The sequence below is a fragment of the Protomyctophum bolini genome (genome assembly GCF_963924005.1).
Source record: "Protomyctophum bolini genome assembly, chromosome: 1".
NCBI lineage: Eukaryota > Metazoa > Chordata > Actinopteri > Myctophiformes > Myctophidae > Protomyctophum > Protomyctophum bolini.
Window position 1 is genome coordinate 31,352,492 of NC_137862.1, and position 144,179 is coordinate 31,496,670.

Below are 144,179 nucleotides of genomic sequence, written 5' to 3' on the forward strand. Positions count from 1 at the left end.
GAAATGTATGCTTTTTTGCCTTGCATGAAGTTTACATTCGCACAGGAGAAAATTAAAGCTGTGTAAATACATGCACGTGGCACATTGCTGTTGACATTCTGCATAATGAGTAGAGTACTTTTGCTTTTAGTATACTTACATTTTGATGCCAATAGGCTATACTTTTGTAGCTAATTTTACTCAAGCACATATTGAATTCTGGACTTTTACTGGCATATCTATATTGCAGCATTGATAATTGTGATTTTTACGAGATATTGTAATCTAGCGGTATTTCTGTTTTGTGGCTGTATTAAGATATGTGGGGGTGATATCCATGTACACATGTATGCATCAACTTGGTTATGGGGCCAACCGTACGCATGCACACTTCACAACTAGAAATAATTATCAAAATATCAGAAATGGGGTTATAGGGCCAACACTACCAGAAATAATGATCTGAATATCATATTGATGTTCTAATCTAAGTAACTGGGTTATAGTGCCAACCCTATCTATGCATGCATGCTTTACAACTAGACATAATATTCTAAATATCACATTGATGTTATAAGCCACATGCGTCTTTCAGTAAATAAAAAAATCATACCGGTCTGAAGTGAGTGGTGCTGTGCTGTACTTGTGCTGTATACTGTACAAACTCTCCTCCCTGGTGTGTGTGTGTGTGTGTGTGTGTGTGTGTGTGTGTGTGTGTGTGTGTCAGGCTGCACAACCGTGACACTTGGTAGTGAAAATATGATATTTCCAAGCTCAGACCAAGGGACACAGCCAGGGACACACATAGCTGGGCAATGGAGTGGTTGCACCACTCAAAAAAAGGTAAAACACATTATGCAGTAAAATATTCAGTTAGACTGTCAAGGTGAAAAATGTAACGCAGATTAGTAAAATAAAATATAAGTAGGCCAATTCACAGAAACTGAAATTCACCGAAAGTGTACTTGGGAGTTCAATGCGTTCTCAATGTATACATGCAACATGACAGACCGTATAAAGGCCAGCATCTGTATGGCCTGCAATTGTTCAAACAATAATAAATAATTCATCCACCAATAATGTTCTGCAGATTACTGGGAGATCCAAGTTGAAGGAGCAATAAAAACTGCATTATTATGACAAGTTTGTGACTTAATACATGATAAAATCATGATTAACAAATATGATAAAAGTGGATGGAGCGTTGCAATGAAATGGCAAAATAAATGTACACACACACACAATCATTCCCAGGGAGCTGAAAAGATTTAACATGGATATTGCAGGGCGGAGCTGTCCGATCTCTAGCTTATATTGTAACTCTATGACTAGAACCACTTTTATTCTACTTCCTATCTATTATTACAATTGTGAAGTTGGTAGCCAATGAAAAGCGCCAAAAGATGTGAACATGTAGCCAATGAAAAGCGTCAAAAGATGTGAACATGTCCGCCACTAGCCAATGAAAAGCGCCAAAAGATGTGAACATGTCGTCAGAGCTCTCAGCCCCTCCCCTTGCGAGCCTGCAATTTCATCCCTCTCTCTCCGAGACCCGCAGGAGAACACAAACAAGGAAGGGCAGGAATTCGATTTTGCTTATTCCTTCTAAATCTCTGTATATAAACTATATCTCTCTCAGCGATCGTGTTACTTACATCAACATTGTTGTTTGTCAATAGTTGTTTTTTGCCGAAGTGAAACAATTACACTGTTCGCTACTTGACACATTGCATGCACACACACACACACACACACACGCACACGCACGCCTGTAACTCCACTACGGCTGTTCGCATTGCATGCACACGCACACACACACACACACACACACAGTCCCGGCTCCCGAAGAAGCACCACACACGATTAGAACTTATAGATGCGCGATTACATACAGTTTCATTCATGCAAACACGGCACTTCTGCCGCGGAGTGCGTGGCGAAGTAACTCTGGGATTAGAGTTCCCGCGAAGCGGGCGCAAATTCTAGTCACAAACAAGGCTGTTTGTTTACATTATGGTTTACATTCACCAATGGAGCGGCTCGCTAGTTGCTACATTTTATTCGTTGCTTAGGCAGAGTTTTCAATTTGTTGCGTTTTCAACCTCTGAAAACTCTGTTGTCGTCTAAACGGACCCATGCAAACGATACTTTATTTTGCCGATTTCTATGGAAACCGTTCTTGTGTAAAAGGGGCCTGAGTGGCAAAATATTGAGCAGCATGGAGCATTGGAGTTTGGAAGCGCTCGTTGGAAATCACTAAACGGTCCCACACCTAAATTTGCGCATAATGCAGGGGGCAGCATTATGGAAAACGAGCGATTCCAAACTCACTCTGGCATTGACACTCTGACACACGAAATAAATCACCTACACGGAATTTGCAGATAGAAAGAAGATAATTCAGGTTTTCTGTACACCTGCAATGTTGGTGAGTTTTTTTATCAAAGTTTTTTTATTAATTTTTCACACATGAAAATATTATACAACATTTTTCGAACTTTTTTTCCCCCCTTTTTTCCCCCCTTTTTTCCCCCCCTCCCCTCCCCCCAGAGTTCACGCTCTGAAAGAGCCCCAACCCCGGTATCTTACACCATATGAAATAAAAGGCACATACAAATATACATAGACATAATAGAAGTATGCAAACAAATAATAATAATAATAATAAAAAAATAAAAAAACAATTACAGTAGGGTCAGTGTAACAAGTTAAGGATTGTTGATGTCAGCCGCGTTCATCCTCTCAATGCGTGTCAAAAAAGGTTGCCAAATGGTGTAAAAATTTAAAGCACCGGCGTACCCTCTTGTGGAGTAATGTTGGTGAGTTTAACATTTAATACAATCAGATTTTGTTTGCATGGACTGTCAAGGACAGAACGTTCTTTTTTTTTTACTCACTATAGGCGTTCCCACGTAACTTCCGGCTACGATAATGTCACGCGCACATAGCTTCTATTTTTACTAGATGAGGTGAAAGAAGAGTACTTCCACTGAGGACACAGAGCCATGACCCATATGGTTCATTACTCACACACCATAAAGTAGGCTCTAGTCTCGGCGGTGCTGCGCCACTTCAAATGACCTTGTCTTGTCTCTCTTACCTCTAAAGGGCAGTAAAAGTATGAATACTGCAATATAAAAATACTTTGTGACAAGTAAAAGTCAGGAATTCCAATGTGCTTGAGTAAAAGTGCAAAGGTATTGGCAATTTGGCATCAAAATGTACTCAAAGTACCAAAAGTAAAAGTACTACTACTCATTGTGCAGAATGTCCCATTTGAAGTTTTCAAATGCATAACAATCTATTTTCAAATGGCCGAAATGCATGCATGCCTGCGCACGCACGCGAACAAATCCTCCTTGGTGGCTTCTAGCTACCCTCCGGCTAAGAAGACTTGATCCTCTGCTATGGATTCTATTTTTGGAAGAGGGCCAACAAGGCCCAGAAAAAATAAAAATAAAAAAATAAAGATGAAAGGGCTTTTGAAGTAAGGAAGGAAAACGAACACAGCGAGACATATACTCCATTCGAGCAAAACGATAGCCAGATCCATCCATTTTATAAGGAGAACAAAAAAGCACAACGCAAAAGACAGAACAAAAGGCGTTTCGGACTGACCTCATGCTTCCTCCTATGCATGAGGAGTCCAAGCAGCTTCTTTTCACCTGACAAGGGAGAGTTTCCCCGGCCGGACGTAGCGTGTGGAAGGAACACGTTATTCCAACCAGTTCCTTTTTCTCTCCATCACGCGCCCCGGCTGGCCAGGGAGAGGTAGTTTAGAGACCAGTATTGAATTATTATTAATGAATAACTTTTGATAGTGCTGGACACAGCACCTTTAGAAAGCAAAGCGATTAAGTGAGTAATTGGCTCTCATCAAGAGTCTCAGAGTGGGTGTCAGAGGCTGAGCTCTTTAGGGAAGGAACGGCCAATGAATAAATGAGTTGAACCATATTCAAATGCCAAGCACACAGGGAGGATTGCTCCAAAAGGAAAGGTAACTCTGGGGTCATCAGCTGTCTCTGTCCGTGAGAAGTAAATGTAGGGTAAGAGATTTTCTTTGGTAAAAAAATAAGTAAATTTTTCTCTATACAATTGCGTTAGAGTGTTTGTTCTGTAACAAACATGTCTCTCTAGGTCTTTATTAAACAGGGATAAGTTGGAATAAGTCTGATTATTTTCCGGTGGGGGTTGGCCTCCGTCAGGGTGGGACCTGGTCACCTATCCCGTTTGTGATATTCTTGGACAAGATCTAGAGGCGAAGTCACTGGATCGGTTTGCAGTCGAGTGTGTGGTGGCTGGGATGAGGATCAGCATCTCCAAATATGAGGCCATGGTTCAGCAGGAAACCAATGGAGTGTGCTGTCCAAATAGGGAATGGGACTTTGCCCCAGGTGAAGAAGATTATAACTCAGAGTCTTGTTCACGAGTGAGGGGAGTGGACGGAGCAGGAGATCAGCCGGAGAATCTAAGCAGCAGAAGCGGTATTGCACTCGCTGTACCACACAAAAAGAGAGCTGAGCCAGAACGCAAAGCTCTTGGTCTACCAAGCTAGGAGGAGACTGACATCAGCCGACATCAGCTGCTGATGAATGGATGCTCTCTCCTCATTAGCTGACATTTTGTTAATTTCTGTTAAGAAGCCTATAAAAGCCAAATAGAAATGTATTTTGTATTTATAATGTTTCAACTACAGAAACGCGATTAATAATAATAATAATAATAAAAATAATATATAAGACTTATATAGCGCTTTTCTGGGTACCCAAAGTCGCTTTACAGAAAGAAGTACAGACATATTTATTAGAAAACTATTTAAAAGGTTTAAAAGGTTAAAAACTAGAAATCAAAAGAGGGACAAACAAGAAGGGTGTGTGTGTGTGTGTGGGGGGGGGGGGGGGGGGTTATGTAGGTAAAGCCAGTTTGAAAAGGTGGGTTTTGAGTGTGCTTTTGAACATTTCGAAGGTGGGGGCAGCTCTGATGTGAGTTGGGAGTGAGTTCCAAAGAGAAGGGGCAGCCACTGCGAAGGCCCCGTCTCCCCATGTCCGTTTGTTGGATTTGTGGGGTAACCTCACAGTTAAGTTGTTAATTATTTGAGCGACAATTAATCGTCAAGTAAAAAGTCATAATCTTGACAGCACTATACCCTAAAACAACCACCATGTTATGATAAATTAATGCAAAGGACGTTCAAAGCTTCCGAGCCACGGAACGGATCCGAATCCACAGTACCTTTTGTTTGCACAGCACACAAAACCACATTCACCTGACTTGGATTTCCTTCCCCTATTCACAGTGCTTGGCTAGAAGAAGAATGGCATGCCCAACATCGAGAAGCCAGGTTGAGTGTGGTTCGGGTATATTAAGTATTAAGTATAGCTTTTACGTGATTAAAAGGGAGAAAATCCATTAACATAGGCATATTTCTGCTGGAGAAATCACATGATCATATAACTTGAATTGTTTTTATGAATGCATGGTTTTTGTGTTTGTAAGAAAACATTGCAGATAAAGACAAGAATAACCTTATCAGAACAACTTTCTCCCACTACATTTTTCTTTACACATTTCACAGGTAATGCAGAACGAGGCAGAAATACAGATGAGTCTGTCCTCATATAGGATCAGGTTGAATTAACTCAATAAAGCATCTCTTATTGGCAAGAATCACCGTAACTGCATTTCTCCTGTTGAAACACGTTATGCTGAAATAAAGGTTTATCTAGATAGGCAGCACTCACACTAGAAGAGAAATGTCGGACCAGCTGCAGCTGCTTCTAAAATGCCAGCAGGCAGATAGCTCATTAATGGATTCAAGCACACATAGGAGCTCTCACACAAAATGAGGAATTCCTACCAAAAAATACCAAAAACACAGACTTTCGGTTCGTTAGGTTACAAGCTAAACTGTGACTAATCTGTGATTACCACGCTACATTTAATTTTAATTGCTGATGTTTATCAAAGTGTATTATAGAAATAATATTTACAACGCAATCCATACTGACAGAGAAAGTTCCCCCATCTCTGTGTTGTGGCCTTTCAACTGTAGTAAGGTACCTGGGGATTATTATTGACTCTGAACTGAATTTCAATGCGCATATTAATCAGGTTACCATGCAAGACCACGTTATTTCATTTTAGAAACATTGCACGCATTAGAGCATATCTATCCTTGCAAAAACATTGGTTCACGCTTTTGTTTTCTCTCGTATCGATTATTGCAATGCACTAATTGGCTTGCCAAAGAAAACAACTGACAAGCTTCAATTTATTCAGAATACAGCAGCTAGAATTTTAACTAGAACTAAGATCTGCCCTCTGCCAGCCGCCCCCCCATCCCAGAGCCTCCTCTAGTATTAATAAAAGGGTACTGAAAATGGACTTGGTCTTTGCATTGAACTTTTGACTATGCATTGCTGAACTATTATGGCTTTGCACCATTACATCGATTATTTTGGACGCAAGAGTAGGCTACACAAGTGAGAACGGTCTTGTGAAATGATTGTGCGCGTGCTTGTTTGTGCACGTGCCCGCGGGCGACGACACCTGATTTGAGCCTTTCTTTTGTTCACGCTACACGTCCTGTGCCCCTCGAAAACGCCTATTTCACTCCCTCTCCCTCCCCCTGAAACACAGTAGGCCTACTATATAGTACGGGTGCACCATAATACTTTGTGACCATTGCATAGGACTAGGTTTGAAGGTCACGTACTGACAATAATTGTCCGGAACCAAAAATCAAGATCTCTGTGCTTGTGTACCTTATATGCATGCCCATATATGGAGATCCCTGAAACATCATATCATCATATAGCCCAGGGGTTCTCAATGTTTTTGGCTGGGGACCCCCGGAAATGCTTTGGCCATGTCTCCCTGCCCCGCCCCGCAGGGCAGGGAGATTATGCATGCACTATGTGTACTATGTAAACTCTTAAATTCCATTTCCAGCCACTCAGTTGCAAAAAAATAAAATAATAATAATAATAATTTTGGGACTCCCCGAGGGGTCGCGACCCACGGGTTGAGAACCCCTGGTATAGCCTACTATACGAGTAGGCCTACTATACTAAGGGAATATAGCGCATACAAACTGTGCTCCCGATGTGCATATCCGAACGCACCCAAGAATACTCCGACAACAGGTACAAAGGCAACAGGTTTGCATAACCGGAGGAGGATGAATTCTCAACATGGATCGCCCTAGTATAATCAAACTTTAATTATTATAATAATGAACAAGCAAACAAGTAAATACGAAATGCATGTAAAGAGAACTTTAATTTATTTAACCTCTTAAGTGGAAAGTGCATCGAGCAGAACCTGAATTATCTTTATTTTCAGATGCAGAATGCTTGCACATACTATACAAGGAATTTGTCTCAGTAAGGTTGAAGCATATTACACCGCAGCAAAGCGTCATTAAAATGATTTACAACCATGCTCAAAATACAAACATAAGCAACACAAAGCTACAATCTATTGTATGTGTGATTTGCAATATAAAATGCACACTGTAGAGGCTGGTAAAGCTAACCGGGGCAGATAAATCAATGAATATGAATTATTGCACAAACTATACAAACTATACACAGAGGGTAGGTGGCATAATATTGTTATGTACACAAGCGCACACACACAAATACAAGCAACTACATTACTGCATTGTGTCTTTATTATGCCTCCACCAAGCAGTTGCCGATTACATCCGTGTCTGTCTGTCAGGCACGGACACGGACGTGACACAAAGTGACATGCTGTGAGCTTATATCTGTGCTATATGTTTGAGAACCTGATTGTTATCTACCTGCTCTTCTATTGAGACATTTAGATTGTGAAAGGTTATGTCTCACCTAGACGCAGGATCTAACGCAAATTTTGATCTGTCCGCCAGTAAAGGCATTCACTTAAAATGTTTAAAGGACATCGATTTCACAAGTGGCCGTGCCACAGTTCCATCTTTTGGATGTGTCTGAAGATGTTTAGTTTGTAATGAGGATGGCAGTGCTCCATCGATCAGTTCGAGTAATTGCCTCTCATCAATAGGTCCAGGAGGGAGGTGACAGAGGGTCAGATGTTTAAGGCAGAACTACCGTACTCAATAAATAAACAAGTTAAGCAGACCTCGGCTGGCCTCTGTCTCCTCAGGAAGGAGAATCCAATCTGCTGTTGATTAAAGCGAGCGTGCGTTGCACGTTTATACACCTGCTGGAATTCTCATATGTAGCACTGTGGTGTTTAGATCTGCAACTATCGAATAATAATGGGTTGCGTGAGTGGTTAATCAAAGCACTTTCATACATTGGGAGGAGAAGCGATGAACAGTCAACACCAGCATGATCCTCACTTCCCACATTCCAACAACAATGGTGACAAGCAAGCACCGACCGACTCATTGGAGGCAATGTTGGGTTCAGAGTCTTGCCCAAGGATACTTAGACAGGAGGAGATGGGATTCGAACCGCCGACCCATGGATCATTGGTTCACCTGCTCTACCACTCTCTATCACGATTACCTCCTTTATTAGTGTGATTAAACTAAATGGAAACTAATTTGGAAACTAAATGGAAACTAATTTGGAAACTAAATGGAAACTAAATGGAAACTAATTTGGAAACTAAATGGAAACTAAATGGAAACTAATTTGGAAAATAAATGGAAACTAATTTGGAAACTAAATGGAAACTAAATGTTAACTAAATGGAAACTAATTTGGAAACTAAATGGAAACTAATTTGGAAACTAAATGGAAACTAATTTGGAAACTAAATGGAAACTAAATGGAAACTAAATGGAAACTAATTTGGAAACTAAATGGAAACTAATTTGGAAACTAAATGGAAACTAATTTGGAAACTAAATGGAAACTAAATGGAAACTAAATGGAAACTAAATGGAAACTAAATGGAAACTAATTTGGAAACTAAATGGAAACTAATTTGGAAACTAAATGGAAACTAAATGGAAACTAATTTGGAAACTAAATGGAAACTAATTTGGAAACTAAATGGAAACTAATTTGGAAACTAAATGGAAACTAAATGAAAGCCATATGTCAAAACGACGGGCTACATCTGGAATCGTGTGCTCGTATTTTGCTAAGACATTTGTTGGATAGTTTAATTGATATGAATTAATTAGTGCATTAAATTTCCCCATAGACATGAATGGCAAAATGCAAAAACTCACTTTCAAGTATTTTTCCCTCTGAGACCGTAAGGGCTATACTTACAAGACTTGGAGAGATTCATCATAATTACTAAAATGAATTACCTTAGAAGTATACCGGTCGGCCTCATGGTGGCGCTATAACAGCCCACTTTACCTTTTGGCTTATAACTCTTGAACCGTAGGTCGTAAAATCTAAATATTTTTTCTCTGGATTCCTTGGGTCATGACGCATCTCCCCATATAGGCCACGCCCATTTGCGTCATGATAGATTTTCCGCCATTTAGAATTTTGTTCAAAACACACTTTTTGATCCTCCTACAGATTTTGTCTAAATCTCACAAAAATCGGTACACATTAGATCTTCTGTATCGTTCGGCCGTAATCGTCTTCCGAAGTTAGTGGGAGGGGCCTATTTTACAAAAAATGCCACAATTCACGCACGGAATGTCCGATCCATCCAAAATCTGAATCGCGTGTCGAGGGTGGCTTAATCAACGCGGAGCCAAAAGCGATTCCATTTTCGACGGCTGCGATGTAGGCAATCACACTTTGCAATTTCCCAGAATTGCCTCTTTCTAGTTAATATTATTCTAATGGATTAAAGAAAATTTTAATCTCATCTGAAACATTGTGTCCTAATATGCATATTTGTGAAATATGTGAAAGGAGCCACTCTACTGGCACTCGCACCTACTCACACTCACTCGCACCTACTCGCACTCACTCGCACTCTACTCTCACTCTACTCGCACCTACTCTCACTCTACTCGCACCTACTCTCACTCTACTCGCACCTACTCTCACTCTACTCGCACCTACTCTCACTCTACTCGCACCTACTCGCACTCTACTCGCACCTACTCTCACTCTACTCGCACCTACTCGCACTCTACTCGCTGATTATATGGGCTATTTCCGGGAGGGGTAAATGGAACGTTTCCACACGGCAAACAGTTTGCTAATTGAAATAAAACGTTTTCCAAGTCTCCTGTGACAATTATGTCCAGTGATTCCAAATAATTCCCCAGCCAAACGTTTTTTGTTTTTGTTTTTTTCATTGGCCGGGGGAACAGTGACAACTAAGCCATCTGGGCATGCAATATTATAATGAGGAGCGCAACTGCCAACAATCCCTGTGTTGTTGGCTCGGAAACACACAGATGTTAAGGTTGGAGTGGATATGAAAGTGAAGTCAGCACCAAAACCAAAGCTAGCACAGGAGAGGGGGAGGGAGAGAGGGGGGTGACATCACAGAAGTCCAAGAGAGATACTTTAATGGTGCAAGCCACAAACGGAACGAAAAAGAAGAGGAGAGAGAGAGAGAGAGAGAGAGAGAGAGAGAGATGAGTGACATATGAGACGAAGAATTAATAAACATTGCTGTCGGCCGGATACGTCTTATCTCGATATTTTAACATTTTGTGTTTCTGTTTTTATTTTTTCGTTAACGCAGTGCAAACAGACATGCTTTGAGCTTGTCGATCTGGTACTTTGAATCCTGAAAGTAACAGTATTGGAGATATGAGGTTTCCAGCCGACAGAGGCAATAACCAACGACAGGTGTGTTGCAGCGGGTGAATCACCATCCATTTGTAAACGGCGCAGCAACGCTTTTGAGATGAAAATGAACGTTAAAACGGCTGGATAGGTTTGACATCTCAGTGTGCTCCCAAAGATGAATATCAGCGCAGTTTGCCATGTCTGACTGAACAGAGGATAATTGTTATTGGCAGCATGAATAAAAGGCACACGACAAAAACCCTGGCCTTAGCTTAGGCTGCCTCGAAAGAACTGAAGCGTGGTTGAAGTGTGGCTGAATGTGTACTGGCGTGTGTGATATGAAACATAGAAAACAACATTCATAATTGACTAAATATATTACGGTAGTCTGACTATAACACTTAACCCATGGCCCCGCAATCTGAACATGTTTTGTGCCAGATAAGATGTGTTAAAAATGCTAAAAGATTCAACATTTTTCACATAAAAAAGAAAAGAAAACGAACATAAATAGCTTGTATACTTATTGCGACCAAAGGTCGCATTTACCATGAAATCCTGCGTCTCGGGTCCATCACACCACCAATGTTTGCCAATCCATCATGCCTTGTGACATCAAGTGACATATATGGATCTGACCTTGTGACATCATTAAGACCTTTAACGCCTCTATATATGGTCACGCCTCATGACATCACGCCTTGTGACACGTCACGCCACCATATATGGCCATCTCCATATATGAAGATCACAACACTGACCACATCTAACCCTGGATATGTGGATAACCATACATGGAGAAGACTGGATCACCACCTAGATCTGCAGAATATGGCCAGTACAGAATTGATCTGACCCCCCATGCCAAAGCGCCAGCGCTCGCCCAGCAGTCTGCTGTCAGCCAGGCGTATGCGTGCACGCAACCTCGCCCTTAGGGCGTCTTACTGGTACAGTATAGGCCTATATGCTTTTTTTTGAGAATCACTGTTCTGTTTTTGTCTCCCTACTCTACTTCTATTGAGACGTTTAGATCGTGTAAAAGGTCATGTCTCACCTAGACACAGGATCGGACACACATTTTTACCTGATGGTCAAGATGAAATGTATCCCCTGAATAAGCAGGTCAGGCTATATTAGCTCATTGGTAAAACTTGTGCAGGAAACCTGGTTCAAATGAAGAGGAAAGTTACATATAGTGCTGCTTTAACCAAATAGATAAAGTTTTAAGGCTATGCTACAATTGTTTTAATTAATTTATTCAAATATAAAAAGCGTGAAAAGAAGTGAAGCGAGCCATGCGGCTGAATTTTGCACTCTGTATCTGAATGTGTGAAGGCAGTCGACCTGCTGCCTTTTGGAACTGGATCAAGTCGACTCTCTGGAGCGTTGCTGAAACACACAATGCGGCAGCGCCTCATGTCTGCCTCACGGACATAAATCAATAATCAATAAAAGAGTGCTGAATAATACATGCCTCATGCCTCACATCATGTAGATATGATACAACCTCTGACAGAAAAGTTAAGCAGAAGTGACAGGGAGCATGTAGCTGTCTGACCCGTGACTCCACAAAACTGACACTCGTACAACTAATCAACACTATTCTACGATGACTGAAGAAAGAAAGGTCTGGAGTGCTCGGAAGTCGAAAAACATGTGTAATGAAGGTGCTCTTTGGTTTGGGAATCAAATCTTCTGGTGAAAAGGTTAACATGGCTATTCAGATGTCTATTTCATCATTAACAACTGTGATGAGGAACCGCAACACACATGTAGTGGCCCACCACAGCCTTCCTCACGCCATACATTCAATTAGAAACATGATAAGTTAAATCTTGTTTGTAAAATTACCAAACCTGCCAATCAACGATGTAACTGGGGAGGTTTCTGAGCTTATCCACAGCACTTCTCCGACACAGTGAGTAGACATCTTATAACGAGCATTAATGAGAAGTGGCCAGTTATATGAAGAGAAAGATGAATAAAATGGGCGAAGAGCTGCCATAATGAAGCCGAGTTTGAAATAAAAGCAGAAGAGATGACAAAGCAGTTTAAAGTAAACAGGTTTCCCAAACAATACAGATGAAAAAAAAAATAGCAATTGACCTTATGCACACCGCTATACCATCTTGCCATGCAGCAAGGTGGTAACTACATAGGTGCAATTTGCCATTGACATCCCATTGATCCAAACAGAAAAACCCTATCTGATTGTATTAAACAATGTCAAACTCACAAACATTGCAGTTGTATGAAAAGCTTGAATTATCCTATAATTTTTATCCCAAGATTTTGCAACAAATTTTTTTCACCCAGTGTTTCACCCTTTGTCAAGTTTGTGCCCCTCTTTGCACCCATTGGTTGCCGTTTCGTGGTTGGACAAAAATCCTTTCTCTCCGTCCACTACCATTGAAATATTGGGTTTTTCAGTTGCTATATTGATATTCTGTGCATTCAATTCTTATTTTAAACTTGGTGTCAGTAAAAAGGAACATCAGATGCAGCATGTTGACTGGGCAAGTGGGCATATCATGTTTGTTTTAATTGTTTTCCCAATAAATATGTTTTAGCAAATTCAAGTTGCCCCGGCCGGACGTAGTGCGTGGAAGGAACCAGTTATTCCGACCAGTTCATTTACAGGGCCAGGGGGAGGTAGTTTAGAAACCAGGATTACTGCATATCTTTTGTGAGGGTACCTACCCTATAACCTGACGCTGCCAGATCCAAAAAGCTTGCTACACAAATTTGTTTAACAGCTTATTGGGATCTGGGATCGCGGAAGCAAATTCGATGACGGGGCTGTTCCTTTTTTTCAAGATACATGGTAGATGATTGGATGGGAGCGTCTGTCTATCACCGTGTGGGCGTGCAAACACAACCAATCATATTGACGTGTCTATATAGCTTCACATCCGGTTTCGCACATATCCCGCCCTTAGCTCACGCTGATTGGTTCGGTACGGGTCGGATCTGTGTTAGCTCAACCCCCTCAGAGATCCCAGATCCAAATAAGCTGTGAAACTAATTTGTGTAGCAAGCTTTTTGGATCTGGCAGCGTCAGGTTACCTACCCTAGGGGACACGGGGAGAACATGCAAACTCCACACAGAAAGGCCCTTTCGCTACGGGCATGGGCTGATGACGCGGAGGAGTTAACACGCCCCCAGGCCAGCGCCCATAGCATCCCCAGCGGGAATCGAACCCAGGACCTTCTAGCTGTGAGGCGAATTATCCTCTTTCAATCTGCAAAGTGTTTAACATTCACGTTATGAGCAACTTCCTGTCAAGATGTGTCAGTTTGGAAGCGCTCCTTATCAGTAAAGCAACCTCTTGCTGCCTCCTGCATTATGTGCAAATTCAAAACAGGTGGTACACATGGGCCGTTGAGTGATCAACAAGCACTAAGGCCCAGGCTATACGACTACGTACATGGATCTTTTGCAAAACAGATATTTTCGTCCTCCGTTTTAGAAAGAATCCCTGCCCATACGACAGAGATATCTATGTCCACACACAAACGCAGAAACGTATTGAACACAGGATAAAATCACTGCAGTAGCAGGTTTCAATTTTAGGCTATATTATATTTGATTTTATATTTACACTTATGAGGTGCCAATCATATTTTTTAATAAAGGAATAAGTACCGCATTTTAAAAGCCAACTAAATTGTGAGTGGAAGTATATGTTTCTTTCATTGTCTGTCAGCATGTCACACTATGTGCGTAAATCTCCAGATCCCGACTCCATATAATTAAAAAATGATAGACACTTTACCATTTCTCTGGCGACTTTGCACAGAAATTAATAGCAGAGTCAGACCTATAGAAGTGTCCACAACCAGTAGCTTGTAGAGTGGCTATATTTTCGAGCTGTATAATAAATGTCACGTTATAATGTAGGCTAATACAAGTTCACGCGCGCACATTGTCAGCATGTAGGCACAGTGACATGCAGTCAATGGGCTGCATGGCTAATTACCATCTCTCTATATCATTTGATAAAGGCATATTAAAAACATGACTTGTACACCCAATGAAAATATAAACTTCACAGAATATATACCACTTCGAATTATAACAATAATAAAGATTATCTGAATATCGCATAAGTAAAATATCAACTTCTTTGCGCAACGGGCCATTGCGCTGAGGACTGGCAGTGTTTTACCTATACTTGTGAGGACCTCTGCTTGGATTCATGGTGAGTGGGGCACCGACGATCTGCAAGCTCACAACACGCTGCATGTGGACGCAACACTTGGAGCTTGTAGATACACGGAATGACGATACACATTTCACAGAATATATATACCACTTTGAATTAAAACAATCGATTGTGCTTTGCAATCGGCACCAATACAAATTAAATCACCAGTCCGCACTGGACTAGTAGGCTGATATATTATTGGATGCAGCAGAGCAGAGCCTTTGCTCGCTGCAGTTGATGCAACATGATAAGTTTTAAAGTTGTTAACAGTGATATATAAACATGAACAATGATGGATAGATATCTGTGTAGTTTCCATGCAGGCACAAGCTGCATTTCTCACCTAATTATAGTAAAAATTATATGCGCTAATAAGCAGTGACATCAACGTTTCTCAAAAGCTCCGTTTCGCATGACTACAAAGCTCCACTGAAATGGATATATTTATCCGTTTCAAAAACGTTGAGTGGCGTTTGAGTGGCCGAAAACGCCGTTTGCGTGTGGTTGAAAGGCCCAAACGCACAAAGAAATGTGCGTTTTTCAAAAGATCCAGAGACATGTAGCCTATAGGCCTTAAACTCCAACATAAAAAAAATCACATGCAAGGAATTTCTTGACAGGAAGTAGCTCATAACATGTCTACACTTTACACATAGAAAGAGGAAAATTCAAGCTTTTTGTACAGCTGCAACGTTGGTGAGTTTGACCTTGTTTAATACAATCAGATCTGACAGCCTAATATAACCACCGATCTAATGACAAAATTACGATGATATTAAAACACTGGGATATTTTACAGGCAGAACCTAACTGTAAAATAAAAGAACACTTGCACACCCCCTGCCCATGCATTTTCCCGTTTCTCAAAAGCCTGTACCAGAGACACCGTGAAGGCTTGATTTATTCTCAAAAAAAGCCTGATCTAAAAGCTTCTAGCTTCTAGCTATTTTCAGTGTGCAACATACTGTGCAACCAAGTACAAATCAGGCCAGACAACTACTTGGCAATCTGTCACCAGCTGTGGTGTCTGTGTTGTTTACGCCTGTTATGTAACACTGCAAACATGAATCATTCACACATCCCAGAATTCCTAACGGGCAGTATATAATCACTGTAAATCCTCCCACATGGTCTATATGCTAACCTTCTTCCCGTGTGGGATGCATTATATAGGCTAGATGCAGGCTGAATGATACTGATAGCTATAGCTATTTAGAACAGGCTATTACAATAGAGTAATTGCATTACACAGAGGTAATAATATTTATATTAGGCAAAGACTGAATCAAAGAGAAATGCACTGGATTCAAGTAGTAAATACAATAATACCAAGGTCTTAATTGTGACTTCATTTTTGAGGGGCGATTGCCCCTCCTATGTCCAGCTTTTTGTGTATGTGCACAAACTTTGTCCTACTACAAACATTAAATGTTGATATCATCCCTCCCGTTACAGCAGGCTGTGCTCAATGGCCAGTGCCAGTAGAATGCACGGAAATGCAGAAGAAGAGAGAGCTGTGAACCCGTTGTTTTAACCCGGAAGTAGTATTCCTCCATTTCAAAAGTTTAAAGTTCTATTAAGCTTCTAATATCGTCCCGCGATCTGAGCCCTAAAACAGCAAAAGATTGCGTGTGTGTATGTGCACAGCGTTTTTTGATGACGTCACACCACTCAGAGGCTAGCGACAGATGCTAAAAACAGCTAATGCACGGTAAATAAAATACCATCAATTCTGGATTAATACTAGACATCAAAGAAACCCGAGATTTCCCGGGTTTGGCACACGAGGGTGCAAGCAATAGACCTGGGAACTCCTGGATTTGGCATACATTGTGTTAAAATGGTTTGGTAATGTCACCAAAGTTTTGTTTGTATTGTACAATCACTCCTCGATTGTTATTTACTCTCCATGTAATTAACAAAATTAGTATGGGTACTTAGTTGTAGCCTAATGAACTGATTTTGCTTTCAGTGTGCACACTAATGACTCTTATTTATTTTACTAGGTAGGTTAGGTATATGGCATGCTGCAAACAAGCAGCACACAATGAACGTGTTGCGGCAGATGCCTTCGTCAGCGTTGTATACTGCAAACAACAACTGGTGTCACATATATATTATAGTGTCCGTGGTTGTAACACCATCCCCTGTCCGTGTCGAAACAACATCCAACCAAAGTACCACAAGTGCAGTCGCAGAACATTTACATCAACCATAATCATATAAAGCTTATGATTTTGAGTCAATAAGGCACAACATGCCTGATGCCAGTCACATATTTACCCATATAACAATTACATCACATATAAACAGTAATAAATAAATAATAGTGTTAATAGGGCACCATTGGCTGAGTCCATAAAAAGAAGGTTGGTAGAGGGTCAATACTCAGAAGACCTATATACAGTAGCTCATTGAATTCAATCAGGCATGTTGTGCCTTATTGACTCAAAATCATGTATAAGCTTTATATAATTATGGTTGATGTAAATGTTCTGCGACTGCACTTGTGGTACTTGGTTGGATGTTGTTTCGACACGGACAGGGGATGGTGTAACAACCACGGACACTATAAATGTGACACCAGTTGTTGTTTGCAGTATACAACGCTGACGAAGGCATCTGCCGCAACGCGTTCGTTGTGTGCTGCGTTTTCAGCATGCCATACCTAACCTACCTAGTAAAATAAATAAGTGCCTTAAAAGATATTGCCGTGAGTGCTGGTTTTCTTCTCTGTTTAAAATTACTTTTCTGACCGTGCACCTGGTAAAATGATTAAAGTGAGTGAGACAAGATGGAGTTGTGCATGCTGCCTTCTATTAGAAACACACTAATGACTGCCCTATTCTGGTTCGGAATGCACGGCGGGTCAAAGAGGGCCGGTTCTGGAGAACTGCTCATCTGATCTGACTTCACACTGGACTCTGAAATATACCTTGGGTTGAGGTATAGAGGTTTCTGGAATTTATAGAAAAATGCAGCATGTCTGTACCTTCGTAAGAGAAAATAAATCTATAATAATGTGAAAACATGAAGGAATAACTGTACTCCTCACAATAAAGGTGTTGAACAGCACCACCCTGCAGTGGGCAGGGTTTGTCAATGTTCACAACATTGACATTAAAGGGGACGTTCATTTTCCACGTGACATAATGAGTGCATGCCATGAAATAAGTGCATATGTGAAGTGTTTCTCCCTCTCCTCTCCGTCACAAGGGCACAGAAAATTCATGCTTTGACCCAGATACGTATTGGGCACAGAACTCCCTACCAGAAGCAAGCAACCGGCACAATTACAGGAAATGTCTGTCATCTTATCGAATGCCAGAAGTGACTGTTAGTGTCTGCACAGTGCACCTGATGTGTCATGAAATTGGTAGAAGATTTCCAACTGTACAAGCAATTAACATTGCGCAATTAAAAACAATGTTTATAGATGCTTATTCAAACATTGCTTTATTGGCTCTGCAAAAACATGCGAGCACATGCATATGTGTGAAACCACGGGAGCGCAGCGTGACATCAGACGCCTATATCCCTGTGATAAAAAAATAGATTTTGGCCTAAATGGACATGCACCCATATTTTATTTCCAAGTGACAATGACAAGCAGCTTGCCTATTTGCAATGGCATAGGTGTTAGGGGCTTAATTATTCACTAATTGAAATAAGTGCTTGCCTTTAACAGTCATTGAGATAAATTGCAGATCTGATCTGGATCAGATAGGCTGAGCGCTTATGCAATATAATTTTCGGGAGTCGGTATTGCAGCGGGCACCGCTGTTTCAATCTTTTCATGGACATGCATCCCACCCAGCATACTCCAGTTTATGCATTCATACATCAATCACTCACTCACTCCATAAACGTTGATTATGACTGCCTTGCCAGGCTATCGCTCTTTAACGTGTCATCACTCACTCACAGCAGTCTCACAGGGATCGCCTACATTAGTTATTTAACGTGCACTGCGCACAAATGGGTAAAATAAATATATTATACCGTAGTCTATACCCAAGGTACTGTATATGGTACTGTATATGCAGGAAATATTAGTGAAAAAAAACGTAGCAGAAAGCCAGAAAATAGTATGAGGGCTGCCGACTACTTGACAAAGTTGACAAAGGTTGTAGCCTCACAGAATAATCCTACTGGCGTTTCTTTCCAGTATGGCAAAATGCACACTTGCATATCGTTGCTTTCTGCCCGACAGCAACGATATATTTAGGAAATTGTGTTTGAACAGCTACGGTCTGCCCCGCCTATAACATTTACCATAATCAATGCTTTAACATCAGCATTAACTTGCTGCTGCTTGACCACTTGGCAAACACATCAATACACATTCACTATTCACTATTTTAACAGTAGAAAGGCTCCCAGAGAATAGCAATTTTAGACGTATTTTTTTCAATCTTCAGCCCAAGATCGCCTTATCAGAGAAGAGAGATAAAGGCAAGGATGGACCCCCAGTTCATATAGACAAATTCACAGAGGCTTGCCTGGGTGCTGCCATTACTGAGGTGTACCATTAAGCGCAGCAGCACCGATTAGCTACACCTGGCCTACGGAGCACCTGCTGCATGGATTACACCTCAGTAATGGCCGCACCCAGGGCACCCCTCTGTGAATTCGTCTATAGAGGGTATGCGTGTGACATTATCATAACCGGAAGTTATGTGGGAAGTGAACGCCTACTGGGTGGCAAAAAAGGCTTTCTGGCCTTGACAGCTAGACCATACATCCAAACAGAAAATTGATCCGATTGCATTAAACAATTTATATTGTTGTGTACATTATACTGTAGCATGTCATATCTGATATTGTCCATATAATCTGTTGCTCATTTTTGTATTATATACACATTTCCAAATGCTCCTATGTTACTGTTCCTACAAAAATCAAAATTATTGGCTGAAATTGCGAGTGACCGGGCCTTTTGCTCGCCCGCCTCAGGTCTTGGGTGGAAGTGTGTTCTTTACCTTGACCAGCGGGGAGAGTCTCCCGGTCTGATGGCCACAAACACCACTCCATTGTCCAACTAGAGACACTCTACAATGGACGTCTGTCAGAGGAGGGGGAGAAGTGAGAGAGAGAGAGAGAGAATTTTTTATCTGAGGCTAGTTTTTAAATTGTTTTTGAGGAAAATGCTGCTACAGTAATTGTCCCAAATGTTACAACAAAAGATTGCTGCTAATTGTCTCCAAAAAGCATTACCCTGCATACATAACATGTACAGTGGTTGAGTGGTATAATAGGTGGTATAATGATACGAGGTTTCCTCTGGACAGTGATCATGCTTGTGGAGTTCAGTTCAGCCTCGCCTGCCTGTTTGTGTGTGTTGACTGACATCTCATCATTTAGTCCTAAAGCATTCCACTCCATCTAATGTCTCCTTGCGTCCTCCGCGCTTCTTCTGCGGGTGCCGTTTACAAGTTCTCACCTCTTTCATTACACATTGATTTAGAAGCAGTGCGATAAGAATACAATGTCTGGAACGGAGTCCGTGTTGAAAGCAGACAGTGCCTGGCAGGTGGCTGCTTAATGACTTATTGAGGCGTTAGCAGAGAGTCCCATGCTACTACTGAATGACTGTGGGGCTGGTATTTATCAGGCTGTGTAGGAGTGCTGCTGCAAACACATTCATCACAAAACACGTTTTCAGAATTCGATCTGTTCGTCAGGGAGGTGGTGCACTCCTGACAGGGCTGGTGAAATAGAAGATTTTCACCCAGTATTTCATCCAGCATCAGTAAAACCGATATTGCTGAAATGTTACTTTGGTCTGCAAGGGCTAGGCAGTGTATTGATATGTATTGTTTTATCGTCTCATCATAGTAGGCTACTCTAATCGCAGGATCGTTGCATAACGTAATGATGCTTTTATTTTATGTTCATAGCTCATAACTGCACCCAACTCTGAAACTCAGGTGACAGTTTGGTCCAAATAGAATCCATAATGTTCTAGGGAGAAATACCTCTGTAATGTGACCCAATTCAAGCACGTCTGTAACTTTAATGTTGTTTATGATTATGAATAGTGTTTCCACGCACACAGCCTGGATGAAAGAAACAGCCCCGGATCAACCAGGGGACCTCAGCTGCACAACCAGGGGACCTCTTCAACCAGGGGACCTCCTAAACCAGGGGACCTCCTCAACCAAGGGACCTCCTAAACCAGGGGACCTCCTCAACCAAGGGACCTCCTAAACCAGGGGACCTCCTCAACCAAGGGACGTCAGTGCAGCACAGCCCAATGGGCAACCAGGCGCAGGCGGTCCGTGTTAAACATATACAAAAGAGCGTCATTTGCAATGAATGTCTAACAGCAGGCACGTGCAGAGGGGGGGGGGGGGGGGGGGGGGATTGTGTGGGGTGGGAATAAGAGCGTATGTGGGGGCCAATAAGGGCTTGTGTGGGGGGCCAATAAGGGCTTGTGTGTGTGTGTGTGTGTGTGTGTGTGTGGGGGGAAAATAAGGGCTTGTGTGTGGGAGCAAATAAGGGCTTATGTGGGGGGCCATAATAGCCTGTGTGGGGGGGCTAATAAGGTATTATGTGGGGGCCAATAAGGGCTTGTGTGGGGGGCCATAAGGGCTTATGTGGGGGGGGGGGGGGGCTAATAAGGGCTTATGTGGGGGCCAATAAGGGCTTGTGTGGGGGCCAATAAGGGCTTATCTGGGGGCCATAAGGGCTTGTGTGGGGGGGCCATAAGGGCTTGTGTGGGGGGGCTAATAAGGGCTTGTGTGGGGGAGAAATAAGGGCTTGTGTGGGGGAGCAATAAGGGCTTATGTGGGGGGCCAATAAGGGCTTATGTGGGGGCCAATAAGGGCTTGTGTGGGGGGGCCAATAAGTGCCATTGGCCCTTCAAGACGAACATTTGACAAGTAATGATAAATTCCACTGTCATAATGAATTATCTTTTAATCTGCCATCAGTCAGTTTTAGTTTCAGACTAATGAGAACATATTGCTTATTTTACTGTCCAATGACATGAAATGGTACAAGGGAAGGACTCCACAAAAAGACCACCCCCAAAAATTGGCACGCGCTATGCCCTTATTTCCCCCCCACACACACAAGCCCTTCTTTCCCCCCCCCCAAACAAGCCCTTATTGGCCCCCCACACAAGCCCTTATTGGCCCCCCACACAAGCCCTTATTGGCCCCCCACACAAGCCATTTTTGGCCCCCACATAAGCCCTTATTGTCCCCCCACACAAGCCCTTATTTGCCCCCCACAAGCCCTTATGTGCCCCTCAAATAAGCCCTTGTTCCCCCCCCCCCCCCCCCCCCCCCCCACAAGCCCTTATTGGCCACCACATAAGCTCGTATTGGCCCCCCAACACCACATCGCCCCCCCCCCACCCACTTGTCCTTATGTGGCAAAAAAGGTCACTTTCTGCAGAGGCTCAAGCCCCCCTAGCGCCGCCCCCCCCCCCCCCCCCCCCCCCCCCCCCCCCCCCTTATCAGAGAAGAGAGATAAAGGCAAGGATGGACCCCCAGTTCATATAGACAAATTCACAGAGGCTTGCCTGGGTGCTGCCATTACTGAGGTGTACCATTCCCCTGTCAGGAATGCACCACCTCCCTGACGAACAGATCGAACTCTGAAAACATGTTTTGTGATGAATGCGTTTGCAGCAGCACTCCACACGTGCCCTTTTCTGGAGTTTGAGCCCCTGCCCCCACAGTGCTCTCTGCACGGCCCTGCTAACAGCATGCATTTCTCCCAGTGTTGATTTAATCGACTAAAACTACGACGAAGAATGTTTGTCGACTACCCTTTTTCCACAGACAAAAACTGACTCACAATTAGCCTGTCGCTAAGTCCCACCCAAGCCCGTTGTTGGCCAATACCACATTAGCAACGGTTACTATAGGTTAGGAAACTCGGTCAAGCTTTCAATGCTGGTCAAAATGGTTAAGCAGTGTCAATATTTGCTGTAGGCTACAGCATGTGTGGGTTTGTTTTCTTACCTTATGAGCAAATTAGTCCATTCCATGAATTATTTCGCTCCGTTGTGCAGTTTAATAGTATCTATAAAAATAGGCTCTCATTGACTTCCATTGTAACGGGGAAACCGCTCTCAAAATCAGTCAGTTAGCACATAAGCGAACACAACAAAAGCTGATTCTGACAGTTTATGACATCAGGAAAACTCATGCCATCTTATTTTCGTCTTTTGATAGATTTATAAAGTAACTATATTGGTTGGAGATATACAGTGAAGCGGTTCTGGTGTTCCTCGTTTGTAAACAAGTCGCTTTTGTTTACAAATGTGTTTACATCCAACGTTCTGGATGGTAAGTCTGGGACCGAGGCTACTTCAGACCAATCAGATCGTTTTGTAGGCAAACAGGAACTTCTTTCCACACAAATTTGACAGGGTTGCCAAGTCTGCTTATTTCTCGCTACTTTTGGCTTAAGGCTAATAATTAGTACTGTAATACATTACCAAAACATTAATTATCATAGATATAGGCCTACATAGTATTTATAATGATAAACGCATACAATATTTTTATTAGGATTATATATGGTCATATTATTGTGTTTGTTTTGGCTTGTTTTTCCTTATTTGGCTTTAAGAGTTGGCTTGTTTTTGGAGGTGGGTTGGCTTATATCTCTCACACAATGTGGCAACACCGAAGTCAAAACAAAAACATTAACGTTGATATTTTTTATTAAAAATAAAACGGTCATAATGAGCTTAGTGTTCTAAAAGAGTGAGTTTGAGAGTTGTTTCCCTGTTACTATGGAAGTCAATGAGAGCCTATTTTTATTTCTAATATGTAGGCTACTATTAAACTGCACAACGGAGCGAAATAATTCATGGAATGGACTAGTTTGCTCATAAGGTAAGAAAACAAACCCACACATGCTGTACGTCAAATATATTTATTGACACTGCTTAACCATTTTGACCAGCATTGCAAGCTTGACCGAGTTTCCTAACCTAGTAACCGTTGCTAATGTGGTATTGGCCAACAACGGGCTTGGGTGGGACTTAGCGACAGGCTAATTCACACAGCTGACTGAGTAGAAATCAGGCATTTCAACACCATCAAGGCCTTCCCAAATACATTTTAGTCGACTAAATCAACTGTAGACTTAGTAGACTAAAATCGTATGGCATTTAGTCGACTAAAACATTTCAGATTACAAACATTTGACTAAAATTAAATTTAATTATATTCAAAAGACTAAAACTAAATCCAAGTTTGCTGTCAAACACTGGTCTCACCTGGAGAAACAGTGCCACCTGCTGCTCATCTAATGAACCATTTCCTAATATTCACATTTTCTTTTGCTGGTTTCATGACATTATTTGTGAATACATTGTGATGGAAATATTGACTAATGATAAGACAATATCAATACACTGCCCATCCCTGAGAAACATAACATTCATAGCTGTTCTACACCCATATGGAAGAGGTGAGAACTTGTAAAGAGCCTATAGTGGGAACAACATACATACATTTAGTACACAATATAAATATAAACAAAATAAATAATTGTAACAAATTGTTTGATTGTATACCTTGAAATGTCCATGTGTGCTCACACATTCCCTCCTGCCACATGGAAGAGGTCATCACAGCTAGCCAGCTAGGGCACATGAATTATCAACCTGAATGATGACAGATATGTTTAGATTCATAATGAATTTACATAGACCTGAATGGTAACAGCTACATTTAGATACATAATGAAACATGATTATTACAGTCTTGAGACATGTTACTCACCCTGGCACTAGTATAAATAAAAACCCAGCAGCAGACCCAGGTCTCGAGAGCGTTCTCGGCAGCGTTCACCAAACAGATGGCAGGGCCTTTAAATAGTTAGGCTGCTGAATGAACAACCTGCCAACCTGCCCCCCCATCCCTGAGCCCCCTCTATAGGATTAAAAGGGTACTGAAAATTGACTTGGTCTCGCACTGAACTTTGGACTTTGCACATTGCACCAGTACTACTGCACTTTGGGTTATTGTACACAGTATGGTTATTTATTTGTATGCCAGTGGTGAAGCTCTAAACTGAATTCTGTTGTTTCATGCAAGCAATGACAATATCTATCTATCTAAAATATCCAGACGGTGTACTAATTTTAAACTATAGTGCCAGTACATTCCATTGTTAATCCGGGCCTTATTCACACCATGCTGTGAGTTTGCAGAGTGCTTAATTTCTCGCATAAAACATGAACACATAATATGTGTTCATATATTTCATTTATTTGTGCTCTCAAATATTATTTGAGAGCACAAATAAATGAAATATGGAGATAAAAGGTTTCTGCCTCAAGCCACAGAATAGGAGAGCAGGTGAACAACATTGTTGATTTTGACATTTAGTTTTAGTCATAGTCATATTTTAGTCATCTGAAATGTTTTAGTTTGAATGTAGTTTTAGACGACTAAATACCATAACATTTTAGTCGAGTTTTATTTGGTCGACTAATGTATTGTGCACTCAAAGTTTAAACAGTTTGAGAACCTGCATTAAATAAACTCAAGTAACTCAGCCAGCGTGTGAAGTAAACTTCTTAAATCACCCAAAGGGATTAAGTGCTCCAGTTTACCGTCTTCCTGGAGCTGCTTCCAGGACCATGGAGCATTAAAAGTGTCAAACAATATTAACCACTGTAAACCTGGTGTGTGTGTGTGTGTGTGTGTGTGCACGCTCCTATTTTGGGCATTCTGTCCATATAACTACTGTAGTCGGAAATCTTCAGAAGAAAAAGGGAACATACTGTGTAGCCTATCAAGCTCACACGAATGCCAGGGTGTTCCACAGGTGCCAGCTGCCAGCCCGTATAGTCGTACATTAAAACATAACTTTTAATAGCCTACTTTACAAGATGCTTGTCATTTTTCTTTTTTGCTTTTTAACCCTTTTTTCTCTGCAATTTAGTTGCCACACCAAGATGTGCATAGATGTGCCACGCAATGGTAGGCCTCAGGTCTACCATTCTGAAATTTAATTTCATAATATTCGGACTGCTGGACAGCTGACAGTAGGCTCTCTTTACACTAAAATATTTTTAGAGTAAAGAAAAACAATTTTTTTAGAGTAAAGAGAGCCTACTGTCAGCTGTCCAGCAGTCCAAATATTATTAAATTAAATTTCAGAATGGTAGACCTGAGGCTGAGGCCTACCATACCAGGCCTCAGGGTTCCACCTTCTCTCTCTCTCTATGTCGCCCTCAGACGAGCCCTCCATCGACGTCACCAGTCATCTCGGTTCTCCATACATCTGGCCATCTCATTTGTGCTTTCTGCACCAGCAGCTTTCTTTAGTATGTCCACATAGGTAGGTGTGGGATGTCCTCTCGTCGATGACCGTGTCGGTTCCCACAGTACAAGCTTTTTGGCCGGAGGTTCTTGGTGTCGGTGGCAGTGAGTGGCCAGCTACATCCTCCTTACTGCTATCTTCTCTGTTACACTTGGTAATGAATGCCCCATACAGACGCTTGTTGGTGATGTGCTCGTCCCTGTTGATGGTAAGTACCACACGTAACATTATGGTGTAGCACCCGTCCAGGGATTTCTGTAGGGCTTGTGTTAGTGTCCAGCATTCACAGCCATAGAGGACGACGGACTCCACGGTAGCAGAGAAGAAACTGATCTTGATGTGTCGGGGGAGGTTGGATTTCCAACTTTAGCGCACTCCAACTCCACTCCTGCCTGACGTACGATAGCAGGCAGATGTCATCAGCGTAGTCCAGGTCTGTGAGAGTTTCCGCAGGGTGTCTCGTAGACCTTCTGGGTACGATAGTGAAGCCGAGCTCCGGCTCCCATCCTTTAATAGCTTGTCTCAGAGCATAGTCCAATTAACCTTCATAACACCATATTGGCAGATTTGGCACAAGCTCCCTCACACTTCATTAATTAATGTAAGTGTCTTATCTGCTGAGCACTGGCTCATAATACCTGCCTGGGTAAACTGTGAGCTTGACCGTAGTGCATAGAGTTTGGAGACAGTACAGAAAAAACACAACAAGCAGAACATTTTGCTGCCATTCACATTAAACAGTTTGGGAACATTTCCAGATGCTTTAGTGAAGTGTGTTGTCTTGCCTGGGCTTTAGAAGAAGGCAGAAATCAGCCGTTAAGATATTTGCTTCTTCTTGCTTTTTCTTTTACTGTTAGAGAAATCCGTTTTGTAGCGAGTAACAATGGTTTAGCAAAAGAAAATAGCCCAGTGATAATTAAAGCCGTTTGCTGCTGCTAATTAACTTGTTCTGAGTCATCAGCACATTTCTAAAATCCTCCACAGTTGAAGACACTGTACTGTAGAATGTAGATAGTACTGAAAATGAAGGAATTGACAGACACAGACAAATTTACTTGATTAATTTGGCAGAAGGCTGTTCATGATGAACAAACATGCAACAGTTTAATTGAACTAATTGACTTAATCCATTATTAAAAACAAAAAACTATTATTTGATTAAAATTATAGATTTTCAGCCAATCAACAAGCTCGCAACGTGTTGAGAGCTTGTTGAGTATAGCCCTACAGACAAGACAATGTGACATGCACCAATAATGTGCTGAATAGAGTTGTTCCAATGTTACTAGATCAGTGGTTGTTAAACTTTTACATTTCAAGGACCCCCATAAATCTGAGTGTACAAATGTACGTTTGTTTTGTGCTAGATTTTTTATTACACGTGCTGTTATCGGATCGGTACTGTCACCTGTATTGACCGATATATACACAAGTTATGGGTTATGGGAATATGTATCGGGAAGGAAAAATCTCTGAGTGTACAATCAGGCACAAACAAAAGTGAAGCACGGTGGGGCACGGTGGCAGTCGGTAGTGTAGTCGCCTCACAGCTAGAAGGTCCTGAGTTCGATTCCCGCTGGGTGCGCTGTGGGCGTGTTCCCTCCTCTGTGTCATCAGTGCCCATACCCGAGGCGGGCTTGGCGAAAGGGCTTTTCTGTGTGGAGTTTGCACCCTCATCACTCATCACTGACAAGCTTGATGTAGCCAACCACTTGAACATCTTCTTTACAAACATTTCAACAATGCTGGTTAACAAACTGCCCTCCCACTCTGGGCGTTTTGGTGTAGAGCACATCAAAGCCTTCTACAAAAACCTAGGTGTTTGTAAAGATGATTTTAAAATGGCAATGGTAACAACTGAGGAGGTACTTAAAAAACGGAGTGCCCTCCAACCCCACAAGGCCACTGGCCATGACAATATTCCCTCCAAATTTCTCAGAGACTCAGCCATTTCCATAGCTCCAGTCATCACCCACATAGTAAACCTCTCCATCAAACAGGGACAGGTCCCCCAAGATTTAAAACTGGCCAAAGTAACCCCCCTGTACAAAAAAGGGAGTAAATTAGAACCTGGCAACTACCGCCCTATTTCTATTCTAAGCTCCATCTCGAAAGTGATGGAAAAAATAGTATGAACAGGTTGAAAAGTATCTTGCCACTAATACATTGCTGTACGAGTTCCAATCTGGTTTCAGAACATCCCACTCCACTGACACATGCCTCCTCTATTTGAGTGACACATCAAACACGAGGTGGATGCTGGAAAATACTGCGGCATGGTCATGCTGGACCTCCAAAAGGCTTTTGAACCACTCCATACTGGTTAACAAGCTTAAAGCTATTGGTTTTGATAGCACATCAGTGAGCTGGATGCAATCCTACCTGGAGGGGAGAGAACAGATGGTGGAAGTGAACGGAACACTGCCCCCCCCCCCCCCCCCCCTCCCAGTGAGCTGTGGCGTCCCACAAGGAAGCATACTAGGGACTTTACTGTTCCTAATATATGTTAACGACATGACATCAGCTTGTGACTGCAACTTGTTCCTGTTCGCAGACGACTCAGCACTGCTAGTCTCGGACAGGAACAAACTGCAGGTCTGAACTCGGTAGAATCTGCACCTGGCTCGCTGATAACAAACTATCCTTACACCTGGGAAAAACGGAATCCATTCTCTTCGAATCAAATAGTAATCTCAGCAAGGCAGATGGCTTCTTGGTTAGAGTGGGCGACAACATTATCACACGAAAAGATGAAATTACCTACCTAGGTTCCATCCTGGAGGCCAATCTTTCCGGTGATAAAATGGCCACCAACGTAATCAAAAAAGTAAATCAAAGAACAAGATTCCTTTACAGGATCTCCTCACTGGTCAACAAAAACACCTTGAAGACCTTAACAGGAGCCCTCGTACAAGGTTTCTTTGACTATGCATCCACCTCTTGGTACCACAGCACCTCAAAGGCCCTTAAAACAAGGCTACAGACCTCCCAAAACAAACTGGTCAGGCTCCTACTTGGCCTCACCCCCCGAACCCACCTCACCCCTGCCCACTTTGACAGGCTGGGATGGCTTAGGGTCGACGACAGAGTACAGCATCTTGCAATGGGTCTGGTCCACAAGATTCGATACACCACTAAGATACCCATGTACCTGTCTAAATACTTCCTTAATGTAAATGAAGTCCACACCCACAACACCAGAGGGAGTGCAACAAACCATGTACAACCCAGATTCGGCACAAACAAGGGACTAAATTCTTTTCGCTCCTATGCCACCAAAATGTGGAACGCCCTACCAACAGTCATTAAGACATGTGAATCCCTTGACTCCTTCAAAACCGCTCTCAAAGGGCACCTACGGACGGCTGCAATTCGAAACTGGCCGCTGTAAAATCTGAATCTGCCAATACAAAAATAAGTTTTACTCTTATGTACCTGTACACAAGATGTAACAATAAAGTACAACCTTGAAGCAGTTAATGCAACAGTACTGTCCTGAGTTTAAATTTCTGACTCATATGAATTGCATTTAATTGCATTCATCTGCCATCCTCACCTCAGAAGGAGAGGAACATATCGTTGTATCACCATATTTGAACCTTTTGTGCTTTTTCATAAATTAATACTGTATGGTCCATGATAATATGGCTGCCTATACAACACACATGTCAGATTCTTCAGTGAGAAATACCCATCTCCCTACTGTATGTTCCACATTACATTAAAAAAAGAAAAAAATCAACCAGGCTGCAGTGCTTTTCAATGAAGAGTAAACACAACAGAGACAACAAAAGGCTAAGTCATATCTAATATGTAAAGTGCTATTGTGTCACGGAGACAGACAACAAAAAGCTAACGTGTTGAAAAGCGCTGTTGTATGATAAACTCACCATGATAGTAGGTGGTGCAATGGCAAAGTATGTCTCCATTGTGGTTTGTGATGGATTCCCGTCCAATGATTATAGCACCCCAAAATGGCTCTGGCACTGAAAGACATGGACCATCATTCACCCTCCAAACACAATTTCACACGCTGACAATCTGTTATAATTCTTCTCAAGTGAACACTTTGGTGAGTATAAAGAGACAGCGCTGTTTATCAAAGTCCAACCAAAAGGTACAGTAACTATACAAATTAAATGTAAAATAACACTATAATCTATTGAATAAACAACAATTAGAAAAGTTATTGATAGCTTTATTAAAATTATTTCCTCAAGATGGCAACAGCTCATCTGAAGAAGCAGAAGAAAATGTGTTCTCCTCCACAGTATTGCACACAATTACGCCTCGCACAAGGCTAATGGTACTGCAGTGCTATTTTTAATCTCTTCAAAAAATAGAAGCCAGTATAGAAAATATGACATCTTAACATCTTTCAGTAGTTCTTTTTTTATAAATAGATTCAGATCATGTTGTCCTCGGATCACACGTATATACAGAGCATTAGGACAAATCAAATGTACCTACACAGCCTACACAGTATAGACAGTTCTCCACAAACCTTGGATTGATGAGCAAACCAAAACCAACCATTGTGACACATTCATTCCAACCTCGACACGACAAAAACAAATGTAGTGTGACTCTATATGTGACTAAAATAAATCAACTCAAATCACTGACCCTAACATAGGGACATTCCCAGCTCAGTCTCCCTACGTAAATACATTTGACTATAAAATAATGGAAAATAATAAATCAATATTACAGCACCTTAAAGCAGCACTACTGTATGTAACCGTTTTTAACAACTATATAACATTATGTCCCACAAATGATAGTTGCATGTTTAAGCAATAACAATCATCCGTCCATAAATGTATAGACTCAGGGGGGGTCCCTGCTAAGGGCTTACTTTACGACCACTGTATGTATAGGGGAGACAGAGTTTCATCCCAGCATTTGCAAAGGCACCAAGGCAGAGCTGCCAGTCAGAGCGAAGACTGGCCAATCACAGCGCTTCCTCGCCAGACATGCTTGCAGAGACTGTTGGGTAATGAAGTCAAAGATGTTCTCTGCCGGCCTGGGACGTGACTCAGCGCTCCAGGCACCTTGGCTGGTAATCCAGTCTGGCAGTGTGCTGCGGGTTCGATTCCCGACGGCCTTTACTGCATGTCACTCCTACCCATCTCTCTCCCCATTTCCTGTCTGCCTACTGTCTATCCCTCCATAAAAAATATAAAATAAAGGCGAAAGCCACACAAAAAAACTGGTTATGTGTGTCCAAAGTGGTCCACTGATACCCCAGACTACGTAGTGCCGCTTTAAGAAATTTTACTTTTACCATCAATGCTATATGTATTTACCCTGTCTCTGATCAACCATAACTATGGGATTCTACACAATCAAATTAAAATGTACAGCAACTGACCATCAGAGCAAGAGGGGATAATTAGAATAAATGCATAAATAAAGACATTATGTCCTGTGCAGTCTTTTTTCAGTGGTGTCATTGAAGTACATGTAGTATTTAATGCAGTGGTTCTCAACCTTTTCAGGTCCGTCTGTCTCCGTCCCCGTCCCGTCCCCCTTAGTGTGGAGCCCCAAAAACTAACCATGTTTGAACTGGGGACCCCCCAGCCTGATAAGTAAGGATCTTTAGGAGTTACATTACATTTAGTTTGAGTCGGTTCCACAGATACCAATAAAAATGTTTGCCCTTTTCATATATTATTTGATAATTTGGCCAATGTTTGACCAGATGGTATAGTACAGTTTGTTGATTAGTTTTGATGCAGTCTTTTTTTTTTCCTCTAGGTCTTAAAAGTCCTTAAATATTCACTTCACTGTGATCTGGGGTAACCTGACTTACTCCACCAGATGGTGGCAGTATTGAGTCGTCGTCGTCCCCCCCCCCCCTCCCCCCCAGGTTGAGAACCACTGTGTTTAAGGTGAATGACAACACTTCAGGCTAAATTATACTCAGTCAACAGATATAATATTGGCCGACAGAAAAGGCAGATTCAAATCTAGTGTACCATTACCATTTGAACCCTAGCACGTTCTTATTCTGGGCCTGTCATAATAGAACATTCAGCAAAAACAGGCAAACATCTGGTGAAAATAGGCCTTTTGTTCTGCTATTTTCGCTTAACAGATTTGGTACAGAGGGAGAAAACAAGGGGAGGGCCCCCGAGAACAGACACCTAGGGGTCCCTGATCGACAAAGTATAGGGTTTGGGTGTTACGCGTAGTGCATAGAAATGATATGAGATGAATATTACATACAGTGCTTCAGTGCATACAGTAGATTCAACTCAGCATCGAGATTTTGAAGTATGGAACCGAGGAAAGAAGTTCCGACATCGTCATGAAATGAAAGAGCTTGTCCTTTACGAAGACCGGAAGTTCTGTTGGGCCAAAGCAATGACTCGCCAGTGATGAAATGACCACAGCACCTCATCAACGGAACGGAAAGCTCTCTAAACGTTAAGGCTTCATTTAGCAAGGTTTTACAAACTAAACAGGACATTTAAAGTTGACATCAAACTAGTTTTGCGTCGTCAAGAGATTTCTGGGGATCACCACCTATCGGGCAGGTCCAAAGTGGGGTCCAGGGACCCTCGGTTCCTCTAGGGGGATCTGCAACTCTACCTGGGTACAAATGGAACCAAATAGACCCCTTATGGGGTACATTTGGTTCCATTTGTACAGTCTCAGAGCTATGGGGTCCTTTGACTCTCAAGGAAATCAGGTGATAGCAAAAAATCAGACACCAGTCACTTGTCGTATCTCCATTTTTGGCCAGAATGCTATTTTCAACGGACCCCAAGTAGGGAATGGATGGTCGCGCTGATTAATTTTCTTCCGCGGAAGCACAGAGGAAACCTCCTGTGTTTATGATCGGGGGATCGTTAGATCTGCCGTTTAGTGTGTAGATCTTTGAATGTATATATATTTGTATAGGCCTATATAACTAAAAACTTTGCTTCTGGGGGTCCCTGGGACAAAATATTTTGAAATGGGGGTCCGCGGATGACAAATGCATATATTATTTTGGGCGTACTTTACATGAAAGAGTTTGAGCAACAAATATCCTGATAGCTGGCTGTAATCAGAAGCTTTTCTACGTCTTTCACCCAAAACAACATCTGAGAATTTAAGACATTTGGTCAACATGACTGGTGTCAGCCAGCCAGCAAAGTTTTCACCTTCACTTTTTGAAGTTGACGCCACAAAGCGCTGTGAAATGGTTTGGCCTGGCTAGAGGGCGCCACTGAGGCACATGAGCACCAACACGTGTAGCGTGAGCAGGTAGGCCAGGAAGAAGTAGCGGGAGCGCGCACGAGTGGTCAGCTGCTTGGAGCAATACAAGCTCCTCCCCCGTACCCAACGGCGACAAGCCAGAAGGCCGCCTTTCACCTGGGAGGAAACACACACACACACACACAATAAAGGGGGTGCAATAAAGCACTTTATCATTGGAGCGCTTCTATCAACAATGTAATCATGAACAACATTCAGTATAACCCGAGGTGCGATGGTTCCCTCTCCATAAGTCTACATGTTTAGGTGTGACAGTACAGTATGGTGTAGCAGCAAACCTTGCGTGTGATCAGGGGCTGGTTGGGGTTGAGGATGAGAGCCTCCCACTCATCCTCTGTTTCCATCTGGATGCTGTAGTCCTGTTGACTGCCCCTGGAGGGACTGGAACCAGCACTGTAACACACACCGGACAGGTGAGAGTAGGAGCAAAGATTGCTCGGTAGACAGAGAGCTTTGCCTTGCGTTTTGGACATCGAACATTGGAACATCAATGCCTCTTAGGCTGTGTAATATATTTAGCCATTTTTGAAGAAGACTACAACTGACAATATTTTCTCCATGATTTCAGTTTGTTTTAGTGTGATTTGTAAATTCACAATACAGTTTGTTTTGGTTTTGTTAACACTAGGAAGTCTGAAAAAATTTCACTCCTACTCAGTCTGGCTATTTCGGCCAAATCGACCGATCTCCCCCACTGGGGGAATCTCCCCCACTGTCTAAAGATCTTCACAGTTCACACCTCCCTCTCCAGCTGGAGACGACATTGTTGTCTGCACGCACGCACGCACGCACGCACGCACGCACTTTTCTTTTTTTCTTCCATTAGAGTTATATATAGTCATTTTTATATAGAGGGGGAAACATTATAGTGCCAAAGAATCGTGTGCCAAAGAATCGCATCGGGTCAAACAGACCATGCAAACGAAAAAGCATGTTGTTTTCGATTGGTCCTAGAATGTCTTTGTCCTCAGGTTTCACGCTCTGATCACCGCCCATTAGCGTGCTTGTGTGTTTGTAAACACAGAATTATTCTACATGGCTATAGTATGGAGGAGCATTTGGGTTATACTTTAGTTAGCTAGCTGTCTGTGTGTTGTGTGTTCTTTTTTTCCCCTCCACCCCTTTTCTTTAAATCATAACTCGCTAAATTTTTGCTCATTTAAAAAAAATCAAAATACCATGTAAACTATGAAATTTGGGCTTTCATTTGGTATATAGATTGGTTGTGTAGGCCCTCTCTACGAAACGGTATCAAGCGAAAAGGAAATGTCGGGAAATCGGTTTATTAGTATAAAATATTAGATATCAAATACGGCCGTTAGCACTGTTAATTCAACATCCGGTGAGGGGAGGATACGGATCGTGTATGTATTGTGTATGGAAATCAGTGCATACAGTGGGTGGGCTTTAGACCGGATGTAAGCCTTGCACACTAAATAGAAAAATATAGGCTACAGTCTGCAGCCTGGTGATAGAAAAAATAAACTCCACACGTGAAATGCCACTGTTGAGGAGAAACCCCAGCTCAGCTGCCGTTTATAACATCGCGCAGTTATTGAATTCATGAACATTTACATGCCTCCCTGAGAGGGAGAGAGAGAGAAAAAGGAAAGTTCCACGGGTCTGGTCGCTTGCAGAAAGGTTTACAGATAAAGAAGGACGGACAGGCTGAACTCTTTTGACTGACAAAGAGCTGGCGATATTTAGCCTATACCAGAATAGGCTGTGGGACAAATTAATCCACAGCAGCAGGCCTACATACGGGCCGTTATTTGCAAACTTAATCAGCCTCAGCCCTCATTTATATTATTATATGCATGTTCACCGTGTTGAGTTTGCAGATCTCCGCACACCTCACAACAGCAGCAGCAGTTGAGAGAGGGAGAGAGAGGAGAAAAAAGAAATAGCCTTGCGTGCAGGCAGACTTGCAGATCAGTTCCACGTCGCTTGCAGAAAGAACTGTTCTTTTGACTGACAAAACATTTAGAGGTTCGGGAGGTCTATCTGGTTGGAATGATTTCAAACACTTTTTATTTTGTATCGCGCATCGGCAAGCATTCTCGCTTCATGGAAAGTAAATCGGTAAGTCGGTCGAGTCTAACCGAGCATTCAATAACATCCCACCCTCATCATGGATAATAATCATTGTATTCATATTCCTATTATCTTATCAAAATAATAAACAAATTCCAAGTTAATTAACCAGCCAAACTTATATGATTTAATTCGTTGGATATGGAATGCAGGCTTGAACAATGCCGTCTCCAGCTGGCGGAGGTGTGAAGATCATTAGACGAGTGGGGGAGAAGGGGGGACGGCGGTCGATTGGGCCAAAATAGCCAGACTGAGTAGGAGATATATGCCTAAAATCATATTTACAAAACGTTTCAAATGGGAAAAAAACAGAGATGATTTCAATCGAATATTTAGACAAAGTCATGCAAGGGGAACGTTCTCTGGACTCCATGGGCTAAGAAAATAAACGTTTAAATCTCAAATTCGGTCAGAACGGCTGCTCCGACGTCCTAGTGTTAAACAAACAAAAAAACGGTTTAGTTCACTATAGTGGGTGTGTGCGTTAGTCCCCACAGGAAACTGCGGAGAAAAGGTCTTGATTCCACGGAGAACTTTCCTAATTCAGCAGAGAACAATCCTTGATTCTGCGGCTTAGTTAATATTCCACAGACATTACCTAAAATTACCAGTTATCAAGCTATTTTTTTTTATAAGTAAAATCTTTCATGAAATAGATACAATTAATTGTAATTATGGATGAGTCATAATAATCAAATATTCCAATAATATTTTTTGGGGATTGATTATTATTATTCATATTTTAATTATTTGTTTTGGTTGCCAAGGTTGTCATTCAAACTCTGCCCACAGTAACTACAATTTAGACTAGAGGACATGGATTCAGATTCAGTAGGAACCATTTACATAGATTCCATTTCAGAAGGAACAAGTGACCGAGTGACCCGTTGCCTTTACGAGGAAAAACGGGGGCATCCGACTATTCCACGGACATTCTACTATTCCGCGGAGGGTCGAGAATTCCACAGACGGCTTTGAAATCAGCTGTAAATTCTGCGATCGCGGATTCCTGTGGGGACTAGTGTGTGTGTGTGTGTGTCCTCTGACCTGGTAGTGTGGTCCCCCGACAGACCCAGAGCTTCCTCTGCTGCCTCTCTCCTGGACCTCTCCTCTGACAGAGACTGTTCAAGCTCCATCAAGCTGAACACACAATTTACAACATAGGCAGTCACTCTTAATCCTGAGCTACTTAAGTCCCACGCCTACTCCAGTTTTTAGGTGATAACCTACTCATCTTTTAGGTGATGGTGGTTAGTAAAAATCACACCTGTGTGAAGTGAGGGGCGCTAATATATTAAAGTGTTCTCATGTTGATTAGGTGATGTAATGGCGATGTAAAACAAACAGTGCCAACACAAACATTAAATTCTCTTTATTGTTAATGGCATTTAATGTTTGTGTTAGTGACAAGATACATTTTCCCTTCATTGTCAATGGTGTTTTTAAAACAAACATTGAACCAGTGACGTAGACTCCGTGGGGGCGGCGGGGCTCGAGCCCCCATGAAGAATTAGACCTGAATATATCATTACTCTATGGAATATATTCGCCCTCGGTCCGTCCCGTTTGTACCACGCCAGGTTGCGCCGCGACCGTTCGCGCAATTCTCGTCTTTATCTAATCATGGCGCTCTAACCATCCAAGTCTGAATGCACCTTAACACTTATTTTGTCCTGGCCCGGGGGCAGGGGGGTGGTGGGGGGGTCTACCGCGTTGCCTGTCCTATTGTAGGCTACACATGCAGATCAGGCATTCAAATGCTGGTGGCTTGTTTTCACCTGCCAGGTAGGGTATGCATAGTACTCTAGTCTGTACTCTGCAATATGCTACTTGTTCACAACATGACTCAGTGCAATCATGACATTTAAACATGCTCTTCTGTTCATAATCTAAACACTGGCGCGCGCACACACACACACACACACACACACACACACACACACACACACACACACACACACACACACACACACACACACACACACACACACACACACACACACACACACACACACACACACACACACACACACACACACACACACACACACACACACACACACACACACACACACACACACACACACACACACACTCTCCCCCTCTCTCTCACCGGTCTCTAAACTGGGAGGAATCAGTGGTTTCCATGGTGATGGGATGGCTGCTCTTCTCCTGGGGGGCTCCTGGTGCCACCTCAGCACTCACTCCCCCCTGCTGGTGGAACACAACATTGCAACGCACCTCAACACACCATCCATGTTTATTCTATCTGACTGTCTAGCTGAATTCCAATACCCCAAATCTCGGTCACTCCAGCATGGCGGTGTTGCGGTGAAATTGGTGACCTGCTGAAATATGGGTTCAAGTGTGTGTCCGGAGGTATAAATCATTGTGTAGCAGAGTTCAACCTAGTGGAAGTTAGGCCACATATTTAAAGTCCTCCATGTTAGTTATGTGAAGTCCACAAGATAGTCACATATTTCATCATGTTACCAATTTCACCGTAACACCAACATGCTGGAGTGGCCGACTGTGAGTGGGGTATTGGAATCTGTCTGTCTGTCTCTCTTCCTTCCTTGAGTCCAAATGTGTCCCGACCCACTGTTTGGGAAACAGTGTTCCAGTTAGTACCTGTCCTGGCAGCTGGCAGGACAGGTACATAGAGTCAGTACAGTACCTATACATACATATGATATAAGTACTGTGTTCAGTCAGTCAGTATAGTACCTGTCCTGGCAGCTGGCTCTCCAGCCAGTGGCAGCGGGTCTGGGTGTCCCTCAGGGTCTGGGAGACGGCTCTGAGCTGGCCTGCAACGCTGCCTTTCTCCTCCACCGTCTGCTGCATCTGCATGGTGAGCACAATTGAGCACAATTTATAGCATTCAGCAGACACTCAGCAATTTACAGTAAGCAAGAACACCACAAAGTAATACATCAAATATATAAATAGTCATCTAAGATCATAAGTAAACTAAGAAACTAACAGAGTAGAATAAGAGTAGAATATCTGTACAATGAAACCGTGAGTATACACTATAGAATGTTGTGTCTAGATAATATGCTATCTAAAAGTTACAATTCATCTGAATGGTGAGCACACAACAGCAGCAACAAGGACAAGTTAAAATGCAGATGCTCTTAATCGAGAGCGAGTTACAGTAATACATTATTACGAGGTAATACATCAATGGATAGAAATAGTAATCTCTATATCAAGGTCCACCCTGAATTGTAGGTACAAGTACAACGCCGGGACAACGCTCCAGACGTCCCAAACTCTTCTCCCTTCTGGCTCCAAAACTGTGGAATGCACTTCCCATTGCAGTCAGAACTGCAGCATTCACTCCCAATCTTCCGCCGTAGTCTGAAAACCCACCTTTTCAGACTCCATCATGGCCCATAGCACTTACCCTACCCCCTTAGATAGCATTTATGTAGACAGCATTTGATACAGATTTATAGCATGTTATGTAGACAGCACTATACTTGCATTGTACTGTATGTAGCCATAGCACGTCATAGTACATATGTATAGCATAGTATAGTATATATGTATAGTTTAATTATATAGATATTCTACTGTTACTTTCTTAGATTATGCATGTTTCATGAGAAATGCTTTTTATGTGATTTTATGTGATGTATGATGCTTTTTTGTTCTTGCTTAATGTAAGTCGCTCTGGATTAAGACTTAAGAGTGTCTGCTAAATGCCTAAATTGTAAATTGTAGGTATTTAGTTTGGGTCGGTACCTTGGGGGACCCCCCCACCCTGTAGGTACATGGTGTGAACTGGTCGGTACCTTGGGGGACCCCCCCACCCTGTAGGTACATGGTGTGAACTGGTCGGTACCTTGGGGGACCCCCCCACCCTGTAGGTACATGGTGTGAACTGGTCGGTACCTTGGGGGACCCCCCCACCCTGTAGGTACATGGTGTGAACTGGTCGGTACCTTGGGGGACCCCCCCACCCTGTAGGTACATGGTGTGAACTCGTTGGTACCTTGGGGGACCCCCCCACCCTGTAGGTACATGGTGTGAACTGGTCGGTACCTTGGGGGACCCCCCCACCCTGTAGGTACATGGTGTGAACTGGTCGGTACCTTGGGGGACCCCCCCACCCTGTAGGTACATGGTGTGAACTCGTTGGTACCTTGTTGTTGAGCTGTTGGTAGAGCTGGTCTCTCTGTTGGATCTCATAGAGGCAGCGCTGTAGGTCACTGTGCAGTTTGACCCGTTCCGCTTGGAACCGAGCTACCAGCTGTTCCAAACCAGTCTGACCTGACGAAGCCATGGTCTCCTGACACACACACACACACACACACACACACACACACTTAGTCGACTCAATATCAAAATTTTAGTCTTTTTAGTATTAAGCATGCTTAAAGCATGCTTTCTACTAACACATCGAGTAACACACAGGCTGACTGGCAGCCCAGAGGCATGCAGGCAGTGGTGCGCCACGCGTTTATAGGCTACATAAACGCTGCTGCCGCCTATCAAAAGGCTTTGTATTTACACCAAGGTTTTACATTCACCATCGCTGATGAGCAAGGCTTTGAAGGCGAGGACTCGAGGAGGGAGCACTTGCTCATTGTAGGAACTCATATATGGCTCTGCATCAATGTAATAAACATACTGTATGCGTTGTGAGCCATGATGTCATACGTTTTGTAGATTCACCGTTTTGCCTGTTTACATGGAGACGGGAGGAAACAGCGTATTCAAAGATTTCCACTCTGGAAGGTATTTTCACTTTGTTGCATTTTCACCCCCCGAAGATGCTGTTCTCATCTAAAGGGACAGCAGCAAACGATACTTTATTTTGCCATTTTCTATGAGCACCGTCCTCGTGTAAAGGGGGTGTTAGTGTAGTGCTAGTCGACCAAATATCAAAATCTTAGTCTTTTAGTCTTAGTCAACAAAATTAAAACTGACATGCACGCACGCGCATCAATGTGTAATGTGTATCATTTTCATATGGATAAACGCACCTTGACAGGTTGTCCAGTCTTCATCTCTACAGCCTGCCGTTGTAGAGTTTTACATTCACTATGCAGCATGTTTCTGTCAGCCCTGTCAAACACAAGAAGGTGTCACACACTTCAATTGGTGCACAATGAATATGACGACATCATAGGATTCAAAACATCAACAGGATCACATTTGTAGAATCGGCCTCAGGTCTTAAGAGGTTAACCCATTTTGGTCCGGAACCCTTTTTGGTGTTGTAAGCATTATGTTATGCTTTGGCTATTGAAAATTGTAGCTTGTAGATCTGCTATTTTTTTTTAATCGTGAAAATGTGGTGAAAATCTTTGAATATATATTCTTTCAGAGCGAACATTTTAACTCAAATCTTTGCTTCTGGGGGGCGTCCCTGGAACAACATATCTTCCACAGCCAAATACAGATAATTCTGGGGGTCCTTGACATGAAAAAGGTTGAGAACAACTGAGTTCAGCCAGTTCTGCCTGGTACCTAGTGACATCCTTACCTGAGTTCAGCCAGTTCTGCCTGGTACCTAGTGACATCCGTCTCAGTCTGCAGCCTGTGAGCTTCAGCCTCCTGCAAGGCTCTCTGTAGAGCCTCCACCTGATGCTTCATCTTCTGCAAACACATCAAACAACATTAGTTAGCATTTTTTTGTAAAAGTTAAGATTTGTAAAAGTTAAGATTGTTAAGATCGAAGATTACAAATGTGTCAAAATATTTTATAAATAGACAATCTACGTATAAGCTCAGCTGAACTTAAATTATTTAGTTTCAAACACTGTTGATAAGACATCAAACTCCACAGTCCACACGCTTTCAAAATATCTCAAATGAAAGTTTTTCAATGACATCAGCATTCCAACAAAAAGTGCCACGCATGCAGGCCAAAGTAAACACCTTCTGACTAGACCAACATAAAGTGTCACGCATGCAGGCCAAAGCAAAGACGTTCTGACTAGACCATGCTGCCTTCATACCCCTGAAGCGCCTCACACACAAGTCACATGTGGTGACTTACCAGCCCATCTCTGTGTTTCTGGGAGGCATCAGCACTGCTTCTATTAGACTCTTCTGGCCCTGGACCACCTGACCCCTGCCTGGACTCCACCACTCTTTTGTTGGCCGCCAGCTCATCCATCAACCTGTCACGGTCGTTCTGGAGGCTGGCCATGGACCTAGAGAAGGCCGACACCTGCCTGCTGTATGCGTCGTTCTCCAGCACCAACTGTGTCATCTCCTTTTCCTTTTCCGTCACAGTCTTGGCCAGCTCGTCCACCAACTTGGTCAACTCTGACTGGGCGTGTTTGCTCTCGAGGGCTGTCATTTTATGAACAAGGATTTGTCTCTCTTTAGTCGACGCAGCCAGCTCTGAAGTGGCATCGTGGAGGTGGCGCTCAACCTTGGTCATGGCCACCTGAGTCTCTCGCAGTTCCTCGTCGTATCTGTTCCGCAGGATCTTGAAGTCTTCGATGAGCTGGTCGCGGTCATTCTGCAGCGCGGCCATGGCTCTGCCCAGAGACTCGTTTTGGGCCTGCATGTCTTTGCCTCTGCTCGTGGCCTCGGATAAGAGTTGCTCTGCTTGAAGAAGGTCCTTTGCCAATTCTGCCACCCTTTGATCTGCGGTTTCCCGTTGGTTCCTCATTAGGTCTGATGCTCGCTCAAATGCTTCCAACTCAATGTTGCTTTTATCCTCAGCATCTGCCAGCCTTTTGTACGTCTCATTTTCCAGAAGCTGCAGCTTCTCCTTTAGGTCGTCTGAAGACACTTTCTGGGCAAAGAGCTTTTGCTGGAGATCGTTGCATTCGGCAGCTTTGGCCATCACAGCTTCCTGCAAGTCAGCGATCACTTTGCCTTTGTTTGTTTCAGCTCTCTCCGTTTTCAGAGCCAACGTGTCTGCCTCAAGTTTTGAGACCTGAGCTTTGAGCGTATAAGTCTCTGCCTTTAAGGTGTTGCTCGCTTCCTCCTCCTTATGGAGTTGAAAGAGGCACTCTGTGTGCTGCTTCTCAACTGCTGCCTTTTGGTTTTCCAGGGTTTTGATCATGTCCTGCTGCTTCTTAAGTAGCTCCTTCAACTGGTTGTCTTTTAGGGACAGAACTTGATTCAAGTCCTCTCTGTATCGAACGAGCTGTGCCTTGAGCATTGCATTCTCAGAGTTGAGATCATCCATCTGATGTAGAAGTTTCTTTATTTCATATTTAAGGCCTTTGGTTGCATCAAGTTCCCCTGCTGCTGGGTCATTTCTAGAGCTCAACTCTATCTGATTCCTTGCTTCAAGCAGTCTGTATTCAGACATCAACTGCTCCCTTTCTGTCTGCAAAGACACCATAGAATTCCTCAGAGTATCCATTTGAACTGAAATGCGCTCCTTCTCCTGAACAGTTCTGTCTAATTTATTCTGTAGATTTTTTAACTTGGTCTCAAACCCCCGTAACTCTTTGTCAGCCTTTTCTCTTTCATAATATACTGCGGTAAGCCTGACCTCATAGTTTGCTACTTGGGCGTGATGGTTAGCTTGAAGTTGTTCTAGATAGCCTGAAAGCTGCCCATCTCGAGAGGACAGCAAGGAGGAGATCTCAGAATCTTTGTTCTGAAGGAGTGATTTCAAATGCAGACAAATGGCCTGCTGCTTCTCAAAGTCAACTTGAAGTTTGTCATGGTGAGACTGTGAAAGCAGTAGTTGTGCTTCCATGTCTGAGTTAATGTTCTCTAGCTGCTGGAGATTAAACTGCATCTGTGATGCAGCATCCTCGGTATCAGCAAGGTCTCTGCTCAGAGCACTTCTCTCTCGTTCTATACTGTCTACTTGTACTCTCAGCTCTTTAAGCTGTGCATTCATAAGCTCCACAGTTTGAGTCAGTTCGGTATTGCTGGCATTCATCACATATAACTGTCTCTGGTGTGCAGCCGCAGCTACCGAGTATTCATTAAGAGCCCTTTCTAGCCTTCCCTTGATTTCTCGTAGCCCGTCCGTCTCCTTTTCCTTCAACCTCATGTCTCCAAGGAATCTTTTGATGACAAAGCCTTGCTCCAAGAGCTGGTTGTCCTTCTCATGCAAAGCGTTTTGGAACAAGACGTCCCATTGTTGTGACGTATCTGCCCCCTGAGGGGTGGAAGACAGAGCAGATAGCTTCACTGCATTGGTCTCAGCCTGTCTCTTCAGAGTGTTAATCTGCAGATCTTGGGAGTCTATTTTCTGTATCAGTTCAGCGACTGCTTGTCTCTCTTGTTCTTTTAAATACTGAAGCTCATCTATCTGTTGCTGTAGAATCTGATTCTCTATCTGAATGTTTTCCTGCTGCTCATCTACATTCTGAGGCACATTGATTCTCTCAGTAACATCCTCACGTCCAGAAATACTCTTCTGGGATATATCTGAGACCAGTTGGTCTCTTTCAGACTGAATAACCACTATGGTTTCTGTAGCCTCCTTAAGGAGATTCTTCTGCGTACTCAGATCAGCTTCAAGTTGTTTATTTCTTTCTACTAAAGCAGCGATCTTCTCTGAACTTTGTTTTAGTTGTTTTTCCAGCTGTTCACAGGCAGACTGCAAGGTTTTTTCAGACGTCTCCAAATCTAAGATCAATTCTTGGTATTTGATGCAGTCGTGCTGCAGCTGATTTAATTCCATGTGTTTTTCTTTAAGCAGTTCTCGCAGTTCCTTTTTCACGTTTGTGGAGCCCTCGTTCCCAACCTTAACAATTTTTAGTTTTTCCTCAAATTCCTTGACTAATTTCAGCTGAAATTGTTCCTTTTCTTGGCAAACCTGAATTGACCTCGCTTTGCTAGCTACCAGTTTTGAGGAGAGTTGTACATTTTGGGTTTGCAGAAGATTAACCGACTCAGTCAATTCATCAATTCTTTCTGAGTTTTTGAGTGTCACAGTTTCCAAATATTCTTTTTCATTTTTCACTTTGACTGATATTTCTTGTACATTTTCAAGCTCCTCTTGCAAAAGGGACTTGTCATCCTCCAAGATCCTAACCTTTTCATTAAGGCTAATAGTCTCTTGGCTGTGCTTGTTGATGATGTCTTGGAGCTCTTTAATTACATTGATTTTCTCTCCTAATTGCACTTCAAGATCATTCTGTAACTGCTGAAATCTTGCAGACAGATTTTCCTTTTCCTTTTGCAACAAATCAATGATTTCTGGTTGGGCACCAAGTTCTGTTTTCTGGGCCTCAATCTGGGCAGTCAATGAGTTATTCAAATTGAGTGCTTTGTCAAGTTTACGTTGCATATTGTCCTCACAGGATTTTGTTTCAAAATGCAACTCTTCTAATGAACAGGAAGTGTCACTAAGCTTCCCTTTCAGGTATTTATTTTCTGTCTGGATCTCCGTAAGCCTCTCTCGAAGTTCCTCTGATGATTTGTTAAGATTGTGGATCTCAGCTTCCATCTGTTGATTTCTAAATGTCAGCTCATCGACTGTGATGTTCTGCTTTTCATCGAACCCCATTAAGTCTTGTTTCATTTTAAGGTTCTTCAATTCTAGCTCCTCAATCTTCTGCTGCTGTCCTTCAGGAATTGTGTGCAATTTCTCGTTCAGTCGGTCGTTCTCTTCCTCAACCTCTCTGGCATGCTTCTCCAGGCTATCTTGCGCTGCCTCGAGTTTGTGTACTTTGAAGAGTGCGTCCTGCCGTTCTCTTTTGACCGCCTCTAAAAGCTGTCTCATCTTATCCATTTCACTGCTCACATTTTCATATGCTTGTAAAAGGGACTCGTATTCCTGTTTCAACTCGGCATGCTTTGACTTCCACTCAGACAACTCCTCTGTTTCAGAGTCCTTAAGTGACTCAAGCTGGCATGAAAATGCTTGCTTCTGCTGAGTGATATTTTCTATTGTCTGTTTGAGGCTTTCACAGGCTGCAGATAAGTTGTGGTTATCGTTGAATATGCGTTCAACTTCTGTCTCGAGTTTGTCCTTCTCCATGGTTAATGAGGATACAGCACTTACCAGATCTACGTTTTTCCGCTTCAACTCGGACACGGATAGTTCCACATCCAGTGACTCGGCCACCTTTTGTTCAATTTTTGCTGCAAGCGATTCCAATTTCTCTTTGAGTGTAGCGTTTTCCTTCAAGAGGTCTTTCCTAGAAATCAAAGCTGCGTGGAGCTTCTTAGTTAAGAGAGCCAGTTTGCTTTGGTTTTCATGGTCATGCATTTTGGTACCATCCTCCCGAGACTTCTGCTGCAGGTCAGCAACATCCACCCTCATCTTCTCCATGGCCACTTCATGCAGATGAATCTGCCGCTGCAGCTGTTGCTCAAGGGCAGCGATGAGTTCTTCCTTTTCTGAGACTAGAGACTGAGTCCCCAATAAGGCATCGTGTTCCTCCTTCAGATTAATTTCAAGTTCTTTAGAGCACGCAAGGAGCGACTGAGCCTCCTCTTTCCCAATGTCTTCCTGCTGTAAATATCCCTCATGCATTCCAGGAGTAATTTGTTGCATCTGTTGATTTAGTTCTTCAGCCTCCCGTAGTTGAACATTCAATTTGGAAACCTCATCTCTTAGCTGGTCGACAAATCTGAAAGAGTCTTCTTTTTCTTGCTGTAACAATTCGATATGTAACTTGTTACTTTCTTTCTCAGCACAGTGCTGCTCTGCCTTTTCTAGTCCCTTGGCCGAAATATGCCTTTCCTCATCGAGTTGCTTCCGGTTTTCTGCTAGCGTGTTTTGGATGCTTTGTATTTCTGAGGATTTTTGGGAAACAGAAGCCAGTGCTGTGTCAAGCTCTACTTTCATCACATCAATTTGTTCCAAAAGAGACTTATTTTCTTGAATCAAAATCTTAATATTTTGTTCCAACTCGTGATGTTGAGCATCCATATTATTATTTAATTCTTCCATAGCAGTCTGTGAAATTCTTAACTGGCATTGCAAAGCCATGTTGTCATCCATTAGTGTTTGCTTCTCCTGTTGAACTTGCTGAAATCTTTGTGCTAGTTCTTTTGTGTTGCCTTTTAGCTTTCTACAAGCTTCAGCTAAGTCCTCCTCAACAATGTTTAGCTTTGAATTCAATGCCTGTGACATGTGATCCAATGCAACAAGGGCCTCGGAACACATATTCTCTAAATTAGACTTGGCGGTTTCAAGTTCTGTTTGTAGGATCAGGAGAGAGTGGTGCTGATTCTCTTTCTCAGTAAGCTCCGTTTTCAAATTGTGCAGATTTGTATTTGTCTCCTCCACTTGTCGTCTTAAACTATCCATTTCATCGAACTGAGACAAAGAAGCCTTGCGGATGTCCTCCAGTTCCTTGACCTTCTCATCAGACTTCATCTGGACAGCATTTAGCTCATTGGTCTGCTGACAGTGTTGTTCTACAAGGGTCTTGTAGTCATCCTTCAATTTAGACAGCTCTTTGATTAGCTTCTTTTCAGTTTCTTGCGATTTCTTCATCATTTCCTTACGTGCTAGCAAAGCAGCATGCGTCTTTTTCTGCAGCAATGCCTTTTCTTGTTTTATCTGTGACAACTCATTTTCTAAGTCAACTGCAGCAACGGTGATAGCGATGTCGGTCTTTGAAACATCTTGCCCTTTTGTCAACTTGTTTTGCAGCTCTGACAATTTGTGCATCATGTCACGTCTATCATGTTCAAAGGCATCCTCCCTCTCAGAAACAGAGGACCTCAATTGCTCAACGAGTGTGCTCTTTTCATCAAGTATATGAAGTGTTTCTGCCAAGCTCACTTCCCTTTCATTTAATGTGGTTTGCAAAATGTCTTTTTTTTCCTGTAAATGTTCAAGGGTACCATTTAGTACCTCCTTGTCCTGTTGTAGTGCTGCAATAATTAGGCTATTTTCTGAATGCTTGGCAGATGTTTTACTTTGTAATGATTCCCGCTCAACTGTAATTTCTGCAATAGATTGAATCATTTCATTTAGTTCTAGTTTGAGACCTTCTCTCTCCTTCTTTAGTTCATCTTTCTCAGTGATTGTCTTTTCAAGAATAATATTTTTGTCTTGGTAATCTTTTACAGCGGCTCGAGTTTGTGACGTAATTTCTTCCAACTTCTCCTGTAAAACTGACACTGCAGTTACATTATTCACGCCCTCCTCTTTTTGCACTTCCATCTTTTTCAAAAGATCCTTCCTGACAAGGAGAGCAGCTTGAAGCTTCTTTTTCAGTGCTTCTTTTTCCTTAAACAATTTGGCAAAGTCACCTTTCAAATCGCTATTTTCCTCACTCAGCTTGCAATTCTCTACAGTCTTGGTTTCAATTTCACTTTGACAGAGTGAAATACGCTGTTCTAACTGCTGGGAAATATCCTCAAGCCGTATCACTGAGGTTCTGTTTATATTCTCTGTACTTTCAAATTGTGCAATTAGATTATTCTTTTCTTCAGTGAGTTTTGTTCTTTCACTCGAGACAGATTCCATGAGTTGGGCAATGGATGAATCCTTGTCTCTTAACTGCTGGCTGAGTCCAGTGAGTAATTCCTTCTGCTGACTTATTTGAATGCTCATACAACTCATTTGATCATTTTGTGATTGCACTGTGTTATGTAGAGATGATTGTTCAACAGCTGCCTCTTTCAGTTTCTCTGATTCAGTCTGGAGCTGTGCTTGCAAATGATCAACCTGTTCTTGTAAGAGAGTGATCTGCTGACACTTGTCACGATGACTTGTCTGTGCTTCATTAAGGCTGTACTCTGACTCTTGCAACTGCAAACCCCCCTTTAACAATGCATCTCTCAAAGAGTTCAATTCGGCCAGATGCCTTTCCTGTAACTGTTTTACCATGGCCTGTTTTTCTTCATCTACGGCAATTAATTTCTGAGACATGGTTTGTGACATAACCAACAAATCCTCATCAGTGCGCTTTTTGTCTGCATTAAGTCTCTGTAACTCATTTTCCATAGTTTGTAGAGCCTGTCGAAAATTAATGTTCTCGCTATCTTTTTCCTGGACAGAAACCAGTATCTTTTCAAGTTGGACCCTAGATGATGATGCCTCCAACTCTTTTGTCTTAAGCTGACCAGAACCCTGCCTGATTGCTGAGGCTGCCTCTTCTAACTTCTCCTGCAAACTATCCAAGTCTTGTTTCAGTGCACTGACCTTACAATCTTTGGACTTCATTTCATTCTCAACACTTTTCAACCGTTCTGCAAGGAGATTCTTATCTTGTGTTTCTCTATCGAGAACTAAAAGCCACTCTTTCTCAGAGTCCTGTAGAATGTGCTCTATTTTCTGAATGTTTGCTTTCAATCCGGTGATTTCTTCACCTTTGACACTAACCTCAGCTTGAAGTCTCTCCTTCTCGGTCATCATTTTCTCCATGATTTCATTGACGTTGCTGGTCTGCTGCAGCGCCTGAAGCTGCAGACGCTCCTCGGATGTCCGGATGTGATGCTCGTGTCTTCTCCTCTGCTCATCCTTCTCTGCGACAAGCTTTTCCATTTCCTGTTGCAGGTGTGCTTTTTCACTGCCGGCTGTGTGCACGTGCATTTGGTGTTCTTGCTTCAAGAAACTAACCTCCTCATTTAGCCTCTTATTTTGATCCTTCAGTTTCTGCAGTTCTGAAACTAAATTTGCCGTGCTTTTAGCTTGGGCTGTGTACTGGTTGTTAATTGCATGAAGCGCCATCTCTCTCTGCTCGAGGTTTTCTGTCAGTGCGTTCATCTGTGCTGCCACTTGAAGATGTTGTGACTTCAGTCGTTCTATTTCCACGGTCATTGACGACACACTTGTATGATGACTAGCAAAGGCTTCTTCTTTTTGCTTGGAAACACTTGAGTTGAGCGCTTGAGTTTTCTGAAGCTCGTGATTGGTCAACAACAACTCTTTTCTCAGAGTCTCTGTAGCACCCTCTGCTGCATGGAGTACAACACTGTTGTCGTCGAGGGCTTTACGAAGATCGGACACCTCATCAGTCTTCTGTGAAAGCTGTTGCCTAACCTCCTGCAACTCCTCCAAGTGACTTGCATATTTTTCTTTAAGGCTGTCAAAGGCAATTTGCTTCTTTTGAAGGTTGCCCTTTAGCTTTACGAGAGATTCTTGCAACTGAGCCAGCTGCTCTTTCACACTCTCGCACTCTGCTTCTTTGGCTTGCAGCTTCGAATTGAGATGTTCATTGAGCGCAGACGTATTTTGAGATCGAATAATAAGCTGCTCTTTTTCCTTCAGTGTCTCTTTCAACATGTTAGACTCTGATGTCAGACTGTCAACTTGACCTCCAAGTGTTGAGATGGATTTTTCTAGGTCTGAAACTTGAGATCTTAGACTTGCATTATCGTCTGCTTGTTGTCTAAGCTGAACCTCCTGCTCGCTATGCCTACGATTACATTTATTCACTTCACTCTGTAGCCCCATAATTATCTCTGCATTTGAATCAAGCTGTTTTTCAAAATGTTTTTTCTCTGAACTAAAGTTTTCCTGGAGCTCATTCTCAACCTTCTGCAGCTGTGTGATGACCTCAAACTGTTTGCTTGTCTGACCTTCAACTTCAACTGACTTGGTCTGCAACTGCTGAATGAGACTCTCCTGCACTCTCAGGGATGTATCCTTTTCTTGTACTGTCAGGCAAAGACTCTCTTTATCTGAACATGTTGCTTTGAGTTCTTGTACCAAATTAGACACCTGGTTGTTCCTGTCGCAGACTTCTGTCTTGAGAATTGCTATTTCTTCAAGGGCCTTGGATTGTTCCGTCATTGATTTCTTCAGTTCAGATGTTAAGTTGGTAATTTCAATCTCCATCTTTGCAACATTGTTATTCATCACACAAAGTTGATTGCTGAGAGATAACACTGATTCATTTCGTTTAGTCAGCTCGTCATTCTGGCTTTTTAAGTCTTGCGTTTGTTTGCTCAAAGCTTGTTCTTTTTCTGCCATTTGCTGGCTCAGCTGTGAAAACTCTGCCCTGAGTGATTCCTTCTCACCCTGCGTCTTGGACAGAAGGTCTTTCTGTAGCATGACTTCCTTCTGATATAAGCTGCAGTCCTCTGCTTTCTGAAGAAACATTGTGTCTTTCTCCATAAGCCCTGACTTAAGGGCAGACCCCTGTTCCTGAAGAAGAGACACTGTCTCCTGCAGTTCCACCAGTTGTGCCTGCTGGGCTTCCGAACGGGCACCTTGTTCTGACAGAAGCTTCTCTTTCTCAGTCACAGAACTGGTGAGTCTCTTTACTTGTGCTTGCAAACTGTCAAGTTGCTCTTGTAAAACCGCAGCTTGCTCTTCCCTCTCCCTTACTGCTCTAGAGAGATTAATACATTCTGTAGTTTTCTCCATCAACTTCTCAGAGACGGTCTGTTTGCTGGTCTCAAGGACAGTGTTTAATTCCCCTATCACTATGGTAAGCTGTTCTTTGTCTATCAATAGGCCTTCAATTATTTTACGATTTTCCAAGTGTTGCATTTCAAAGCCAGAAACCTTCTCTCGCAATGAATTCCTCTCTGCGGTTATCTCTGAAAGTGAGTCAGCCTTTTGTGCCAATTCCTCCTGTAGTCGCTGCTTATGTTCCGTTAGACTGTTCACCTTCAAGTTCAAACCAGAATTCTGTTCAAGAGCCACTTTGAGCCTCTCAGCAAGGTCAGACGAAAGATGTATTTGCTGAGCAAGCTCCTTTTCTCTGATTTCATAGGCAGCACGAAGTTGGTGGTTTTGCTCGGTGAGTGCCTGGATGTGATTATGTAGGACAGCCGTGTCTGCTTGCTTCTGCTCGAGGTCCTGTCTCATTTTGGTGTTCTCTCTGACACATTCCTCTAATCTTGTATTCATCTCTGCCTTTTCAGACTCAAGCTTTACAGCACTTTCCTCCATGACAGCTCGCTGACCACTAAGCAATATCACTGACTCGTTGAGCTTATTCAGTTCATTCTTGTAGTTTTGACATTCCTGTGTCACACTTTTGAACACTGCTTCTCTCTCTTGAGTTTGGTGATAGAGTTGTGAGCGTTCGTTCTGCAAGGTGCTGTACTCGTCCTCTCTCTGTTTCAGCATTATATCCTTCTCAAGAAGCCCAGATTTTATGGTGCATGCCTGTTCCTGAAGCAGAGACAGTGTTTCCTGAAGTTGCATTTGTTGACTTTGCTTGGACTCCACTTCTGCTCGGAGGTCAGTGACGATGCGCTCCTTTTCTTCCATGCTGTGCTGGAGCTGTTCGACCTGAGAATTCATGTTTTCAGCTTGCTTTTGTAGTCGTGTCACCTTCTCCTCCTCCTCCATGAGCAACTGACTAAGATTACTACATTCATTCGTTTTTTCTAGGAGAGTTTCTGAGATGGATTGTGCACTTTGTTCAAGAGTTCTGTTTAGTTGATTAGTTCTAGTGCACAACTCCTGCTTGTCTTGTTGCAGCCCTGCGATAAGTTTTGTATTTTCTGAATGCTGCATTTCTAAGGCAGATAATTTACTTTGCAACGATTCTCGCTCAATCGTAATTTCTGCAATAGATTCCATCCTTTCCGTTAGGTCCAGTTGAAGTCTCTGATTTTCTTCTGTAATGGAATTTACTTGTGTCTCTAGACTATTGTTTAGTTGGAGAGTAGTTGTCACTTTTTCGTTGAGCTGCTCAACATTCTGCTTTTGCAATTGAATCTCCCCAGTCAATTTCTCGAGGCTTTCTTGTAATTGCTGTTTTTCAGTCTTCATGTTTTTACAGAGGTTCTTGAGTTTTGAGATGTTTTCTGATTTATTTTTTATTTCTTTACCCAGATTAGCATTTTTTTCATCTCTGGCTTTCAATTCCCTGGTAAATTTCAGCCTCTCATCCTCATACTCTTCCTGGTTGGTCTTCAGTTTTTGTTCCAAAGACTCTATGGTTTCTTGCTTTTCTTGCATTGACTTCTTTATAAGTGCTTGGCTCCCTAAGTTTTCCTCCAACAGTTTGGAGAGCTTCTGGACATCCTCTGTATATTTTTCCACCTCTGCAATAAGCCTGTTCTGTTCCTCCTTGAACGACTTAAGTTCTTTCTCATGCGTCTGCTCTTTATCGCAAAGCTGCTCTTGTAGGGTCTTGTTCAATTGTTGCTTGTCCTTCAGCTGCGAGCGCAGTCCTTCTGCTTCCTGTTGTAGCTTCTGGGTGGACAGTGTCAACTGCTCCTTCAGGGAGGAGATCTGTGTTTCACATTCAGAGAGATGATTGCGATGGTTGACGCTCTCTTTCTGGACCTCCTCGCGCAGAGCATGGATGGTTTTCTTATCCTCCTTTGCCCGCTTGGTCAGCTCTGCCAGCACAGCCGCTTTCGAGTCCCGTTCATCTTTGTCCGCGCTCGTTTCGGACTCGGCGTCCTTGAGCTTTTCCACCAACTCTGTTATCTTCTCGTTCAGACCTTCGTGGTCTGAGTCCTGAGACTCCCGCATGACCTTAGCCTCCCTCTCAGCTTTGCTCAAGGCACCTTCGATTCGAATCAGGTCCTCCTCTTTGAGCTTGATGTCCTGTTTCAGAGCCGTGATCTGCTCCATGTACTCCGTCAGGTTAGCGCAGAGCATGATTATCTCCCTCTCCCTCTCGAGCAGGACATCCTTGAGACAGTCAATCTCCCGTTCGCAGCTCTGAAGGTCGTGGATGAGCTGTGCTCGCTCCTCCAGGTGGGTGCTGTTCAGTTTGTCCAGCTCGTCGTTCGTGTGGTCCAACTCCGTTTGGAGGCTTTCTACAGAGACCTCTTGCTTCTGTGTCTACAAAAGTGGAGAAGAAACATAAATGGTCATACATTGTGTGATGAAAAAGTACATACTGTTTAAACATGAGTATTAACCAGGTTAAGACTAACATTCAGCTAAAATAGCTGATCTACAACCTCACAAAGGTTATTGTGCAAGCTTGTAGATTTGTTGTCGATGAACACTTGTGTTGTCAGTCAACAAATATACTTAGTCGGTCAACAAAGTATATAGGGTTTCATTTGTTAAGTGAAAGTACATTATTCTACTCACCATTAATGGAATTATTAGACAATTGAGTCTGAATAGGAACGTACCTTCTCTCTCATCACAACAAGCTTCTGTGTGAGGTCTGCGACGTCTGTCTTCAGTTCAGAACACTGTTTCTCAAAAGCACTGCAATTCTTTGAAACTTCCAAAAGCTAAAAAAAAAAAAAAATACAATCAAAATCAACAATATATTTACTGTATCATTCATTCAAATTATTTAATACTGTAGATAAACTACAAAGGCTCACATTGTGTTCAGTTTGTAACAGCTTGTCCGCCACTTCTTTGTGCAGATTCTCCTTGTACGTAATGGAGTCCCTGAGGCTGTTGATGAGCTCCAGTTTCTCGGACGTCTTGGCTAATGTATTCTCCTTCTCAATGAGAGAGCTCTCCAGGCACTCTTGTGTGTCAGTCAGTCTGGAAATCAAGAGGAACAGCAGGATAGGTTTACAACTTGGCCTTTTTTTGCATTGTGTTTTAGGCCCCGTTTAAACTACGGTATCTAGAGACAAATAAAATGTCAGATGTGACATCCGTGTAGACGACAACAGCATTTCCAGGGGTTGAAAACACAAAAAAGTTAAACCCCGTTACAGAGTGGAGTTTTTTTTAACGCTCCGCCTCATGTCTCCATGTAAACAGGAAATACAGGGGAAACGGCAAAACATGTGACATCATGGTTCTACGCATGCATGGCTGGCTTATCTGGCAGCGGGTCACACCGCCACCTGGCATGCACTACAGCGTTTTCAATCACTGTAGAATAGAAAGTGAGAATGTGACACCACTTTATCATTTTCTGTTCTTACTGTGTAAACGTGGGCTTAGATATCCGTTATTGAAGCTTTTCTTCATCCATCGCTGCCAGATTTTTGGGTCAATAGCCTATGTCCCTCACTTTACAAGTATATTTTTTTAATGACAAACCGATTATTTAGATTATGCAACGACGGCCAAAACTATTTTCACAATGTTTGACTCTTTCCTATTATTATACAATTTGGCCAATGTTTAACCAGTTTTTATAGTATAGTTTGCCGATTACTTTGGATGCAGTATTGTTTCGTTTTTTTGTTTTACAAAAATTATGGAAAAATGATGGTCAAAAGGATGAGAACCATTGCACTAGCTGGTGCTGGTTATTGCCATCCCCTGTGACCCCAAACGACTCCCAGAGAGTTCAGTTTGAAAGATGACCTCACCCTTGGAGCTGTTGGTTCAGACTGGTCACCAGCAGCATGTGCTTCTCTGCATCTCTGCTCTGTTGAGCTCGTACACTGGCCAGCTGGCTCTGCAGCCTCTCTGACTCGCTCTGCAGTCACAGGTGAAGAAAGGATAAATACAGGGAGATAAAACACTGTCAAACTAATGGATAGTCACTCTCACTGCACACAGATAAGAGGTGAATGAGAGCCTAAAAAAAAAAACTGTCCTTTTTTCTCTATAGGCCTAATGAAAAACAAAAATGCTTATTATGCTCAGCTCATAATAAATACACAGTCCAGCTAATGTATTCATTGCACCCAGTGAATGAGTGAGTGACAAAATGCATTCCCCTGCTTACCAAAGGAGTCCTTGTTGGGTCCATGTGTTTATTAACCATATGAACCCTAGCGTCCCTGATCTGGTCATGTCTGGGCATGATCTAGGCATAACATTCCGTGTGTGCAAAAAATAGGCCAACATTCGGCAGAAATAGCACATCTATGAGATCACAACACATCGCAACGTGATGTGTTGTGTGAGCTTGTAGATCGGCTATGTTCTGCAAAGACATTTAGAGTAGAAGGAAACAGAGTATAGTATACCGTACACACCTCAAAGACAGCGGCCAATGAAGTAAATAGGGTTACAGTGATTAAGAGTAAATTAATGTGCACACCAAACCATTAGCATTTAGGACACCGCCAGAGGTGTTCTCTGTAGCGCGCACACACACAAACACACACACACTAACACACCTGAGGGAACCAATATGGCCGCAAATCTTCATCTACATCAAACGTCACCTGTATTAGAAGGGTTCGGTATGAAAGCCTGGTCCTCATGCAAGTCACTGACATGCAGTAACTGTCCAAATGCAAGTTTACTGACATAACTGAGCAAATGCAAAGTCATACAAACACATACGGGACAACTGAAAGGGATGCAAGAGAATGATAGAACACGTAAGATGATTCTGTAAACAAAAAAACAAAAAAGTGCTGCGGGCTGTAATCCAGGGTTTCCAAACACATAGAGCTCAACAGTGACCGCTCACTTTTTAAACGACTCTGGTGCCAGAAGGGAAATTTCCCTTTCAATTGGTCCATAGGGAGGCCCAATTATCGCATAATGATAATCATACAAAATGATTATCATTTGAGATAATCGCAGTTATTTTATCATAATCGGCTGAACGTGAACCTGGAAGTGAGCTTCCATTCCAGTGCAGGGGGTTTGTAACCTGACGCTGCCAGATCCAAAAAGCTTGCTACACAAATTTGTTTAACAGCTTATTGGGATCTGGGATCGCGGAAGCAAATTCAATGACGGGGCTGTTCCTTTTTTTCAAGATACATGGTAGATGATTGGATGGGACTGTCTATCACCGTGTGGGCGTGCAAACACAACCAATCATATTGACGTGTCTATATAGCTTCACATCCGGTTTCGCACATATCCCGCCCTTAGCTCACGCTGATTGGTTCGGTACGGGTCGGATCTGTGTTAGCTCAACCCCCTCAGAGATCCCAGATCCAGATAAGCTGTGAAACAAATTTGTGTAGCAAGCTTTTTGGATCTGGCAGCGTCAGGTTAGGGGGTTTGCCCCTTGGACTGAAATCAGCCGTGGCGACTGAGAACATTTAATCCATGTGAGACCGAGTGAAGACAGTGAGGCGGACAGACAGACAGACAGACAGGCAGATGTTTGTTTACCTGCAGCGTCTCGATGCGGTGCTGCAGCTGCACGCGGTCCTCCAGGTCCTGACAGCGCTCCTCCAGGCTGACGATCTGCTCCTGCAGCTGGTTCCTCTCAAGCTCCAGCTCCTCCACCACCGAGCGCAGGCCGTCTGCCACCGCAGAGAGGAGGGATGAGGAGAGAGGAAGAGGGGGAGGAGGACAGAGGAAGAGGGAGGAAAGCATGAACATCAAGGGATCGGTCATGCAGTGCTATAAACGACGCCACTGTTACAAGTGTAAGGTGAATATTTGGAGGCATTCATTTGAAGGTACAGTCAGATGCATTATAATGCAGTGAGTGGTTCTCAAACCTTTTCAATGACAAGGACCCCCAAATTAATATAATATGGATGTGGCCGTGAACCTCTGTCTGAAAATAGGACACAAGGATAGATTTAATTCTTATTTTTATTATTCTTATTTTTAATAGCACATCTACGTAAGCTCACAACGTATCGTCATGTGACACATTGTGAGCTTGTAGATCTGTTATTGTCAACTAGCCGATGTATATAGGTTATAGGGGATGGGGTAACACAGATTTTGATGCTATATTTAATAACTAACTTAGCTGGGGACCCCCTGGAACCCTCTCAAGGGCCCCTGGGGGTCCCCGCCCCCTGGAACCCCCCGCCCCCTGGAACCCTTTCAAGGGCCCCTGGGGGTCCCCGCCCCCTGGGGGTCCCCGCCCCCTGGAACACCCCGCCCCCTGGAACCCTTTCAAGGGCCCCTGGGGGTCCCCGCCCCCTGGAACCCTTTCAAGGGCCCCTGGGGGTCCCCGCCCCCTGGAACCCTCTCAAGGACCCCTGGGGGTCCCCGCCCCCTGGAACCCTTTCAAGGACCCCTGGGGGTCCCCGCCCGGACCACACTTTGAGAACCACTGCACTAATGAAGCAGAATGAAGCCCCAGTCCAAAGCCACAGGACCACCTGTCACACTGAAAGCATCAGATGCTCGTATCTTCAAAACGCACCCATTGTTTACGTCTATTAGTTAACAGTAAGAACGATCTTTCAATGTTGGGTTCTATTTTGGTACAGACCATCCAAAATGTGTTGGAGCAATGCAGAAAGCCAACATATGTTTGGTTTAAATTAATTAAATAGTCACGGTAAACGGGCGGACTTGTGAGACGCACGACAATGATGCTTTCAATGAGTCAGGGCCAAAAGTCATGAAGAAACGCCCCCAAAACAGAAGAAATGTCATTTACTTTTGTTTTATATACCACAGCCTATGCTTGTCATGGTGGCTAAGTCTTCTAGGCGTGGCAGAATCAGAATTATTAACTTTGCACCTTGCATTATTTATTTTTGAATTTACATTTAACATACAGTATATAATTGCTCCAGCACATGTTACCAGGTTTCACTTTCAAGCTGCAATATGTAACTTATTAATGAATGCAACTTTGTTGTTTTCTCCCAATTGAGTTTTTATGCCTATTCCTGCTTCCCTGTGCATTCTAGTCACAAGTTATGGGACTCTCATGTGTCGAAACCGGGGTTTGAATCCCGAGCAGGGAATAAAAGTGACAGATCGCAGCTTTAGCAAATGAACATACACATTATAATATGTAGCAATAAGCTGATAAAATGACATCTAATGCACAACTAGATCAATGACTATGAGCTCTTCTAGTGGCTAAAGGCGGTGATGATAACCACAGTATGTATTGAGGGTAAAGCAATTCAGACCTGAGGCCAATTCTAATCTACATATTTCTTCTAAATCCAGTTATCTGAAAAAAAAAAACTTTTGTTGGTTCTCAAACTTTTTTCAAGGACCCCCAAAAGTATTTTCCCATGGCACAAAGTGAGATTGTAGATCTGCTATTCCCGGTCCCGAATAGCCAAAGTATAAAAAAATAGTTCAAGTGAACTTTGAGAACCAATGTGCTACACAGTAACTAAGGCAGATAAAAAACACCTTCTACATTTTCAGAAAAAAAACGTAAAATATGGATTAGAAAATTCCAAAAATATTAAAATAATAATAAAAAGATGTTGCTATATACTGTACATAGCAACAACAACCAAATAAATTCCCATCTTGAAAGGTAAAAAACCCAAAACTGATTCCCGTCCTTAAATGGGTTGAATAGCTAAAATCTAAAATGACACAGATGATTTCCCAGTTTTAATGGGGTCAAAATGGTACCAGCGCAACGGCAAGCCCACCTTCACCACCAACCCCCCCCCCCCCACCCCCCCGCAGCATTTTATTTACCACAGCCTACAAACGCAAAGGAAAGATGGAGAAAATGGGAGGAAATAAAAGGAGCAGGGGGCATGCAAACAATGGCAAAAACAAAAACTTACCACACAGATGAGGTAGACCTCTCCACCTACATTTATGTGAGCTAACAAGACTTATTAATGAATTGTCTAGCTGACAGATATAACGGTCAGTTCAACCAGCATGCACGCCATGTGTCCAAACATATAAATAATGCTTCCAATGAAAACCAATAATAATAATATATCGTGTATGACTCGGTCTGAGCACAGATCACCAGATTTGTTCTTCAATCTCTAATATTGTCGCCGCCGGGTGGAAACCATGTATGTACATTTGTTTACCTGGCATCCTATAGTTTGTATAGGTTCAATGTACAACACATTATTATTTTTTGATAGTATATTATAGCTGACGGCTAGGTTCTCTTGGTTTACCTGTGATCCTAGTTTACTGAGGCACCACTGTCTCTCTGCATTCCATGTATGTGTTTAATACTTTTCATTGGTTCAATATTCATAAATCCCACAGATACACTTTATTTTTCAAAAAAAAGCAGATCTACAAGCTCACAATGAGTCACATCGTGGCACGTTGTAAGCTTGTAGATCTGCTACTTGTGTGTGACACTGTAATAGGACAAAGTAGGTCAGTCATTTACACAAAAAAAAAGACATATGGAGATACAAGGTTTCTGCCCGACAGTGACGATACCCAGCATGTGACGTCAAACTGAACCAATACATTTAACGCCCAGTTGGAAACCGAGATATACACGACAGGGTCTTATTTGGACCTTGCCTTTTTCCGGTGGGTTAGATCCAAACCAAAAAACACCAAAACAGCAAAGAAAAACACACTTAAACACAACCAGCGGCGGGGGTGTTACGTTGACAAATTACAAACAAAATGTCCAAACCAATGACAACTGAAGACCCAACATGGTGTGTTAATAATAATAATAATGACAGGGTGGTGCATGCTAGTGTAAACTGTCCAGCGGGTGTCACACCTGTGTTGTCAGGGGTGGTAGAAGAAGTGTACTCGGGCCACCAACCTCCCATGTTCTCCCCCTCCTCCTCCATCGGGGTGGTGCTCTCTGAGCTGCTGCGGGGGTCCTGGAACCCCCCGGGCTGGCTGTCAAACTCAAAGTCCTCCTGCAAAACAAACAAACAGACAGACAGACAGACAGACAGACAGACAGACAGACAGACAGACAGACAGACAGACAGACGCTTGAATATCAGAACGCTCGACCCCGGGGTCAAATCCGGCGACCTGGGAACAGTCGCCACCAGGTATTCCTAAACGTAACCTCAGTAAAATGATGCCTAAACCTAACCTTATTCCTAATTGTAACCTCAGCAAAACGGTGCCAAAACCTACATTTAGTCTAAACTTAAGCTCAAGTAAAACTATACCGAAACCCAACCTTATTCCTAAACGTAACCACAGTAAAACTATGGCCCTGGGGTCAAATCCGGCGACCTGGAAACAGTCGCCACCAGGTATTCATAAACGTAACCTCAGTAAAACTATGCCTAAACCTAACCTTATTCCTAAATGTAACCTCAGTAAAACTATGCCTAAACCTAACCTTATTCCTAAATGTAACCTCAGTAAAACTATGCCTAAACCTAAGCTTATTCCTAAATGTAACCTCAGTAAAACTATGCCTAAACCTAAGCTTATTCCTAAATGTAACCTCAGTAAAACTATACCTATAAACCTAAGCTTATTCCTAAATGTGCCAAAACCTACATTTATTCCTAATCTCAACTTCAGTAAAACTATGACTCTAAACTAATGTCTAACCTTATCCTCAGTATAACAAGCGGGGGGAGGGGGGTCGTGAAAATGAGGGTGAGCATGTCAATCACAAACAGAAAGCGATCATATTTTAACTGGGGACCCCCCCAAAATAATCATAAGTGTGAGTACTTTTTCCACCACACTGTGTCCACCAACCTGCAGGCTGCGTTGGGCTCCAGGAGCCGGGTGTTTCCTGGGCCTCTGTTGGCCTGCCGTCGGCCCCCTGGCCTGGGCCAACTCCTCCTCCAACTCCTGCTGCCGAGTGGCCAGCGCTGGATCGGAGCAGCCAGGAAAGAACCAGTCATCCTCAATCAGTTTTGTGCCACAGGGGAAAGGGAGGGGAGAGGGAGGTCGGTTTTCTCGAGGTGACGGAATGCGTTTTATGGGCCCAAGTGTAGAGTGGGGAGAGGGCCAGACCGGGGGGTTCGGAAAAGGCAGAATAGATAGAATGGGTAAAGCCCTCTAGACTCTACACTCCGTTGCGTGGTGGCGTCGCATGGCGAAAAGACCCGATCTACGAACTAACACCGCACCTGGTAGCTTAGAGAAAGTGGTGGAAACGAACAATAAAGTTATAATACAACGTTATTGATATTCTATCTGAAAAAAAGCACTTCTTCCACCACTGCTTGTAGATTGGGTCTTTTTTTTGGCAGGCGACGCCATCGTGCAACAGTGAACAACTAGAGGAGAGGGGATAGGCGATGAGGGAGATCCACGCTCTCTCCACTCACTACAACAAAGAGACTCTGTTGCACACACAAAGTTCAGTCAGCAGAATGTTTTTTCATCCAAAACCAGAGAGAAGATGGACAGGACCAAGAATCAGGAGGAAGGTAGAGGGAGAGAGAGGCACTCCAGACACTCAAGGTAGGTGTGTGTGTGTGTGTGTGTGTGTGTGTGTGTGTGTGTGTGTGTGTGTGTGTGTGTGTGTGTGTGTGTGTGTGTGTGTGTGTGTGTGTGTGTGTGTGTGTGTGTGTGTGTGTGTGTGTGTGTGTGTGTGTGTGTGTGTGTGTGTGTGTGTGCCACTGTTCCGTTTGAACATGAGGGTTTGTTAAACGCTGTACTGTACATGAAAAATAATTTCCCAAAGCAGCACTGTGGTCAGAGGGAGCCATGCATTTCACATTTCTAAACAGGCTGTGTTCAAACACGTGGGAGAAGAGTGGCTGACAGACAGTCACATCTAAACCAAGCAGCTCCATAGTTTCTTTACATGGGAAATGAAGCGGTTTCACACTTGATTATGTGAGGGGAGTTCCTGGTGTGATTTAAATGTTTGGATATTAATTTAGAAACGTGGGGGGTGCAAACCAGGCAATGCCGACTAATCAAGACAAAAAGGATTTTGCACAAAACACGTTCCCATCCGTTTTGTGATACGATATGGAATGGGGGGGGGGGGTGGTCTTAAAGCAAAGGGTGAGGGAGGGTGAGGAAGGAGGGGCCTCAATGCAGTGGTCAATGTAGTTCAGCTCAAACATGATCAAGTTGTGAAAGAGGTTTTCCATTCATATCACTAAATTTAATTAATTAATTAAAATTTTGGTTATCAATGTTCTTTTAACAATGTGGGTAACATTTAGAGCATGCAAGCAAGCTGAAAACCAGGAGGTACATTTATAGCTATGATTATGGAAGCAGACAACAGCCATATCCTAGAAGTTCTCAAACACCAGTTTAATAACTACATTGACCATGACAATGAGAACAAGCTGTTGTGAGGGAATAAGAATGGAGAGATTTGCATGCATCAGGACACAACAGATTCTCACACCAATCATGTGTGCATCTGGCCAGGCCTGTCTCAATTATTACATAATTGTCTAATCACAATTATTTGAGATAATCACAATGGTTTTGTCATAATCATTTCCTTGTTGAAAAAATGTTCATACATAAAAACTTGAAATAGCTAATATACAAGCTGACAACGCATCACATTGCATTGAAAAAGCTTGTAGATCAGCTATTTCCGCAATTTCTTACCTTTTTAAGTATAAGAATAATGAATATGTCAGTAATTTCTTTGTATATTGCAGGCATTTATCCACAGCAATGTATTCTTTATTCATAATATTCCAATGTGCAATGCCAGAATCACAATTAAATCGTTAATCGCAATTATCTGTATGACAATTAATTAATCGTTAACTGTAATTGTGACAGGCCTCTGGCTGTGAATGCAGCTCATGAAGAGAGAGCAACGCAGGAGAATTGGGGCGACACAAAGTCCTCAAGTACAGAGATGGGGCCATCTGTTCCAACCTTTCATATAATGAGATCAAACCCATATTGGACCAATTTATGTACTCTGTAAGAATTTATTAAATAAAAAAAGGATGGCGTGTTGGCCTTCAGAATTGCAAATAGCATATGTGATTTGAAAATGCATGCATTTGCATAGACAGTATCTGCAATTGTATCAGAGAGACAAAGTAAATAGTTATGAAGCCAGCCAAGCCTATACACATGTGCATGCAGAGTTGTTTCTTGGTATGTATGGCACAGGTTTGGGTTCTGTAGTTATCCTGCCATGATGTAACTCCTCATATTGGCAAGACATCTTCAATATTATATATTAAGTCTGCAAAGGTCAACTACACAACACAAACCTCTATCAAAGTTGAATGTGATTTAACATTGGCATGTTTTGCAGCATGTATCGTGAGGTAGATACTGTCTAGAATTGTTTGAATGAATTCAAAATCAAAATCAGACATGGTTTTTGCGGCAATTTTTTCTCCCAGGGTTAGTAGAAATTGAACAAACCAGCACCGCCACAGAAACATGGCAATGCAACATATTAATACATTCTATTTTGTGTTCCAAAACACAGACCCTAGAGTGGCCTTTACATGATAAAAGAAAGACAAAAATATGATGGAAGGTAGGAAAACAAGAGAAGGAGGTACGGAAAAGAAGAACAGAAAAGGGAAAGGCCAGGAGAGGAACGCAAAGGGACTAACTAACTAACAGCGCAGAATGCCTCTGTACTGCCTGCAGTTCCCTCCAAGCAAAGACCTTTAGGAGGAAACTGCAGACAGTACAGCAAAGCAACCGCTGCACTGGGGGGTTGTGGGAGGTGCCTGCATGCACAAAACTGATGGGAAACCGTTCTAATTGGCTGCCCCCATCCCCGGAGCAGGGGGTGGAGAGGGAGGGGGGACAGGGGTCCAGGAGATGGGAGGCAGCTCGGGGGCCAACCAAACACTCATCATCATAGCCGATGATGCCAGGATATGATGGATGGATGGACACGGTTGGGGCATAAAGAAAATAAAAGAGTTATGCTCTCAGTCAAGACAAAGCATATATAAACTGTTAACTAAATACTCTAAGATTCTCTCCACATGTAAAGACGGGGTGAGGTGGATTTATGAAATAAAATGGATTTGTGAAATGGAACGGAAATTCTGTTTGTGACACGAGGATCCCTCATTGGCACTAGTGATGATTTCTCGCATCTAGACCTGAGGCCGCTTCTAAAAACGGCTGGAGGAAACAAAAAAGGTCCCCCCCCCCCCCCCCCCCAATTTGAAAAATATAAAATAAAAAGAATAATGATATTGCTATATATTGTCTCTGTCAGATGGAAACCATGTCCAATGTCCAAAACTGTTTTCAGGTTTCAATTTTAAAAATAGTAAAAGTTCTCGATCTGCTACTTCTGTGTGACGCAGTAGTATGATCAAGTTGGGCGTTCGTTTATGAAACAACACAAACATTCAGATTCAGAATATGGAGATGAGATATACGTAGCAGCAACTGAAATGACAGAGGCGTTCCAGCTTGGAAGGTATAACAACCTAAAAGGTTTAACAGGTCTAAATGGGTTACCTATCCACAGCATGCTTCAAATATCATACAACAGAAGAACAACAAAGGCGTTGTGTGTGCTGCTCACTGGGTTGACATGGCCTCTCTCTGATAATGCAGTCTACTGGGAGTGCAGGAGATTTGAGAGTTGCGTCAACTGGACTGTGGGACTGCAAACAGTCATATACACTGCATAATAGAACTCCTTTGATTAGACTTTAACCTGGAATGTCCACCTTTCCATGTGACTCTTAATCTTGTGTGTGCACGTGCGTGTGTTTTAACCTCTGAAAAACAATGGCATGATAATAAATTAAGCTGCCGTTATCTTAACACTTAACTTGTTGCTTTGATGTGCAATGTTTTGTCTAAAACCTTCTGAATAGAACGGTTTTATCATGCGTCTGATTCTTTTCATTATTTTGCAGCCAGCTGCCAGTTTCATCTGGCATCATTGCAAATCTTTAATCTGAACTGGCTTTTACACTTTGACCACTAGGGGGTGGTAGAAGCGTGGCTAATAGATCATTTGATCTGCATTAAGGACTCTGCATCCTCCTGTATGAAATGTGTTAAGCCAGTGAAGCCAGAGAGTTCTCTGTCAGGCTGAATAGATGGTACAGTATGGTCAGTTCTACTCCATTGTCTTACCCTCTCTCTCCTCCTCCATGTGGTTGAGTCTCAGAGACATGGCCGCCTTCTCCTCTTGTGCGCGGTCTCGTGCGCTCACCGCCCCAGACACCATCTCTTGCCACTCCAGCACCTGGCTCCGGGTGTCGTCGGCGCTGCCCGACTCGCTGGCCTGATGATGTCAGAGAGGCAGAGATGAGCGTGTGTTCCAACCGTGGCACATCACTCTAGAAATCAAGTCTATGTGATGTTTCGTGCTGCTGACCTGAGAGGCAGCTCTCTTGGTGACCTGCTCCAGCTCAGCCTGCAGCGTCCTCTGTTGCTCCTCATAAACCACCAACTTGGCCTCCAGGAGATCTAGAGAGAAAAATACATCAATATAAAAACAATGTAGACATAAATAGGGATGTCCCGATCACGTTTCTTTTGCTCCCGATCCGATTATTTGATTTTGAGTATCTGCCGATACCGATTTTTCCAGATCCGATATTTATATCACTTATGCCATAATATCACACGATATCCAAAATCACAGACTATTGTTTGTGATTGTCTAATATCAAGTTATGGATATAATGAATTGCATATTTTTTATATATATATATATATATATATAATATTGATAGTACTAGGGATGTCCCGATAACGTTTTTTGCTCCAGATCCGATTCTGATCATTTGAAAATGACGTGATCTGCCACGATTCAACCCTAGACATGAAGCCAGGAGAGCAGTAGGACCTTAACCAGCTCTAACCGAAGGATGTTCATTTTAAGACCCAAGTAAACAATGCTAACACATCAACGCCATCACGTTGCAGCATGGTCTAGTTCTAACAACTAGGGGTGGCCGTGGGCGATATGGTGGGACGCACCAGATTAGACACACCAACGGACCAACAACGGTCGGACATGTGGACGAACATGCACTGCTCCCAGGCCGTGCTTGCGGTTAGGGTTAGGTTAGGGTTTGAGGTAGGTGGTCAGTCTAATGACAGTTGGACAAATTGTACTGTATGTCTAAACTAAAGCCTGTACCCCATAGGGTGATAAATATTGTATTGTGATCAAATGTCTCCACGATATGCCTTTTCAGAGATATTGTATCGTATTCTATGATTTGTTATATACCGTAATTTATACTTTTGTAGAACGACGGTTTCGTTAGCCAAAATGAATACGTATTTAGTTCTAAATGTTCTGTTACTCCTTTTTCTTTTCATTTTTCAGTAACAAACAATAACCTTAAAAACCACATGTTGTGATAATATGCATCGTGATACTGCTTGACGAAATATTGTGGTGATATATTTTTGAGTCTCCAAGGAACAGCAATGTCCGTGTTCACCTATGTGTCCGTTCACCTATGCGTCTGTCCGTTCACCTACAGTATGTGTACGCCTATGTGTTGGTTAATGAGCACCAGTATAATGAGTACCAGTAGGGGCGCTGTTGTGCCAGAAACAGAAAGAGAGAGAGTGCTGCACTGTTGCCTGCTAATGAGAGAGAGAGGGGGGGGGGGGGGGGAGTTGCACCACTTAGTTCACACGGGTGTGATTTCTCCATATCGCCAAACCCTACTAACAACACATACGTAACGTCATCACGTAACACGTTGCATCATGGTACCGTTCTTGGCCTTCATCTCGTCGTACTGCTCCAGTTTCCACATGCTCTCCTCTCTCTCCTCCTCCAGCTCCGTGACTCGGCTCCTCAGGGCGGTCACGTCTGGGGGCGCACCTCCACCCTAAAAGGAGGTTCAGGGTAAACAGCTCATTCAAATGGCTCTCCAGGCAGTCGCTTTACACCCAATTTATAATCCTTAGTGTGGCGCTGTTGCTCGCCAAAAATAACAGATCTACAATGGGATGCATCGTTAGAGCTTGAAGACCTGTTGTCAAGTGACACCCATTATAGTATATATTTATAATTATATACTGTACATTAAAGCAGCTTATATTGTATTAACATACTCTACCATACTGATTGTATAGATATTGTATACATTATATTCTATTAACATAATTTACATTACAGATTGGACAAAACCATTTTTGTATTAATTTAAGCTTCCTACCCGATGAACTGAAAGTTAGATCACAGTTTGTTTTTCCTGAGTGGTCTAAAATACTGCATTCCACATCAGAAGACTTGTTAATAAAGAGTTCAACGTTTGTCATCTAACCTGGCTCTTCCTCAGCTCTTCCTCCAGCTGTCTTATTCGAGTCTTGGACCACGCTTTGGTTTTCAGGAACTTGGCCTCTGACTTGCTGGCCTCGTCAGTTTTTTGTTTCGCTTGGGCTGGAGACAAAAAGGGGAAAGGGGATTTACATGAATATGGACGGATGGGAAAATCGCTTGTATGGAACTGTTGTTAACTTTGTAACGGTGGTAAAAGGAGGACCAATTATATGAAGATACGGTAGAAAACGGGTGAAGCTCTATCCCTTCATTACTAACTGAACCGGTGCTTCTCAAAGTGGTGTTCGGGGACTCCGTGGGGTCCTTGAGAGGGGTTCCTGGGGGTCCCCAGCTAAATTATGTGATAGTTAGGAACCAAATGGGCCCTTTATGGGGCTGTAACACAGAGTGTAACAAATAGAACCAAATGAACGGGTCCATTTGGTTCCATTTGTTACATTCCCATTCGCTACACTCTCAGAGTTATGGCGGTCTGTGGTCTAATGCAGTAACGCGAAGTGACATTTCAGACCCACTGAACTAAACAGCTAGGGGGAACACATGCTTCACGCGTACTCCCGCTTTTACCTTCCAGCTCAGCAAGCCTCTGGGCGGAGGCTGGGTCCGTGGCCATGTCTCCTGCGGCTGGCTGGTGGGTGGTGGTGGGACTGGAGGTGGAGGTCCTCCTCCTCATCTCCTCCAGCTGGCCCAGGAGGTCCTGCTGGGTCTGGTCCATCTGGGCCTGGTGCTGCTCCGCCAGGCGGCTCACCTCCGCCTGCTGCTTTGACATCAGGTCGCGGAGCTGCGCTCGCATCACATGCTTCTCCGCCTCCATCTTGGACTCCAGGCTCTCCCGCTCCACCTGCAGCCGCCGCACACGCTCAGATAGCTCCTGGAAAAAGAAGAGGAGAATGTTCAAATACAGGAGGTAAATATTATATCATGTCACACGCACGGACAGCTCCTGTAAAAGGAGGAGAATGTTCAAATACAGGAGGTAAATATTATATCATGTCACACGCTCGGACAGCTCCTGTAAAAGGAGGAGAATGTTCAAATACAGACGTAAATATTATATCATGTCACACGCACGGACAGCTCCTGTAAAAGGAGGAGAATGTTCAAATACAGAGGTAAATATTATATCATGTCACACGCTCGGACAGCTCCTATAAAAGGAGGAGAATGTTCAAATATAGGAAAATAATGCAAAGGACACAAGCTAACTACTACAGCTCCTGTGAGGGAGAATGCAAAGAGAGAAGAGATCGTTCAAATTAGGCACTGCAATTAGACTGACTGAATTGATTATTTGTGAAAGATAAGTAATACGATAAATTCTAAATCGTGAAAATAGCCTATTTTCAGTATACACTTGTATGACACCAGTGTACAATGGACTATTAAATAGGAATTAGCCAAACCAATTTAGTCGATTAGAAACTTTTCATGTCGGATTTCAAAAGGATTATTGTTTTTTTTTTTTTTCTAAATATATTTTTTATCCCATGATTTTGTAACCCATTTTTCACCCCTGTGTCAATCATCTAATGTGATCCTGGGCTCTACACACCCTCCGCCAACCTGGGGAGAGCAACGGACTTAACTCATGCTTCCTTCATGCTTGAGTGTCCAAGTTGCTCCTTTACACCTGACAGGGGGGAGTTTCCCTGGTTGGACGTAGCGCGTGGAAGGAACACGTTATTCCAACCAGTTCCTTTCCCCTCCATCAGGCGCCCCGGCTGGCCAGGGGGAGGCAGTTTAGAGACCAGGATTACTGCATGTTTTTGTGAGGGTACCTACCCTAGGGGACACGGGGAGAACATGCAAACTCCACACAGAAAGGCCCTTTTGCCAACCCCGCCTTCGGGTATGGGCACTGATGACGCGGAGGAGGAAACACGCCGCCAGCACCCACAGCACCCCGAGCGGGAATCGAACCCAGGACCTTCTAGCTGTGAGGCGACAGCACTACCAACTGCCACCGTGCCCCTATTCTTGATTATTTGATTGATTGATCAAAAACATTATCTATAGAATAATTACTAAGAAGAAGTTGCGGCACTAGTCAAGATAAATGGAAAGAAAATAATATCAATAAGGACAACATAAGGTCTGTGGTGCTAGAAAGAAAATACAATGAGGACATCATGAGGTCTCTTATGGTGAGAAAAGAAGGGCTGCAAAAACCTGTGAATGATGCGACTGTACTGAAGTGGAGTGGAGTCCCAGAATAAAGATAGAATAGCTACTAATGGAAACGACAGGTAGTCAGGTCAGGTGTTTTGTCTAACCTTGATCTGTTGGTCTCTGCCGTCCACCTCGCCCTGCAGAACGTCAACCACCTGGTTTTTACCCTGCAGCACCTCCTCCTTCTCATGGAGCTTCTGCTTCAGAGCCTTCAGCAGCTGTGGAGAGAGAGGGCAACAAAGTGCATACAAGTACGTTAATTGTTAACACATTCCCTGCAGTTGAGAAGAGATCTCAGTCAAGTCTAATCCAACGCTTTAAGTCAAGTGGCCCTCTCAGTGGCTTATGATAGGTCGCACCACGGACAAAACAGGAAATGGTCCGAAATTTTCCCGTCCGAAATTTTTGCCTGCCATTCACCTCCACGGAAAAAATGCATTAATCTCTGATTATTCTCTCATTGCATTTTTGGTCAAAACTAGATTTATTCAATAGCCCAGAACAAAAATCGCATTTACAAAATGTATTTTCTGGGTGAAAGAAAAGACGATTGTCCATCACAACACATCAAGTTCATGTCTCGTGTCCCTGTGGGCCTTCAAAATAATAGTTACACTGAAAAGCAGTGGCTAAGAATCAATGAATTAATATCTAGCAGTTATCCACACTGATGAAACTATTTAATGGCAAGGACCCCTAAACGAATGTGTATTTGGCCGCGGACCCCCATCTGTACCTGTTCCAGGTCAGCACTGGCGTCAGACTTGGCAGCCAGCCTGAACAGCTCCTGTTCATGCTGCTGGTTGAGCTCCGTCAGTTGGTTGTCTTTCTCCAGGATGATGTCCTTGAAGGTCTGGATCTAACAAGATTTGTTTTAAAGATCAAGATCATTCTCTACATTCTCTAAGTTTCATGGTCATCTGTTCTTCTACTAAAGACAAACACACAAACAGAGCAAACAACTGATTACCTTGCTGCAGGCAGAGTAAATTAGAAATTAAGTGCTACTTTGTACAAAGAAGTGTCCAGAGCTAATCTCACAAACCGCTGGCCCTGACCACATATGTTGTGTGGGGAAATATTTAGCTTTAATTGTATAATTTAACTCAGTGGGGCTGTGATCGGGCTGAAACTTGGAATCATATGTCATAGATATGTTGTAGAGTTAGTGTTTCCCCTAACACAGGTCACTAAAAAAAGACAGTTTCAACAGTGCATTGTAAAAACATGTCAACATCCGGTCAGCCGTCTGCTCCCCTCGGATGCTAAAAACAGCCCGAGGTGGTATCGACTGATAGCATTAACCAGTCCAAACATTAACCAGTTTAGGTTAAATGATTATATTTGGGAGGTACTTGGACGAGGAGGGGCGGTGTTGATGTATTGAGTCAACATAACTCTGGCTGTCTGTCCTAGCACCTTTGTGGCAATCCAGCCCTTGTGGGTCTTTGGATGTTTTTTTTTATTTTTAGTTAAAGTACCTGTTTTACCAGTTGTATTGATTTTATTTCTGTTATTGCCGAGATTGTTTTTATTTGCTCTATTTTCATGTCTTCCTTTAAGCAACGATAAATTGGGTTGTTGTAAATATATGTGTGTATACATATATTTTTAAGTTATATGAGTAAAAGAAAAAGGGGGGGTAGGGGTTTAATACGTTTTATACTTCACCCTACTCCTTTTCGGACATTGTTGGGAGTATTTTCTTTTTGTTTCAGTTTTGTTTTAATGTATTTGATTTCAAATAATGTTCTAAATAAACTCATTAATTAATTAATTCATTCATTCACTCATAACAAACACCTTATGGATATTGGATTGTAGGCTACCTAATTATTTACCGGTAAATATGTTTATCTGATATTTGTCCGTTTACTAGTGCTGCACGATTAATCGAAATATCAATCTAGATTCAGACACCTATGTGATCTAATTTCTAAATTTGAGCAAGAATCATTCAGCACTAGTTAGCTGTCCAATTCCTTTTACTTTTGGAGACACTCGCTGCGCTCGTCTCTCACCACGCCTTTCACCCATTATAAAATCCACGGTAAGCTGGGGCCTCGCGTGGCTTATTGCTTTTCTAAAACGGTTACAAACAGATAGCAATATTAACCTGATAAAACTATTAAATTCACAAAAGTAGCTATGCTTTGCGCCCACCAGAGAGAGCAACACTTCCTTGTTTTTAGTCAGCCAGTGTGACGGGGGACTAGGAGGCGCTTGATGTCTTTACGAGGCCACCCGGAGCTACACATTCACAGTCATATGAGCACGGGCGGTGCTTAGATACCCGCACAGCATGGGCTTGTAAGGCAATCAAGTGCTCCCCTTCCCCAGTACAGCTACAGAGCTGCGGGATCAGTTGGGAATATAAAGTGAATGAACGTGTGGATTATCGGTGAGATTTACAACTGTAACCAGCCAATCAGTCCAATCAATCATCCAAGTATTGGGACTAACCGTTTTAGAAGAAAGGTTTAAGTCATGCACTTTGATGTTGTCTGTTTAAAGCCACAATAGTTGGCTCAAGGTGCCACATTTTGAATGTAGTAATGCTCAGCAACTACAGACTAAAGACAATACATATTTTCATGGAAAATGTTTTGAATCGTGTGATAATCGTGATCTCAATTGTTGTGGCGGAAGATCGAGATTCACATTTAAGCAAAAATCGTGCAGCACTACAGTTCACAGGGCAAAGATAACAAACGAGATGTTTACAAATGTTTTGAAGGTGTAAATGACTAACTGCAGTGTGCATGGTGTATTGGATGGTACATACGTTCTGCTTGTACATGTTCTCCTTCTGGGTGTACTGCTCCTTTTCTGTGAGCAGCAGGGCCTTCAGGCTGTCCGTCTGCTCCTGCAGGAGGCTGTAGCGCTCTTCTGCCTCTCCAACCTTCTTGGTCAGGTTCTGGACCAAGACCTGGAGTTCCTGCATGGAGCCACTGTCCCCACTGTCCACCTGGAGGGAGGGAGAGATGGGTGGGAGGGATGGGAGGGAGAGATGGGTGGGAGTGGGAGGGATGGTTGGGAGGGAGGGAGGGGGAGATGGGTGGGAGGGGTGGGAGGGAGGGATGGATGGAGACACAGAGGGGGGACATTAATCAAGGATGGGGAGTCAGGGACACAACGTTGTGAGCTTGTACATAGTCTATTTTTACAATTTTTGCCTTTTATATTCACCATATTCACACAGTAACCATTTCTCTATGAAGTTAATAAAAAAACAAAATACTAAAACTGATACTAAAACTGATAATGAACACCAAACTAAAACTTCAAAAGCCTATATAAAAAGAAATGTAAACTTTAAAGCTAATTGAGCTTATAGGACTAGATAGTACAATCCCTTAGAAACTGTAGACAAAATGTCAAATCTAAACACAAATAAAAACCAATATAAGTAGTGTTCCTACTGTACCTGTGGTGCAGGGGGGAGGGGCTGGTTTCCTGCCACGGCGGTCTGCAGGTGAATGATGTAGTCCTCTTTCTCTGACAGCTTCCTGTCTCTGTCCACCAACATGGCGTCCATCTCCTCACCGCGCTGCCGCTGGCACTCGACCTCCTTCCTCTGAGATTCAGATCAAAATGAAACCTGGTATTAATCCTTGGAGGATAAATTAATCAACAAATTTTTTCAATGAACATGTTTTTTGTCACAGTAACCAAACAAAACGCATAATTGAGCTCAGAAACAGGTACTACTACTAACTTTCTGCAATGGGTCTATATGTGTGTAAAAAATAATGAAATATATAACACATCAGAAAGTAAAGTGGACCTCTACGGCTACAGGGGCCTGCCCACAGGTCACAGACAAGGTGGGGAGAGAGGGATCTGGGTTACTGGTAGCACGAACATTGTTGGAGCCAACCCAGGGCACATACATACTCAATAACATTGTAAAGCCTGCTGGTCCTGTCCTGTCTCTCTGTTTATCAAGGGATTCCTGGGGGAATTCTGCAGGCTAGAAAACCATAAAAGCTCCCCTTCCCGTGGGGAGGAAGTCATTTAGAACAACTACCTGTTGTTCAGTGATAACGTTACCCCATTCCATGCATTCCTGCCAAGAGCACATGTCTACTCCTTATTTATTATCAGCTGACTCACAAAACAGCCAAAGAGCTAAATGTGAACTTCCCCACCGGATGAGCTGCTATTATTTACAACTGAAGAATGGCTTTCTGGAGGCCGACATCTATAAATGAGGAAACTCATATAAGTCATTGAATAGGTTTGCCATATAGCCTTGCTGTTCAAAGTCACATCATCACACCCACTCATATGCCTTCATTGTCTCCACCAGGCCGAGAGTATGTTTTCCACTCTGTCCGTCATCCGTGTGTCCTTGTGTGTGTCCGTCCGTCCGATATCAGTTAATCTCACCGTTAATCCGGTCAAAGCCAAACTTTGCACACATACTCCCTAGATGCCAACGATGAACCTCTGCCCCGGCCATTTCCCAGAATGGCCTGTTATAGCACCACGAGTAGGGAGACTTTTGTAAAACATATTTTTTGCTATTACTCAAATTGCAAATCGTTACACAGTATCTCTATAGTCATGTGCTCAAGACAGATCTGTCCAATATCTCATATTCCATCCTAATTGGCTAACATTGGCTTTCAAAGTTTGCAAAACAAAAAGCCTCAGATCATGAACGCATCGTGCAATTTACATGAAATCTTTCACACTGTCCTACTAGGCTGAGGAATAGAGCGCCAAAGTCCTGAAGTCACTCGCTCATCCGCTGGTTCACGGAAGTAATTTCTCTATGGAGAATAACATGAGGTCATCTTAAAATCATCTCATATAAGCGTTGTGATCCAAAAATAAACAGTGTCTTGGCTAAATTGTCGGGGAGGTGGCTCTGTGTTGTTTACGACCGTCAGTCACTCATATTTGATAGCGTCTGTTTCTAGCAAAAATTTAACTAATTCAGCAGCAGTAACATTAGCGTTTTCTCTCAGTCAGTTGATTATTCAAACACACTTATATGAGGCAATTTCAAATCCCCCTATGGGGATTACAATGCAAATAAAAACTACATGAACCTGTGAATTTGCGCCCTCTACCAATATTGAAGTCAGACTTCGGTGCTCTAAATATCCGACCCTTTTCACATTGGCCTGTTATAGCGACACCAACAGGTGGATTTTTGCAAACCATTTTTTGGAACAAAATGCCTCAAATCATCCAATTGCCATCAAAGGCATAAGAACAAATGGCACCCTTTTGACATTGGCCTATTATAGCGCCACCAGGAGGGCACAACCCGACCTGCCCTGGTGGAGACCTGTGCCCGAGGGGCTTTTTCTAGTATACAAACACACAAAAGTAGACAACTCGAAACAAATTAATTCAAACGACCATAAAACAACACACTCTACCAGCCTTTATTAGCACCATAATATTCACACACACGGGCATCTAATTAAAGAACACAGCCATGCATATCGCGTACCTTGACCTCCAGGTCTTCTTCTCTGTGACCCAGCTCCTGCTCCAGCTCCGATACTTTCTTCTTCAGCAGGACAATCTTCCCTCGACTGGCCTGGTCGCCTCCATCTGCTGCACCCTGGAGGGATGGAGGCCACACACCAACACATGATCAACGGACGTCATAGACATGTGTGTGTGTGTGGGGAGCGAATGCATTTATGCATATCTATGCATGCATGTACCTTTCTAGTGTGGGTGGATGGGGGTGTATGTATTAGAGACCTGCAGATGAGCGTGTGCATATTAATAAATAATAATCCACCCGTTATCTGACCACATTAATTAATTATCCAGTATAAATCCACAACCACCCGCCATCCGTTCTCTGATTAACTGAAAATGGTGGACCCTGTTGTAAACAAGTGGGATGCTTTATCAGTATGTCGTCCACAGTAACAGTCGTACTCTTTGTATCGAGTTGTGCTGATCGGCTATGTACTTGTTCTTCACTCACCACTCTTGAGTCTCGAAGTTCACCAATGTTACGAAGTGGTTGTATATGATCCATTTCCATGGTAACAAGTTACTAGCCGTTCACGTTCACATATCGATAGTTTGTGCTTTTTAAAAGATAGAATAAGCCTATAGATAGATGCCATTAATTTATTTCAGTTTTAAAAGTTATAATAAGTCTATAGATAAGATGCCATTAATTTATTTCCAGCAATATTTCACCCACGGTTTATCCAATATTAATTTATAATAGATTTTAATGTCCCATATCCACCATAAACTGCGGTTATCTGCGGAATCCGCGGCTGAAACCGCCAACCGCTGGTCTCTAGTATGCATGTACCTTTCTAGTGTGGGTGGGGGTGTATGCATGTACCTTTCTAGTGTGGGTGGGGGTGTATGCATGTACCTTTCTAGTGTGGGTGGGGGTGTATGCATGTACCTTTCTAGTGTGGGTGGGGGTGTATGCATGTACCTTTCTAGTGTGGGTGGGGGTGTATGCATGTACCTTTCTAGTGTGGGTGGGGGTGTACCTTTCTAGTGTGGGTGAGTGGGTGTGTATGCATGTACCTTTCTAGTGTGGGTGGGGGTGTACCTTTCTAGTGTGGGTGGGGGTGTATGCATGTACCTTTCTAGTGTGGGTGGGGGTGTATGCATGTACCTTTCTAGTGTGGGTGGGGGTGTACCTTTCTAGTGTGGGTGAGTGGGTGTGTATGCATGTACCTTTCTAGTGTGGGTGGGGGTGTACCTTTCTAGTGTGGGTGGGGGTGTATGCATGTACCTTTCTAGTGTGGGTGGGGGTGTACCTTTCTAGTGTGGGTGAGTGGGTGTGTATGCATGTACCTTTCTAGTGTGGGTGGGGGTGTATGCATGTACCTTTCTAGTGTGGGTGGGTGTGTATGCATGTACCTTTCTAGTGTGGGTGGGGGTGCATGCATGTACCTTTCTAGTGTGGGTGGGTGTGTATGCATGTACCTTTCTAGTGTGGGTGGGGGTGTATGCATGTACCTTTCTAGTGTGGGTGGGGGTGTACCTTTCTAGTGTGGGTGGGGGTGTATGCATGTACCTTTCTAGTGTGGATGGGGGTGTGGTGTATGCATGTACCTTTCTAGTGTGGGTGGGGGTGTACCTTTCTAGTGTGGGTGAGTGGGTGTGTATGCATGTACCTTTCTAGTGTGGGTGGGTGTGTCCTGGCCTCCCTGCAGTCTCTTCAACTCCTCCAGTTGGGCGGTGAGGGAGGTCACCTTGGCCTTGTTCTGCAGACGGAGCTTGGATAGCTTGGCCTCACAGCCCTCTTTCTCCACCTGTTGGCAACCGCACCCACAATGCAACACCGAGATGTACATTACTGGCTGTTCAAAACACCACAGCCCTCCTTCTACACCTGTTATAGCACCTCCACCCACCATACACAAATTGTAGCTGTTCAAAACACCACCAAGCGTCGACACTAAGAGTGCGCTACGTCCTACTGAAAACTCCCCCCTGTCAGGTGATAAGAAGCGGCCTGCTCACTCCTCATGCATTGAAGGAAGCTCCCCATATTGGCAGAGGGAGAGTAGCGCCAAGGTTTACAGCTTATTAGTGCTGCCAACGAATATTCTATATCCGAATATAGTTTTGAATCAAAAAAAATAATTAATAACCGAATAATATATAAAATGAAGGTTCGAATTAAAAATAATAATATATATATATATATTGTTTTATTATTATAATTAGTTTTCGGTGCCATGGGTAAGCGTTGTGACTTGTGAGCTTGTAGATTAGTTATATTTGCCACGCGACACAACGGCATACATTGAAGAATAAATCAGCTGCTTCGCACTCTTCCTAAACACAGACTATACAGCGCAGCGCAGCGCAGTTCTGATTGGCTGCCTCGTCTCCAGCCATTTTGCCTCAGAATTCTTTAGGGTCACTAATTTGAGCATAACAGCGGAGCGCTCAGCGCAGCTAGCCAGCTAAAAAGTTTCATAATGTCGGCAGCAGACCCACAGTCCACAGATAATAATAATGCAGCTGGCTGCTGGTAATTAATTAATTGATTTAATAAATTTGGGCTTGTTAGACAACACACAGATCTATCACTCATCAATCTTCAATCATGAAGCGACTTTATCCTTCAGGAAATTATAAAAAGATAAATAAAATGCGTAAGGATGAAATGTGGTGCCCCGGCAGCAGCAGCAGCAGCAGCAATGCAGTGTTCTGTTCTGTGAATGAATACTGCCTCCGTGCCTCGTTTTGATAAGGCTGTGTGGTAGGATTGCTCATTTAAGAAAAATGTTTTACTGGAGAAGGGAGAATGTATGCGTTGTGTTCCAACTCAGTTTTCAGCAACAACAATGCGCGGAGAGAGAGAGAGTTGCGCCAGCAATGCGATCTTAAATGTTATGTCTCAGGTTGTATTGGTGTAAATATAATTATTAAAAAATCCGAATGGCTCTAATTGAAATCCGAAATCCGAATGGCTCGAATTGCTCGAATCCACGTGGGTTTTTAAAACGAATATCCGAATCCAATTTTTGGACAATTACGGCAGCCCTACAGCTTATGCAATTGGTACCGGATAAAACAATTTAAAAAAAAAGAAGGTGGCCTCACCTTGAGCTGGTCATCCTTGGAGCGCAGCGCAGCGTCTCTCTCTCTGATCATCTCCTTCAGCTGATTGACCAGCAGCTCGGTCTGAGCCAGGCGCTCCGCCGCTTCGCTCAGAGACACCTCACCACTGGCCACCGCCGCTGACCCCTGGGGAGAGCCTGGCGCCTGACAGACCGACAGGTTGGACAGGAGGGGATGTGTACAAGAGGGATCAAATGGACAGAGATGACAGGATTAGATTCAATGCTACATACAGTATGTTTAACAGGACACTGCAACTGTACTCTGATTTAGACTAAAGGCCTATTCATTCATACTCCAGTTTTAGGTGATAAAAGTGACCCTGAAAACTACAACATGGTGCCCTGCCGCAGTGCTAAGCGACTCACCACGGTGATAAGGTTTTAGCCAATTAGGTGATATCTTATCACCTAAAACTGGAGTATGAATAGGCCTCAAGGAAATCTGGTAACAAGTTGTGTTTCTATGGATTCTATAAATCCCCCAGTATACATGCCAGCAATCTACTGTCCCGGTGCACCCCCCTACCTTCTACAAGAAAGGCATTTTTATCAGTATTACAAATTACAATACACATATTAATGTGATGATAGGCTCATTATAGGCTTATAAGTGAAGTTCCCTTTCCCATAAGATGGCATCATAGGACATAGGCTACCTGCTTCCTTTTCATTTTCCATGTGATTGGCTCAGCAACAGATTTGAACCGAAAACACATGTGAAGATGTCCTTGTGTTTCTGGTTCAAATCTTCTGCTGAGAGAAGCTCTCAAAGCTATGAAAAAAATATGCGAAACAGGAAATGTAACCGCTACCAATGTGTATGCCACGTTCTGTAAATGTCTATACATAGCTTCAGCTACGGAGTTTGCATAAGAGGCGTTACTTAATAATGCTATTGTATGTACAATTTGCACTGTAAAAGGTTTACATGTGTCATTTTAAATACTCAATGAGTAATTGAGGAAAGCAGACATATGTTCTCCAAAAAATGCACTTTGCGTTGATGAATCCTGCATCTTGAAGGAAAAAAATTGAAAAGAATGCTCATCCAGAATCTGCATTGTGGTTGGAAATCCCTCCTTTACTAAAAGTAGAGTGAGAGTTTGATGTCTGCTTGAATGTATTAAATTACAACAATTATTTGATCGGCGGTTTGTGCACAGTATGCAGTCCTACTAGTGTGTACTATTTTTCCATTTCATGGCATGGTGGAGTACCCAGGATACTAAAGAGCATGTAAACACAGTGAACGAGCCCTTCAGAATGACAAGGACCAACAGAGAACAAGGATCAAACTGCCTGCCTGGAGGTTCTAATCCATTCCGTCAGAGCCAGCAGGCTAAATGGTGGAACGGCATTCATTCAACATAACAATGTCATGCTAAATTAAACTCAAACCATTCATACCAGATTAGTACATAGCAACGAGGGTGACCAGAGTATTCTTTTTTTTTTATAAGCCCACACCGCCAAAGATGACTTTGGACATTGTTTTTCTTTCTATTTTCCACTAGATTCTCTCGGCTAACATATGATCCACTGCTTGATCCCCAGTGAATGAATCCATGTGGAAACCATGTGGTCGCAAAACGTTAAAAAAATATATTGTTAACTTTTTTTGTTATGTTTGTTTTGCTGATGCATAATTCTTTATTTTATTAATTTATGCGCATGCCACGTATAGGCTCTGGCCTGACAGCGTGTCATGTGTTCGAGTCCCGTTCATGATAACCTTTGCTGCATGTCTCTCCCCTTCTCTCTCTCCCACTTTCCTGTCCGTCTTCACTGTAACTATCAATAAAGGCACAAAAGCCCAAAACAAAAAAAATCTTAAAAAATAACTGATAGTTGCAGCCCACTAAGGCAGGTTGGGGATGAGGGAGGAGTGTGTGTGTGTGTGTGTGTGTGTGTGGGTGTGTGTGTGTGTGTGTGTGTGTAAAAGCTCTGTGCTCAGCACTCCAATGCCACTAGAATAGATCACTGGTTGACCCCTGACCTGTCTGTTCTGTCTCATGCCAACAAGCCAAGGCAGACCAACTGACTAATCAACTAATGTAGCGCACAAGCACGCACGCAGAGACATGAGTGGGAATAGACTCAAAAGGTCATGTTTTGCATTCAGCTCATTTTATTTTATCTGTGGCCATTTCATTTTACTTACTCCAGCGCCAGGCCCTCCTTCTTCTCCAGAAAACCACTTCAGCATGGTTTTAATTTTGTCCTAGAGAGAGAGAGAGAGAGAGAGAGAGAGAGAGAGAGAGAGAGAGAGAGAGAGAGAGAGAGAGAGCACAAAATTAATTTCCCTTGAAAAACACTTCCAGGCTGGGGTTTCACTGCGCCACTGAGGGAAGAGTGTTTTGCAGTTTCTCCGTATTTCTCACACATTATCCAAACAAACATCTCCACTCAGAACAATTAGTAACAGATGAGAGCCCATAATATATGAGGTTATTCAGAAATAAATTCTTGCCAGGAAAGAAATGACAAAACCAGCAGTTAAAAATAAGGCCAGTCTGAAGCGAGTGGTGCAACAGCACCCCCTATTGGTACTATAAACATAGGGACATAGGTTAGGAGTCAGGACATAGGGACATTGCTGTTCCTTGGAGTGGTTCCACCACTCAAAAATCAAGTATTCTCAGATTGACAGATTCCTCATCAAATGTTTGATCTTGAGTCCTTTGTTCTATGAGTCCCTCTTAGCCCGGAGAAGACAAAATATGCATGATGTGCATCTTAGAATAGAAGATTAGCATCTGTGAAGGACAGCATATGTAGTAGACACATTGTGAGCTTGTAGATCTGCAATATATACAATTAGACAGAACTGTCAACAAGGGATCGTCATTCGGCCAGCCTAACACTATTTATTTACAGTCATTGGCGTAAAGCCGTAAACAGTTATTTCCTCTTGAATGCCACTGCATGATGTATGGCTATCTGTCACCATCATGAAATTGCCCTCGACAGTTATGTTGTCATACAAATAACTGTGATTAAAATGTAGCATTTCTGTTTTGCTTTCAGGCTTTGTGAATAAGAATGGCACAGGATGAAAAATAAAATAAATATAGAAAGAAATGACTGATAATGACCAATACCAATAATATACAATGTGCTATGGTCAAAATTTGCCCCCATTTGACCAATTGACTGTATAAATGTATACTCAAAAAGTGGCATGCAGCATAACACATTGTATACAATACCCCCCCCCACCCCAATGCAAAACGATGATGTGAAATAATTGTGATTATCTCAAATAATGTATTGTCCGATTACAAAATAATTGTGATCAGGGCCTACATGTAGTGTAGTGTGCTAGTGTACAAATCAGTCGCCAGAGACGAGAGCTTTAATAATTCAGGGCAGTACAGTGCAGAGAGACATTCCCTGGGTGTGAGAGAGTGAAGGTCCATCTCACGTGACTTATCAGGTCAGACCAGTTATATTAGCCACACAACAGTCTACCTATATCAAGCATGCCTTTAGTTTCAATAGGTCCTTCATTTCACTGGCAAACACTAAGCCTTAGTGACTAAGGCACTGGATCTCAACGGGGTCGGGGTGCATAATTAGTTTAGAGTAGACTAGTCATTAGTTAGGCATAAGGGTTGGGAGAGGGCTAAGGTTAGGTATACTGCCCCGTGGGAGGTTAGGGTGAGGATTTGAGATAGGTTGTAGGACTAATCACTGGTCTAACCAATGACTATAGTCTAAACTAAGTACTGTCTACTGTCTACTCTAAACTAAGTACTGCACCCGATCTCAACCTGTGGGTCGGGATCCTCAGGGGCCAACACACACACACACACACACACACACACACACTCTAGCTCTAGCCGCTGCCAAGGTTATAATATGTGTTCATGTCGTCAAATAAACTAATCGATTGGTCGACACATAACTAATATGATTATAGTTCATGTTTCTACTAGGGCAGTGCCTAGTAGAAGCATACAGAGATATTATAGAATTAGACTGCAGCTGATGAAATTCAGGAATGACATCCCACCTTTCAAACTTCAACAGCAAAACCCCTGAGTGTTATTTGAGCTTTGAGAGACTGCAATCATTACACACTCAGAGTGTAATACTCCGAGTTAAATTAACCACTTGCATCCCTAGTTCTGAGGGTAGCTCTGCAAAGTAAAAGTGGGTGACAGTGTTATTGCAAGAAAAGAGGAAAGGTAAGGACATGCTGGGTTGTATTTTAGAGTCAAATCTTTCCAGTGAAAAAATGGCAACTAAAGTAATCAAAAACGGCAAGCAAAGAACAAGATGTTTGTACAGGATCTCCTCACCGGTGGTCAGTAAGAATACATTGAGGGCTGGAGCACTCATTCAATGTCACTATGACTGTGCATGCACCTCATGGTACCATACGTAGCAACACAAAGGCCTTAAAAGCAAGGCTCCAGACTAGAGTCAGACATCCAACAAACTGGTCACTACTTGGCCCTTAATAATAATAATAATAATGGATTTTATTTATAACACACTTTATATTCGCAATATCTCAAAGTGATACAGCAGTGAATAAAAGCAAAAGAAACAACACACCATTAAAAACATCTAAAAGAACAGGAACATTTAAAACATAAGGGCAAGGCTATAAAAATGCTTTGGTAAAAAGGAAAGTTTTGAGTCCTCTCTTAAAAGCGTCTACCGACTGTGGGGCTCTCAGGTGGGCGGGGAGAGCAGTTCGGGGACGACCGAGCAGAAAGCCCGGTCACCCATGGTGCGTAGGTTGGTCTTTGTGGGTTTGAGGAGGTTGGTGTTTGAGGAGCGGAGGGAGCGGGTTGAGGATTGAAGGGTGACAAGTTCCTTGAGGTAGGGGGGGGGGCCTTAAGTTACACCTACAACAAACTCACTAGCCTGGCTTTGGCCAGACTCATAATAACGTGGATTCACAGTGAGCCAAAGCCAGGCTAACAACTCACCTTAGCCCTGCTCATTGACTCAGACTAGAGGACCGTAGGGCCCAGAAGGTAAAATCAGAACCTGTACTTCTGCATCAAAGACCAATAAGAGATTGATTAGTTTGTTTGTTTCTTGTCTCCTTGGAGAAAGTCTAATAACATTGTCATCATTTTTTGTTTAGTTTAGTTTAGTTTTGTTTTTGTTTTCCAGTTTGCTTTGTAAAATGTAAGAATAAAAAGGGAGAAAAAAGAAAACGTTGGTCACAAACTGAAAAGAAACTGGGGCTGGTCTACAAGATACACACTACACCACAAAGATGCCCATGTACCTGTCAAACTGCTTAAAAACACCAGAGGGACTTCGGAGCTCCACAAATCACGTTCAACCCAGATTTGGCCAGATTTATTTTCTACTGATATATGCCACCGAAATGCGGTGGAAAAGTGGTCTACAAGCTCACAGCAGAGAGGCATCATGTTAGTTATTCCTTGCGAATCAACTATTATGGCTAATAGGATTTATCATAACTAAGCGGATAATGATGATTTCTCTGAGATGTTGTCTCTTTTCACAATAAAACACTGACACACACACACACACACACACACATACACACACACACACACACACACACAGGATATATTATATCTATCCATCTATACTATCTATTACAGCAGTGGTTCTCAAACTGTGGGTCGAGACCCCCTAGGGGGGTCCCCAGATCACAGTGAAGTGAATAACCCTTATCGGTTAGTTACTGTAGTATTAGATATGTTATCAGTGACACCAATGGCGATGTCACTGCAAGGCTGTCAGTTGGTGTGTTGACATTAGCCAAGTTGTATGAATGTTTCATGGCTGGTTGGATGACAAACTGCAGAATGCTCAGTAGAACAGAGAGACAGAGAGAGAGAGAGAGAGAGAGAGAGAGAGAGAGAGAGAGAGAGAGAGAGAGAGAGAGAGAGCCAGTCTGACACACACAAACGTATTCTTGTAGCTGCTAACTTTAACATAACCTGCTTCAAGTCACTGTAAGTGAGCTACAATAACATCAAGGCCGTCACGTTCAAAAATAAAAGCTTAGTTAATATTGTTATCTTTGTTTGTTTTTGTTTAGGAAATGCAAGAATTAGTTGGTATGAAAGGACACACAGTCAGCGAATGCATCTAACATAACACATTATTATCTTTGTATTTGTATTATGGGTTAGGGAGGGTCTGCTGCAATACAATAATTACATAAAAACAGCCCGTATAGTCCAATGTCAATTAATGAGCACTTTATTTCTATACTGTACACATTTTTTCATATTTTTCTAATAATGTATATGATTTATTTATTTATTCTGCATGGAAGTGTACATTTGTATGTCTCTAAATGTCCTTTGTTCTACCGAACTCACAATTTAAGCATCGCCACCGATCAAAAAAACATAATCATGGCTGGTAACAACTCTTATTTTGACTCCCACCACACCGGAAGTCAAATAGTGACGGAGGTTAACTTGACGCTGCTCATGAAGCTAAAGTTAGCTGGGATAGCTAACAGGCTAACATTGGAACATAAACTGAAACATTCCGTTGTTAGAAAATATATCAAAACGCTTACCTCATTCACACACTTCACGAAGACGTCAGTGTACGTGTCGCTGCTTGTGTCATGGTGACATGTTTAATGTTTTAATGACTATTGTGAAGTGAGTGACACACACATACACACACAAGACTAGGATTCATTCGGTCGCATTCTGTCAGGCTGAGGCTGCTGACTGTCTAGCAGCAGGGTTGCCAGATTCTGAGAAAAGCAAGCAACCATGTTTGTGTGTGTGTGCGTGTGTGTGTGTGTGTGTGTGTGTGTGTGTGTGTGCGTGCGTGCGTGCGTGTGTATATATATATAACCCTGTGTACTCTCTGCTGCCCCATCTGGCGGAGTCAGCTTACCCTAGGTAACCGATCAGGGACCCTAGGGCCTAGGGTCCCTGATCGGTTATTCCACTCTCCATAGGACGCAGATTTACATACTCTCTGTTCACGGAGACCTGAAGAACTTTAATAATCTTCAAACACTTTAACACAAATCTAGTATACTATGGGCCTATCACCTATGGAGTGGTTTCACTCCCACAAAATATTTTCAGAGTATATGGTTTGCGGATAAATACTTAGGCCTATTCATCTGGCGGTCCTTGACATGAAAATGTTTGTGAACCACTGGTTTTACTTAATTAGGAAGCAAGTAAAGCTCAATTAAGAAACAATTAAGCCCAGAAAACTGCAACCTGACACTATAAAGTCACAACTACCAATATTTACATGGCAACCCTGCTGGCTAGCTGAGACATGCGCAGTTATTTAGAAAACTGGTCTAGGAAGGTTGGGGGCGGGGCAGCGGGGCAGGGCAGTAAGGGCACTATGATTATTTATCATGCTACATGAATTATTAACAAGTGGTGGACAAATGTATACAGGCTATGAAATTACCCACGAAAATACTTACTACGGCATAAATGGTTAATTCATAATGTATTTGGTAAATTTGGATCCTAAAAGTCTCATTCTAGAATTAAAAAGTTAAGTGAACTATAGGTCTGCCCAGCAATACTGTGTAATCTTCATTAGGCCTATCTGTGATGCAGTGAGTTTGTAAAACTGATCTCTTAGACCTAGACAAAATAAAATGGCCACAAAGAAAATTTAGTCAAATGTAAGACATTGCCTTTTACTGTGTCTATTTCCGCTTCATATGATTTTCTTTCTGCATCTTACATTAAATGAAATGAGCAATATAATTTAGCACAGAATGAGGGGTGCTTGCAATTAGCCTTTACCGGTAAAATACATTACACTCACTGTCTCTCTCACACTCACACACGCACACGCACGCACACACACACACACACACACACACACACACACACACACACACACACACACACACACACACACACACACAGACAGGCATGCATGCATGCACGCACACATGTACATATTGTACACACACACACACACACACACACACACACACACACACACACACACACACACACACACACTATATAGGGTTCAAGGACAAGATTGTACTTTATTGTTACATCTTGTGTAGGCCTACAGTATTTTTGTTTGGCTAACTCATTTTTATGTAAATATTATTAACTAATTTTGCTGGGGACCCCTGAAACCCCCAAAATGTTGCCTGGGGGTCCCCGGACCCCACTTTGAGAAACACTGTTCCAGCAGGGCAATAGTAGGCTACCTTGTTTAAATGTCACCGGTGAACAAATTAATCTGCATGTATCACAAATGAATGAATTTGACTTGACGTGTTACAATGTCATTAATTACAATACAAGACTGTGTAGGCCTAAAACATTTTAAAAATGGTTATGTGTAGGCTATACCTGTTCTACAAGTAGGCTGACATTGAATTGTATTTTTCACTTTTTAAAGATGGAGTGCCACCCTAAAACATGATCCTATAGGTCTTATTGTTATATAAGGAGGAATACGTTTTTCAAAAAAGTGTACAGTATTTGTTAAAATATTTTATGTGGACACCCCCACCAGTTAATTAAGTATGCCTGCCTGGTTTGCCTGGTGGGTGGTGATGGGTGGTGATTCACCTGAAGTTGAACTTAAGCTGCACTCACAGCTGTAGTTGTATGATAAAGGGGGAGCGGGGTTAGGGGAGGGGCTGATAATGTGATGTCACTATATTACTGTTTTTTTTTCATTGGCACGTTTGACTGTCAAGAGTTCAGCCCCCAGAAAGAAACCCTAAATACAAAGAGAATACATCATTGCACATAAAGTAAGTACTGTACTTGTGGCACTCCATCTTTAAGATTCAACTTAATCTTAATTTTAAATTAATACATTTGGGAATAGATGGGCTATTATGAGAGTTGATCTGATTGGAATGTACTGTCTGTATATAATCAAATGTAAAATGTTTTTTTCTCTTTTTTGAATTATGTACAAATATGGTGATCATTGGTGGACAAAGTAGGCTACTCAACTCCAGCATGCAGTCAAAGTATGGATTACTCAAAAGTATATAATTCCAAAAAAGTACTACATTTCAAAGTTCTTGTTTTGTTCAAAGCGCAAATAACATGCATTTTAAAACTGCTTTTAATATTTAATTTCATATTGTCTATGTCCCTCAAAGTTATTTCTAATGGTTTGAGCCTCAATCACCACTCTGATATAACCATTCCTTGTCATTTATTTCTGAACTTTGAAAGCTGTTTTAGCTGCAGTACCACAATGTCCTGAGGTGGTGGGGGTGCTGATATGCAGATTATTCAATATTTTAGTCATTATAATACTGATGCTATAAAACCCAGGCTTGTTTCCATTCCATGCCAGCTTGGAAAATCAACAATGGTGGACATTGTAAACAAAGTGGAAATGCAAATTTGGAACTGAAGACTGAAGAAGAGGAGGAATTATACAAAGTAGGGTGACATTGATAACATCACGATGAGGCCAAAATCAGTTGAGCTGTTCCTGAGAGCAATTTCCATTAAAACACCCATATGATATGAAAGCCTGATTGTTCAAAATTGGTTATTTGTGGGGATAGAAAACACATATGGGAGCCCCAAAAACACAAAAGAAATTGAAAAAGTTGAATTTTATGTTTTAGGTCCTTTAAACACATTGCTATATATTAACATTTTAATTTTCAAAACACTTTCCGGAAATTATTGTGAACATAGCTAATTTCCACAACATTTTAGGGCTAAAATATACAATGCAATCAGAACATACATGCAAATATACAACAAATCCCTTTGAACGGGGATCGTGTCAATAATGTGCACACTGCCTTTAGATCGTAAAGATGGCTGATGTTGCTCACATACTTTAGCAACCGAAATAACATCACAGCCAGCACACAACACCAACTGAAGCTGTGGAAAGTGCACGGTGCCAAAACGCACCACAAGGGGGCAGCATTTAGGCTCAGTCAAACCCTCTGAAACCTAATCTGAGGTCCCTGACCAAGCTCTCGCATAAAAAAACGCGAGGATCTGAAACTCAATTGAAGTCATGCTGCTTACATAAGACAACAGTTGTTGTCAGCGGCAGATCAAAGCTCTGGTGGACCCAGCCAGCCAGGGCCAGGCTCACGGGACCTTGCCACAGTTATGAATGAACCAGCCTGGTGCGTTGACGTCTAGCTTCAGCATGTCCATCACCCACTCATCCTTCTGTGCACCCTCCAGAAACTCGTTCAGCGTTATCTGGCCTGTAGAGGGAGACATAAACAACAATTAAATCAGTTGATTATCAATTCCAAGGACCCGGCCTGTATGCATGTACATTCTCACAGTATTCCATGTCATGGGACATATGGACCTGGTCCATTGATTGATTGATTTATTGATTGATTGATGATTATTTTAAAACGATTTTAGAATGATATGCTAAAAGGATAACAAAAAGCTTCCATTTTCACTCTCAGGGTACAGACCTGTAAGGGTCCATTTGGTTCCATTTTCACTCTCAGAGTTACAGACCTGTAATGGTCCATTTGGTTCCATTTGTACACTCTTATACCTGTAAGGGAACCGCCTTGAGCACCTTTAAAATCTGTCATATATTTTTAACTAAACTGGCTGCAAAATAAGTTTGCTCTTTGAACTTCCATAATCCTTGTTTATCAAAAGTACCCATGTGGGCCTGTTTGCATTCCGAATAACTTTAAAATGTGTCTGGGTATGTTTATATATAAACAGTAATTATAAGACAGATTAGTGCCCAATTTGAGGGAGGATGAGCTGGAGTTAAAGACTGTAATCTTTAAGTAGCCTATACTTGATCTGTTTAAAAGTGTTTTATAACCTGCATGGATAACCACTGCCCCCTCCTGGTGAATGCAGTACCCTGCAACATGTCAAATCAACTGTCATCATTTTGATCAACAATTAAAACCGTTTTGTTGAAAGACGATCTATCAATCAGATGTCATCATTTTGAGGGATAACCAGTAACCTCATGAACAGATAATTATTTCGTCAAGGAGCAGGCTTGTCCATATGTGTACAAAATGTCTATATTTGCCAGCCAGAAAATCCCCAGAATACCGGTATTTATATCCATAAAAAAAACAGTTTTCCCTGTACATTTCACACAGATTTCATTTATTTGCTAAATATTTACTGAATCGATTTTAAATCATTGAATTGTATCGTATCGCCCATTAACGAACCAATATTGTCCATGTATCATATCTTATGTATATGCATATTGGATTCGTATCGCTGTTAAAAATGTTAATTAATTAATTAAATTAATACATTTGTATTATTATTTAAGTGAGCTTGCACATCTGCTGTTTTTGAGAACCACTGTTCTAAACCACTGTTCTACATCCTAAGAGTTCTCTGAAATATCATATATCGTATATAATATACTGTATACCTGTCGTTAAAATCTAAAATGACACAGATGCTTTCCCAGTATACTTGTTGCAATGTCCTGTACTCACCATCCTGATTCTCATCCACCAACTCAAAGATTCTGTCACAGATGTCTTTGGGTCTCATGTCGGTGCGCCGGGCCTTGATTTTGTAAATGATCTGTTGGGTGACAGAAGTTTCAACTGTATTGATCTCATAAACCTCTTTATTTATGAGAGGATATTCAACCGTATTGATAACATCTTAATTTAATAGAGAATATACACGTGACATCACCATCATACCCGGAAGTTATGCCGGAACACTGTCTGAGGCTCATTTTCCACCAGTTGGGAACCGGTTCAGTTCAGAATCAGTTTTTAGTCCATGAGCCAGGCCTCCAAAATTGGAACGTTAATTGAATTGAGTGGGGAAAAACCATACCTATAATAAATTGTTTATAGGATCAATATAACCAACTTAATATCTTTAGCTCTTTCATATTTACTGTATCACACATTTTGTAATTTCACCTGTGATAGGCAAAAAGTGTGACAAAAAGTTACTTTCTGGACAGTCTACATCCAAACAAGTCCTATCTGATTGCATTAAAGTTTAATGCAATCAGATTTCCGGGGGTCCCGAGCCAAAAATGTTGAGAACCCCTGCATTAATCAATGTTAAAGACGTTAAACTCACTCGATTTGCCCCTCACTTTATGCATGTGCAGCATACCCTCTATTGATTAGCCTACATCTTTATTTATGAGAGGATTATTCAACTGTATTGATTATTTATGGGGGTATTCACTGAAATTCAGAAAACATGCTCTTCATTAGCCTGGTAAACCATCCCTGTCGCACATGATAATTCACATTATCATGTGTTTTCTGCAGACCGATCTGTCCCCAAGCGCTGGGTGGGGTTTTTACAGAAACTGAAAAGGGCTGATGCTGCAGACGCTGATTGTCTGATACACTTTTTGTTTTCTGCAAAACATCCACCCAGCGCTGGGGCCAGACTCTGCAGAAGACACAAAATAATACACATAATAACACATAATAATATATTAATACATACAAATAACATGATAATCAAGTCAATTCACATGACCAGGTTGGTTTGACAGGCTATAGCTCTTTAAAACTAAAGGCAGTATGTGAAGGATAACCTTCAAACAATGGGGGGGGGGGGGGGAAATCTATCAAAAAAATGAATACAGAATCCTGGTCTGCATTCATTATTTTGCATCATTTATATGTATTTCCCATGGTTTGTATGGTGTCACTGGCAATCATTCCTGTCACTGTCACTAGCAATCATTATCGCTTTTTTACTATTTTGAAAATCATTAAAAAATAGTTCAACTATCCTACATCTACACGTTGCGAGCTTGTAGCTCGCAACTATTTGAACTATTTTAAAAGGTTTTTTTAAAACAGTAAAAAATGGAAAAAAGGTTTAGGGATAAGGGGTAAGACATAGCCCCTAATGTCTAACCTCATACACATCCGTGCTGCATTGTGGAACTACCAAAGTGCTACCACAGATGTGTTTAACCGCATGCACCTTATGTACAGTATAACCTCATGTATACTGTGCATATGTTTAACCCAGCCTACATACTGCTGCTATGTGGACCCACACGCACACACACACATGCACACACACACACACACACACACACACACACACACACACACACACACACACACACACACACACACACACACACACACACACACACACACACACACACACACACACACACACACACACACACAGAGGAATTGGGGAATTAGTGTTAAACGGTAGTAAGTCAACGGCTTAGTTCTCACCTCTTCCAATGACCCATAACCTTAATCCTTCACCTCCCACACTAATATTTAACCTACTTTAACCCATGAATACCAGCGGCAGAGACCGATTCTAAAGATGTCTTCTAAATCCCAACAGTTTTCAGAAAATTTGCTAAGTATCAAACTTTTAAATTCTCAAACTTTTTCATGTCAAGGACCCCCAAAATGATATGTATTTGGCTGCCGTGGCTTGCCAGGTCTTAATAATACAGCCTATTTAGCTGGACAGAAAGTGTGTTATGAAACCCTAGAAAAAGTTACACATATTTACACACACACACACAAAATCTATAACATATTGAAGTGCTATCCTTACCCGTATGAGATGGTACACTTCGTGCTTGTCCAGCTTGCCGTTGCCATCCTTGTCGTAGATTTTGAAGGACCACTTCAGCCGGTCTTCAAGATTGCCCCGCAGGACCAGGTGAAGAGCAGCCGTGTACTCCATGAAGTCCAATGTGTTGTCCTGGAATTAAATGTTAAGGTGGGTGTTTTCGTTAAAACAAAGTTAAGCACCATCATTGATATACAACTATAGGGTGTTTGTTGACTTTATTCAGTAACAGTTGTCTCCCCATCTTCCCATCCCCATCACCTCAAAACACATTTTCAGGTGGGTTGCCAAGAGAAAGTAAGCTATACCTGGTGTTCCAATTGTCTGATAATGTATTTGTGTCACCATTTCCAAATGTACCTGTTTATATATAACCTGTCTGTTCTTTCTCCTGGTTGGTATCCCAACGTGATTTTCTTGTCTTTATTCACTCTATCAATGATTACTATCAGACATTTGAGCTATTTAACACTTAGTTAATAACATAATATTACCAGACTTAAATTTAAATAACAATTCAAGTACAGAATGGCATTGAAGTAGCATTGACTGCAAGTAAAGTAACATTGAATGCAACCTACCTGGTTTGTGTCAAAGGAACGGAATATGGTCTCCAGGTATAGGGACTCCTCCTCACAGGTGTTCCCCACACCAAATATCCTCTTGAACTCGTGTAGATGTAACCTGCCGCTGGGACAGCTCTTCATGAAGGTGATGCACAGATCCTGAATCTGTGCCAAATTCACCACCTCATCACTATATTGGCTTTCCTCCTGTCCCATGACTGCTGTTTAAAGTTGATTTAAAAAAAGAAGAAAAAAAAAAGTGTGGTAAAAATGGGAATTGTTGAATTGATAAACAGATAAAGGTTTTTGGCTACATGTGCAGGGCTACCTCACTGAAGCATCTGCTCACACAGTCCCATCAAACTCAACTGAAAGGATTAGCGTTTGCACCACATCAGACCCCACTGAGTGGACAGAGTGGATATTGCAGTTTAGGAAAAGGTCACTAATCTGATTAGCACAATGAGTTGATCATACAGTCCAATCGGTCAGTTCAGTCACCAGAGCATGTAAATCACAGAATCAGCTGAACCGGTTCTTGATCAGGCTGTAGGCCTATATCAAAGAACTGTATGCTAATGAAGCTCACCAGCACATCATGAACCTCAGTTCATACATTGAGGCCTTGACCGAATTGGATGAGCCATCTTAATCACTGCAAAAAATACTTTTGAGAATCCGTTTCTTCTACTCCACAGCTGTTGTCAAGTAAGTAAGAGGGCTTGTGCTTTCCTTTTTGTCATTTAAGTGAATTGTTTTAAATTTAGATTTTGTTATTACAGATCTTCAAGCTCACAAATCCCTGTGATGTGACACATTGTGAGCTTGACTGCTTGTAAATCTGCACAAGATCTTTACCAATTGAGAAAATCATTGAAATTTAAAAAATGCAAAATGATAACTTTTACTTATTTTGATGCCAATACTTTTGTACTTTTACACAATATTAAATATTGCTATACCTACCTACTCAGATCTGGATAGATATAGAGTCTTCTACTGAACAAACACTCACTTATATAACACTTAAGCAAAGACAATAACTTACCCTGGCTTATACCTTATTAACAAACCGGAATACTTCCACTGAAATCACAGGCCTACGTCTCTCTGTCTGTATAGTGCAACAGTGTTTATCTTGTTTCTGCATGGCTCCAACTTGTGTTTTAAGGCAGTACCCTAGCCCTTATTTTAGGACTTGAACTTGGGCAGGAATTTTCGAGTGAACATTCGGACCAATCATGACAAACACAATTTTTCGGGCCAAACAAAGAATTAGAAAGTAGATAAAATAAAACGGCAGGTTACAACACGTTGTGTTCTTTGTAATTATTTGGTCCAAAATATTGTGTGCGTTGTCACGACAGGAGTTGGCTTCGTATACGACGCTTAAAGGTCTTTAAATAAATAAGTTTTGAAATGCCTATGGAGAAAATGAAATGGAGAAATAATTCCTGGGCCACTCGTCGTTCTGAAAGGGGGAGGGACTGCGACGCTCTATTGTGCAAAAGGATGCCTGTTTAACAGATTAAATGTAATCAGCATAGGGCGCAGCAGGGAATCGAACCCCATCCCAGTAAACCAGGAGCTCCATGCCTGTGCCAAAGTGCTTTGTTTGCGACGCAACGCAAAAACATACCCTTGTAGGAGCCCTACACTACCCTACCAGCAGCAAAGAATACAAAAACTGATACTTACCCAGTTACCGTGAACCATCACGTTCTTCTGCAGATGACAGGCAGTGTCCACAAGTTAGGTGAAATGAGGTGAAATGACAGAACCGGCCGAAATTGTGGCAGTCGACGCAAAAGACGCAACGCAAACGAGTGCAACAGCAGGCAGCCCGACACGACGCAACCGCAGGAAGCCGGAACGCAAACGCAAACGAGAGCAACACCATCAGTAGGCTACCCTGCAGAACCACACCAGCGACAGCAAAGGACAATAAACAAGATTTGTACTCACTGTGCAGCAAGCAGCTCTTCCCAGCAGCAGCTATAGCGTACAGTTCCTACCTCAATGTCTTGTGCAGGGAGGGGGGGCATCGGTCTGAGACACTTCACATGGGCTCCAGGGTAGGGTGGGGGTCCTCGGAAGCCTAAATTGGTGGGGCTGTGGGGCCCACGGACATGGCTCGTCTCAGGGCTTGGTGCTGCCTCCTACACCACTGGTGCAGTGACTCTTCATATTCCGGAATTACATGAAGAGAAAAAATAAGTGTCATTAGTGTTATGTAGGCCTACATCACATTAGAAACACATGTGGCTGTATAGCCTTGTCAGCCACCACAACCCATATTTTATAATATATATAATTATATATTATAATAGAATACATCAATATTAATTATTAAACCAAAAGTTCAAACATAAATCATAAATCAAATGCTTTCAAAATAAACAAACAGTTAACCAGTTGATCCAAGTTAAGACACCAAGCCTATATGACTCACCGAAGAGTAACCAAAGGTTGTCACAGTGGACAGGAACATGCTGCTGTCAAACATTTCGGCCATCTTGCATAGGTGGGAGTGGGAGTGGGGAGTGTAAGAACTGATGTCACCTTTATACTGCCTTGATTGACAGTTGACATGGGTTGCCATTTGCGGGTTGCCATGTTGGCTGGGTTACATTTACATTGCCAAGGCAAAAAGCAACAATACAATCAAAACTAAATGTATGTACATTTGAATTGAAAGTCAGAATATTCAATAAATCAGTCAGTGTCACACACACACACGCACATGCGCGTGCACACACACACACACACACACACACACACACACACACACAGACGCAACAGCGCAGCGAGAGAGAGAGAGAGAGAGAGAGAGAGAGAGAGAGAGAACTAACCTTTTTCTCAAATTGTGCCATGCTGGTGTGTGTGTGTGTGTGTGTGTGTGTGAGTGTGTGTGTGTGTGTGTGTGTGTGTGTGTGTGTGTGTGTGTGTGTGTGTGTGTGTGTGTGTGTGTGTGTGTGTGTGTGTGTGTGTGTGTGTGTGTGTGTGTGTGTGTGTGTGTTTGTTGCTGATTGGCTGATTGGCTGCAGGCCCATCACCAAATTAATGTGCACAGGGGATTTTGGAGAGAGACACCTGGGACAGCACAACAAGGAGATAGACATAACTTCTGACAGGAATGCACGAGAAACTTACTTTTTAACATATATCACATTCTCGCAGAGATATATTTTTGAGTTAATAAAAAAGGGGAAAAAAAACCCTGAATGGTTCAAATGCATTAATTTAGATTCGAGTGCCAACCCTAACGAGCGAACATTCAAACCTTGAATGTTTGGGGACAGCCTTAGTGTGTGTGTGTGTGTGTGTGTGTGTGTGTGTGTGTGTGTGTGTATTATTGTAAGTTATAATACTATACACAAACCTTGTCACAAGTTATTATGCATTATTATAAACATGTATAACAAGTGTAACAATGACTTTGAAGTGCATTGTAACAATATAAATGTGGTTTAACGCATTGTAGATACGGCCAATTATATATAGGCTTACCAAAAATGAATGCATGAACGAATGAATGCATATTCATCTACGGTATCTCTCTATTCATTGTATTTCTACTTTCATGTTGTAGTTTATCATTTTAGTTTTTTGGATGTTTGATCTGTGTCTTTCTTAACGCTCTCTCTCTCTATCTCTCTCTCTCTCTCTCTCTCTCTCTCTCTCTCTCTCTCTCTCTCTCTCTCTCTCTCTCTCTCTCTCTCTCTCTCTCTCTCTCTCTGGGACGTGGCCGTTAAGTTATTCGGGTCTGATGACGGGTGAGTTGCTGAGTGCTGCTGATAATTTATAGGAAAATGTCTCCTTGCAGGTCAGATGTTTTATAGGAAAATGCCTCCTTGCAGGTCAGATGTTTTACTCTTTACCAATTCAACAATTTATATAATAATGTAATAATAATCTTGCAATAAATGCACAGCATCTCTGTATGTACGTGTAATTCATGTATCTCGAGGACTGTTTGACGACTGACCTAAAATTTGCCACACGTGCCACAGACGACCCGAGCGAGTTGAGAGCAGCATTGAGTTGGTTGGATAGGCGGTTGTCAGGAAACGGCAGGAAAGGCTCTGGCCGTGGCCTAAATGAGCCAATTGGTTGCCAGGCACAAAGATAGATATTCTGTGCAAAAGATATATCTGTTAAAGGATTATATCTTTAAACTAACCTTTATTTGTGTCTGTGATTGTTTTACCCCAACCTTCCCTCTCCAGGAGCAGCTAAACCACCTACTACCATGGCCCCTGACATTTCGACTGGCTCACCAAGTGGCTCTGGGCATGAACTACCTTCACAGTCTCACACCATATCTCATCCACAAGGACCTGAAGCCTCAAAACCTACTGCTGGACACAGGCCTAAATGTCAAGGTGAGTCCCAGGCACCTTTGGGGTGATTATTAACACCAATGATGGTCATGATTGGCTGCCCCTGAGCCAATGGGATACTCATACCATACCATACTCTGAAACACGGCCGCCATAAGCTAGACCGACAACATGTAGGCCTTGTTCAACAGTCTGATGGTATCTCTTCAAAAGTTGCTTGTTCAGGCACTTGAGCTTGCCTGGCCTCTGTCACAACAAGTAGTTTGACGTCATCATTCACTCTTGCTCCCTCTCTCATTCCCTCATCTATATCTCCCTCCCTCTCTCTCCCTCCCTCTCTCTCTCTCCCTCCCTCCCTCCCTCCCTCTCTCTCTCTCTCTCTCTCTCTCTGTTCCTTTTATTTTCTCTCTGTTCTCCTCTCTTATTCATCTAGATCACTGACTTCGGCCTTGCCAGGTTTGAAACAAAAAAGACAGCCCCTCATCTCAAGAGTGTGGCCACATTTTTCTTCGCACCTCCAGAGGCCTTTGAAGGCTTGATAGGTGCATGGAGCCACCTGTGCCTATGATGTCTACAGGTATTCATCATTCCCTGTGCCATTTTCTGTGTGACAATTCAGTCAAAGTCAACAGTGTGTCACTGCAAAACCCTGTGAATAGCCAACATAATGCATTGACTGCTGCTTATAGCTGCAATTCATCTGTTCCATAATGTGATATGTGGATATGTACGCTAATTGCTGATCATTGTCTATTTTTATTTTAGTTACGCAATGCTGCTGTGGAGCATTTTAAGTGAGTAATTCTCAGATATTTTTTTCTTGCTGTTGATTATGTCTTTTCTTCTGTTATGAACCGAGCACCTGTCACAACACATCCAGTCCACGTCAATAGGGACCCCCATAAGAGACATTTAGACGTCTACATTTAGACGTCTACATTTAGACGTACACATTTAGACGTCTACATTTAGACGTCTACATTTATGATGAAAAATGATGAAAAACGGCGTGCCATAGTATGCCGTACGATATGGGCTATAGCGTTCCAAAATGATGAGAAACGAGGCTAACTTTTTTTTTCAAAATTTCAAAAGACATGGGCTATAACCCATCGTTTTTTTCATTTTTTTATTTTTTCAAATCCTCAAAAATGATGAAAAACGGCGTGCCATAGTATGCCGTACGATATGGGCTATAGCCCACGGTCCAAAATGATGAGAAACGAGGCTAATTTTTTTTTTCAAAATTTCAAAAAACATGGGCTATAACCCATCGTTTTTTTTCATTTGTTCATTTTTTTCAAATCCTCAAAAATGATGAAAAACGGCGTGCCATAGAATGCCGTACGATATGGCAGTGGTTCCCAAAGTGGGGTCCGGGGACCCCCAGGGGTACCTGAGGGAGTTCCAGGGGGGACCCATCTATTTTGTTCATGTTCATAAAGTGCTAAAGTGTTTAAAGCAGTGGTTCCCAAACTTTTTCATGTCAAGGACCCCCAAATTGACACTACTTAGCCCGTGGACCCCCATTTGAAAAGATATGCCAGGGAGTCATGGGTTCCTATTTGGGTTCCTAGATAGTGAAGCACGTTAACATGAACACCCAGACTCCCACGGTGTTTGGCAGCTACAGTACTTTAACACTGCTCCACCCGATGTGAAGTCCAGAAAATAATCTGTTATACTTGACCCTCAAAACATGGACATCTTACTTGTTCAGTTAAGTGCAATATTGGCTGAGATATAGTGAAAATAGATTTGTTTTTATTATGTCAGCCCTAATTTGCATAAAAATGGTAGATGGGTCATTTGGACAGGTTTTTAACATAGCATTTTCAGCACATTCTTAATTTCTTACCAATCAGAAAACACTGATTAGAAGTAGGCCTATATATATTTCAGGTTATGCATGAAATCCCTCCTTCCCACTGACTAGACTAAGGGTGTTGCTGGAAAAGAGCACTCCTGCTCAGTATACTGTACGTACCTACACTCGGTAATGGTTTGAAGTTGCATGCACACGCGCACAAGCACGCGCGCGCACACACACACACACACACACACACACACACACACACACACACACACACACACACACACACACACACACACACACAGCACACACAGCACAAACATTTATTGCAGAACATATTGAAGAACAACATACCGTACATGTAAATCAAAGGAAATTAATTCCCCTTTAAGTCACATCCAATGAAAGGCATTTATATCACTTTTACAGTGCACTCATGTTTTGAACACAATAGAATAATAAGCAGGAATGAACAGAGTTACCTATACCAATCACTAACATGTGTATGCAAATTAAGTTATTGTAACCAATTGCTCATGATTACTCATAATTTAAATTCATGTAGTGACTATAGTGAGTGAGTAATGATTTGCACCTATAGCCCAGTGTGCATTTTGTTTTAAACATCTTACTTCAAGAAAAAGGCACTGTATAATATAGGTATCACTATGCTACTTAATCTCCTCCAACAGTGTCATTCTTTAGAGAAGAAAATCATGGTATTTCAAAACAGCTACACTTTCAGTAAATGTCTCTTCTCTGCTTTGGAAGTGTTGCCTGGCTAAACACTTCAGATATAACATCTTGTCGGCTTGTCCCCACCATGTCACCAGAGCTGTAAGCCTACATACAGTATGACATTTACACACTGTAGCCACAGCTAGTTTTTTAACATCATGAAAAGAAACCAAATGAAAGGTTTTTCTGTCTGACTTCCCCTTTAAGTCACATCCAATGAAAGGCATTTATATCACTTACGCGACCTTACGCACAAGCTGAAGAATAACAACGTATCAGAAAGCTTCCGTGAGGAGTTGAGTAAGAAGCTTGCGTTACCACAACATCCTTCAACCATTGAGGAGCAGTGGAGTCTGTCTCACGTGCCATCACTGAGACTGCAGAGGCAGTTTTAGGCAGAAGGAGGGGTACCAACAAGGAAAGGTGGATAACAGACCACACATGGAAGTTGATCGATGAATGGAAGGTGGCCAAGATAAAAAGAGAACAGAAGAGGAGACTCCGGAGTTGGAGGATGGAAGACGAGGAGTACAGGCGTCTGGACAGGGAAGTGAAGAAGAGCTGCAGAAATTATAAAAGATGGCTAGAGGAGAAAGCAAGAGAGGCACAGGAGGCAGCGTAGAAGAACAACACAAAAACGCTGTACAGGATCGTGCGGGAGCTAACCAGCTCCAGGAGCAGCTCCGGTGTGCCAATCAGGAGCAAGGATGGCAGGGCACTCCTGACCGACGAAGAACAGGAGGCAAGGTGGGTGGAGCACTTCAAGGAGGTTCTCAATCATCCAATACCTTCCATGCTCCTCAATTTCGATCACGAAACACCGGCTCCAACTGGCGGGGCATCACACTGCAATGTATTGCTCCAACGCCTTAAAGAGGAGGTGGACAACATCCTAAGGGAAGAGCAAGCTGGCTTCAGGAAAGGAAGGTCCTGCTCCGAACAGATCTTTACTCTTCGCAACATCATTGAGCAGTGCCAAGAGCTTCAGACACCACTCATGATCAAGTACGATCGATTTAAAAAAAGCTTTCGACAGCATCCACCGGGAATTACTGTGGCAGATCGTCCAGCTGTATGGTGTACCACCCAAGTACGTGAACATCTTCAGGTCCCTGTACCACAACTCCACTTGCAGAGTCAAAACCAACAACGGCACAACCGATGACTTTGACATCGTGACCGGTGTAAGACAGGGTTGCATTCTGTCACCGCTGCTCTTCATCATAACAATCGACTTTGTGATCCCGTCACCGGGAAAAACTTCGGTATCAAGTGGGGAGGGGGCAGACTAGCCGATCTGGAATTTGCGGACGACTTGGCTCTGTAAAGTCATACCCAGCCTGCACTCCAAGAGTTGACCAACAGTCTCCATGAGCACGGAGATAAGGTCGGTTTACGGATAAGCCAAGAAAAGACAGAGGCCATGACCATTACCAATGTCATTACCATGACAATACCAACACCTTCCACCACTCACTATAGGCCTACATGACATAGAGTATGTTGACAACTTCACGTACCTTGGAAGTAACATCTCGAACACAGGAGACGTGGAGAAAGACGTCAACAACCGAGTTGGCAAAGCTGCAGGAGTGTTTCAGCGTCTCCTCAACATTTGGTCGTCTAAAACCATCTCTACGGCCACCAAGCTACGCCTCTACATGTCAGTGGTCATCCCAACAGCGACCTACGCCTGTGAGACGTGGACGAAGACAGCCAACACCACCAACAAGTTGGATGTCTTCCACCGAAGATCCATCGTGAGGATCTCATGGAGAGACCACATCACCAATGAGGAGGTGATGAGAAGGGCAGGGGTAGCACCACTGTCTGTCATCATCGATGAAAGGAGAAGGAGAATGGCTGGACACGTACTCCGACTGCCAAGAGAGAGACCGGCAAGTGTGGCAATGGACTGGATGCCAGAAGGTGGAAAGAGGAAGAGAGGGAGGCCAAAAAAGACATGGAGACAGACAGCGAAGGAAGACCTAAGCGAGATGGGTGTCAGCTGGCACGGAGCAAGAAGGGTCGCCAGAGACCGGAGTAAATGGAGAGGACTCGTCGCCCAATGTTCCAATAGGAACGGGAGGAACTAAGTCTAAGTCTATCTGACAACAACCAAATGATGAATAGGCCATAATGACTTGAACAGTGAATAAAGATCTTGATGGGCAACATGTTGTTTGTTAAAAAAAATGAAGAAAAGACGGAAAAGAGACATTGCCTTTTTTCTTCATTTGATACGTTTTTGGGTCCATACACGGTGTATAAATAAACTGTGGGGATATCCTATTCCTTTTTACAATATTTCATTTGTCATTGAATTGACCTCACAGAGCCAACAACAACCATATCAGGATTCCAAAATACATCAAACACCAACCTGATGATGTTACTGTATGAGGTAAACGCTGTGTGTTGTGACAGTTTATAGATACGGATCCATGTAGTGCCTAACTATCATTCTACCACAGGTCGTTTCGAGGAAGCAATCTGATTGGTTGAAACAGCCACATCAAGGACCGCTGGAGGAAAGTGAGTAAATGTAGCCCTAGGTATACAATGAATCTCTCTGTTGTTGTCTTAGTATTCTCCCCTCTCATGCCATACATGTGTAACAGTGTGTTTCAAAAATATTAATCAACAGCAAAGAAAATAATGTTATTTTTTTGAGTGCCTAATACAATAATATTGTGGGTCAGTATAGTGATTTATGATGTTCAAATTGATGTGTGTTAGTACAGTGTCAGTGTGAGTCATGTAGGCTACTGTGTGCAGTTGTGCACCATGTGTTACATATATATATACAGTCAGGTGTCCTCTGTTTCATAAATAACTTTATATTTGACCTGACCCGATCCTGACCGGGGATTTATACATCACATGGTGTATAAGCTAATTCCTATTATGACTTCTCGCTGCCACAGGGAGGCAGCTGCTGTCCAGTTTTCCAGTTCTCCAGGTTTACTAGGCTCAAACCACAGAAACTGTACTTGTGTACTTGATGTTAATCATATTAACAGTGTAATCTAATAACAAAAGGTGAAAAGTCAGTAAAATGTGGGAATTGTTTGTTTTGCTGTATTCTAAACAAAATACATGTTGGAGCGTAGCTTGACTAGAGTAGAGAGGTTTGAGGGAATTGCAATTATTTAACCACTTAAAGTTAAAACCCTACACATATGGTGTAACGAGACAGGTTGTGAGCTTATAGATCAGCCTTTTTTACCAAAGAATGCCCAAGAATAACAACACTAGGGTTCATAATCATTATTTAATGTTGGTTACCTTACTTTTACTTTAGTTTGGTGAATTTCATTCCATTTGTAATTGCTGGTCTGCTAAACGCCTAAATTGGTTGATAGAATTTGTGTATGCAGGTAGGTACTTTGGTTCTAGAATCTAGATGATAATAGTTCCAAAGAACCTACTAAAGAACCATTTAGTGAATGTTTCTTCATTTGCCTCATATTATGGTTCTAAACGAAATAACCTTTTCTAATGGTTATTTGAGGCACCTTTATTTAACCACTAAACCCCAGCAAGTGTGGGCATGTCCTAGTAGGCGAACATTTGGCAAAAATAGCAGATACACATTTTCATGATGCCTTGCGTTGTATGGTGCTGTGAGCTTGCAGATCTCTTATTTTCAACGAAGGTATTTGGTGTAGTGGTGGGGGGAGAAGGAGCAGATCATTAGAGCGCTGAGAGACACCAGTTTAGTGTAGGGAAGTGGATGAGGGCTCTTTATAGAACCATTCAAATATATGGTTCTTTCTGGAACCATAACTGGTTCTTCTATCTATGGCATCACTATACAGTAGGCCGCTTTTCCACCGGGGTTGAACCGGTTCTGGTTGGTTTAGATCCCTAAAAGTTGGTTCGGAACTGGAACCAAAAAATACTTCTTCTTGCCCTGGAGTGGGAACCAAAGTGGGTGTGTCAGATGCAGATGCGATATAAAGCTATCATAAAAATAAAGAATGTACCATTTCTAGAACCAAAGTTATTTTGGTGGAAAAGGGGCCATACAAATCAGTTCCAATCTGGTTCCAGTTGGCACCTTTAATGTTCTGTGTGCATGAAAAAAATACAAAAACAGAATCAAAATACATAACTGCATTGCACATGCACAACCAATGCAAAGTCTTTGTGTTCCTTCATATTGTGACGGTTATGTTTCCTTTCAAAAGCAGATGGACGTACAGTGGGTGAGGGGGCGATATTAGGCTCTGTGCTCATCAGGCAGACGCTCTGGCCACTACACTGCTACACATGGATGGGGTAGCAGTACAGCCATCTGAGCAGCGGAGGTTCCTGGTTCGATTCCCACGGCCCCTCCTCCTCCTGGCTTCTTGTCCTTGAGCAAAGACACTCAAACTGCTCCTGTCCTCTGCCTTCGTCAAGCGTTTTGGATAAAAGGCCCTCTACAAATGCAATTGTAGATCGGCCAGACACCGGAAGGCAAGGGAGTCCCACCATTGGACACAAACTGAATGGAAACCATCCTGCTTCTCCGTTCAAGATAAACTGTATTCATTGACCTTATCACCTTTTGGCACCCTCCAGTTTTTTGTGCGTCATGTGAGTCATGATGTAGGGATTGGGGTTGATGTCCATGCGAAGAAAGTTCTCCACCCAAGGGTCGTTCTTAGCCCCATCCATGAATTCCTCCAGAGTAATCTGACCTGGATTTTCAAAGACAGAACATTTAATATATTAGCCTTTATTGGTTGAGTTATTAGACGTTCCTGTTCTCCCTTTGAGCTTCTTCGGTACTGTATTCATGAGCGTTGCATGTTTGTCCTGTTGTCTTGTATGTATTGTTACTGGCAGAGCTGTGTCACTTATTTTGTCTCTTCTCTTGGCCAGTTCATACTTGTAAGACTTCAGTCTCAATGTGGTTTTTACTGGTTAAATAAAGAAATTGTCACGCTTTGTGATATCACGTCTAGTCACGTCTCCAAGACACACAATATACAGTATATATGTTTTATATATGGTCATGAACCCTGCCTGCATGGCCATGGCAATGAACCCTTGTCCATACCTGTTTTTGAGGGGTGCTGCTAGCCCCTCCTATACAGCTTTGGTCCATACACATCTCAATATTTGCCATTGACAATGGAAGGAGAAAGTATAGGTGAAATGTCCACCAAACATACATTTGTGGCAACACAAACATTAAATGCCATTGACAATGAAGGGAAAAGTTATGTCATATGTAGACGAGCAAGTCGGCTAACCAATCACATAAATTCAGTTGTTCATGAGATGTATAATGATAAGAGCACTTCACACGGGTGTGATTTTTCATTGTGCATCTGGAGCTGACCTGTTCTGACATTCCATATGTTAATCTGACCTCATCACACCCTGTACACTCAAGACACGCTCCATATATGGCCAGTGCACAAGGGCGAGGTCGCTTCTCGCCCTCAAGCGTCTTACTGGTACTCTTTATTGAATTATTGTACTATTACTTGCGCAAGCAGAGCGTGCAAGTAATCATTTCGCTTGGTCTCTTCAAAGTGAAGCCAAGTTTTTTTCAACCGTAAGTCTGTGCCTGGTTTGCTGGGACCAGTTACAACATTACGTCATCGTTGAGAACTGGGACCAGAGTACATGGTGTGTATACGTATGTAACTGGTCCCAGCAAACCAGGCACAGACTTACGGTTGAAAAAAAACTTGGCTTCACTTTTTGGAACCAAGTAACCACAGTATACTGCTAATCAAATTACAACTACATACTCTGTATGTAGTTGTAATGTGATTTGTAATTTGTAAATCTGTGCCTGGTCTGCTGGGACCAGACTACACAGATGACCATATCTCTTACGTCATCACTGACGTAAGTGTTTATATCACCGTAAGTCTGTGCCTGGTTTGCTGGGACCAGTTACATACGTATACACACCATGTACTCTGGTCCCAGTTCTCAACGATGACGTAATGTTGTAACTGGTCCCAGCAAACCAGGCACAGACTTACGGTTGAAAAAAACTTGGCTTCACTTTTTGGAACCAAGGAACCACAGTATACTGCTAATCAAATTACAACTACATACTCTGTATGTAGTTGTAATGTGATTTGTAATTTGTAAATCTGTGCCTGGTCTGCTGGGACCAGACTACACAGATGACCATTTCTCTTACGTCATCACTGAGAGCTAGTCATACATATACACACCATGTACTCTGGTCCCAGCTCTCAACGATAACGTAATGTGGTAAGGTAACTGGTCCCAGCAAACCAGGCACAGACTTACGGTTGAAAAAAACTTGGCTGTCACTTTTTGGAACCAAGTAACCACAGTATACTGCTAATCAAATTACAACTACATACTCTGTATGTAGTTGTAATGAAAAAAGTAGAACACGTATGTATACATGTAAAAAATAAAGATCTATATATCATTCTTATGTACAGATCACCTAAAACAAACCTTTCGGAATTAAACACATTTCTCAAAAAAATGGTAAAGTATCTATCATCTCCGACTTCCACAATTATGATAATAGGAGATTTCAATGAAGACCATTATACTGAAAAAGATATAAATATAAAGACCTTCATGTCAAGATTAGGCTTTAAACAATTATTAAAGTACAATTATTTGAAAGTATTATTACAGAAATTGAAGTTAGAGACACATATTACTCTGATCATGATTTAGTATTAATATCACTATAGTACAAAATGAATTTGAAGTAATAAAATAATTATACTGTATAATATATTTTAATTCAGTTTATATACCTTTTTTTCATCACATATCAATGATTCATTTTTCTGTAAAAAAGTAGTTAGGTAGCAAATAGTTACACGTAATGATTATACATTTCAAACGTTCCTTCACAGAGATACTGAGATGTGATAGTTTCCAGCGGTCGAAATACTTGCGCGGTCTGCTTGCGCACTAGTAGGCCATTTATGGCCTACTAGTGTGCAACAAGCAAGTATGCACTCTGCAGAGTGCAGTTCTAGTTTACATTATTATTTTAAATTATTTAAAGTAATTAAGTATTTATTCCTAGTAGATCAGTGGTTCTCAAACTTTTGAATTTCAAGGAAGGGTAGGAAAAACTGCAATCGTGCACACTGTTGTGTGTCGACACTTTTTAGAATTGTATTTAAGCAGCAACGTTTCTGCTTAAATAAAATTATGTAAGTGTAGACAGTGTGCAGAATTCCAGTTTTTTCCTACACTTCCAGTTCATTTATCCGACGCACCTGATACCGTAGGACTATTTTCTTCAAAATGTCAAGGAAGGACCACCATATCTCTGAGTGTAAAAATGAAACCAAATGGAACCATTTAATTTGGTTCCATTTGTACACTCTCAGAGTTACAGACCTGTAAGGGTCGATTTGGTTCCATTTGTACACTCTCAGAGTTACAGACCTGTAAGGGTCGATTTGGTTCCATTTGTACACTCTCAGAGTTACAGACCTGTAAGGGTCGATTTGGTTCCATTTGTACACTCTCAGAGTTACAGACCTGTAAGGGTCGATTTGGTTCCATTTGTACACTCTCAGAGTTACAGACCTGTAAGGGTCCATTTGGAACCCTCTCAGCGCCTGAACCCAGTTTGAGAACCCCTAGATTTGTTTAATTTGTTTAAATGACACACTCAGATCGGTACTCAATATCGACCGACGCACAAGTTGTATGTATCTGAATCGGTATCGGAAAGGGAAAACTGGTATTGGTACATCTATGTAACTTACCATCACCGTTTGCATCAATCTTCTGAAAGATTCTTTCGGTCACCTGATCAGGTGTGAGGGTCTGTGTTCCAGTCTCATCACATACATTGGTTTGTTTGATCTTATAGATGACCTGAAAGGATCAAACAGTCACATTACTAAACATTGTGATGGCTGTTAATCCAACTTGAACCCATTCCATCAGCAGTATTAGGTTGATATCTTATAGCATGAAGTAGAGAAATAAATGCATGTTGGACACCACCAACGCTAATATATATTTGAAATAGGCCTATGCTGAAAATGAATTTCAAGATCCTACAGGAAATTAAATGGTGGCTAGCAAAAGAGTGAAACACATGCAATTAAAATATCACAGTAATATCAGATTTAGTAATGGCAGTAGAAGTTACACAAAAGTTGATTTGCTTGGTGCAGCTAAAAACGTTCATAAGCCTCTAATAGGTTTAAGAGGCATCCCAGCAGACTGTGTTGACGTCCAGTATTTACAATAAGCTAGACTTATTCAGCTTAAAGGAACTGGTTCAGCACCAACAGACCTACAGCCAACACACTGATAACGTTCAGTGGTGGAAAGTCACTAAGTACATTTACTCAAGTACTGTAGGCTACTGTACTGTACAATTTTGAGTATTTCAAATTTCCAATACTTTTACTTCTACTCCACTATATCTCAGAGGCATACATTATACTCTTACTCAAGAATAGATTTTGATTATTATTACCATTAAGGTTGCATAAAAGCATCCGCCTGGGTGATGGCAGACTGCTGGGCGAGCGCTGCTGCTTTGGCATGGGGGGTCAGATCAACATATATTGTACTGGCCATATATGGAGCATGTCTTGAGTGTTCAGGATTTGATGAGGTCAGATCAACATATGGAACGTCAGAACAGGTCAGCTCCATATATGGAGATGTAAGGGTGCCAGCGGGGGCAGTGTCTTGAGAGTACAGGTTTTGATGAGGGCCCAGGTAGGGCCGGGCCTTCATTTTCGTCCGGGCCTTAATTTTGGGCTGTTGAGAACTCTAGCTACCGGACGCGGCTGCACTACAACTTTGGGGTGGGCCCGTCTAGAGTTTGAATGGACAGGATTCAGTCAAAAGGGAGACATCGAAGAGGAAGGACGGGTGGGGAATGATCAACATATGGAATGTCAGAACAAGTCAGCTCCATATATGGGGATCTAAGGGTTTGAGGTTTGAGGTCAGATGTAGAGTTGCTGGTCGGCTCCAAATATGCAGATCTAGGTGATGATCCAGTCTTCTCCATGTATGGCTATCCAGGGTTTTATGAGGTCAGTGTCGTGATCTGTCTAGAGACGGCCATATGGAGCGTCGACCATATGTTGTGGCGTGACGGGTCACAAGGTGTAACGGACTGACAGCCATATATGGTGGCGTGACTGATGGATCGATGGACGGACAGGTTTTGCAGGTCTTCCGGACGCTCATGAGAGTGCTGCGGAAAAAATAGCCGATCTACAAGCTTCAACACTTTTGAGCTTGTAGATCTGAAACTCGGGCAAAATAATACGTGGACATTTCCCGCTATAGGGCATAGCTGTGGTTCCATCGATCCAAAGCCAATCCAACTCTACATCTGACCTCAAACACTTAGATCTCCATATTTGGAGCTCACCTGTTCTGACTGTTTTGACTGATACCTGTCCATTCAAACTCTAGACGGGCCCTCTCCAAACGTATTAGTGGAGACGCGCCCTGCAGCGGTCGAAAACAAGAGTTAAGGTCCGAACATTTAGGCCCCACCCTACCTGGGCCAAAACCTGTACACTGCCCCCGGTGCCACCCTTTACCCTTAGATATTCCATATGTTGCTCTAACCTCATCAAACCCTGTACACTCAAGACACGCTCCATATATGCCCAGACCTCATCAAACCCTGTACACTCAAGACACTGCCCACGCTGCCACCCTTAGATCTCCATATATGGAGCTGACCTGTTCTGAAATTCCATTATGTTGATCTGACCTCATCAAACCCTGCACACTCAAGACACGCTACATATATGGCCAGTACATAATTAATTCCATATGTTGATCTGACATCCCATGCCAAAGCACCAGCGCTCGCCCAGCAGTCTGCCGTCACCCAGGTGGATGCGTGCACACGACCTCGCCCTCGGCGTATTACTGGTGTGTATATAGGCTATATAGTAGTTAATGTTTTCAAATTATTGTAGTGAAGTAAAAGTACAATATTTGGATCCGATATGTAACGGAGTGAACGTAAATGTATTGGAAATTGGAAATACTCAAGTTCTCTAGAATATGTACCCTTATGATTTTCTTGAGTTCGTTCCTGTCCAAGCGGCCGTTTTCATCACCGTCAAACACTTTGAACGACCATCTGAGCTTATCTTCTAGCTTCCCCCGCAGAACCAGATGTAGAGCAGCCACATACTCCATGAACTCCAAGGTGTTGTCCTGAAAACGCACGCATGCACGCACACAGACAGACACACACACACACACACACACACACACACACACACACACACACACACACACACACACCAATTTGAACTAATTACTTGCGCAAGCAGAGCGCGCAAGTAATAATTTCGCTTGGTCTCTTCAAAGTGACAGCCAGTTTTTTTGACTGATGACGTAATGTGGTATCTGGTGGGACCAGATTACACAGATGACCATTTCTCTTACGTCATCACTGAGAGCTAGTCATACATATACACACCATCTGGTACTCTGGTCCCAGCTCTCAACGATGACGTAATGTGGTATCTGGTCCCAGCAAACCAGGCACAGACTTGCATATACATAAAAACGGTTGAAAAAGACGGCTGTCACTTTTTGGCACCAAGTAACCACAGTATACTGCTAATCAAATTACAACTACATACTCCATATAGTATAATGTATATGTATACGTATGTCTAGTCATTAGTCATTGCTGGGACGGTGCATACGCATCGAAAAGGCTGGGACGGTGCATAGGGCGCAAAGTAACCACAGTATACCGCTAATCAACTTACAAATGACATATGCAGAAACAGAGATTTGACCGTTTGTAGCGGTTTGTAGCCGTCGAAAGTACTTGCGCGCTCTGCTTGCGCACTAGTAGGCCATTTATGGCCTACTAGTGTGCAACAAGCAAGTATGCACTCGGCAGAGTGCAGTTCTAGTTAACAATGTGTCAACAAGTCACCGGTTGTCATGACGAATCATTAGAGCCATATTGTAGATTTGACATGGATGGCAGGCCGATGATCTACATTCTCGAATATTGTGTCAATGAAAACTACACGTTATGTCATTTTTCTATAATAGTCTCTTCAATGGTTGCTGGTGCATGAAGACAAAGAATATTAAGTCATTACATCAAGCAAAGTTATTCGCTGAACTAGTCCTCACAGGTGAGAGGCCACACTATAGAAATACTATTACAAGTCATGTTCATTACAAATTATAGGCATATTGCCAAGTTCTGACTTCTTCACTGATACTGATGTGGGGGATTGAAAAGGCCTATTGATTTATCTTCCTCTGCATTGTCCTAGTGATGGCAGCTGCCACGCTATAGGGCATATACTGTAGCAGAGGCGGCCATATTTAGCCTGAGGTCAATATGCCGCCTTGAACTTAAGGCTATATGACCCACAGTCACTCTAGAGTGGGCCAAAAAAGGAAGGAAGAAAGGAAATAAGGTTATTTTAAAGTGATAAGCTATGTACTTCTGGCAAATACAGTTGAAGAACGATATATAATAGGTATTAACCTGTAAAACTAAGTCAAATGAGAATACTGTATGTGATATGTAGCTGATATTCACGACTATGTTTTGGCAAACATAGTGTTGAACATTAATTTGAAGATGCATGCACTGTATGGTATTTTGCAACGGCATAATGACACCTACGTGATTCATATCAAAGGCTCTGAATATCCCGTCCATGTACTGTGCTTCTGGCGTTCCATGCTGAACTCCAAACATCTTCTTGAACTCGTGGAGATGCAAGGATCCGCTGGGACATTCCTGTATGTATATTTTGTAAAGGTTCTGAATGCAGTCCATCTCCATCTCATCATCTTGCGCTTGAGCTTGTTGATTTTGTCCCATTGTAAATCCAAAATGTAGTATAGGAAGAAAAAATTGGGTTTAAATGTTTTGCCCACAGAGGGCAAATTGTAGACAGATTATCTCGATGTCAGTCCATCTCGATCTCCTCATCTTGCCGCTTGAGCTTATTGGTTTTGTCCCATTTTAAATCCAAAATGTAGTATAGGACAGAAAAATGGGTCTAAATGCTTTGCCTACAGGGGGCAAATTGTAGACAGATTATCCTGATATTCCAATGGTAGAAAAGCATTGTGAAAAATATTTCTGCCTGCCACATGATGACTGCTACACAGCACCCATGCTGCTTGCTGGCCAGAGCCTGACAGGATTGGAAAGTGTTGACTTAGCCAACAGGGATTTCTTTTTAGCTAAAGTCTGTAATCCACATAGCTGATCCTGAAGTTTAAATGGCCTCTTGAACTTTAGCTGACCCAGGTTACTCTATGGCGGTATCTCCCGTTTAATGCTGACCTGCGTGCTGCCATGTGCCGCCACTAGAGGTTTATGATAGCTGACCTGCGGTCAAGCGAGGTTCAAGGGGACATAAAGCTGCCACGGTCAGGAATGTGCCATTGGAATATTTGATACTTGATGGCCTTCCTCTTCCTGGAAAGTTAGCATGCTGGCATTTATGTATATATGCAAAGGAAAGAAAACTCTCTCTCTCTTTCTCTCTCTCCCTCAATTTAATTGAATGGAATTTAATTGAAACATTGACGCTTGCAACATTGACGTTGCAAGCAGCGTCATCAAATAAAACAAATACATACCACAGTTGTGTATACGTTGCATTTTTGCAATAAATTGATCTGAATCAATCAATTGAACATTATGTTCAATTGGTCCCCAACAATACTCATCATAAGATTTCTGTCTACTCACTCTGTCTCGATGATCATTGGTGTGTTGTGGACGGTTCAAGGATCTGTCTACCAATGACATCATTGATGGGGATTCCAAGCTAATAGAACATGTATACATCCTGGAAAGTCAGTGTGGTGTATGTACATAAGCAAAGATAATTAGCATAAAGTTAGTCACGCATGGGGTGCCCACACCTATTTTTTTCCCTTTTTTTGAGGGCCTCCTATGTCCAGCTTTCAGAGTTTGTGTAAACACAAACATTGAAGACTTGAAAAGTGAGGAGGCAAATTGTGATTGGCTGGCGCGATTTGGTGGGATATATGTGCCATTATGTGTTTGAGCATCGCGTAACGATTGTGCCAAGTGGCTGGTAGAGAGATGTCAGACATTATGCATGCAGTACTCGGGAGATACAATACTTGGGCCTCTTAAGCTATAGGCTTGTGACTGTTGTATGATAAGAAAATGATTGGCTGTTTGACTTCAAGGCTTTCAGATTTCAGTAATAAGCCGGAAATACACCAGGAAGAGTTTAGACCTTCAGATAAACCCGAACCTCTGACATGGAGGAAGAAGCAATCACAGAAGACTGGACTTTACAGGAAAAATCACACCTGTGTGAACTGAGTGGTGCAACTCCCCTGTCCCCCCCCCCCCTCCTCTTCTCTCTCTCTCTCCATATACTGGTGCTCATGGCCACATGGCCTAGGTAGGTAGGTAGGTGAACGAACACATAGGTGTAGGTGAACACGGACATTGCTGTTCCTTGTAGTGGTTGCATCACTCAAAACAATAATGCAGAGAGGATGAAAATCAGGAGTCTTTGAGCAAGACACTAAAGAACCCTAAACTGCTCCCGATGAGAAGGTTGGTACTTTGCATGGTTTCCTCCACCATATCTGTTTAAATGGGTGAATGTGAAATACATTCTACAAGCGCTTTGGCAAAAGGTATATATGATTTATAATGCAGTTTATTTACCTTTTAATTATCCAGTCCAAGTAATTAATAATGTTATGGCATACCTGTGTGTGTGTGTGTGTGTGTGTGTGTGTGTGTGTGTGTGTGTGTGTGTGTGTGTGTGTGTGTGTGTGTGTGTGTGTGTCTGTGTGTGTGTGTGTGTGTGTGTGTGTGTGTGTGTGTGTGTGTGTGTGTGTGTGTGTGTGTGTGTGTGTGTGTGTGCGCGCGCTCGCTCGCTCGCTCGCTCGCTCAGGGGTGGGGGTTCAGTTGCCCCAGGGTGTTAATTAAACTGAAGGTTCTCCTGCTCTTTGCATAATTATTGAAGCAGGTGCTTAGTGTTTGCTCGGGATTACTGTGGACTAGTTGAAGGGGTTTCCTCCCACTGGGTTAAATATGGCCATAGATTAATGCAGGGATGACCTAAAGACTGGCCTACTGTAGAAGTGGCAGGAGCCAGCAGGGGTATTTATGTTTGTATTTGAAACGGTGCAGTATATTTTCACAATATAGGTTCATGTCTATATGTTTTAAAAGTTTTCAATGTTGCATTTGTTTATTATTTAGTTTTCGCCCTGCTATTTAATTATCAGAGGTTGACACGCACAGCTAATGCCTTCATTGAAATGTTAAGCAGAATTATGGGGATACTCGCTACATGAATACCTATTATAATGTATTGCATCTAAGCAGCAGCTATACTTTATCTATCTAGCTAGCTACGGAAACATCTGAATGCAAGGAGTCTCAGACTCTCAGTCTGACAAAATATATATTTGAGTTTATAACCAGAAACCCTGGGTCTGATGAGATGTTATATGAACTCAAAATGCAATATCCCCATTCCCTACAGACCAGAGTATTATCCTATAGAGCCTTATCAGACAACATCACACTGATAAGAACCAGTATGCATCACGGTTGGAGACAGCGAGGTGGGGGACAGAGGAAGTATTATACTGTACAATATTATCATTATTATCAATACAAGGGGTTTATTTAACCAAAAACGAAGGATCCGTAAAAAAATACAGGAACACGAGGAGTAGGAATCAAACATGAACTAGGAGCAAAGATATAAATAATACTATAGGAACTTGGAAAATTCAATGAATCACAAAGAGCTATCTAACACGGTGACTTAGGCTACATTACGAACAAACAAGGAACTGAACACAAGGCCAAATATATCTAGACTAGGACCAGTTTTGAATTGCAGCCACCCGTAAGTGCTCTTTTTAGAGTGGTTTTGACGGAGACTATGGGGATTCACCTTCCTCTACGACTGTTGGTAGGACATTCCAATGTTTTTGCCATCAGAGCGAAATTAATTTAAGCCCTTGTTTGAGCCAAATCTGGGTTGAACGTGATTTGTTTAACTCCCTCTGGTGATTGTGGACTTTGTTTATATGTGTGTCTTTGAGGTGTAGCGGTAGCATATCTTGTAGACCAGGGGCCTGTTTCACAAAACCTGGGTTAACTAAATCAGGATTTTAGCCAAAACCAGGCATGTTAAATCCTGGTCTGTACAGCCTGGTTTATTTCGTTCCACTAAAGCCAAGCGAGGCTGCGAATGGGTGAATTTATCGAGCCAGGATCCTTTTACTGATCCTTTTTCTTTGTGGGATTTACTGATCCTTTTTCTTTGTGAGGTATTATGGTAGTTGGCATCCTTAATAGTTGCATTACTGCCCCATTCTGCATATCTCAGTATCTTTACTAATCTATTCTACAAACTTACTGATACAAGGACTTAAGCTTCTAAAAGAAATACTGCTGCTGTAATTCAAGAGAGAAAATACTCTCAATAAATAGTGGATAGAATGAATTATTTAGTACAATTAATTAATTAATTAATTAATTTAGTACAATTAATTTACCACTACTCTTAAATTAAAATGTCCTAATGAAATTGTCATAATAAATATAACAAATGTCTTAATATTCTAAGCATATGATATTGTAGCATCGTGATATTTGGCCATAACTCCCTCCTCTGAGGGAGCTACCTTTAGCCTGTGAGAACCGTGGGTCATAGGTTCAATAATAATAATATGTTGTTGTATAACAGTGAGTAATGGTAATATTTAGTAATATTTTCACTTTTACAAAAATATTTGCTACGGCAGGTCGCATTTACTATGCAATTGTGCATTTCCCGCAGTGTGTTGTTTGGTTGGTTGGTTGATCACCCCTCCCAGCAAGGGCGAAATCCAAAAGATCCGGATTCGGTCGCTTCAATGGGTCCGTGGAGAAGCCGGCCGGTCTGTGGATGGGCCGGCCTCTCCATGGACTGGTGGGCCAGCCGGATATTTTGGATTCTGCCCTCCCTCCACCCCAGGCACGTGACATCAGGGATGGAGATCCCAGATGTCATCAATATTAAGCCCATATATGGAGATCCCTGATGTCATCAATATTGGTCAGCAACTCTACATCTGACCTCAAACCTCAAAGCCTTAGATCTCTGACAATCAACACTGGAATAGGCTGGGGGAGTAATAGGACACAGGCAGAAACATTGGCAAAGACTGCATGATGAGACTAAGGAACCAACCAGGGGGGCAGTCAGACAGATATTTTGTGAAGCCACTAAGGAAATGAAAGTTCATATAATGGCCTGTTGTGGCGCTGTCATTGGGCTCAAAAAAACCCATAGCCCCATAGAAGTCCATGTATTTGGGCCCAACTTCACCTAGACTGTATTACCTTAATAAACATGGTCATGAATACTTTTTGCTTCCAGTCACTAGTTTAAAGTCTCATTTCTAATGTCATAATATTCTTTTTGGAAAATTATGGTCCCATGTATAAAATAAATGACCATAAAGTCGCGCATGTTCTGAGGGGCGTGGCTACCGTTACAGTCTATGATAGGGATTCCCCTCCCACTCGAGTCAAAATAAAAACCAACGAAGAAGAAGGGGGGAAGTCCCGCCTCGTTGTCTGGGCCAGCCAATGGGCCAGCTGGGCCTGGGCCCGGATCTTGAAAGATGGCTGCCTCCACACATAGAGACAGGCTTCATTTTACGTTCATGTTAGACCCGCGGAACGCTTTGTCCATATTTTTTACAGTCTATGGAACCAACATACAACTGCAACAAAGAAACAAGACGTACAAAATACTTCAAAATCAAAGGAACACAACAGAAAAGTAAGTTAAGGATGCGTGACAGTATTCTACAACGCCAGTCTGACAAGCACAACTTTGCAATGTTGGGCATGGCATCTCATGTACCTGAGTAAAAGTACAAAAATATTTGCAACAAAATGTATTAAAAATACCAAAAAACAGAAAGTAGGCCTACTCCTTATGCATCTAGTGATGGACTGTCAGGACTGACATAATAAATTATGGATCTAGGTTCATAATGCAAACTCCTTGTCTATATTTCAGATCTCGATCTGTGTGACATTTCTTTAGTTTTGTTTAGCTGGAGACATGCAAATCATTATTAAACTGCAGGGGAGGACAAATACATGTTATAACATGTGGTGGCCTGAAGAGGGCACTACGGTCTTGGTTAAAAAGCAGGGCATGCATTTCCTGGAGCTGCATGTGAACCAGGGGGGCAGTCAGACAGATATTTTGTGAAGCCACTGAGGAAATCGGGATTTTCTGAAAGTTCATATAATGACCTGTTGTGGCGCTGTCATTGGACTTCACCTAGACTGTATTACCTTATATGGTCATGAATACTTTCTGCTTCGTCACTAGTTTAAAGTCTCATTTCTAATGTCATAATATTCTGAATTATGGTCCCATTTATTAAAAAAATGACCATAAAGTCGCGTATGTTCTGAGGGGCGTGGCTACCGTTACAGTCTATGATCGGGATTCCCCTCCCACTCGAGTCAAAATAAAAACCAACGGAGAAGAAGGGGGGAAGTCCCGCCTCGTTGTCTGGTCCAGCCAATGGCCAGCTGGGCCAAAACGGATCTAGAAAGATGGCAACTTACAATACAAGGACTGACAGGCTTCATTTTACGTTCATGTTAGACCCGGAGAACACTTTGTCCATATTTTTTACAATCTATGATGTGAACAGACAATCATGTCAAGCTTGATTTAAGTTTCAGTCATAGTCTTATTCACATTTTAGTCATCTGAAATGTTTTGGTTTTAGTCTAGTTTTAGTCGACTAAATATTTCTGCCTATAAATCATTTTGGGATGTAACAGCATTCTGATATGGCAATATGGCACAATGAAGCAGCAGTGAATAGAGCTATAGGCAGAAATGTCATTTTGGCAAAATAGAGCTTATAGCTTCATTTGGGGTGTGTATGTGTGTGTGTGTGTGTGTGTGTGTGTGTGTGTGTGCGTGTGCGTGTGTGTGTGTGTGTGTGTCCCTGCGAAATGTGGGTGTCAAATCCCTGTAAACCCCCGAAATGCATAGAAAACTATGCGATTGTAGCATTGCGCGGAAGCGGGGATTGAACCCGGGACTCCCACTCGCCAGACCAACGCGCAACCCACAGGGCTGAGCCCGATTGGCAGGGCTGTTGCAGGCTGGGTGTTGCCTGGCTATACAATCACCCCCCCCAGTCTTTGAAGCGCGTCCTCAAGCTTCTCACGTCACACCGCGGACCGCCACACAAGATGTCCCTCATGTCCCTCACACGAGGATATCACGCTCCACGTTCTGCCGACAACGCCAGATTGTAGCATTGTGCGGAAGTGGGGATTGAACCCGGGATCCCACTCGCCAGACCAACGCACAACCTACCTATAGGGCTGAACCCGATTGGCAGGTGGGCAGGACGCATGTAGCGTGGCTAATAAGCCAGATCGAATCAGACGCGCATGTGCCCCCCTAGAACCGGCCCTGGTAATACATCATATAGAAATAGTCATCAAGGATCATAAGTAGGCTATAACATCGGTCTAACAGTAACTATGTACAGTGAAACTATAAGTAATAAGTATACACTATGGAGTGCTATGTCTACATAAAATGCTATCTAAATTACATAATTATAGCCTTTGCATACGCCTGCAAGACTGCAACGTTGATGAGGCTAGGACAAGTGCTATGGCAAGTGTTGCAGGGTATAAGGTGGAGTATGAAGAGGTGTGTTTTCAGACTACGGCGGAAGATTGGGTGTGAGTCTGCAGTTCTGATTGCAATGGGAAGTTCATTGCATAGTTTTGGAGCCAGAAGAAGGGAGAAGAGTCTGGGACGTGTGGAGCCCGTTGTCCCGGATGTTTTATTATTGCATATGGTGATTAGTGTTTGCTCAGGATTAATGATTTTAATTAGGAGTTTCCTTTCTTTGGGTTAAAAAGGGTTAGTGTCCCTGGGTTAAATATGACCATAGATGAATGCAGGGCTAAAACGTCTGCGGTCTCCGAAGCTAATGCAGGGCTGACCTAAAGACTGGTCATGGAGTGGCAGACGAGTAGTCCAATAATTTGGATTATTATTACTACAACCATACATTAGCCACTTAATTCATTATAGATTTTAGGCCATTCCAAATTGATCCATCTATTGAGCTTTGCTTTATCAGTGTGTCATTGATTGTCATTACGTTTGCACAGACATAAAGGCCAATCGGTGTCACAACAATGGGAGAGCAATGAAAATGTACATGTTTTGATCATGTTTTGATCAGCAGCGTTTGACCGTTTAACTAAAATTTAACAAGGGCCAAGACATACAAAGCTTAATTTGAGGTGTAAAGATGATGGTAATGATCTCGAACACAATATTGTTTCCCCAGCAACTCATTAGCGAGATTAGCAGAACAAATCCCATTCGATGCAGACATGAATCATATGGACAGCAACTTAATTTATTGAAAAAATATATATTTCAGTAACTGAAAACCAAAAACCAAAGAGATTATATTGTCAACAGTTGAAACTATAGGGATGCATGCACCGATATGGAAATTCTTGGCCGATACCGATGTTTAAAATAACAATTTAGCCGATACTGATACCGATATGTCTATTTAGTCTTTGTTGTTTTTATTTCCCCCTTTTGTGCCAGAGAAACAAATACATATTGAATACAATAAATAAATGTTCAGAATCTACACCTTGGTAGACTACAGATAACCAACATACCAACAACAACAACAACAGATAAATATCGGCTATACTGCCATCGGTTAATGTCAGTTTAATTTGCCGATACCAATATTGACCGATAACAGCAATATCGGCCGATATACCGATTATGTGGCCGATACATCGGTGCATCACAGATCTACTAGAATAGATCACAACACATTGCAAGGCGATGCATTTGTGAGCTTGTAGCCTAGATCTTGTACACAGAGCTTGCAGATCTGCAGCCTTATTAACATGTTGCAAATAGTACGGCAAATACCATTAAAAGCTATGTTAAAAAGATATCACAAAAAGCCCTGGGGGCTTGCATCCACTGTGGTCCTATCTAGACCAGTGGTTTTTCAGGTCAAGACCCAAAAGAGACATTAGACGTTTGCCCGGGACCCATAGTGAAAATATCAGATATACACATCACTTCACTCCGTGTTGCGAGCTTGTATATTGGCTATTTTCACTACTTTTCACACATTCACTGCCAGTTATGAATTAATAAATGTTTCCAAAACCGCCAGTGTTTTACAGTGAAAGCCTTATTTTGAAGGCCCACTGGGACCCGAGACAAGTGGGGAAAAAAGTAGCACATCCAACATTTCAAATCAATGGACAAAGTTCTCACAGTTCCACTTTTTTATTGGCACCAGTGGTGAAAAAAGTACTCAAATGTTTTACTTAAGTAAACGTATCAATGTAGAAATACTCCGTTATGAGCAAAAGTTCGGATTTAAAAATGTAGCCTACTTGAGTATAGAAGTACAAAAGTATTCAAGTTTAAAAATGTACACAAATATTTTTTTTGCCATTTTCAAATGGCTCAAATGTATTTCTGAAGTGCTTAATGCATTTTGTAACAATAAAAATCTACAGTAACTAGTAACTAAAGTTTTAAAATGTATAAAAGTACAATATTTGCTTCTGAGATGTAAGTAAAAGCATTGGAAATTGGAAATATTCAAGTAAAGTACAGATACCTCCAACTTGTACTTAAAGTACAGTACTTTAAGTAAATGTGCTTAGTCACATTCCACCACTGATTGGCACACACACCAGTAAACGAACGCTTACGTGTTTCTGTTACGAGCCTTCATCAGAGCAGCACTTTGTTAGCGTTCACGATAGTGTATGACTAGTGTGTGCCAATGTGACTCTGGAGCACTTCCACAGTCTGGGCAGAACCAATTCTTTGATGTAGTCGGAGGAGTAATTCCATAAATAATGAAGGGGGGGGGGGGGGGGGGGGGGGGGGGGCTGCGCTGCTGAGCCTGCAGGCTGGAGCCCATTTCCAATCCGACAAATTATTCCCTCAATTTCCTCACCACACCATTACATGGCTATTAATTTATTGATCATGGCCGACACCGGCAGATCAATTATTCAATGTGATCCATGAAGACAAAAGGCAAAAAGAACATGGAAACGTTATTGCTGTTATTGATGTTAGTATCGCTGTCGGTATGAGTCTGCAGTTGCCCCTTATATGATCATTTTGGCCCTTAAAGTTGGGTCCGGGGGACCCCAGGGGTGCCCGCCAGCAAAAGTAGTTAATCACAATCATTTGAACCACTTTAACCATATTGTATAGTACTTTGGCTATTCAAAAAAAGGCAGATTTACAAGCTAGGAGCTTGTAGCTACGAGCTAGCTATTTTAGAAAAATTGGATGAGTGGTTCCCAGGGGCCTTGTTTGAAGACTTTTATAATGCCATGATGGTTGCACTGTGAAACGGCACTGAATCCTTTATCCACAATTAACTGCTTCGTCGTCCCGTACAATTCTTAATGTGTTCTCACTCTGTTCTCAGTGTCACATGAAATAATACATATATGCTTGTCTTACCAAAGATATAAATCCTACAACTTAATGGCTACAGAAAGCCTGACATTATAGTGACGCTGTATGTCGCATGGTCTTACAGTAACCCCAATACAACCCTTGATGTTGATAAAGCAAGGAGGCACTGCCACTGGGTCCTTGGCACTGAGTCTTTGTTATGATATGACCCGGCCGGGGATCGAACCCCAACCTCCGAGTACAAGGGCGGGCACTCTAACCACAAGGCAAATGTATCTTTCTTATTCTGGTCTCGATCTAAGAAGTGGGAACCACTGACTGTTGTGCAGTACTATATTATATTGTGTTTTAAATGCACCAACAGGGACACTATATTAGATAATTGAAATGTTGCTGGGTACGTTCTTCTCCAATGAACACGAATGTGTGTGACTGTGTGAGTGTGTGTGTGTGTGTGTGTGTGTGTGTGTGTGTGTGTGTGTGTGTGTGTGTGTGCGTGCGTGCGTGCATGCGTGCGTGCGTGTTTAAGTATAGGTTCCTGTGCATTACTGTGGGAATTATATTAACAAATATTGTCCCATCAGGCCTTCCTCTAGAGTCTAGGTATTAACTCTACAATCTCATCATTATGCTGCACTGCCACTCACTCTCGGGTGATTGAACGCAGTGGTGGAAAACATATTCACATGTTTTAGTTGTGTAGATGCCCTACACTTTTCACCACCTCAAAACTTTGGCACCTACAGTATCTACTCCTACACACTTTCAAATAGAAACGCTTTGTTCTCAGCAACCATACAAAAACGACCTGGAAGGAAGTGAAGTTTAAGAACCAGTTTCTGAACAATTGTACAATTGTAGGGCGCCCTCTGGTGGGAACAATATGCAAGGACACATCTAAATCACATAGCAATGATTACTATGAGAAATTCACAATATAGAGCTTTAACTATAGCTTAAAAGGTGGGCGGGGGGTAATCAAAAATATCACTTGCAACACTTTTCAAACAGTTGAAAGTAATATCTTCTACACACAAACACACTTTCAAGATTTGTTTGAAAATACAAGACGTCGCACTTGCATCACAACTGTGTCTATATTAATAGATCCTCATAATGACCATGCACGCGCGCACACACACAAACACACACCTGGGAAAAACTGAATCCATTCTCTTTGGTTCAAATAGTAATCTCAGCAAGACAAGTCAACCAAAGAACAAGATTCCTACAGTATCTTCTCACTGGTCAACAAAAACACCTTGAATACCCTAACAGGAGCCCTCGTACAAGGTTTCTTCAAATGGAATGGCTTAAGGTTGACGACAGAGTACAGCATCTTGCAATGGGTCTGCCCATCTGGTCCACAAGATACACTACACCACCAAGATACCCATGTACCTGTCTAAATACTTCCTTAATGTCAACGAAAGTCCACACCCACAACACCAGAGGGAGTTCAACAAACCATGTACAACCCAGATTCGGCACTAACAAGGGACTAATTAATTTCGCTACTCGAACGCCCTACCAACAGTCATTAAGAAATGTGAATCCCTTGACTCCTTCAAAACTGCTCTCAAAGGGCACCTATGGACGGCTGCAATTCGAAACTGGCCCCCGTAACATCTGAACCCCCCTCCCACCCCTGTTCCCCCTCACTGTATATGTTTCTTTTCTCTTTTTACCTCTATGATGATTTCCTGTTTTTACTAGCTGTGTATATTTGTACGTCTCTAAATGTTTTGATGAATTGAAAATGGTGGGCCCTATTGTAAACAAGTGTAATGCTTTATGGTGTCGTCCACTCACAGTTAACATTTTTTGTATTGAGTTTTACTGTAATGTACTGTAATTCTGCAAACTGTTAATCAATCAATCAATCAATCAATCAATCAATCAATCAATCAATCAATCAAACACATGCACACACACACACATACACACACACACACACACACACACACACACACACACACACACACACACACACACACACACACACACACACACACACACACACACGCACACACACTAACGGGAGGCGCTGTTTTCTGTGTAGTTGCAACACATTCCAGTTCAGAGACATAAACCATGGTTTAAAACACACAATCCATCTGCTTCCAGAATGTGGATTATTTTCACAACCAGCCACTTGCTGCCAAATTGGCATCATCCTACAGCCGGACACCAACCTGGATACTAATGACAGAATGCCAATATACTGGCATTCTGTCATTAGTAGTTGGAAGATGGGACGACCATATCGGCAATCATGGATTGGATTACTGTAGCTCTGAGCTACGGTATAGCGGATGGAGAGGTTCCATATGGGGCAAGTTTGTATACCCGGCCGCTGAAAAAAAGGCAGATCTACAGTTTAAGCACAACGCGTGGCGTCCGCGACACAGTGAGAGCTTTTAGGTCTGCTATTTTCGACCTGCTGTACGTTGAATATAACTCAAGCTTAAAAGACTGAGGAGCTGTTCTCACATTATTATTTTATAGCGAAACAATACGATAATACGATAATACGAAACATAGGACATGTCTTCTAAATGGATATGTTCAATATGATTTCTGTGTTCTATTACCAAGAAGGAAAGACTGAAAATAATGGCTATTAATTTAAGGCTGACACATTTCAGAACAATTGTGAAATGTGAACTTTTTCAATTATCTTTGACAACATAATGTTAACAACAAATCTTGATCCCTGGCACAAAATACTTGGGGGTCCAGGGCCAAATACTGTATACATCATTCATTCGGTGGTCCTTGATTTGAGAACCACTGAATTAACAGTAGCCTACCTTTTTTTTTTAGTTCTCTCCATAAAAGCTATGAGACGGCTCCAGCTCATTCATATTGCAGCTGCTAGACTTCTAACAAGAACATAAAAAAGCATGAAACACATTAACACAGTTTCTTAGATCTCTGTGCAGGCTTCCAGTGAAGAATTTATACTGTGAAATATATGCTGCGCATCTTGAAATCACTCCATGGTTTGGGGCCAAATTGCATCAGACGTTGCTTCTCCATCTTACATCACAACCCTGGAAAACTCTCACATTGTGTTCGATGACTCTACTAACAGAGTTGTAACACCATAGTCTTGTGCGGTAGCGTTTAGTTATGATGATAACAAAATGTCTTTTGCGAGAGAAACAATGTCAACATAGTCTGGGATCAATTCCTTTTCTGGTTATCTGAGCATGTAAGATCATTAGATCAGCTATTTTCAAAACATTTATATGTCGAACCAACTCAAACTAAATGTAATGTAGTGCTTGTCAGGGTGGGGGAGGGGTCCCCAGTTAATTTGAGTACTGCTGGTCTAGAGAGATGTTCCAATTACTCTGGCCTCTACAAGTAGTCTAGATCAGAGGTTCCCAAACTGGGGGTCCCCAAATTATTTAGTTGGGGGGTCCCCAGATGATTCCTGCAATTCACTCTCAAGTTGTCTAGAGAGAGGTTCACAGACATTCTGTACTGGCCACCCATCTAGTCTAGAGAGGTTCGCACTCATTCTGTATACTGGCCTCCCCATCTAGTCTTGGAAATAAAAACGTCTGAATTCCGAGGCTAAGTCTAGAGAGGTTCGCACTCATTCTGTACTGGCCTTCCCAACTAGTGTAGAGCGGTTCACACTCATTCAATCTGTACTGGCCTCCCCATGTAGCCGAGAGGTTCACACTCATTCTGTACTGGCCTCCCCATGTAGCCGAGAGGTTCACACTCATTCTGTACTGGCCTCCCCATGTAGCCGAGAGGTTCACACTCATTCTGTACTGGCCTCCCCATGTAGCTGAGACTCAGGTTCACACTCATTCTGTACTGGCCTCTCCATGTAGCCGAGAGGTTCACACTCATTCTGTACTGGCCTCCCCATGTAGCCGAGAGGTTCACACTCATTCTGTACTGGCCTCCCCATGTAGCTGAGAGGTTCACACTCATTCTGTACTGGCCTCCCCATGTAGCTGAGAGGTTCACACTCATTCTGTACTGGCCTCCCCATGTAGCTGAGAGGTTCACACTCATTCTGTACTGGCCTCCCCATGTAGCTGAGAGGTTCACACTCATTCTGTACTGGCTTCCCCAACTAGTCTAGAGAGAAGTTCACATTCATTGTACATTCTGTCACCAGGCCACTGACAACATAAACCTACGAGGAGAGACAGCATATGCAGTCAGTCTGAACTGCACTGGCTTCATCACTGCATCGTGTAGAATTTACTTCAAAGTCCTTGTACTCATGTATAAAACACTAACTAGGCTGGCAGCTACAGTAGCAGCAGCCTAATTCACTTGCTGACAACCCACATGCCCCCAAGAAAGAGCTCTCAGGTCTTGGTGGAGATTACAATCAAAATCCCCACCCAAATTTGTTAATAATTCTGGCCGTAAACGGTGGAATGCTTTACCTCAAGTAATCAGGGATAAAGGGTCAGTAAACATATGCAAGTGCTAGTTAGAAAAGTAAAACGGATTCAGTTCCATTTAGCCTTTAATTTGCATTTCTTGAGACAAATCTATGCTGCCTTCTCTGCTGATTTTTATTAAACAATTTTTTTGTTAGGTGATCTATTCTACTACATCGTACAGAGGGTGAGATTATATTAGAAATATGATCATTGTCGTGCACCTGGCAACACTAAATGGATGTGCCTCCAGTGTGGCTGGGTCCTGCAATAGGCTACACACATAGACTATATATAATAATAATAATAATAATAATAATAATAATAATAATAATAATAATAATAATAATAATAATACATTTTATTTATAAGGCGCCTTTCAGGGCACTCAAGGTCGCTGTACAACAGGTTAAAAGTTAAAACAGTTTATACAAACAAAACATAGCAAAAAAGCAAAACATAGCTAAGGTACAGCTTGCAGCAGAGGTCAGCCATATGCCTGCCTAAACAGGTGGGTTTTGAGGTGAGTTTGGAAAATCTAATACAGTGGTTTTCAACCTAGATCAAGGTCGATTATTTATTCGACATTTGAGCCACGGACCACCTTAGTTCCAAGACTTACTAATATTTTGTACGACTGGTGCACAATTATGAAATTATGACCGATATCCGATCTCTGATTATTTCGGGGGTCATATCTGCCGATACTGATTCTGACCAATTCCGATATTATCTCTGATAACAAAGTATCTTTACACCTGGAAAAAACTGAATCCATTCTCTTTTGATCAAATAAGTAATCTCAGCAAGGCAGATTCTTTGTTAGATTGGGTGACAAAATTATCACACGGAAAGATGAAATTATCTACCTAGGTTCCATCCTAGAGGTTGTATACAATTTTGTCCACAATTCCATGCTTTATTGGTGTGGTACCATGAGGGGAGATGACGTTGATCAAAATAACAAAATTATACATTCTCTAATTGTGTAGACTTAAATTAAGTAATGCAGACTTAATAATTTAACTCTAGGGGGTCATGTAATATGAAACCATTTGGTTTTTATTTTACACTCATTTAGCTGGGGACCACTGGTGTAGAAGTACAGTCACACGAGAGAGACTGTACCCCCCTGGGCAGACCAAGGACCAGATGGCAGGATTACATCGCCACACTGGCCTGGGAACGCTTCATGATCCCCCAGGAGGAAGTTGTTAATGTTGCTCTGGAGAGGGAAGTCTTGAGTTCTTTGCTGGAACTGTTGCCCCCATGACCTGACTACAGATAAGCGGAGATTCCTCAAGATTCTTCAAAGATGTAGCATAAGATAGGGTGAAAGTAGTTTGCAGTTATTTTGATTTTGTAGTACCCCTTGGAGACCCCCTAGCACCCCTGGGGGTCCCCGGACCACACTTTGAGAAGCACTGTTCTTTGCATCATTTATGGTCTACGTATGTGTCTTGTTGTATTCTGGAGGTGTGAGTGTATAGATAAAGTGTAGATTTAAGTTACTGCCAATAAATGAACATAAAATAGCTTGGGTGGCAAAGTAGCTGTAAAGTAGCTGCCCACCACCGTGGAGGCTAAGGGTTTTTATCCTGCATCCGGCTAACGTCTATCCGAACACGAGGAAGCCGGGCGTACTCAACAGGCTCATGTCATTAGGGAGTGTTGGGGCGGGGGGAGTAGGACAGAGGCTCTGCATCCTTCCGGTGGGCCAGTGGGGGCTCCTCATTGGCAGGTGTGTGTGGGGAGGAATTAATTGGCATAACGATTGGGGAGGAAAAAAGCATAAAATTCAAATTAAAGACGTAAAAGGTCTGAAAATATATTTTTACATGGATTTATGTAATACTTTTTGCAATCTATTTGTTTTATAATGCACTTAACATCTGCTGCATAAATACGTGAGAAGGTTAATGTTTTCAGAGCCAGGGGTTGCGAGTGGAGGTGTGAGGACGTTTCTTAAGGTAGGAGGGATGGAGCGTTGCCATGGTTTAACAGGGAGATCTGGAGGAGACGTACTGTAGTGGCTGTTATTATGAATGCATGTTGCAGCCATTGCTTTGTCTATTGTCATGTATCACAGCACATTGTTTTCAAGGTTAATGGCAAACAATCAAACCATTACACTACAGCCATTCATTTTCGCCACCCATGCAGGTGTGGCTGGATGATAACCGCAAGGTTGCCAGCTCGAACTCAGGCTCCCCCAGAGTTAGTGTCGAAGTGTCCTTGAGCAAGACACTGAACCCCTAAATTGCTCCTGATGTTCTGGTTGGTGCCTTGCATGGTTTCCACTGCCATGTGTGTGTAAATGGTTGAATGTAATGCACAATCTATGTAACACACACACACACACACACACACACACACACACACACACACACACACACACACACACACACACACACACACACACACACACACACACACACACACCCCCACCCACCCAAGTGGCTCATGGGGAATATTAAAGGGACATACTGTACAAACACATTTCTCTCTTTTCATATAACAAGAAAAAAGGAGAAAAAAGCAATATGGCTCTATACTGGACGGCCCAGTTTACATTATTAATGAAAAGGATCAATAATTGATTATTGGATACAGATTGCCTCTGTACTTTATGTTCTATTAAACATTTAAGATGATGTGGACGTGGAGTTTAATCCCTGGATAAAGGTCAGCGATCTAATCATTTATTCTATTTAGAAGTTCAACCTTCCCAGAAAACACTGAAGTAAGCACATGTGATTAGTGAATAAGTTATGTTTATTTAGCTTGTTGAATGGTTGAACTGGTTGAATGAGTATAGGCCTAATTGTTGCATTAGAAATGTATTGATTCGTAAACAAAAAAGTAATATAATGTAAGAATTTAGAGAATGTATGAAGACCGACATCCAAGTAATTTAAGTAGTAAATTAAGTATTTTGATGCCAATACCTTTTGTACTTTTACTCAAGTAGGCCTACATTTTGAATTCCAGACATTTACTTACGTATTTCTAAATTGCAGTATTGATACTTTTTTACTTACAAGTAGAAATAGTGAGTATACTTTTTCACCACTGAGAATGGGCCTCGGGTCTTCATGGTTTACGGAACATCTGTGGCTGTTATGCGTTTGTAATTCGGACATGGTTCTCTGTAAACACCTCGTGAATATTCATGATGTTTCTCTCATCTTGCCCAGATACATATTCATATTTTGCATGCTTCACCAACAAGAATAATCCAGTAAATAAACACCATGTCAACTGCAGTATGTTATGATGGTGATATTACATCACATCATATCGTTGCTGGAAACCTTGTATGACCGAAACCAAGAAGACAAGATTGACAAATTGCAAAGGTAATGGCAAGGTGATTGTATGCTGGGGAGCACGGGAGGTGAACGAGTTGAAAACAAGCACTTCTTTTTCAATCTAACGGTGCAGCTGCTCACAAGATAACATAATATTACATATGACAATCTGCTATATGCATGAGATATGGACGTATAGCTGAAGTGTGAATCTTAACAAGTTAAACAACAAGGTCTTCTTGTTGGCTAAGACTGAGTCTGCTGTGGTTTAGTTGTAGTTGATCATACAGTGGTTCCCAAACTTTTCATGTCGAGACCCTGGTTGCGTTCGATGGCTGTAATTCGGTTCATTGTTTGACGCCGTCAGAACGCACCGCGATGCAACAAGTCGCAACGTGCGTTGCGACACTTCCAGGCCAAGGCTTCATCCATTAGGAATGGATTACATTCGCATATTTGATGTATTTACAAACTCTTACAATATTAATCACAACTTTAAAAACAGTTCCATCTTCTCTGATCCCACAGAGCACATTACTAAGAGCTATAGATCCACTGACATGCACAAATTTTATTGACTTGGTTTGTATATCCATTTATCTCCAACTGTGTGTGTGTGTGTGTGTGTGTGTGTGTGTGTGTGTGTGTGTGTGTGTGCATGCGTGTGCGTGCCACGTGCATCTGTGTGTGTGTGTGTGTGTGTGTGTGTCTCTCTCTCTCTCTCTCTCTCTCTCTCTCTATATATGCACAAAGTGATTGGTCTCGTTTTCATTGAATCCCACAGGAATCACACTACTGTAGTAAACACTGCAAATACTAAGTAACGTAGAGAGCCACATGTGCCTCTCTCTCTAGGTCGTCCTCAGACGAGCCTTCCATCGTCACTTCCAGTCATCCCGGTTCTCCATACATCTGGCCAGCTCGTTGGTGCTTTGCTCTCCTGTATCCACATGTTAGTATGTGTGTTGGATCCCACAACACCAGTTTGCTGGCTGAGTGTCATTCAGTGCACTGCAATTTGCATTCCTCACTTTTAGATCTTGCTCTGTTGAGTTGACCCATGAGCCCAGGTACTTGAAGTCATTGACTTCCATCAGAGCAGTGCCTCCTGTTGTTGTGAGAGGTGGATGTTCCATTTGGATGTTATAGGTGATCACCTCAGTTTTCTTGGCATTCAGCCGAAGGCCAACCGTGGCACACTCAACTACATTCTGCTCAAGAGCTCCTAGTGCTTGCTCCATATGGTTGGAGAGCAGGCTGATGTCATCCGCAATTCCGCATAGTCTATGTCTGTCAGGACTACTGCAGGGTGTCTTCTTGACCTCCTTGGTGTAAGAGTGAGGCTAAGATCCTGCTCTCGTCCACTGATAACTCACTGACAGATACAATAAAGAAGGTATTTGTCTCTCTCACACGCATGCACGCATGTCTCTAGACAACGCCATGGTTCCAACAGCCAAAAACCTTGGTGTTGTCCTGGACAGTCAGCTCTCATTCAAATACAGCGATCACTCGATCCTGTATAGGTTCACATTAAAACATTCCTCAGCCAGGTGTCAGCCCAGCTCCTTATCCAGTCCTATACCGGCATGTGAACTTAAGCCTCTCCAATTGATCCAGAATGCTGCAGCTCCCTTGGTCTTCAATACAACCAGCCAAAATTCTCACATGTCTCCCTCTTCTCCGCTCCCTCCAATGGCTCCTAGCTTCCAGCCTTGGCACACTTGTCTGTGGTCACCTCAGCACACTCAATTGACACACCTGCCAGCCATCAACTCTTCAGCCCTGACAGTATTTATACCCTGGTCTTCACTCCACTCATCGTCAGATCATTGCTCAACCTTTCATGGTAGTACTACAGTGTTTATGTTCTAGTGAAGTTATAGTTTAGTTATATTTCCTAGTATTTACTTGCTCAAGCAGAGCGCGCCAACCCGCCACTCTTGATGCGTATGCACCCTAGCAGCAAATTGTGCCTGATTTTCTGGGACCAGATTACATGGTGTGTATATGTATAACTAGCTCTCAATGATGACGTAAGAAATATGTGGATTAAAGGACCCAATGCCAGAGTGTAATTGGTTTTCGATGGTGACGTAATGACGATATGTTTTAGTGTTGGGAGGATTAAAGGTAATGCTCCTGTGTATACATGTATGTAATCTGGCACCACTGCCGTATCAGGCACAGTTTGCTGGGACGGCGCATACGCATCAAAAGTGGCGGGTTGGCTGGGACTGCGTACGGCGCAAAGTAACCACAGTATACCGCTAATCAACTTACAAATTACATATACATAGTATATATGTATAGCTCTCAATGATGACGTAAGCAATATGTGGATTAAAGGACCCAATGCCAGAGTGTAATTGGTTTTCGATGGTGACGTAATGACGATATGTTTTAGGGTTGGGAGGATTAAAGGTAATGCTCCTGTGTATACATGTATGTTATCTGGCACCACTGCCGTATCAGGCAACATTTGCTGGGACGGTGCATACGCATCAAAAGTGGTGGGTTGGATGGGTAATTGGTTTTCGATGGTGACGTAATGACGATATGTTTTAGTGTTGGGAGGATTAAAGGTAATGCTCCTGTGTATACATGTATGTAATCTGGCACCACTGCCGTATTAGGCACAATTTGCTGGGACGGTACATACGCATCAAAAGTGGCGGGTTGGCTGGGACAGTGCGTACGGCGCAAAGTAACCACAGTATACCGCTAATCAACTTACAAATTACATAGTATATGTATAACTAGCTGTCAATGATGACGTAAACATAAAATATACTCGATGGTGACGTAATGACGATATGTTTTAGTGTTGGGAGGATTAAAAGTAATGCTCTTATCTATGTATACATGTTTGTAATCTGGCACCACTGCCATATCAGGCACAAGTAGTCATTACGTAACATGCATAAAGTAGGTAGGTAGCAAATAGTTAAACCTAATAATTCAACATGTCAAACGTTCCTTCACAGAGAAACTGAGATTTGACAGTTTGTAGCGGTCGAAAGTACTTGCGCGCTCTGCTTGCGCACTAGTAGGCCATTTATGGCCTACTAGTGCGCAATCAATCAATGGGGGGTTATAGAAAAGCTCCTTTAACCTAACAAGCTGAAAATAGCTGTTTCCACTACAAAAAAGGGGACATTTAGCCCTCACAGGTAACAGACAGACAGCTATTTTCACTATTTTCAAATGTTTCGTCAAATAATAATAGAAAGGGAAGGGTTTTGGACATACCGTACAAGGTTTCCAACCAGACGGCAACCATATCTATCTTTTTTCCTTCACACGTCTGTTAATTTCACACAAGGAACATCTTTTCGGGGGAACTCTATTAAACCCACTCCCATTAATTACCATGGCGTTGGAGTGGGCTCGGCATGTTTGCGCGGAGTTCCACTTAAGAGGATTTTGAAGTGCTCTATAATTAAAATGCCTCTCCGCCTTGCGCCTTTCCTTAAAACGCTGTCTCCTCCACAATGCATACAAAGTGGCCCACTGTCAGTGGTGGGAAGTAACTAAGTACATTTACATAGTTACTTAAGTACAATTTTGAGGCATTTATTTGAGCATAGACCATCACCATCACCAGGACAATTTATTTAAATGGGGAAAATATAGATGTTTGCTTGTGTCGAGTCGTAACCCACAAAAATGGGTCCATGACCCACAGATGGGTCCCGAACCAGTGGTTTAACTGCATGTAAACTAATAGATATATCCATATAGCTGTGGACCCCTAGAACCCCCTCAAGGATATGGTCTATACAGCCAATCCCACATATTTCTTGTTTTTAGTTTTTTTAAGAGGTGCCGGGTTTTGCTTAACACAATCATTCCCGGGATTCCTTCAAAATAGGAGCTCTGGGGTGCCGGAAAGAAATGTCAGCCTTTACTCCGAGTAAAGAGCCAGCTGAGTATGCTGGCGTAATACTGTATTTGAAGAGCATCTTTACTTTGACTCCAGTATACGTGAGGTGAACTCAACGCTGCAGCGGTTCGTTTGATGGCAACAGTATTGAGACGTAACTGTGGTGTAACTGTGTGTGTGTCTGAGAATGGCTGTCCACTTTGTTGTGACACGCTATATATGCTCTTTTGTCTCTGGCAATCTCAACCGTTTCAAGCAGAACACAATTTTAAAAAGAAGAAAGTGAAGGAGGGGTTTAATTACTTTTCCATTCAACATCGCTACACTTGGTCTATTGATAAATGTGTGTAATCTGTGGCAGTGGTTCAGAGGGTAGAGTGGCCGGTAGAGCGGGAACCATGAGGTTCCCAATTCGATCCCGGGCTCCCCCAGAGTTAGTGTCTTTGAGCAAGACTCTGAACCCTTAATTGCTCCCGATGTGCAGGTTGCCTTGGATGTTTTCCTCCGCCATTAGTGTATGAATGTGTGTGTGTGTGTGTGTGTGTGTGTGTGTGTGCGTGTGTGTATCAGTGAATGTAATGCAAAATCTATGTAAAGCGCTATATAACACACACACACACACACACACACACACACACACACACACACACACACACACACACACACACACACACACACACACACACACACTTCATGTCAAGGTGCGCTTTGTCCATTTGTGTTCAGATACAATGTCCATGTATTTGCCAGATAATCGTATTTATATCCATAATTTGAAAATCCCTAAAATGCAAATTGATGGCTAATTGAAGTCCTAATTGAAGAGACTGAAACCCGATGCAGACTTGGGCAATTTCCACCACATCCACTATGTCCGATCATTCCCGTTCTCAGAGTGTTTGTCGACTTCAAGCCAAGCGTGACGACGCGCCATTATCTCGGCTAAAACGATTATAGAGAAGGTTTAATTTGCTGTATGGATGTGACAACAACAACAACAGGCCACATTGGTTCATATTGTGATTATGGATTTATTCATTGAATTGTTGTTTGCCTTCCTGTACGGTGGGTGATCTCTGGATTGTTTGGAATGGACAGATAAAGGAGGCGTGCATGACACCGACTCCTCTGCTGCTCCCAGAGGGGAGGGGATATTAGTGTGTGTGTGTGTGTGTGTGTGTGTGTGTGTGTGTGTGTGTGTGTGTGTGTGTGTGCGTGCAGAACTAAAAGACAAGTCCTTTTATGTTTGGTTGCGCTCAGGTGGTGTGCTCTGGAAAAAAGCAGATCTACAAGCTTACAATGGGTCACGCTGTGACATATTGTGAGCTTGTAGATTGGCTATCTTCAGCATTCAACCACGTGTAAAATCAGTCATTACCACGCCATCGAGGCCCGCCAAAATACATTGTTGTTGTCGACAGCATTTTTGGCGATCTAGTCGATTTAGTTAACTCAAATTGTATGATATGGCCCACAATTCAGCCGCTGCCCGAAAATTACGAATATAGGAGCTTTCTCTGTCCCTTAATGGTATTTTCGTCCAGCGTCACCCGCTATATTTTTTTTCCGGTATTTGCGCCTAGAGGTGTGGTCATGGGCGTGTTGGCAGTGGAGTTTAAAACCCGTAAGCCGTGTCAAATTAGTTTGGTAGAGCGACGCGGGCTGCGCGCCTGCATGGAGATGTCCTCCACACGACACTCTTCCATGGGCTGTAGACCGTAAGGCTATGAAGCAATACAGCACTAACGGGCAACGGATAAGGGATCTATTAAAGGCAATGGCACGTGGACTGGTGATATTTTTAAAAGTAAAGTAACTTGAAAGTAGTTAATTTCATAATTTAATAACTAAAGTAACTAGTTACTTTTTTAGATAAGTAACTATAACTATAACTCTTTACTTTTTAAAAGTAACTTGAACAACACTGGTGGCTTTAGAAAGATGAGACAAAAATGGAGCACTTAGTCGACTGAAACTAGACTAAAACGAAATGAAATTTTACTCAAAAGACTATGACTAAACTAATAGTCAAAATGTGCACTAGTGTAGTGTCCATGCAGTGCCACTTGTTGTATTCTATTGCCACTCAATGTATTACATTGTACCAGCATGTTAGACACAGGTGTAACATAATGTAATTGACATACAAGTGGAGGTGATTAAATGCAACACAGCTGTTACTTGATCATTAATGCTGAGCAGTAGTAAAGTAGTAAAAGGCAGTCCTGTCTCCGGGTGTTTTTATACAAATATCAGTGGCGTGCACAGATAGATACTAGGGGGTGCTAGAGCACCCCCTGCCCTTTTCCCTCTGGACAAAATTAATGTGCCCTTCTGAAAAAAACCATGGTGACATTGATCAATTCTTGATAAAAAGCTTCTAATATATTATTTAGGCCCCACAATCTATAAATCTCACACTATTAAGGCCGGTTCCATGTGCTGCACAAGGTGCTCTTTTTTCACTTGAGCACCTGCCCCTCTAAATGTCTGTGCACGCCACTGACGAATATATGTGGTTATAAAACACTACAACGTGTACAGAGCATAATAGCATAATGCTGCACACAGTACATGTGTATTACCGTATGTGAACTCTGACTGATAATGAAATAGCTGGCAGCGCAGTGCAGTCACCCCCCAGTAGCTTCATCCCTGCTCTATTGTTTAAGCCACTCGCTGGGTGACCCAGATACATCATTATTCAAATGGATTAAAGCACAATAAGCAAACAAAGGCTGGCAAGAGACGGAATGCTGCATAAGGAATGGAAAAGATGTATCGTTTATAAACAATCTCCTGTTTAAAGAAAGAAAAAAGTCATAATATATGCCGGTTTAACCTAATCAGCGATTTGAAAATTAGCCAATTAATAGAAACATTAGAAAGAAACATTTTGATAAAATGTGGAAATAAAATATTTTTGAAACATTTTAAAATAAACATGTTCCGAAAGTTGTGGCCGCAGCCCACCCATCTGACCACTTAACACGGCAGAGAATGTCAAATGGCCACTCATACAGAAAAGGTTATTATATTCTGACAAGGATTTTCACTTTTTCTCAGCAAAAGTCGGTTTCAACTTAAAGGACCACTTCACCACTTTTCAACCTATCTTCATATAATAGGTCCTCAGTAATAATCATGACAAAATGGCATGATTTTTTTCAGTCTTCCAGTGACATCATCATTAGGCAGATTTTTTTAAACAAGATTTTTTACAAAAATGTTTAGATTTTCATTATCGTGAGAAGGATGGCTTCCATTTTCGCAATTTTCGTATTGCAACTTTACAGGACTAATAAGCCTGCAGTTTCTATTAGCTTGTATTCCCCATCGATGATGTCACTGGAAGACTCTTTCTGAACTGCCCACAGCCCTCCTATTAGACACAGACCGAGTAGAAAATAATTGCGCAATTTTTTTCATGAATAACGGTGGCCTTGCTAACATTTAATTTGAATCACACAATAATTGGAAACGGAAGGGGGTGAATTTTACATTTGAGTTCCATTTGTGCCCAAAACTTTAAAACACACAAACAAATGCTCCGTCTCCATTTTGTTTCAGAACAAGAACAGTAATCAAACACAACAAAGGATGTTTTGTCCTCTACAACGTCTCGCCAGCAGCAGCCATATATCAACCGAACTCATTGTATTTGAACACCTGGGGCAGGAATTCAAGGTGAAAAGCTTTATTGTGTGCAGGAGACAGACTACAGGATGTTTTGCATATCGTTGTTGTCAGTCAGACAAAATAAAAATAAACTCTTATCTCCATACTTCGTAAATGAATGCCCTACTTGATCATACTTATAGCGTCACACAAAAGCATTAAAAGTAGCCGATGCATATCAAGTTTGTCGATCAGAGATCAGAGATGTCTATAACCAAAGAGAACGGGTCAAACTTTCACCCACCAGAACACTAATCCATCACTTGTGTACTTTGAATGTGCTATAGATTATACAGTGGTTCTCAAAGTGGGGTCCGGGGACCCCCAGGTGGCCTTGAGGCCTTGAGGGGGTTCCAGGGGGGTCCCCATACAAATCCGCAAAACAACCACATCACTCTAAAAACGAATGGCCCCCGGCGTCCGAAACGGTCGGGAAATGACAGAGTTACCGTGTGGGGGTACCCGGGGGGTCCCCGGAACATCCAGGCGCTGTGTACATTTTGATCCGTTTAACACCACAGATGTCACTATTGTTAAGACTATTAACAATTTTAAAGTTAAAACCAAAAGCATATAATTGGGAAGTGTGTTCTAATATTTGACTATTATAGCCAGATTATTATCCAATGTCTTCATTATAGGAAATGTAATGAGTTATTTCCATAAGGGTTAAAAAGTGCTATAGCCTATAGCACCTATCTTTAAAATATGAGATACAGCACCTATGTTTAAAAGGCGCTCAGTGCCAAGAATGTATTTTGACATATTTACTATTTTTATATATTTATTATTGATTCATGTCTCACTGCAGTCTCGCTGACATCCACTGTCAAGCAGCGTCCCCATCTCCAGGTAACGCTCGGCTCACCTGTGGTCGGTCTATTAACACCCCGAGCGGCATAAACTCCGTCCTATCAAAAAGTAACGCACAGTGCTCAGGATCGAGATTAATATAAGGACAGAGATTTATTGATATCAAAACCGATCGCATCGCTCCACAGGCTGGGAGCGTCTGTTGCACAACATTCAATGTAATTTCCGTTTGGGACGTCATCCAAAATGTTCCCCCCCATTTTAGCTGATCAGATCGAAAATCTTAAAACGTGAATAACTCTTAAACTAAATCATTCCGTCCAATTCTAAGCAAATATTATGTTTAGACGCTAGTCGCGTTAGAATTAATCATACCTCCCGTTGTTGTCGATTGCCTCGGGGGTGTTTTGGCTACATCTAGCTACTTCAGAAAGAAAGAAAGAAAGAAAGAAAGAAAGAAAGAAAAAGAAAAAAAAGAAAGAGGTTGATAAATGTATCTTGGAAAGAAGACGGAAGCATGATGAAAGTGTTGAGATGTTAAGAGCATGCAATTTTAATGTGGAGCGGACCTGGTTAGCTGCAGGTGACTTTATGCTGGGCTGATGGACAGCTGCAGAGAGTGCAGTGAATATCGTCTCTCTGGCAGAAACCTCATCTCCATATTCTAACTCGTGTGTGGGGTTTTTTTCCCGTAAATTAACGCATGTCGAGCTTGTGGATCCGCCATACCTCTTGCCGTTTTTTTATTTGAATCGTGAAAAGGAAGAGTCTTGGTTTCCATCCGACAGAGATGATAATATGCAATCCACTGTGACGACAGCCAGGATCTGCTGCATGGGTGGTGACTCACTCCTGGCTTAAGAGGTATATAGAGGTGCATGTATGTGTGTACTGGAATCAATGCAAAATTAATGTCAGCATTTGAGCATATATATATATATATATATATATATATATATATATATATATATATATATATATATATATATATATATATATATATATATATATATGTGTGTGTGTGTGTGTGTGTGTGTGTGTGTGTGTGTGTGTGTGTGTGTGTGTGTAGTTTACCCATATACAAGACTCTAGCCAGAGGGGGAAATCCTTATATAAAGTCTAAATATTTCATGTGAACACACATATTCCATTTGAATGCTATAACCCCCCCCCCCCCCCCGCCCCCTTTTATAAAAACCTGACATTCACTATATTAACCAAAGGCATGATTGACAGCAAAATATAATACCCTACCTATTATAATTTCCGAGGATGATAAGGTACATTCTCCATCTCTTTTGGGTGGACCATTTGTGTTTGAGATTGTGTGTTTCTCTAGATTCAGGATTGAGGACGCATACAAGCATACTGGAATAAACGTGAATTATTTCCTCCCGCTAAAATGAATATGGCAGCTTTGAAGTCACAATGCAGAACAACGATATAACGTCTGACAATACTGCACTAATACTTGGGCTGTCTCCGGGATAATATGACACAAAATCCCAAAGGGCCACACGTTCCCAAAGGGCCACACGTTCCCAAAGGGCCACACGTTCCCAAAGGGCCACAGCGTTTGTTCCCAAAGGACCACGTGCTCCGTGTTCCATAAGGACCACGTGTTCCGTGTTCCATAAGGACCACGTGTTCCATGTTCCATAAGGACCACGTGGTCCGTGTTCCATAAGGACCACACGTTCCCAAAGGGCCACACAGAACACGTGGTCCCAAAGGGCCACACAGAACACGTGGTCCCAAAGGGCCACACAGAACACGTGGTCCCAAAGGGCCACACAGAACACGTGGTCCCAAAGGGCCACACAGAACACGTGGTCCCAAAGGGCCACACAGAACACGTGGTCCCAAAGGGACGAGAGTTCCTCAACACTGCACGGCTTGTAAAGTACGCCTTGCTAAGCCATGAGGACCATAGGGCCCGAGATTCATATATATAGATAACTTTCAGCACCATGGAGAGATCAAGCAGATGGTTATCAACTTGATATCGCCACTGTTGTCCAGAAACCTTGTATCTCCACATTTTAATGTTTTTTAATCAATGCAAATGCAATGCGGAAGTGCAACCGAGCGCTCAATGTTAAAGCCCAGCTGCACGGTCCGCGACCGTCCGCCTGCAGTCCTTCCTCTTACCACTAGTTTGCGCATCAGTAGATGTTTACAATAATCAGCATATTACATTATATTTATATTGAACTCACTGCTGATTTTGTCTCATTTTGAGCAGAAAAAGGTAGTAAGCATGCACGTGCATGTCAGATCCGTATAGGGTGTCTAACATGTGAGTAAAGGCAAAAATATATATAAAAATAAATAGAAAATAATATATATTGTGGCGTCTCGGTCAGGGACCACGCGCCACGGGTTTGCAACCCCGGAGAGAGAGATGGAGGCGGAGAAAAGTGCTGTCAGCTTGGTACTTCCCACGTCACCTGTTCGTCTATACCAGATTACCTGACACCTGTGCACAGACGCCCAGGCATATGAAAGCATCTGTCCTCCTCGCCCCCACTATGTATATATATATATATATATATATATATATATATAATTACTCAATTAAATGAAATTAAAGAAAGACGAGTTCCCTCGTCTTGGCAAAGGCATGATGTGGAGAGGACGTTGGACCGTGGAGTTGCATGATTTTCTTTCCCACAATGTGTGCGGTGATAACAGTCTCAGTATATATTTATTAATACGGGGAGCGTCAGATGGTGGATGAGAACTGTTTCTTACGGCTCCCAGGCTGTGCAGCTGGCAGCTCTGACAAAGGGATGTGCAGCTGAACAGGTGGCCGAGCGAAATTGGCCCGTTTTGGGTGATTTAAGCCTCGTGCCTACAGGGGAGAACAATGAAATCCAATTATCTTTCTGCAAAAAATGCGTCCAAATGACTCCAACCATGGTATTGCAATTCAAACTGAGCACGGTCGTGCAAATGGCCTCATGACCAGAGAAAGTATGAGTATTAGCATATTTAAAATCACTTAGGAAAACGATGGTGTGTTTATAGGCGTGCATGCAAGTACTATATTTTATTGTATTACACTCGCGACATTATTCTGAGAAGAGTACTGGCTACGACAGAGATATTGAGAAATATTACTTCCCATATTAGATGGAGTGGGGAACATACTTTGGTCCGACATATCATTGCTTCGAAGGAGCATTGGTCCGACTCGGGATAGGGTTGGGGGTTAGGTTTAGGTGTGCTGCCCCGTGCTTGCGGTTATGGTTAAGGTGAGGGTTTGGGGTAGGTAGTCGATTCGGACCAATGGTATGTCGGACCAAAGTATAGTAACCAAATGGAGTGTGTGTTCAGGAATGGGTCTCTTCAGCTATTTAGTAAAACAAAAGTAGTGGTTCATGGACCACGGGTGGTTCCCAAACCTTTCAGGTCGAAACCCAAAAGAGAGATTAAACGTCTGTCTGGGACCAACACTAGTGAAAATAGCAGATCTACTGTACAAGCGCACAAAGCGTCGCTTTGCACAGTGTTGCGAGATCGGCTATATTCACAACTTATTTTTAATTAATTGAAACAAACATTTTTAATTTGGAAATACAATAAAATACAAGTAAAAGTGCCATAAAATTTTACCTATGTACAGTACTTAAGTAAATGTAATTATACTTTCCACCACTGTCTAATATTGACTGCAGTCAGAATCTCACACACTCCCAGTGTGCTCAGAGGCTTTGCCTTTCCTTTCCTTTCCTTTTCATTTCTCCTCTGTAATTGATTTCACTGTTCAGCGGCTCTTAAGCCACGCTGAGAGAAGAGCCACCGCGCTCTGCTGGAGGGGGATGACATTGAGGGATCGACTGGAGCACACAGTTCGCTAGCGGCCCCATAAATACGCAGGGAATATGAAGTAGGGAGCCGAGCTGCATGGACCACTTCAAATGTCCTCGCTTGCCTCCAGGAGCTGTACGCGGTAAGAGGCGTGTTGTCAAAGCTGCAGCGCATCATCAAGGAGAGTCGCTATCCCAGCCAGTCATCAGTCCTTATCAAGACCATGCAATGGGCCTGGGCCGTGGCTCAGCGGTCCAGGCACAGTGGCTGGTAATTCAGTCTGGCAGTGTGCCGTGGGCTCAACTCCCGATCCCGACGGCCATGTCACCCCCCCATCTCTCTCCCCATTTCCTGTCTTTCTATCCCTCCATAAAATAAAATATAAAATAAAGATGAAAGCCACAAAAAAACATTAAAACAAGAATTCATATGAATAATAACCAGCAGCTTCTGTATCTATGTGTGTTTAATATAAGGGGGTCCGGTCGGTGCGGTGGTCTGCGGCAATGTTCCTTCTAATTTGTTTTCGGTCTGAGTAAACACTCAGCAGACATCAGCAACTGCTGAGCAAACATACATCACCTTGACACCAACTAGCCAAACATTAGATAATGCGAAGTGAGAGCCCCACACTTCACACAGATGTGATTGTTTTGTTTTTTTTGTTGCCAAATGGATTTTGGGAGTGAATCAATGAATAATTACATAAGGCTACACAATACAAGTTACAACATTTTTGTTTAATGTCAAGGTGGTAGGCGAGCAATTTTAGGAATATTCAGGTAGTCTCTAGTGGTTTTCAACCTTTTCCAAATTAATTGCATATTTTTTATCCGTTCTAAATATACCTTAAATCAGTGGTTTTCAAGATTTTTCATATCAAGGTCCATTATTTATTCTGCGAGTTGGAGTGTGTGTAGAAAGGTATTTTTGAAATATGCGGACTTGGCAAACCACTCATCAGCAGGACTTGCATTGTCAGTCTCCGGTGTCAGTCTCTTGGTTGCAAGTTTTACACCTAGACATTAACCAGCCGCTTTGCAAGCAAGCAAGCTGCTGGTAAAAAAGACCATGCAATGGAGAAACTAAAACATAATTGCCCAGGCTCCTATAGTCATTCTAGTGGGCGGTCCCTGCGTCAACTCTTTCCCAGCTAAGGGGTCATTGACCTGAAAAGACCTCTGCTGTAGAACACTCATTATCATCACAGAGGTAAAACAAATTGAAAAACAATACAAACATATAATAATAATTTGTCTACTCTCCCTGGAGGCAGATGAGAAAAATAGATTATGTCTTATTGTTTTTGCAGGTAAATTCACTGTGATCTGTCCCGGATAAACAGATGGTCATTACACCCATGACAATACCTGCATGATTCTTTCATTCAGGCTAACAATAGAAGCTTTATATAAGACTCATATCACTGAAGCCAACTCAACTCAATCTCTGCGGCTTTCTATTGTGTTAATCTCCAGAGCATTGTTATCGGTCCGTTTCCAATTATCTATCCAACTCAACCCAGGGTTGTGTCTGGGTTCACTTTCTTCACTAGCTCAGAAATTTTAGATCTGGTATCACGTTATTATCTTCATGTTTATGTTCTTTTGGTCTCTCCATCTTCAATGCCAGAGGTCACAGCGGGTCACGCTCGGGTCACATTTTGTAAAAACACTTGAGTTGTTGAGTGGTTGTGTGTGTGTGTGTGTGTGTGTGTGTGTGTGTGTGTGTGTGTGTGTGTGTGTGTGTGTGTGTGTGTGTGTGTGTGTGTGTGTGTGCGTGCGTGCGTGCGTGAGAGAGAGAAAGAGAGAGAGAGAGAGAGAGGATATTGTTGTTGTCCATTGTAAAAGCTGCAAAGAGGAAGAATGGGACTGGTGGACAAATGGTAACCGAAGGTGAAGGTACTGTAAACAAAAATCACAGTGACACTTGTGTGAAGTGAAGGGCTTCCAGATTTTTGGGGGGCATGTTGATGTTCTTGCTTGTTGTCATGTCCGTGAAAAAAAAAATTAAATAAATGTATTACAATATGTATTTATATCAGCGAGATGACATCTTACGTCATTTACATCTTATTTACATCTTACTTTGTTATCATATCATTTCCGTGTTACACCCACACAGCTTTCTGCCTATTTCTATAGTCATCACTTTCAATATCACTTATTTATCCTGTATGAGTTCTCTTTTCTGGTTAAATAAAATCCCAGTCATTTTAATTTTTTTACTATATGGCTGGAGAGACCGGGAGACTCAAACCCTGAACAAACCCTATACCCCTATAGCAATGACTACTATCACAATATAAAGCTATTCAACACTGTTACTGAACAAACACTCTATAGCAATGACTACTACTATCACAATATAAAGCTATTCAACACTGTTACTGAACAAACACTCTATAGCAATGACTACTACTATCACGATATAAAGCTATTCAACACTGTTACTGAACAAACACTCTATAGCAATGACTACTACTATCACGATATAAAGCTATTCAACACTGTTACTGAACAAACACTCTATAGCAATGACTACTACTATCACAATATAAAGCTATTCAACACTGTTACTGAACAAACACTCTATAGCAATGACTACTACTATCACGATATAAAGCTATTCAACACTGTTACTGAACAAACACTCTATAGCAATGACTACTACTATCACGATATAAAGCTATTCAACACTGTTACTGAACAAACACTCTATAGCAATGACTACTACTATCACAATATAAAGCTATTCAACACTGTTACTGAACAAACACTCTATAGCAATGACTACTACTATCACGATATAGAGCTATTTAACACGGTTACTGTCAAACACGCTATAGCAATGATTACTATCACAATGTACAGCTGTTTAACACTGCATGTTTGGACACTAAATACCTCTATCACATAGACTAGGTATTTATTTGAACAAAGACTATCACTTATCCCATCCATTAAATTAATGCTAGTGCTCAAAACACCTAAATGAAACATGCCCACATTATGTTATTAACTTCAGCTACAGTTTATCCATTCATGAATGACGATCATGATGAACTTTGACTCCTTTCTGTCAATCTCACATCACGTCATGCCACATGAGGAAATGGTTGCTATATGAGGTCTCTACCCTGACACTTTCAATAATCTGATTGGCCGCCAGTTTTACTTTGTGGACTGACAGGCAAAGACACACACGCACCCACGCATGCATCACTCACACTATCTCTCTCACACACACACACACACACACACGCACACACACGCGCGCGCATGCATGCACGCACACGCACACGCACACGCACACACACACTGACGTGTGTCACCGTCAGTCCTCAGACTGCTGAACAAGGTCATGTTCAAAGTGAAGTCTTTGTTTCCTACAGTGTGTGATGATTCCCACTGCAACATTCAGCTGTCTGTCACTATACCTTACCACAACCCTCTCTACACCAGGGCTGACCAACCTTTTTAGAATGGGATTTGTATTTAACACTTTGTCTGTCAATGACGTCTTTTTTCCCAATGGCGTTGGATGCCGCTGTTCGCTAACTTATGGGTAGCCATTCGTTTCGGGGGTTCCCAGGACACCATGTGACACGTCGATCATATGACTGAAAAAAATAAGCTTTCCCAAGCTTGTAGGAGTCGGTAGAAAAACATTACATGATGCATTCCTATAGTGCAGTGATCGTTCTACACCAGAGCCTGTAGCTTTCGGATTTTCGCGTATATGGATCATGATTATTTCCTGATTCTAGCACATCCGTGCGCATCATTTGAGGGCAGTGCCCTCAATACTCTCATTTGTGTTTATTTGTGTTATTAGGGGCACAGGGCAATATAAACTTGTATCTCCCTGCTCTTAAATGCCTCTCTTCCAACTGTGCTGAGCAATTAAGGACTAACATAACATCACAGCCTGTACGCCGGCATCAGAAATAATATTCAAATTTCCA

General features: G+C 42.3%; 3 protein-coding genes across 6 annotated transcripts; all 3 read right to left on the minus strand.

Annotated features, from left to right (window-relative positions):
* Positions 1–30,342: 30,342 nt before the first annotated feature.
* On the minus strand, positions 30,343–84,455 carry LOC308314323 (uncharacterized protein; the record flags this gene model as incomplete). Of its 4 annotated transcripts, none has more annotated exons than XM_080761894.1 (29): positions 84,319–84,455; positions 79,948–80,007; positions 77,767–77,928; positions 76,326–76,463; positions 74,669–74,782; positions 72,626–72,775; positions 71,984–72,166; positions 69,935–70,057; positions 69,303–69,416; positions 67,597–67,900; positions 67,013–67,128; positions 66,457–66,574; positions 65,095–65,186; positions 64,851–65,001; positions 60,537–60,652; positions 59,626–59,725; positions 56,307–56,440; positions 54,590–54,699; positions 53,636–53,804; positions 53,435–53,539; positions 41,538–53,132; positions 41,022–41,134; positions 40,519–40,600; positions 39,675–39,821; positions 38,252–38,368; positions 37,638–37,738; positions 36,572–36,664; positions 33,709–33,823; positions 30,343–33,526 (listed from the first exon to the last, which is right to left on the minus strand). In XM_080761894.1, exons 2-29 carry the CDS (start codon positions 79,990–79,992, stop codon positions 33,368–33,370), a joined length of 15,066 nt encoding a protein of 5,021 aa, XP_080618020.1. In that variant the 5' UTR covers positions 79,993–80,007; positions 84,319–84,455. The 4 variants fall into 4 exon arrangements, with proteins under 4 accessions (XP_080618020.1, XP_080618017.1, XP_080618018.1 ...); XM_080761891.1 differs by having other exon boundaries at positions 59,581–59,725; XM_080761892.1 differs by having other exon boundaries at positions 48,756–53,132; positions 59,581–59,725; positions 60,537–60,697.
* A 3,386-nt stretch (positions 84,456–87,841) lies between these two features.
* On the minus strand, positions 87,842–92,091 carry LOC308322162 (guanylyl cyclase-activating protein 2-like; the record flags this gene model as incomplete). The annotated part of the gene is made up of 4 exons (XM_080773355.1): positions 87,842–87,963; positions 89,206–89,296; positions 91,292–91,441; positions 91,891–92,091. The coding sequence occupies 4 exons, from the start codon at positions 92,089–92,091 to the stop codon at positions 87,842–87,844; spliced, it is 564 nt and encodes a 187-aa protein (XP_080629481.1).
* An 11,226-nt stretch (positions 92,092–103,317) lies between these two features.
* LOC308320027 (guanylyl cyclase-activating protein 2-like) lies at positions 103,318–110,599 on the minus strand (the record flags this gene model as incomplete). The annotated part of the gene is made up of 4 exons (XM_080770326.1): positions 103,318–103,457; positions 106,503–106,614; positions 108,799–108,948; positions 110,399–110,599. The coding sequence occupies 4 exons, from the start codon at positions 110,597–110,599 to the stop codon at positions 103,318–103,320; spliced, it is 603 nt and encodes a 200-aa protein (XP_080626452.1).
* Positions 110,600–144,179: the final 33,580 nt, after the last annotated feature.